At 44.9% G+C, this 134,957-nt stretch overlaps 3 protein-coding genes and 1 pseudogene across 7 annotated transcripts; all 4 read right to left on the bottom strand.

The window, feature by feature from the left end:
* Window positions 1-18,393: 18,393 nt before the first annotated feature.
* On the bottom strand, window positions 18,394-23,399 carry LOC130124066 (3-keto-steroid reductase/17-beta-hydroxysteroid dehydrogenase 7-like). Of its 5 annotated transcripts, XR_008811358.1 has the most exons (10): window positions 23,259-23,399; window positions 22,362-22,565; window positions 22,035-22,127; window positions 21,731-21,845; window positions 20,743-20,937; window positions 20,371-20,475; window positions 20,196-20,252; window positions 19,989-20,087; window positions 18,888-19,093; window positions 18,394-18,568 (listed from the first exon to the last, which is right to left on the bottom strand). XR_008811358.1 is itself a non-coding variant. In XM_056293453.1 (9 exons), the coding sequence occupies exons 1-9, from the start codon at window positions 23,291-23,293 to the stop codon at window positions 18,959-18,961; spliced, it is 966 nt and encodes a 321-aa protein (XP_056149428.1). In that variant the 5' UTR covers window positions 23,294-23,399; the 3' UTR covers window positions 18,394-18,958. The 5 variants fall into 5 exon arrangements, 4 of the variants coding, with proteins under 4 accessions (XP_056149428.1, XP_056149426.1, XP_056149425.1 ...); XM_056293453.1 differs by having other exon boundaries at window positions 18,394-19,093; window positions 22,362-22,493; XM_056293451.1 differs by having other exon boundaries at window positions 18,394-19,093; window positions 22,362-22,538.
* Window positions 23,400-24,185: 786 nt separating this feature from the next.
* Window positions 24,186-36,698, bottom strand: LOC130123754 (discoidin domain-containing receptor 2-like; annotated as a pseudogene).
* An 11,231-nt stretch (window positions 36,699-47,929) lies between these two features.
* Window positions 47,930-69,316, bottom strand: LOC130124208 (carboxyl-terminal PDZ ligand of neuronal nitric oxide synthase protein-like). The gene is made up of 10 exons (XM_056293660.1): window positions 69,212-69,316; window positions 68,769-68,840; window positions 63,734-63,826; window positions 63,584-63,642; window positions 63,360-63,468; window positions 56,834-56,963; window positions 56,113-56,240; window positions 52,890-53,051; window positions 50,994-51,162; window positions 47,930-48,468 (listed from the first exon to the last, which is right to left on the bottom strand). Exons 1-10 carry the CDS (start codon window positions 69,314-69,316, stop codon window positions 47,930-47,932), a joined length of 1,566 nt encoding a protein of 521 aa, XP_056149635.1.
* A 25,045-nt stretch (window positions 69,317-94,361) lies between these two features.
* rgs5b (regulator of G protein signaling 5b) lies at window positions 94,362-96,481 on the bottom strand. The gene is made up of 5 exons (XM_056293220.1): window positions 96,354-96,481; window positions 96,104-96,193; window positions 95,807-95,868; window positions 95,510-95,673; window positions 94,362-95,092 (listed from the first exon to the last, which is right to left on the bottom strand). The coding sequence occupies exons 1-5, from the start codon at window positions 96,395-96,397 to the stop codon at window positions 94,916-94,918; spliced, it is 537 nt and encodes a 178-aa protein (XP_056149195.1). The 5' UTR covers window positions 96,398-96,481; the 3' UTR covers window positions 94,362-94,915.
* Between the last annotated feature and the right edge of the window lie 38,476 nt (window positions 96,482-134,957).

Here is a 134,957-nt window from a genome sequence, read left to right on the forward strand (position 1 = left end):
CGTATTGATAGGCACCGGTACTCGTGAAAGCCTTCAGGTTATCTCCGGTGTATGGGGATGGGTTGTGTACAAGGTGAATATAAATGTCAAGAAAAGTAAGTTGGGGCAGACGCTTTGTGGAAGTTAAGGGAAAAAAAAGCTGAAGGTAATAAATAGAGATCGCTGCCAGTAATTGATGTTTTTTCCAAATATCACTGTTACAGCCCCAGTGTCGTGTGTTGTGTATGCGATTACCCTCTTGTAGACAGACCTAGGGTTTGTATTTATGGGAGGGGGTGTTACGGCCCCAGTACCGTGTGTTGCAGTTACCCTCTTGTAGACAAACCTAGGGTTTGTATTTATGAGAGGGTGTGTTACGGCCCCAATGCCGTGTGTTGTGTATGTGATTACCCTCTCATATATATACAAACCTAGGGTTTGTACTCATGGGAGGGGGTGTTACGGCCCTAGTGCCGTGTGTCTGTAGTTTTCCCTCTCCAGGTGATGCCCCGCCTCCTGTGGAGCTGCTGATTGAGCCCAGGTGACCCCAATTCCTCATCAGCTGGGTATATAACTTGGAGAGGGACACCCAACAGGGCCAGTGGGCCATTGTTGGTAGCAGTGTGTGGAGAGAGACGGCCAGTGGGCCATTGGTGTCAACCAGAGAGCAAGCTCTTGTGTCTAGACTCCTTGAGAAGGAGGGTGACACTTATTAGTGTTCTTGTTTCGTTTTGGTTTGATCTGAGTTTTTGTTAAAGCCTGGTTAGTTAAGAGCCAGCATCTTTAGTTGCCTGTTTATTCTGTAGTTTGACTAAAAGTTCATTTTTGTTAATAAATCTGTTTTTACATCTGGTTCCGCCTCCCACCTGTCTTATTCCCCCCGGGATACTTTTATTCTCTTTGTTACTTCCCCTGGACCTTTAACGGGGAACGTAACAATCACTCTTTCTCTCTCATTCAAATGTGCAGTGTTGGCTGTCATGACGGCAATGACAGTCACAGTAGAAAACTGTCAAGTCACTCGGACACAAATGTGGTGGCGGGCATTTTTGAAGTGACGTATTTGGTACCCATGAATATCTTTCTTTTTTTCCCCCCCCTTTCACCCAAATCTTACTTGGCCAATTATCCCACGTTTCCGAGCCATCCCGGTCACTGCTCCACCCCCTCTTCTGATCCAGGGAGGGCTGCAGACTACCACATGCCTCCTTCAGTACATGTGGAGTCGCCAGCCACTTCTTTTCACCTGACAGGAGTTTCGCCAGGGGGACACAGCACGTGGGAGGATCACGCTATCTCCCCCCGAACAGGCGCCTCGACCGGCCAGAGGAGGCGCTAGTGCAGCGACCAGGACATATACCCACATCCGGCTTCCCACCCGCAGACACAGCCAGTTGTGTCTGTAGGGATGCCCGACCAAGCCGGTGGTAGCACATGGATTCGAACCGGGATCCCCGTGTTGGGAGGCATCCGAATAGACCGCTACGCTACAGCATATCATATATCAAGCGGAGTCAACATAACACCCCACACAGCAGCAGTCCAGCGTCGAGTACTGCCCCCTGTAAGGGTCTCTCTCGTACCATACTGCCCTACAATAGCAGTCCAACGGTCGAGCACTGCCCCACCTGAGGGTCTCATACCATAACAATCCACCGAGGACTTGACACAGCCAACTTTTCAGTCGACTGAAGATGAGGCCCTCCTTGACGTTGCACCGAGCACCGCATGGGGTACCAAGTCAAGATTCATATCCCTGAGATATGACTTGCACAAAGGCCACAGTGGAGGACCAGGAAGCCGCCAAGCAGATGTCTTCCACTGACACCCCCTTGAAATGTGCCATAGAGGATGAAATGCCCCTCGTAGAGTGCACTCTGAGGCCCACGTGGGTGGGGCAGCCCATAGCATCATAACTCTTAAAGACTGCATCACAAATCCAGTGGGCGAGCTGTTGAGGAGCCCCCTGAGCCCGACCACCATGGCAAACGAATATGTTGGATTTTTCCTGACTGTCACTGAACGCTCCACATTACAGCAAAGTGCCCTCACCGGACACAGGGTGTGGAGGCAGTCCTCAGCATGAGGAAAAGGAAAGAACACTGTCAGACGGATGACCCTCGAACCGAATGAGGAGGTGATGACCTTCGACTGGAAGAACAGGTTGGGTTGCAGTTCCACTGACCCCTTGTCATCACTGCCAGACATGCAGGAGGGACGTACCAATAAGGCACACAGATCCTCCATCCTCTTGGCCAAAGTAAGAGCCAAGAGAATAGCCATCTTAATAGATAACAACTTCAAGTCCACCTGGCCACGCGGCTCAAACGTCGGGCCAGCCAACTTGTCCAGAACCGTCTGCAGTTCCAACTAAGGAATAAGGCGTAGAGTAGGGGCCTCAGCCCACATAACTCTATCAGGAAGTGCTTGACCAAACGATGGCTACTGATTGTGAAGCAGCCAAACCCATCATGGCCTGCTGTCATCGCTGCTGCAAACACCCCCAAGGTGGAAGCAGTGCGGCCACCATCAAAGATGTCCAGTAAGAACTGCAGTATATCCTACAAAGCGCAGGAACGTGGATTGAGATCCCTGGCCTTGTACCAGACTGCAAAGACTGGCCAGCACATAGAATAAGCCCATGAGGTGGAAGGGGCACAGACATTCTAAATAGTTGCAACCACTTTCTCAGGGAGGCCCATGTCACTCAGCCTCATTCTCTCAACTTCCAAACCATGATAGGCCATCCCAGAACTGAACGCAAGAGGATTGCACCCTTTGCCTGTTGTAGGGCCATGGGCTGGTCCGAGACTGGCATTGCGGCCACTTTAACAGCAACCAGAGTGGTGAGTCTCCTCAAAAATCGTCCACAGCAAGATAAATACGACGCACTCAAGGCTCACCTGTTGAAAACTTTTGAACTTTATGACGCTGAGCGGGCCAGCTGGCTCTTCTCTCTACAAGGGCTCGGTGACAGTAAGCCGTCTGAATTTATGGACAGGATGCTGGATCTCCTGGTAGAGCACAAGGCCGACTTCCTCTTCATCCAACTGTTTCTGCGACAGCTGCCTTCTCAGGTATGGGCTGCTTTAGCCAACACCGCCATTACTGACTGTCGTGCTCTGGCCGAGGAGGCTGATAAAATTTTCCTTGCTGGTCAACAGCACTGCGCGCTTGCGTTTTTTCCTGCCAAAATATTTTCACCACTGCTGGGAGACACAACAGTCGCTGCCACTGCCGCAGCTCCAAGGCCAAGCGGTGCCGATCTCCTTGCAGTTTCAGCGCGGTGGGAAATGCCGGGGCCGGCGCTCAGTAATGGCTATGTGCGTCGGCCGAACTGGCAGGCTGCTCTTCATCCAAGATACCATTTCTGGACGGTGGTGACAAGGCGACAAGGGTGCGCAGAGGAGCGTCCTGCCTGCATTGAGCGTAGATATCCTGCCCTGTGGATATGCCCCCCTCCCATGGAAGCCACTAACAGCAGCCCCATCCACACTTATGGTGATAGGTATGTGGAGCAGTGTTTCGGAGGTCAGCGGTTCGGTTGGGACTTTGTCACGGCAAAAGTGGCCGTCCCCCTCCTCGGCGTGGACTTCCTATGCACCTATGGACTGCTGGTGGATGTCAAAAACCGCCACTTGATCGACGCTGTCACTTTCTGCTCATATGTGTGTACTCTCAGCGGAGCAGACTCCATCAGACTGTCTAGCATGCTCTCCGCCGCAGATGATTTTCTCCGGCTTCTCGCTGAGTTCCCGGTCCTCATGCAGCCTATCTTCTCATCTTCCACCGCCAAGCATGGAGTGGAGCACCACATCGCCACCACTGGCCCACCAGTCTATGCTCGAGCTCGGCGCCTTGACCCGGCCAAGCTCACCGCTGCCAGGGAGGAGTTCAAGAATATGGAGCGTCTTGGCATCTTTCGCAACTCCAACAGCCCGTGGGCTTCACCCCTCTACATCGTCCCGAAGCCTGGTGGCTGGTGGCGCCCATGCGGTTATTACCACCAACTCAACAATACTACAACACTGGACCGCTACCCAGTCCCACACATCCGGGATTTTTCCGCCCACTTAGCTGGAAAAGTCATCTTTTCCAAAGTGGACCTCGTCCGTGGATACCATCAGGTGCCCGTTCACCCACTGGATGTCCCCAAAACGGCAGTGATCACCCCATTTGGACTGTTTGAGTTCCTGTGCATGCCGTTCAGCCTCAAGAACGCCATGTAGACATTCCAGCGCCTCATGGATTCGGTGCTATGGGACCTGCCTTTTGTTTTTGTCTGTCTAGACAACATCCTTGTTGCCAACACCTCCAAAGCGGAACATCTGTCCCAGCTCTGGACTCTTTTCGAGTGGCTCAGCCAGTATGGGCTAATTGTCAATCCAGTCAAGTGCCAGTTTGGGCTGACAACCATCGACTTCTTTGGACACCAAGTCACCAAAGACGGGGCGGTACCCCTCTTGTCAAAGGTGTTCGTGAACTTCCCATGACCGCTCACAGTCAAGTCCCTACAGGAGTTCCTCGGCATGGTGAACTTTTACCACTGCTTTATTCCCCGAGTGGCTCAACTCATGTGACCCCTGTATGAGGCCCTGAATGGCAAGGCCACCAAACACACTGTGAACTGGTCTGCAGAGAGGGACAAGGTGTTTGTGGACACTGAGACTGCTCTGGTTGATCCAACAATGCTGGCGCACCTGTCACCCAAGTCTCCGATCACCATTACTACAGACTACAGACCAAAGAAAAGAGTAGCAGTATGAAATCATGAACAATTTGTTTTGAATTTTCTGAATGTTTTGTATTTTCCACATAAATAAACGAAGTAAAAATAAATAAATAAACAAATAAAATTCCATCAGTCAATTGTACCATTTATTGGGATTAACACTTAAGGATATTTCATCTCAGCATATTAGAAGTACTACAATATTTGCAACTTTTATATCGCTGGTGTTACCAGCTAAAAAAGTTAATGTACAGCCTGGCAAAACTTGATTGCCATGACACTTGTGATTGTGTTCATAGTCACTACAGCAAGATATTCCTCTCGATCATGGTAACCCTTTTTAACTTTCACATAGCGCCTGCTTCAGGAAAGATATTTCTATTGTACATGGCATATGTCAAAATGTAATGGCCAGATTACTCATTAATCTGCTGAGTCTGCTTGTGATTTATTTCCAGGGAATAAACCAATCAATTTTGTTTTCAACCTCAACTTTTCTCTAACACCACCTTAAAATGAGGTTATCAAATTTGATGACTCAGAATCAATTGGTCTGATTGATATGATATTTAGAGAACACATTTATGCACCCCACAGAATAAATTCTTTTAATTTGGGTGACTTTTCCTTTTACTCCACCCTGAAGACAAAATATCCCATTTGCAACAAGATACACAACTAAATCTAAATAGTTGATTGCCGTGATATTTGATGAGTGCAATCATAGTCCCTAAATGAAAGCAAAATCCTCTTTATTTTGATGAACCCATTACTTTACCTTTAGCATCACACTTACACCAAAATGTCAAAATTGATGTCTTGAATTATGTATTGGACAGATTGCCATGACATTTTGAGAGCATATTGATACTACCTAGGGGAAGAAGCCTGTTATCTTTGGTGACCTCATGACCTTTTCAGTTTCACTACCATAAGGCCAGTTGTACAAACTCCATTGTTCCACATACTACATTCACCCCCAATGACAGAACCCAACATTTATGCTGTCTAGATAGATAGATAGATTATTTTATTAGCCACACGACCAAGGCCGGTGGAATTTGTTTTTGGTACACTTTACACTCTGCAGCACAATACATACATGGACAACAACAGACACTCCACATATTATCATGAACAATACAGTTACACAATAACAGAAATAAACATATCAGGCATAACAGGTGAATGGTGGTATTTATGCCAATGGTGTGTAAGGAGGGGACTATGGGGAGGAATTCAGAGTCCTTATGGCTAGGGGGAAAAAACTGTTTGTGAAGCATTTAGTCTTAGTTGACAGTGACCTGTAGCGCCTCCCTGAGGGGAGGAGCTGGAAGAGGTGATGAGCACGATGTGAGGGGTCAGAGGTGATCTATATATTAATTGCACAGAATTACCTTTGACCGCTGTAGGTATGTCTTCCAAAGCTTCAGGTTCAAGCAAGAATTAGACATTTTCAAGTCATTGAAGATATCTCCCCAAAAGCCACTTGCAGCATAGGTACTATGGTCTGTCACAATGTCTCCAGATTCCGCAAGTTTTTCTATGCTTGTTTAAATTTCTTGGACAAGGAAAAGGATGGAAATGGCTGTGGTGAATACATATTTCAAGAAGAGGGAGGAACACAGGGTGATGTAGAAGAGTGGAGCAAAGTGCACACAGGTGGATTATATCTTATGTAGGCAGTGTGATCTAAAAAGGGATTGGAGACTGCAAGATGGTAACGGGAGAACATAGCTAGGCAGCATCAGATGCTGGTCTGACTTTAGAGATCAAGAAGAGGAAGAGAGTGAAGGCAGAGCCAAGGATCAAACGGTCGAAATTGAAGAAGGAAGACTGTTGTGTGGAGTTCAGGGAGGAGTTAAGACAGGCACTGGGTGGTAGTGAAGAGTTGCTGGATGGCTGGGCAACCACTGCAGTGAGGGAGACAGCTGGGAAGGTACTTGGTGTGTCATCTGGACAGAGGAAGGAAGACAAGGAAACTTGGCAGTGTGAAGAAGAAGCACAGCAAAGTATACAGAGGAAGAGATTGGCAAAGAAGATGTGGGATAGTCAGAGAAAGAAAGTAGACGAGAGTACAAGGAGTTGTGGCATAAAGCAAAGAGAGAAGTGGTGAAGGCAAAGGAAAAGACATATGAGAGGTTAGACACTAAGGAAGGAGAAAACGACTTGTACCAATTGGCAGACAGAGAGACTGAGCTGGGAAGGATGTGCAGCAGGTTAGGGCGATCAAGGATAGAAATGGAAATATGCTCAGGGGAAGCCCCACCCATATCCCTGGCAGAGGTCTCTGAGGTCGTTAAAAAGCTCCTCGGTGGCAAGGTGCTGGGTGTGGATGAGATTCACCCTGAGATGCTGAAGGCTCTGGACATTGTTGGGCTGTCTTGGTTGACATGCCTCTTCAGTGTTACATGGAGGCCGAGGACAGTTCCTGTGGAGTGGCAGACTGGGATGGTGGTTCCCATATTTAAAAAGGGGGAGCGGAGGGTGTGCTCCAATTATCGGGGTATCACATTGGTCAGCCTCCCTGGGAAAGTCTACTCTAGGGTGCTGGAAAGGAGGCTCTGACCGATTGTCGAACCTCGGATCCAGGAGGAATAATGCGAATTCCGTCCTGGCTGTGGAACAACGGACCAACTCTTTACCCTTGTGGAAGTACTGAGGGGGGCATGGGAGTTTGACCAGCCAGTCTACATGTGTTTTGTGGACTTGGAGAAGGCTTACGACCGTGTACCCCAGGGCACTCTGTGGGGTTACTGCAGGAGTATGGGGTACCAGGGCAGTTGCTCTCTGCACAAAGTCAAACATGTTTTCGGTGGGTGTCAGACTCTGCCAAGGTTGTCCATACTGATATGTAAATATAGTATTGTACTTATTAAGATGTTCAATTAATCTTTGATAGATGAACTTTCCAAGTACTTTTGATATAGCAGGCAAAATGGAGATGGGTCTTTAATGGTTAAAAATGGCTGGGTCATCATCCTTATAAATAGGAATAATCTTGGCTATGTTTAGTTCAAGAGGAACAATTCCTTTTCCCAATGAGAGATTGAAAATGTGAGATAGCGGTTTCTCAATGTACTCATGAATGGATAACAGTAGTTTTCTGTCAATGCTATCATAGCCTGGAGAAGAATCTTTCAGATTGATTAAGGTCTCCTGAACCTTATCTTCTGTATCCGGTAAGAAAGGAAAATTATCATTGACTGGAGAATTCATAAACTGAAGAGGACTATCGTTGGTAGGAGGAATCTTGGAGGCCAAAGTTGGACCAACGTCTGAGGAAAAGCGATTCAAATTATTTGCAATTAATTGCGGCTCGGTGATAGGACACCTATAAATTCATTAGGCAACTGCTTGTATTTATTTTTCTTTTTTAAGATACAATTAATTTTTTTTCCACAGAAAGGTCATGTCATTTTTATGTTTGGATAATGTTACATTGTTGTAGTGTTTTTTAGCTCCTCTGATAATGTGGTTTAATTTATTTCCGTAATTTCTAAATTGGGCAAGGTTAAATGGAGTGGGACTGAACATTTTTAAAAAAAAATTTTTGTACAGTCTGTTTAGTATTCAAGGATTTCATGATGGTTGGAGTTGTCCATGGTTTGGTCAGTTTATGATGAGGCTTGGGAGTACTAGGGGAAAGCACAGATCATAGGCCTTGGAGATACATTCTGAAAACATAATAAAAGCCTTTTGTGAATCTACAGACTGAAGGATGTCTGTGTGGTTGCGATGTTTGCTTTGAGAATGTTGATGGAGAAGTATAGAGAAGGTCAGAAGGAGTTACATTGTGTCTTTGTGGATTTAGAGAAAGATTATGACAGGGTGCTGAGAGAGGAGGTGTGGTATTGTATGAGGAAGTTGGGAGTGGCAGAGAAGTATGTAGAAGTGGTGCAGGATATGTATGAGGGAAGTGTGACAGTGGTGAGGTGTGCGGTAAGAATGACAAATGGGTTCAAGGTGGAGGTGGGATTACATCAAGGATCGGCTCTGAGCCCTTTCTTGTTTGCAATGGTGATGGTCAGGTTGACAGACAAGATCAGACAGGAGTCTCTGTGGATTATGATGTTCGCGGATGACATTGCGATCTGTAGTGAGAGTAGGGTGCGGGTTGAGGAGAGCCTGGAGAGGTGGAGGTATGCACTGGAGAGAAGAGGAATGAAAGTCAATATGAGCAAGACACAATACATGGGTGTGAACAAGAGGGAGGAGAGCGGAATGGTGAGGATGGAAGGAGTAGAGGTGACAAAAGTGTATGAGTTAAAATACTTGGGGTCAACTGTTCAAATTAATTTGGGAGTGCGGAAGAGAGGTGAAGAAGAGATTGCATTCAGGATGGAGTGAGTGGAGAAGAGTGTCAGGAGTGATTTGCAACAGAAGGGTACCAGCAAGAGTTAAAGGGAAGGTTAACAAAATGGTTGTGAGACCAGCTATGTTGTATGGTTTGGAGATGGTGGCACTGATAAAAAGACAGGAGGTGGAGCTGGAGGTGGTAGAGTTAAAGATGTTAAGATTTTCATTTGGAGTGAAGAAGAAGGACAGGATGAGGAATGAATATATTAGAGGGACAGCTCAGGTTGGATGGTTTGGAGACAAAGCAAGTGAGTTGAGCTTGAGATGGTTTGGATGTTTGTGGAGGAGAGATACTGGGTAAATTGGGAGAATGACACTGAATATGGAGCTGCCAGGTAAGAGAAAAAGAGGAAGGCAAAAGGGGAGGTTTATGGATGTGGTGAGGGAGGACATGCAGGTGGCTGGTGTGACAGAGGAAGATGCAGAGGACAGGAAGCGATAGAAGTGGAAGATCTGCTTTGGCAACCCCTAACGGGAGCAGCTGAAAGTAGTAGTAGTAGTAGCTCGAATTTTCTGGACAGTTCTTGAAAATTTTCATGATTAATAATAATAATAATAATAAAAAAAGAAATTAGTTAATTGGACAGTAGTGGCAGCTGAAGAAAAAAATGCCACTTGAATCTATCAACAGATGTATAACATTGTGGAAGCTGTTAGAGAAATGTCAACATGTGGAACGACGCTTTTAAATTAGGGAGTTGACATACAAATAGAGTTAAATGTTAAATGTTCTTTACAAGAAATTAAAGGGTAAAATTACACTATTCGGTGCATAAATATTAAATATTAAATCCAGTACTCACCTTTCCAAAGCCTGAGGGCGTACAAGTTCTGAAATTGGAAAAATAATTTCTTTAAAAAAAAAGAATGCATAAAATATTTACTTATTGTATGTTTCAATAAAATGCAATTGCTGTGTAGTAGTAAAAAACTTATTAAAAGAATTGAAGATTTATAATGTATGGAAAAAATTATGTCTTTTCTCTGAAATACGGTGTAATATCTTATAGTTTGAAGAGATGATGCTTTGCGTTTTAGATGCTTTTAGATGCTTAGATGCTTTTACTTCTTGTGTGCACTATAAGAAGAGTCTGACAAGCAGGCAGAACTGGCACAACACGATCCATACATGTATGGCTGAATTCAGTGGTGGTGGTGGTAGGAGGGATGATGGCTAAGGTGACCCGTTCAATGAGTAAATTAACCCAAATCAGCTAGCTAACTTGACATTGTCACATAGCATTGTACAATTTGTTTATTTCTGGCCAACTCACGTAGAAATACCACTAATAACCAATAGATAGCAACGTAAGACGAGGATTCTTCCATAGGCTAAATACTGTACAGTATTTGTGGACAGATAGATATAGAAGTTTATTGTAATTGTCTTGAATGAAATTATTTTGGTTGTGGAATGACTGAACAATCCACTGTGGTCATCAACAGATAAATTGTCATCAATCAGTTTGCCCTCACAATTACCTATGAATGTGAGGAGACACCTGCTTTACCATTAATCAAATAGAAAGAAAGCCACTTTATTTTGTTATTGTATTCTTACAATGAATTTGTTCTCTGCATGTAACCCCTCCTATTGTATAGGAGCTGTGGGCAGCTGCAGCGCCTGGGGACCAACTCCAATTCTTCTTTCCATTGCCTTGGTCAGGGGCATAGACAGAAATATTAACCCTAACATGCATGTCTTTTTGGTGGTGGGAGGAAACCCACGCAGACACGGGGAGAACATGCAAACTCCACACAGAAACGACCTGGGATGACCTGGGATTCGAACCCAGGACCTTCTTGCTGTGAGGCAACAGTGCTATCCACTGGGACACCATGGCCGCCCCAATATTAATCAAATATAACTGACTAAGGTCTTTACTCTCACAATAATCTGATTCCATCTTCAGAAGATAGCCTTGCTTTCATCAGAAAGCTACGAACACTCCACAAAACTTCATACAGTTGATAAAACAGGCTAGAACATGGTGGTTCTTGCTCACCTCATCATAGTGACGACACACAGCTATCCAGTAGCTCTCAAGATAACAAGATAATTGAATTTATTTTGCAAAACCCCCCCCAGAAAAACACAACAGCCAATTTACTATATCAAACAGAGCATTTTCTCTGTCTTAAAACATGACTGGAAGGGGTCTTTAACTCTTCAGCACCCTGGAGCACCCAACTTTTAACTCTTCGGCACCCAGGAGCCAGGTGCCCTTCAGCACTTTCTCATGTGATGAATGTGTTCTATTGACAAGGTGTGGGGCAGTCACTGGAGAGTGACCAAGGAGACTGGAAGGTAGTCATGTGCTTTTCAGGACCCCGGATATTGTCCATGGGGCCTGCAGAGAGAGCTGATCAGATTGAAGGACTGATAAATAATACACTCTGAATGGCTAATGTAACAACAAACTGCCTACTACATTTGAAGCATCAGGAAGGGAGTTAATGGCCATATTGGTAAACACTAGCCCTAAAAAATACAGGATTTAAATTAACCCAATTTTAACCACATCACTGTGGACCTAATACATTTCGGGCCATTTTAAGCTATGATGGCTGGGTTACGTATCTAACCCAAGATGTTGAGTTGATAACCCAACTAATGCATTGGGTTAATTTCATTCTTATCTTCGGTTAAATGAGAAATTCTGGGTTATATCCTATTAATCACCTAACTAATGCATTTGGGTCAATTCAAGTCTTCCCCTGGATTAAGTGCTAAAAAAAAATTGGGGGATTTTCACTTCAAATTCCATAACCACCAAAGTTGTGTATGTTAAATACACATTTTATTTGTAAGTGTGTTGATATAAACCTTCTGGAAGAAAGAATTTCCTTTTGGCCTCTGTGGTGGTGTTGAGAGAAAAACAGCCAAATTTTCAAAAACCAGACCAAACTGGTTTGATTCCTTAAAAGAAACCATACAGTGAGGTTGAAATGGTTGAACTGACCCAGTTGCTGGGTTACTGCACATATAATCGGCGGTCACTCGGGGTCGAGTATGACCATCCTCTCTTTGGGTCCCTCTGGGTCTTCAGGTGGGCATAGAGGCCGATAATGGGGGGACGTTTGTGTGTGACAGCTTTTTACGTGGAGTGGCTGATGCACCTGCAGCCACCACATGGTCCTTGGCAGGGGGTGGCCAGAGTCCAATGGCATGGAGAACCAAGATGATTGGAGACCACCCTCTTGTTGCACTGCTGTTTTGACCTGGAGACATCTTCCGCCAGTTCTGCTGTTGAGGTCTTTGTTGGATCGCGCTTCGTCTGGAACCTGCCCCTTGATATCTGCCTTGGGTGACCCTACCAGGAGCAAAGTTCTGGACGGCAGAGCTCTTGGGATCACTGGTACACACAAGCTTCTTCACCACGGCAAGGTGGGGATCCAGGAGAAGATCCTGCACTTAATACAGCAGCTAACCCAGCTCTGTGGTTGGGTGAAATCACCCAACACAGAAGAAACACCCCACAAAGAAACCACCCGCAAACTTAACCCAGCAACTGGTTTACAGAAGCAGCCCAGCTTTTTTAGTGTGCAAACAAAGCCAAAGATGCATATACTGTCCACTTGAAAGACCCCATCACAAACGTGAATGGGGGATGTTGAGGTGATTTAAAATCATCAAATGTCAATAGGACCTACATAAGGTCCTGCAGGGCTTAGGAGGCCAAAGACCTTCTGTAGCAGTGCAGGAGCTACAATACAGTGCACAGCAACAATAGTGGAATTAACAACAACAATGGCAGTAAAACCACATGCAATGGCTGTAATAGCATGATAACAGATGTAGTGGTAATGGTAGGAATCAGGAACATTTTGTCATTTCATTTCATGCACTTGCGCACAGGAAATGCAATGAAACATTGATTCCTCCAGCCCACAGCAGTGGAACACAAAGACAAAAACACACATCCAGAAACTACAAGAACACATATATCCAAACTAAAAAAAAAAACACTGTCCAGGAGAACAAACGCCAGCCAGGATGACTGCCGGAACTGCCGGTCTGCATGGGCTAGCAGTTAGCTTAGCTTGCCCCACTTCTGCGTCCTGTCAGTCCGCCCTTGGTGTTTTCTCTTCGGGTGCCGCGCCGGGCAGGGCCGTGGTCCTTGGGCCCACCAGACGCAGCAGACCAGGCTCCTTCAGCCGATCCAATGCAAGTTCTTCCAGTCAGACACCTTTGACACTCCTCCCCGCACTCCACATGGTGACACCAACAACACAGTCAAGGCTAGGTGAGGCCGCCGTGAGACTGCCCTCAGTGTCATCAGAACTGCCAATCTGCATGAGCTAGCAGTTAGCTTAGCCTGCCCCGCTTCCGCATCCTGTCAGACCACCCTTGGCGTTTCCTCTTCGGGCACAGCTCTGGGCAGGGCCGTGGTCCCTGGGCCCACAGGACACAGCAGACCAAGCTCTCCCAGCCAATCCAGCATCAGTTCTCCCAGCCATCAAACGAAGACAAACTTAGACACAGACATGGACAAAGAACACTGCATGGACAGTACTGGGTGAGTTAGCATACGTGAATTCGTGCTGTCATCTTTCCACAATACAAAAGGAATACCAATAATAGTAACTGTAACATGAAATACAAATAATAGTGGTAAAAAAAGTTTTAATAGTGTTTTTCATGGTGTAATGTTGATAAAAACAGCAAAAATGGTGATAAACAACCTGGAGGTCCACACACATTCTCAGTGGAGAAACTGCATTCGCAGGAACGTGCTTGTTTAAAAAGAACATAAGGGTATTTAGTATAAATTATAGTGTTATCAGTAAATGGATCACACATAATTTGATTCAGTGTTCTGATAGAGGGGAGAAGACTCAAAACTCTGCCCTTTGCGACCCCCCCCATCATAAACTAACTTGACTGTAGGCTATAAAGATAATCTAATTGTTTTTGCAGTGTAATGGTAATAACAGTACCCTATTTCACAGGAGGTTTCATTCACTAAAATCATTTAACTTGTTTGCTAATGGCCAATATTTTGAGCTGCTGCATAACAGGGATCTTTTCAAAGTTGGTGCTGTAAAATGGTACCAAATTTGTAGATGAAGAAGTGAAACCCCTGATAACGGCGATGCAAACCAGAGAAATGCATGTGTTTGTGCAAATTTTGCTGTTGGAGAGGAGTTGGAAGTGGTATTTCTCCACGTTGGTGCAGTAAAATGTAACCACATTTTTATCAGTTATAGGAGTACAGATTAAGAAGGGGACACCATGACAACTAATCTATTGAGGAATTTGTTTGGTGAAATGTCAAAGTTCAGATAAATATATCTGTGGTTGCATAATTTTTGGTCTTGGAGGGGAATTTGAAGTGGGATTTCTCCAAACTGAGACAGTGAAATGTTACCAAATTTGTACCAGTGATAGAATAAGACTTGGTATTGAGAGGCCTTTCTCAATACTAAGTTTGGACTTGCGTACTTGATGACGGCACCATCTCAGCTCATCTTGGCAATACATGTCTACTCTGGTTATGGTCGCTGTAATGTATATTTACAACGAAAGGCAATATAATATAAAGCACAACCCTTCCTCTTTTCATTTTCATTTTAAAAATATCAATGTAGTGAGTGTTCCAAGATCTGTAGTCTGCATACATTAGCACGGTGGCCCAATGGTTAGCACTGTTGCCTCACAGCAAGAAGGTCCTGGGTTCGAACCCCAGACCCCACCCCAGGTCCTTTCTGTGTGGACTTTGCATATTCTCCCCATGTATGTGTGGGTTTCCTCTGGGTGCTTCGATTTCCTTCCACCATCAAAAAGACATGCATGTCAGGGTTAATACACCTGTCTGTGCCCCTGAGCAAGGCAATAGGGAAAAAAAGAAAAAGAACTGGAGTTGGTCCCCGGACGCTGCAGCTCCTAGCATAGCATGGGTTAGATACAGAAAACAAATTTTGTTCTATGTATATACAATGACAAATAAGTGTCTCCTATAAAAAGCAAGTGGCAGGAAAAAGGTTGTGGAAGGCTTTTGTTGTGGACTAATCAATGAATGAGGAGAAACAAAATTAGACATCAGACATCAGACAAAAAGCATCAAAATCAATCATATGCTGTTTGCCGTTGCCATTGGTATGCTTTAAGAAGAAGCTGAAGAGGAGGCTGCACAACTGACTACGCAAATCCATCAAAGAGCCAGGATACGGTGGAGGATGGACAGGAGACATGCCATACTTCCTTGTCTCTCTAGCTTTGTACGTTTGTCTAATCATTATGCTTTTTTGTTAACCTGTCTTCCCTGAAAGGTAGGCATACTGTGTGTGCAAGAGACCAAGTGGAAGGGGCGTAAGGCCAGGGGTATCAGAGCTGGGTTCAAACTCTTCTACCATGGTGCGAATGGGAGGAAAAATGGGGTAGGGGTAATTCTGAAGGAAGAGTATGTCAAGAGCGTGCTGGAGGTGAAGAGAGTGTCAGACAGAGTGATGAGTATGAAGCTGGAAATTGAAGGTGTATTGCCGAATGTCATCAGTACATATGCCCCGCACGTTGGGTGTGAGGTGGAAAAGAAGAATTCTGGAGTGAGTTGGATGACATGGTGGAGAGGGTACCCAAGGTGGAGAGAGTGGTGATTGGAGCGGACTTCAATGGACATGTTGGTGAAGGGAACAGAGATGATGAGGAGGTGATGGGTAGGTATGGTGTCAAGGAGAGAAATGTGGAAGGATAGATGGTGGTGGATTTTGCGAAAAGGATGGAAATGGCTGTGGTGAATACATATTTCAAGAAGAGGGAGGAACACAGGGTGACATACAAGAGTCGAGGAAAGTACACACAGGTGGACTATATCTTATGTAGAAGGTGTGATCTAAAAGGGATTGGAGACTGCAAGGTGGTGACAGGGGAGAACGTAGCTAGGCAGCATCGGATGGTGGTCTGTAGGATGATTTTGGGGACCAAGAAGAGGAAGCAAGTGAAGGCAGAGCCGAAGATCAAATGGTGGAAGTTGAAGAAGGAAGACTGTTGTGTGGAGTTCAGGCAGGAGTTAAGTCAGGCACTGGGTGGTAGTGAAGAGTTGCCAGATGGCTGGACAACCACTGCAGAAATAGTGAGGGAGACAGCTAGGAAAGTACTTGGTGTGTCATCAGGACAGAGGAAGGAAGACAAGGAGACTTGGTGGTGGAATGAGGAAGTACAGCAAATTATATAGCAGAAGAGGTTGGCAAAGAAGAAGTGGGATAGTCAGAGAGATGGAGAAAGTAGACAGGAGTACAAGGAGATGCAGCGTAAAGCAAAGAGAGAGGTGGCAAAGGCAAAGGAAAAGGCGTATGGTGAGTTGTATGACAGGTTAGACACTAAGGAAGGAGAAAAGGACTTGTACCGATTGGCTAAACAGAGGGACAGAGCTGGGAAGGATGTGCAGCAAGTTAGGGCGAACAAGGATAGAGATGGAAATGTGCTGACAAACGAGGAGAGTGTGCTGAGAAGGTGGAAGGAGTACTTTGAGGGGCTGATGAATGAAGAAAATGAGAGAGAGAGAAGGTTGGATGATTTAGGGATAGTGAATCAGGAAGTGCAGTAGATTAGCAAGGAGGAAGTGAGGGCAGCTATGAAGAGGATGAAGAGTGGAAAGGCAGTTGGTCTTGATGACATACCTGTGGAGGCATGGAGATGTTTAGGAGAGATGGCAGTGGGGTTTTTAACTAGATTGTTTAACACAATCTTGGAAAGTGAGAGGATGCCTGAGGAGTGGAGAAGAAGCATACTGGTACCAATTTTCAAGAACAAGGGTGATATGCAGAACTGTAGCAGCTACAGAGGTATAAAGTTGATCAGCCACAGCATGAAGATATGGAAAAGATTAATAGAAGCTAGATTAAGAGGAGAGGTGATGATTAGCAAGCAGCAGTATGGTTTCATGCCACGAAAGAGCACCACAGATGCAATGTTTGCTTTGAGAATGTTGATCGAGAAGTATAGAGAAGGCCAGAAAGAGTTACATTGTGTGTTTGTGGATTTAGAGAAAGCATAGGTCAGGGTGCTGGGAGAGGAGATAGGGTATTGTATGGGGAAGTCGGGAGTTGCAGATAAGTATGTTGGAGTGGTGCAGGATATGTATGAGGGAAGTGAGACGATTGTGAGGTGTGTGGTTGGAATGACAAATGGGTTCAAGGTGGAGGTGAGATTACATCAAGGATCAGCTCTGAGCCCTTTCTTGTTTGCAATGGTGATGGACAGGCTGACGGATGAGATCAGGCAGGAGTCTCCATGGACGATGATGTTCGCGGATGACTTTGTGATCTGTAGCGATAGTAGGGTGCAGGTTGAGGAGAGCCTGGAGAAGTGGAGATATGCACTGCAGCGAAGAGGAATGAGTCAGTAGGAGCAAGACGCAACATCTATCCGTGAATGAGAGGGAGGACAGCGGAATGGTGAGGATGCAAGGAGTGGAGTTGATGAAGGCATATTAGTTTAAATACTTGGAGGCAACTGTCCAAAGTAATGGGGAGTGCAGAAGAGAGGTGAAGAAGAGAGTGCAGGCAGGGTGGAGTGGGTGGAGAAGAGTTGCAACAGAAGGACACCAGCAAGTTAAAAGGAAAGTTTACAAGATGGTTGTGAGACCAGCTATGTTGTGGGGTTTGGAGACAGTGGCGCTGATGAAAAGACAGGAGGTGGAGCTGGAGGTGGCAGATTTGAAGATGCTAAGATTTTCACTGAAAGCGATGAAGGACAGGATTAGGAACTTTTATATTAGAGGGACAGCTCGAGTTGGACAGTTTGGAGACAAAGCAAGAGAGGCAAGATTGAGATGGTTTGGACATGTGTGGATGAGAGATGCTGGGTCTATTGGGAGAATGACACTGAATATGGCACTGCCAGGCAAGAGGAAAAGAGGAAGGCCAAAGAGGAGGTTTATGGATGTGGTGAGGGAAGACATGCAGGTGGCTGGTGTGACAGAGGAAGATGCAGAAGACAGGAAGAAATGGAAATGGATGATCCGCTGTGGCGACCCCTAATGGGAGCAGCCGAAAGTAGTAGTAGTAGTTAACCTGTCTTCCCACTTAGTATATGTAGATTTGGTAATCTTGAGTTTATACTCTGGTAGATTAGCAAAACTAATCTGGTTTCAACCTCAGCAAAAGTAATCCGGTTGGTGAACTAAATTTGGCAATCTTAATTGATTTTGAAAAGAGCAACACATTATGGCCTATGATGGAAGTGGTGTGTATAAAAACAGTTTAGTGCTGGGTAGGAGGTTTATAGGGCAGTGTATTGAGAGTAAAACCTGATGTAGCTATCAGGTTAAGGGACAGAGAAAGTTTTATTGCATGCCACAAAAAGAAAAAAAAACTTTAAAGCCAAACAAGAACCAATGGTTTTTATTTTTATCTGGTGAGCATTTGATACAGCCAAAGTTTAAAGCCATTTTGAAAGTGTGGAAAGACAGTCGGTGATGGATTAAAATGCTGTGTGGAAATGCCACACCGTCACATTTTGCTCCCTGTCCGAGCGGCAGCCAGGCTCCACTATGCCTGCAAAACAATTATCCCCATAATCCATGTCACACGGGGTTTTGAACTGTGACTAAATAGTCACAATCTGGTAGAAATGCACTTCCTGTTGCTTATTTAACAAAAATGTTCACGTTGAGATGGATATTCTGTGATAATTCAGACCGATAAATTGTTTATTGACTTAAAAAGAGAGTTGTGTTAAACGTTCAAGATAGGCTGTGAGGACTTGTGATTTCCATTAAAACTTCCAAATAAGCGAATTTCGACTTTTCTTTCTTAAATTGAGCAGATATACCATGTACAAAGAGAGCAAAAAGGCCTATATCGGTGAACATACCCAGAGAGGTAGAAATTGAAAACACAAACAGGTTCTAGAGGGCCTGGGGAAGGACAAGAGATGCTTGGGTGTTACTCTGTCTCATTCAGGTAATGTCGATAGGCTTCCTTATCGGCGTTGTCTTCATTTAGTTTCCTTCTGACAACTTTCTCAAGTCCAAGAAGTTTTATATAAAGGGCCTCAGACATTTCCTCATCAATGTCCATCTGAAATTTACAGACAAAGGCACAGAAAATAGAAAGAAATTATAAATTGCATCTACAAATCAAGTTCTCACTGTTTTGCTGCAAAACGGTCACATCAGCAGATGAAATAAAAGAGAATCACTTCAAAATGGTGAAATTTTCATTTGGGTCAGATCCTCAAGAATGAGTACTTACCTACTTGGAAAATGCGAGCCCATCCAAGCCATTCAGGAGAGGACAATTTAATCTAGATAATTGTCTTTGTTATCAAAATATTTCGAAAATGTCAGTGCAAAGCCAATTCAAAATGCATGATGTTCTTGGATGTGCATGCTTTCGAAAAAGCTCTACTTAACAAACAGTCATCTTGGATATCTAATAAACTACACTAGGTACGACTACGTAGTAATGGTTCGACAGTATTGCGTTTGAGGTACAACTGGCTTCTTGCTGTCTTTTTTTTAGGGACCCCCTCCTTTTTTTTTCACCCTAATTGTAACTGGCCAATTACCCCACTCTTATGAGCCGTCCCGGTCACTGCTCCACCCCCTCTGCTGATCCGGGGAGGGCTGTAGGCTACCACATGCCTCCTTCGATACATGTGGAGTCACCAGCTGCTTCTTTTCACCGGACAGTGAGGAGTTTCACCAGGGGGACACAGCACATGGGAGGATCACGCTATTCCCCCCAGTTCCACCTCCCCCCCCGAACAGGCGCCTCGACCGACCAGAGGAGGTGCTAGTGCAGCAACCAGGACACATACCCACATCCGGCTTCCCACACGCAGACACGGCCAATTGTGTCTGTAGGGACGCCTGACCAAGCCGGAGGTAACACGGGGATTCGAACCGACAATCCCTGTGTTCGTAGGCAACGGAACAGACTGCCACACAACACGGATGCCTGTCTTACTCACCTGTTGAGGCTGTGTATAGTTGGTACCAAAGCCTGATGTTAAGCTGTGATACTTTGCCCTTGGGTCCAGGGACTCCGGCTTTTGTAAAAACAACCAGTACTATGGAATGCAACAGCAGAAATACAGGTTAAAAATTGAGTTTATAAGCTATATGGAATGCTACTTTCAGAATTTCAAGCTTTTAAGTGTGTAAGACATATTACATACCAAGGCTTCTGCTCCATTGTAAGGTGTTAGTGTGAATGTATTGGTGAAGATCCTAATCTGTTCAGCATATCAAGAAAGCATAATAGAGTTTTAAATATCCATCAAAGTTCACAATAAAAAAAAAAACATTTGTGTTGCTGGGAAAAAAAGAAGACATTTTGTTTTGACAACTTACAAACCACATGATGGGCATGATGAGGGTCCAGAAGAAGGAGGGCAGGATGCCATAGGTCAGATTGGTCATTACTAGTCCTGGGCATATCACAGAGGAGAACAATCCCTGTTAATCGTAAAAGCAGAAAAAAACAGTGGTTTTAAAAAGCAAATCAATTTTTTAAAACGTATTTTACATCTGACTTTTTAGACAATTTCATCACAGGGGATGCATTTCTGTCTCTTTATCTCGATATAATACATAGCCTGTGGGATGCTGATGAAAACAAAAGCAAAAATGACAATCCCCAAGGATAAGTGAAGATATTTACGTCCCTCAGTGCACCAAATTGCCAGTTTGGCCGTCACACAAAGTGTTTTGTGGCAGACACACCTGGCTGTTCTTGTGTTTGTTCAGTGCAAAGCTGAGCAGGTCTGATGCATACTTGGAGGAGCTGTAGGGCTCAGAGCCACACCTGTGCTGGATGTCATCCATGCTGAAGGCCGAGCGCCGGGCATTGCTGGAGGAAGACCACACAATCCTGGAGGTGTGACCTGCCTGACACAGGAGAGGCTCGAGCTCCCTGATCTAGACCCCCCCCCCACACACACACACACACACAGCTGGATTAAGTGAAGTAACAATGCCTTTGGTAGGGACAGGGATTCTTGCATTTAGGTACAGATAGTCTAGTCAGTTACAGTTATCTACTGCACTTCCTGTTGAAAAGCACAAATGCATGTGACGCATTTGCACATAACACATCTCTTGTTCAATTTTTATCAGGGCAGATGAGATCAACATGATCTGAGGAAGAAACACTACTCAGTCCCCAGATGTCACTGGATTTTTGGCTAAAATATATCAATGAACAGAAGGAGTCCAGTGATTCACTGGTGATTCGGGGTTCACAATAACAGCAGATTAAAAATTAAATCACAGGGATTCAAATGGAATTAAAATGCTGCGAAGAAATATAATCTGCCTCACTTGAAAAAGAAGCCAAATTATCTAAACCTTGTCAGATTTGTAGAACAACAGTTGTGTTGTTGTTTTTTTTTAGCTTTGTGTTTCTGAAATGCATGATAACAAATGAATTAGCTTGAAGATATTCTGCAGTTTTTCATTTAGTATTAAAATTACATACTTGTTTTATTCTACAATAGAATATACTTCTGACACACTTGAAATCTAAAAGTAAATGGTTACTCTTTGTGGTGTCCTTGACCTTCAGATGTCAAAGATAGCTTCATTACCTTATCGCTGACATCGTTTTCAGGAAAACCATTTTATATTTACTATGTGGTTTCAGCATACTGTTTATCTGTATGTATGTATGCTTTCCCATTCAGATACACATCTGAGGGTTCAATGGGTTTACCAGGAGGAAGTGACCGAAAAGGTTGGTGGCAAACACTTCCTGCAGACCATCAGAGTTGAGGCGATCCTGCTGAGTAAGGAGACCTTCTGCTGTTGCAAACATGTTGATGACATTCCTGCATCAGAAAAATAACATTACATAAGAACAACACATAAAAACAAGACAAAAGTAGTCACTAGAATTCAACATGTATGTATATAGCTGTAGACCAGTGTGCCAGACAACACACACACACACACACACACACACACACACACACACACACACACACACACACACACACAAACTAATAATAAATATTTACCTGGAAAATAGACCCTTGAGAAATGCTTTTATGTCCACTTGTGGATTGGGCATTATTCCTGCATTTAGGTACATATAGTCCAGTCGGTTATACCTGTCGAGAAGCACAAATGAATATGACGTATTTGCACAGACCCAACTTCACATTCATTCTTTTAACAGGGTATATGAGATCAAAGTGATCTGAGGAAGAAACACTGCCGTCAGTCCCCAAATGTCTCTTGATTTTTGGCTAAAATATGCGAAAGGAGTCCAGTGATTCACAGGTGGTTGAGGGCTGACAATAAGAAAACATTATCAACTAAATCAAAAGTAGTTGCTTTGCTACCTGGCCTTGACCTCCTGAGCAGCGGCGAGGACCGACTGAACCGAGCTGACGTCGAGGTGCAGGAGGTCCACATGGGCTGAGGGGTGAGAACTAAGCAGGGCAGAGCGGGCCGCCTCAGCTCGCTGCATATTTCTGCAGGCCAGACACAGTCTCAGCTGGTTACCCCTGCCAAGCAGCCTTTCACATAAGGCCAGACCAATGCCACTGTGGGATGGGGGGTCAGACATAAAGTGGAAAAAGACAATGGAGGCCCCTGTACTCACTTAAAAAGCCTACACACTCTCCGAGCAATTTGTTGAACAAGTGAGTGCCTGCACCGATATGCCCATCCCACATCCCATCCAAATCCACTTGAATGGGAACGCAAACGCACACCGGGGCCATGGTCAGCAGACTATGGGTGGGTCATTTCCCCCCGAAAGGGTATCTTTTTAGCACAAGATACCTTATGCATGCTATAAATACATAAATACACCCCCCCCACACACAATATACTTTATAGTATAGTAAAAAAAATATGACTTAGTTGAAGGATGGACATTTCGGGCTTAAACATATGGTATTGACTGAGATTATGTTACTCCTATAAGGTAACTGCGATTTCTTTTCATTCAATACACTTCATTTGGACTTAGTAGACCTCTTTTTTTTTTGAGGTAGCTCAAACGACCCCCCCCCCCCACACACACACATCCATTCACGGTTATGTTTGAAAGAATTCACTGGAAGTCGGTGGATTTTAGACCTCATCACAGACGTATAAAAAGATTGTGCGACGTCTTCTGTGAGCGGGATGTTCACACATCGAAGCTAAAACTGCTCCCGTCCCTCAGTTCACATACAACTCACAAACTGTCTGCGCATCTTGTAGTAATGCAGCGTATTAATGCTACTCACCTGTTAGCACCGGTCACAATGACAACGTCGTCCATGCCGTGACTTACAGACGTTTACTGCAAGTCCTGATGACAAACGGACCGGAGCAAAGTGTTCAACGTGAATCTGATAAACACTTACTATTACTGTATATTCAGCATGTACTGCCCCTGATCCGATACGTGCCATAAAGCGCCAGCCTATATGCGCCACCGGATGCGTGGTGTGATTGGATGTCACTCGACTGTCGGCCAATCAGCGTTGACTACGGTGAGCAAGGGCGTCCAGAAATGCTGCACAGCGCAAAATGGCAAACTTTGCTATTAGTTTGCCACATTGTTGGAGTTGCGTATTTATAGCATCCACACTACGTGGGTAACATAAAAATAATAGTAATATAAGAGCATTATCTTCAAATAGCTTGAATGAAAGGGATAAATGACGTGTAGTCTTGCTTTATACAATAAATGCCTTTATCATCTCTAATACAATATACGTTCATTCATGAACTCAGAAGTGCTTTCATTTTCAAATCAATAAAGCGATTTTCAGTTGATACAGTTACCAAAAGCAAAACATTTTTTTTTGGCACATCGTTTATCACAAAGCTGTCATGCCTTGCTGCTTTTTCTCTCTCACTAAATCAGTAAAAACAAACTAAAAACGACATTTTCCCCACAGATATGTATTGCAATTTTCTAATAAATAGGGGATGTAATTATGTAAATATACAAAAAGCAAAGAGATGTAGCAGCCAAATAAATATTCACAATGACAACACAATCTGAGAAACCAAGAGTACCTAGTACTAGGAGACAGGAAAATAGTCTATGTACAGAACAGGAAGGGCGATATACGGAGCTGTGTATTGATGATTTGCATAGTGCTTGTGTGCATATCACTTGCGTAGTATCTACAATGTAAGGCTTTGATAAACTGTATGTCTGGTCCTCGTATGTTAATATCTACAGCAGAGCACCACTAACATTTGCACTAGCATCAAACATTAAAAAAGATGGAGGTTTTCTGAAGATACTTAATTCCTGCTTCTCAATCCATTCCAGATTTATTCAGGGAGCCTGTGATAGTAAGGTGAACACAGGTCACATCAGTCTGCATGGTAGAAAGGAACAAAATGTCCACCCCCACCCCCCGCTATGCCTGATTCGCCATCAGTTGGTTGTGTATCTCCTGGAAACTGGGTCTCTGCTTGGCATTCCTCTTCCAACAGCTCAGCATAAGGTCAGTGTAGACGGCATCAGGACAACACGGAGGCTTTGGCAGGTACACCTGTTGGTGCAGAGGAAAAAGGGGGGAATGTTAAGAATTCTACCAAGATTTTGTCGTATTTTTATCACAAATTATTGCATCCTCACAAATGAAAAAGAGAGAATTCGAGGGGATTTTTGCAACTTAATGTAGCCTGGTGGGTCGATAAGGTTTCAAGCTGATTGATAAAGTGATCTGGTCCTCACCTGCTTTCCCTGGTCCCTGAAGAACTCGCCTGTATTTTCAATGACTTGCTCATCAGAGAACTGGGAATAGGGCTGCTCTTTACACAGTGTCAGTATCTCCCAAAGAGTTACCGCGAATGCCCACACGTCACTGGCCATGGTGAATTTACCCTGTGGGGGAGGTGATACATTATATCCAAACAGTGTCTAACAATGGGGTTCATTTGGGTTTTGGAACCCAGCTTTTTGACTAGAGGACACAAAATCTACCAAATATTGAAGCCATAATACTATAACTCATAGTAATTGCATTTTATCTGCACTCCACTGAGGGTTTTCTTAGTGGCTTATATTTAGTGATACATTTTCTTGCTGCAGTGAGGAGAAATCAGCCTTACAAGCCAGACCAATTTTGCATGTTGTTCATCTTGATCAACTCACAAAAATGAAATATTGGATTTACTTACAATGTTATTAAGCTCAAGTTAATTAAGTTTCTTTCATTAATTCCCTTGGGGAAATTCAGTTACTGCAAATTAACCCATCCAAGGTGTGATCTGTGTGGCTAGGAGCAGTGGGCTGCTGCCTTCATGCTGCGCCCGGGGTCCAACTCCAGTTCTTTTCCCATTGTCTTGTTCAGGGGCACAGACAGGAGTATAAAACCTCACATGCATGTTTCTTTTGATGGTGGGGGAAACTGGAGTACAACATGCCAACTCGAACCCAGGACCTTCTTGCTGTGAGGCCACAGCGCTAACCACTGGGCCACCGTGCCGCCCATGTCAAGTGATTCCATGCAACTGTGTTAAGAAATGTTGAATTCTTGGGTAAATTTCAATCCATCAGGCTTCTTAGAGGCTACTTAACACAGTTGCGTGGCACCAATTGACATAACCACTATGATCGGGTCTGGCTTTCCCTTCATTGACAGCAATTTCAAAAAGGCGGGCCTGTCCAAAGAGCAGATGGTCCTATTGCAACTTTGGAGACTGATCCACCAGTGTGGTCTGGCTCACAAGGCGAAAGCAAAATACTACAACAACAAAACAAGAGCACTTTTTAGTTTGGTCTTTGATTCATATTCAGCTTCTGAAATGCATCAGAAAAGCAAGTTGAGAAATCAGTTTTTGTTCATTTCAAATGTTCTGTTCAGTCCCACATCTAGGGCAGACATTTTCAGGTCTTTAAGAACCAACCAGATGGGGTTATTTGTCATTTCTATGGGAAATCTATCAGCCCCAATTCAAACCAAGTAGTGTGGCCAGATTTGCAAAATCAAGACCAAAAGTTAACGTAATCTGAGGGCCTATTACTGTATCCTCACCAGTAGGATGCTCTCCCAGGACATCCAGCGGATTGGCAAAACAGCCCGGCCCTGGATCCTATAGTAGTCCCCACGGTACAGATTCCGACTCATGCCGAAGTCTGCAATCTTTATGGTGTAGTTCTTTCCCACAAGACAGTTGCGGGTCGCCAGATCACGATGAACAAAGTTAAGTGAGGACAAGTACTTCATACCAGATGCAATCTGTGTCGCCATCCAAATTAGTTTACTGTAGCTGAGAGCAGATTGGGAAAGAGGAGCAACGGAGTGTAGGTTATAGGTTCTTAACCTAGCATAGTTGTGGACAGCCTTATTCAGTTTCATTTTTGTAGGAGGCAGGATGGTGATAATCACAAGGGGTCTATAGCCTCATTCAACCTTATGCCCTCAAAATAACTGAAGTTATATTACTTGTGATCAGCTGATGATAGAAGTCGAGCATCGGCCCTACCTGACCACGGCCACATTGATTGACTGTCTCTCCTCCTTCCCCGCTCTCTCATCTGCCTGCTCACCATTCTCTAGATGGAGATTACAGAGGAATTGGTTGAGGTCTCCATTCTCCATGTACTCAGTGATCATGCAGAGAGGGTCTGTGTCCATGCACACAGCAAGCAGGCGGACTATGTTTGGATCCCTCAGACGGGACATGATACGGATCTCCTTCAGGAAATCGTTCCTGCAACACAGAAGGGTTGGCAATTGTTGTGACTGATCGACTGTTTTTTTTTTAATCACTGACTTAACGGCTGATTGGCTAAGTTTGTGATTGAATGAGTGGCAATCAGTTGGATACTACTTTACACAGTTCTGAGAGCTGGGGTGATTCTCTGAGCATTGCTGAGGATAGAAGCAGGATAAATACCTTGCATTTTTATTGGCATCCTCTCGTAAGGTTTTCACAGCCACAAGCAAAGGGGACTCACCGCTCCCCTCCACAGACAAACTATCATCCAAAATATTCCCCATCCCTTCTGCCTCACACAGGTGCACCTTTATTGAACAACAAAAAAACAAAAATGTATTCACTCCATATTTTACTTCCATTATCCATTACCCACATTTCTACCCCACCCCCTCAAAAAAAAACAAACAACAAAAAACACTATAAGCAGTGTCAGAAAATATCAGTGCTGAAACAATTAAATATACCTCCCCAAATTGGCCTTCTCCCAGTTTCTCCATGAAGGTCAGCTTGTTTCTGGGGAACTCTCTCATGGCCGTATCCCTCCCAGTGAAGAGACCCATGTTGACTGCTGTGATGGAGTAGGTGTTGCTGCCCGAGGCCTCCTGGAGGCTGATGATATCTGCCTCCGCATAGTGAGGAGCACTGTCTGATCCAGAGGCCAGGGGGGGTCTGGAGGAGGCAACTGACACTGCTGAAGATTACACACACACACACACACACACACACACACACACACACACACACACACACACACACACACACACACACACACACACACACCTACCCATAATTAGGCAAAACACAGACAAAGAAGTGGATATAGGCACATAAAGTCGTGAATATTCGTACCATCCACCTACGCGTGTGCCCACACACACACACACACACACACACACACACACACACACACACACACACACACACACACACACACACACACATTCTACATGCTGTGGGCAACCTTTACGACATCATAGAGTTGGTTTCTCACCAAGGTTTTCAGTGGACTGAGTGAATTCTGGCAGTTTTCGGATTAGGCGGGAAGGCTCCTGATAGTCGGAGGACAGAGGGAATATCCTCTCATAGGTAGAGTTGGAGGTGGAGTCCCCCTCACTTGACAGAGAGGAGTGTTGGAAGGTGAAGGCCTGGGTTTGGACTGCAAGGCGTGCTGTCAGCTCATCATCGAGCATGCGGCGGGATGCCTGAGGATGGACATAAGCAGGCAGAAATTGATAGTTATGTGTTTGTAATTTCTTTGGCTTCAGCACCATTTGGACTTGGCTTTAATATGTATTGTAGGTGATCAGATAGTGATCTAATCATTCCTATATCATGCATAAAAATCCAGGTCTAAATGTTTTTCCAGTGCATTGGGGAGGCATTGTAACCTGACTGCTTAACCACCTCAGGGGTGGTTAGAGAGTCGTTGTTGGGTTAGGTTGCCTCAGTGTTAATGGAACTGTTTCTAGAAGCCTCATAAAGCATATCTCTACTCCTGTCAAGTGTTCAAAAAAGTTGGCAACACTCAGGAAAAACATTTGTCATATTGCACAGGACAGTGCTGGTGAGTGTACGATTAGATTTCTATCGAGCTATGCACTTTTGATAACAGGTGTAAATGCGATGTGGATGAATTGCATACAGATCAAATCTGCATAAAAGTCACATGATATGCCAAGTGTAAATGGGGCCTGGGTTACACAATTTTTGTATGAATTACAGCATATTATATACTCTTTATGACTTGCATAACATATTATATTTTCTGTATGAGTTTTACCAGATGGGACATAGCATATTATATATTCGTAGTAGGGTGTGTTTCATGAAGTCAGTGGCTGTGGATGCTCTTAATGTTTGTTGTATTAATAATGTCCAAGTAGCCATGTTGCCACTAGAAGTAAAAAAAAAAAAAAACTTATGCTCACGGATGTGAATATATTATGAGACCATATGTCAAGCAAATAATCCAAAACAACATCAATAAAGCATCCGTCACACCTTTTCGAGCATCTTTTGCCAGACCTGCCGCCACAGAATGATGACAATTATAGTCAACAGGATGGCAATGATTGCCACCAGGCAGCCTATCAGGATCCTGGTGTTGCTGTCATCCACTTTATGGGTGGGGTCATCCCCTGATAAACCAGATGGGAGATAGGGGCGAAAATGACTTTGTGTTTTTTAAAACAAAACATTATAAATCAAAATAACCTAATATAATTACATCCTTAATGTGTGTCAAGTTTATCATACACGTTTGTTAACAACACCCCTCATATTTTGCTGCAAACTAATCACAAACGTCAGTAATTAGTCATGCAGACAGCAGGAGGCGCTGTTTATTCAGCAAAGCAGTTTAGTTTGGACGACGCCCCTATGAAATGCTTCAGTTTTTACACAGTAACTTCACTTCAAATAGAGATTTATTCATATCATGTGACAGGATATAGGGCTCTGGGGCCCTGAGGCCGGGTCTTTCACTACCATGCAATAGTTACCGGTATTTCAAATAGTCCTAAGAGGTGCCAATACAAACCTGGCAGTATATTTGTTGGGTGTCCATGTTTACGAGGAGTCAGAGATGTGTTGTACACTGCTGAACCTGTCAGTGAAAGAGAGAGAAAGAGTAATTGCTTTTCAGGATACAGGGTCACACAGTAGGAGGGTTTTCAGCCAGTCAACCCTTCAATAAATATATTGTGTTGTATGGTCCATGAATAAAATCAATGGTTTGGCAAAATTCCCATTATGAAGGAAAAACCATCCGGTTTCTGAATATTCAGGTGAGTGAAGTAGTTTGTAAAGAGGCTGAGCCATTGACTGCAACAAGCGATGCACCTGACTGAAACGCCACCTCACTGAACAGCATCCAGGAGTCACTGAAGTAGAAACGGCATCTGATGCCGCTTGCTGTGCGGTCCCCAAGCGGCACGGTAACAAAACGGGCACTTTGGCTCACACGGTCAAGTGGAAGCTTGAAGACAACTGGCTCGGTCTCCCAGTCTTGTCCCAGCCTGAAGTGACAGACAGCCTGACGAAACATCCTGACCCCACGGCTAAACATGTTATTGCAGTGGACCTGGAAGGCCAAAAAATAACACTATAATTAATGACAGGATATAAAAAGTCAATTTCACAAAAGTACGTTTGTCTCCACCAGGGATGTATATTTTACTCTATTCATAGCTTGAAATTTTTTATCAAGCTGGTAAAAAAAAAAAAAAAAAAAACGCAACCAAACACTTAGTTGTAGTTTAACGGGATGGTTAGATTGCTGCCCAGTCTTGCTAGACTAAAGGTGAAAGTCTTTACTTTCATCTCTATTCACTTGTCTGAGATCTGGGTATAGACATGTAGGCTGATTATACAGAACCATCCAATTTTATTTTATACTAGACGGCAGAGCTGTGCAGTGTAGATAGTGTTTAGAAAACTTAATTTGCACTGTTTAGCAGTTAATGGAGGGTCCCAACTCTCTCCACGTATTGAACCCTAACCTTCATGGAAGTGAAGTTTCTGATGTGGTCAAACTCAAAGGTCATCTCCACATAACCTTTAGGAAAGCTCTTGTTGGTCCAGCCCACATAATCATATCCTGGCCACATGCCATAGATGTGGCTGTGGAGGAAATCGTCCAGACCCCAGGTACCGTCTGTCAGCTGGCCTAGGCCCTTGGTCAGACTATTGGATGAAGATGGATGGATGGATAGATGAATGGATTAGAGCTTGCAGGAATTGGATGGATAGAAAAGAGATTGCAGGAAACAGGAAAGAAAAGAACATTTAGAGCTGATATAATCAGGATGTGTATTGAATAAATGGAGTCTTGGATTTACATTAACTCAAAAAAATCCACATGGCCATATTCTCGAAATGTTTTGACAGGGAACTTGTTGCACTTAGATTGCACTAGAATGTTTATCCAGGCAGATGCAAATTCAAGTTCCTCACACAAAGCAGTTTGATCAACAGTGGTCAACGTTAACCCCACTTGCGACCTACTTTTCTTTTTTTGTAAGTGATTACCAAACCTGTCTGCAGAGGCTCCATCGTAGACGGAATCATTAAAGTAGATGTCTATGCCTCTGTAGATCATCAGCTGTCCATGCGGAGAGCTATAAGACATCAGGCCATCTGACAGGAGCAGGTCAAAGTTCAGAGATCATATTCAATGGGCACGCTTTCACAAGAGACACTTTCATAGAAACCGGCTAAAGCGGCATGATTTACAGCGGATAAATAGGACTATGACTTACCCAGCCATTCACAGCCGTAGAGTTCGACTCTCATACAAACTATCATAGAGTGGTCCGTCACAGGCATGAAGCGGACAAAGCGGGCTATGATGGGTGGCTCCAGATCCTTCAGCACCACATCGTAGGCATTCCTGTTCCCCTCTATGATCTGGCACAGGAAGACAAGGTAACGCCATTCACATTAACTGAGATGAGCATGTTAGACATAGAAATATAGGCAGCAAGTGATTAAAAAAGATTTATCTGAAAGGACAGACATAAAACTTTTATTTTTCCCATATCCTCCCTGACACAGAAGCTAAACTACTGCCATGAAAATAAAATGGGGCTTTTTCTAAATAATTGACCTAACCCCCCCCCCCCCACACACACACACAATTCTAGCCCAATTTCTCTGATGTTTTGTTCCATGAAAAAATACAACATAGTTTTGAATGTTACGGACATTGGGTGTACACAAGTTACTGTTGATTGCTAGCAATCTGATGTTTATCAATTTTTTTGGCAAAACTGGGAGCTGAAAGCAGCCTTTGGCTTTGGTTGAATTCACATATTTGGTAAAGTCACGAAGTTCATTTGGACATTTAGTTTGACACTAGGGACTTATCATTCAGCAGGTTGCAGGTGATTAGAGAGCCTGCTAGGTTTAACGTAAATGGCAAAAATCAAAATTGTAAGTTTTTTACCTATCTTGGCATGAGTGTTTTTTGAAATACAAGCGTGCTTTATCTGCTGCAAATGCAGCGTATCTCTCTCACTTAATCAATATTAATAAACATAACCAAAGATTTCTCTTTAACACTGTATTTAAACTTACTAAAAAGCAGCTGTCTATTAGCTGCTCACCATTCATGGCCCATGGGTTTCTAAACTTTTTCTGCAATAATAATAATAATAATAATAATAATAATAATAATAATAATACATTTTATTTGTGGGCGCCTTTTAGAGGACTCAAGGACACCTTACAGAACACAATAAAAAACAAGCAGCACTGTATCAGACAGCATAAAATCAAAACAAAGCAGGGTAGACAATAAAAAGTTAATACAACAGATAAGTGTAAAATCATCTGCACAAAACTCAATGAAGCATGTATCAGACTGAATATGCCAGTTTGAAAATGTACGTTTTGAGATGGGATTTGAAGGTTGAAAGAGAGTCAATGTTGCGAATGTCTTGTGGGAGACAGTTCCATAGGTGGGGGGCAGAACGACTGAAGGCTCTAGTCCCCATGGTGGTCAAGCGGGCTGATGGTGTAGTGAGTTGGAGACCAGAAGAGGATCTGTGAGTGCAGGAGGGCATGTGGATATGAAGGAGTTCAGAAAGATATGAAGGAGCTAAGTTATTAAGGGCCTTAAAGGTGAGGAGCAGGATCTTGTAGTCAGTATGATATTTAACAGGGAGCCAATGGAGTTGCTGAAGAACAGGAGTGATATGATCTATGGAAGGAGTTCTGGTAATGATACGGACAGCTGAATTCTGGACAATTGAAGCTTATAAAGACACTTGAGGGGAAGACCAAACAGGATAGAATTACAGTAGTTAAGACGGGATGTAACCAGGGTGTGAGTGAGTATGGCTGTGCTTTTAAGATTGATGAGATCATAAACAAAATTAGTTCTTGCAGATCCTGTCTTATCAAATTCATATTTATACAATGAGTCACTGATAGTCACTGTTATTACAGCTTTTGACACAATCTCTTTTGATACTTTGACTAAGCTCATGTCAGCCTCTAAGCCAACTACTTGCTTACTTGGCCCATTACCAGCAAAACTTTTTAAAGACCTCTAGCCTTTCCTGGGACTTAAAATGCTAGACATTGTTAATTTATCACTTAATACTGGCACTGTTACCAGCAGTTTTAATATGGCTGTGGTTAAACCTCTACTTAAAAACAGCACCTTGGTCCAGGATCTCTTAATAACTATCGACCAGTCTCTAATCTTCCATTCTTTTCTGAAGTACTAGAGAGAGTTGTGTATCAACAACTTTCAACCCACATAGAAGAAAACCATTTATATGAACCTTTTCAATTGCCTTTCAGGCCCCGGTCACCCCACGGAAACTGCTTTGACCAGAGTTGTGAATGACCTTCTACTAGCTACGGACTCTGACTCCACTTCTGTGCTTCTACTACTAGGTATGGACTCTGATTCCACTTCTGTGCTTCTACTACTGGACCTCGGTGAAGCCTTTGTCACCATTGATCACTGTGTACTATTAGACAGAATAAATTGTAATTTTGGTGTCTCTGGCTTAAGTCCTACTTATCTGGAAGAACACACTGCTATAATAATATTACATCAAAATTATCTGATGTTAAATGTACCTCAGGGCTCAGTTCTTGGCCCTCCACCTTTCTCTCTTTATATTTCACCTCTTGGCCATATTATACCCAGTCATGAAATACATTTCCATTGCTATGCTGATGATACTCAGCTGTATGTCCCTATAAGGGCTAATGATCATACTCAAAATACCAATTTAGAGGCCTGCTTGGCTGCTGTGAAAAATTGGATGTCTCTAAATTTTCTGCTTTTAAATGCAGATAAAACTGAGACACAGACACAGACACAGACACCAGTTTGATCAAGTAAATAACAACTGACAACTCTGTTATTTCACAAAGCGTGGCAGGCAAAAATCTTGGGTGTTACGTTAGATCCCAGCCTTTCCTTTGATAAATATATTAAAGAAATCACCAAGACTGCCTTTTTTCATTATGTAACATAGCTAAAATTCGGTCTTTCCTGCCCATGGCTGTCGCAGAGATTCTAATACATGCATTTGCTTTATCCAGACCTGATTACTGTAGTGTTCTGTTTTCAGGTCTGCCACATGCTAGTACTAAAAGTCTTCTGATGGTTCAGAATACTGCTGCTAGAATCCTAACTAAAACTAGAAAATTTGACCATATTACACCAATTCTTTTTTTCTTTTTTTTAATGTTTCCCGCTTTTTCTCCCCAATTGTACTTGGCCAATTACTCCACTCTTCTGAGCCATCCTGGTCACTACTCCACCCCCTCTGCTGATCCGGGGAGGGCTGCAGACTACCACAGGTTCCTCTGATACATGTGGAGTAGCTAATCGCTTCTTTTCACCTGACAGTGAGGAGTTTCACCAGGGGGACGTAGCGAGGGGGAGGATCATGCTATTCCCCCCAGTCCCCCCGAACAGGTGCCCGACCGACCAGAGGAGGCACTAGTGCAGTGACCAGGACACATACCCACATCTGCTTCTCACCAGCAGACACGGCCAATTGTGTCTGTAGGGACGCCCGACCAAGCCAGAGGTAACATGGGGATTTGAACTGGTGATCCCCGTGTTGGTAGGCAATGGAATAGACCGCCATGCCACCCAAACGCCATTACACCAATTCTTGACTCCCATCATTGGCTTCCTATCCATGTTAGATCAGACTTCAAGGTGCTTCTGCTGACTTATAAAATCCTAAATGGGCTTGTCCCATCTTACCTGTCTGATCTCCTGAAACCGTACATTCCATCTCGAGCACTTTGCTCTCAAAATACAGGGCTCCTGTGTGTACCCAAGTTAAAAAGAAGTCAGTTGGTGGCAGGGCATTTTCCTATTGGGCCTCATTCTTGTGGAATAACTTGCCTGCTGCCATCAGACAATCAGTCTGTTGAGTCTTTTAAATCCAAACTTAAAACTCGTCTTTTTGCCTTAGCTTAGAATTAGTTGCCTTTAAGTCGAGTGCTTCACAACCTGTACTGCATGGCGGGTCGGTTTCTGTCGCAATGAATTTACCAAGCACTGTTCTGCTGACGAGAGTATAGCATATAGATTATTGACTATTGCATACTGTCCTCTTCTCTCACATGTCTTTTCTCCCTCTCTGAATGATGTCTTCTCCTTTCTTTTCTTCTGTGTGTGTGTATGGTGTAACGCGAGTCTCCATTGTGTGCGTGTCCAGTCTGTCCTGCTCCCATGTCTCTATGATGATGGTGGTCACCACCTGGACACTGCTTCGCATCCTCCTCATAACATTCTCTTTTTATATATTTTATAAATCTATATAATTTTGTTATCCTGTTTCAGTGTTATATCCTTCCAATTGTATACAGGGGGCAATGCAGTGTCATACGTCTGCTCACCTGCCTGCCCTTTCTATCAATCCAGGCCACCCAGTTGCTGCCATCGCGGCTGTATTGAATCCTGTATCGCTGGGCAAACTCGTTCCCCATACCGTCGGCATGGCGACCCTGGGTTCCCACGAGTGTGATGAAGTGTAGTGAGTGGAGGTCCACCTGGAGATACTCTTTGAGGCCGTCTGGCTCCATTATGACGTCAGGACACCACGCCCCGTCTCCATCTCCATTGTCAAAGTCCAGTCTGCAGCGAGGGGAGGAGATGGGAAAAGACGAGAAATGAAGAGAAATGAGGTGTTTGTGGAGAGGGAGTAGGTAAAATCATGAAGGAGAGGAGGAGAACGGGGAGGTGAGGGTGATTTTTGCATGGCGAGGAGAAAAGAGAGGAGGAGAAGAGATATAGGGAAAGGGAAAGAGAGGGCAGGAGAGGAAAGATGAGGAGAAGAGGGAAGAATGGAGAGGAGATACAAGGAAAGGAGGAAAAAGAGGAGGAGAAGAAATGAGAGGGGAATACAAGTGAGAGGGCACATGGGCGGGGGACAGAAAAAACAGGGAAGAGGATGAAGAGGAAAGGAGGATAGGGACATGCAGGTAGCAGGTCAAAGAAAAGCATTTGGAGCATGAAGAGATTGATGTAGGGGGACATGGAAAAAAGAGAGAGAGAGGAAAAGAGAATATTAATAAGGTAATAAAAAAGGACGCAAGAAGATGGAGGTGTGTTATTTATCTACCCTGCATTATCTTTTTTTTAAATGTTGGTGAATTCCACCGTGTGAGAGGAGACATTTTTAAACGAGAAACTGATTTTTTAGCGATTTGATTTCATCGGTGAGCATCAAAAAGAGATAACTTACAAAGTAAAACAGGATAATCACATTTACTGAGGGGAATGTTCGAAATATATATTTAAATACCTACTACTACTACTAAAATACCTAAACATCCTATATCCTCTGAGTGGATATACTCATTTGGATTGACCCCCCCGCCCGTCCAATTACCCGACTCTTCCGAGCCGTTCCGATCACTGCTCCGCTCCCTCTGCCGATCCAGGGGGGGCTGCAGACTACCACATGCCTCCTCCAATACATGTGGAGTCGCCAGCCACTTTTCACCTGACAGCGAGGAGTTTCGGCAGAGGGACGTAGTGCATGGGAGGATCACGCTATCCCCCCCGAACAGATACCCAACCGACCAGAGGAGGCGCTAGTGCAGCAGCCAGGACACATACCCACATCTGGCTTCCCACCCACAGACACGGCCAATTGTATCTGTAGGGTTGCCTGACCAAGCCGGAGGTAACACGGGGAGTTGAACCATCGAGTCCCGTGTTGGTAGGCAACAGAATAGACCACTATGCTACCCGGACGCCCCACATTTGGATTGGTATTTAAATGTGTTGTGTATAACTTTTCATATCAAATTAAATCAAATCAGATTCTCCTAAGATGGTAAAAATTAGCTTGGAAATCAGAATGGGTTAATCAGGTTACTGGAGCGGGTCTTGAATACGTACCTGCCAAATCTCGCAGCGGTCGACTCAGACCATTGACTGGAGGCAGAGATGTCTTCATCCCGAATCTGTCCTCCAGTCATACCAAGAGGATAGCGACACATCTCTACAAACACACGTGTTACAACAGATTTCACTGATGCACACTCATCCATTTACATCATGATGGCATATCCATAACCACAATGTATGCTCAGTGTGTGTGTGCATGCCTTTCCTTATTATAACACTATAGCAGCTAGTTTGTGTGTTTGTTTGGGTGTGTGTATGTGGGCATGTGCATGTGTTTTTTTTTTTTTTACACCTGTATGGTCACATGTGCACGTGCACATGCATGTGGCTGTATGAGGTTCTGTGTCTTTGTAGGTTTTGGACATGAGAAGTTGAGTCTGAAGTGGACAGAGTGCTTCCCTTCCCCCAAAGGCCCCTTCCTGCAGGCCTCCAAAGCCTTTCCACTCAAACAGAGGCATCTCTGTGTAGGTGCCAGTCAAAGCAAAAGGACGGGAGTGGTCTCTGAGCTCACGTCTTTCTTTAAAAATAATTTGCACCAAGACCGAATGAGGGAAAGGCAGGTTATGTGTTTTACAATACTCGAAACCATTTGGCATAAGTGTGTTTTTTTTCCAGTATCATCAAAATATCCAGGATGTTTTTTTATATGAAGAATGTAAATTGATACTTGTCACATAATGGGCTGATGTTTTCTCTCACCTGCCAGATCTGATCTTTAACTACAGTCACCTTCTTATTCACTTTTCCATACTGGAACACCAACACGCACTTTAGCAGAAGACACAAACGTTTTACCATGAAAAAAGTCAGATGTGTGTGTGGGTGTGTGTGTGTGTGTGTGTCTGCATGTGCCTTGAACAGTCTTCCTCCATACCTACAACTTTGCAGTTTGTTTTTTCATGAATGCCCCCCGCCTGTGAAAGGTCTGACTGTATGAGGGATATTTGCTGTCTGACCATTGGATAAACCACACTAACACATACACCACACACTGATGCACCCCCCCCACACACACACAAGCATACTCATTCTTACATACTCAGCCCACCCACCTGAAATTGCTTTCCATCTCTATAATGTCCACATTCTTGCACATCTCTCAGGGATAAAAATTGTAATTTCATACCTTATATTTTGTGTCTTTAAACAGGACAGTGAAATGATACCTGCTGACGAACTATGACATGCTTGAGATTAGAGCGTCAGGTGAATTCCTCAAATGTGAAGCTCATTACCTGGGTTGACTTGAGACTTGGCTGAGGCAGCTAGCAGCACAAAGAGGACATGGTGTCTGATCTGTAGATCCCTCATGACCCTCATCTCATCTCAAGGAGCTGCACACCTGAAAGTTGCAAGAAAACGGTTTGGAGAAGTTCAGCATTAAAACCCCATTCTGTACTTCTACATGTTTGATTAGCATTGCGGCCTACCATATTGAGGATTTGCATTAGTGAGAAATCTTGTCTTGCTGAACATTGACACATTTTTTCAGAATAACATATGTATTTACAGTAAGTTAACAGTGTTGTAGACCGGACAATGATGTTGCTGACATAATTTTTATCTAATTTTCACGACTGGTACTGCCAGGCACTATGAGCGGTACTCAGAGGTTGTCAGTGAAGGCGTCACATGGCGTGGAGCGTTCCAGAAAACCCTGATGATATCCACAGTGGCAACAACACACACAGCCCTCCTTGTAAACCTTGTGTAACAAATTCCTGCCATCTCCCACCAAAGTGCCTGTAGTATATGCCTCTCAGTTTATTCAGTGTGTAAAGACTTGTAAATGTCTCACTGAAATATGCCTCCACTAGACTCAGGTAAGCGCTGTACACTGTGGAACATTGTCAAACTCCTGCACCGTCAATCAATCCTGGGGGAGCTCACCAAAGATGTGTATGTCTGTTTATATTCCTCTGTGTGTGTGTGTGTGTGTGTGTGTGTGTGTGTGTGTGTATGTATGTATGTGTGTGTGTATGTTGGGGGTTACTCATAGTGTCTTTGTTGGTGTGGTGTGTTGTCACATGGGCTGCGTTCAATGACCACAGGCTCTAAGTCCAGGAAAATGCTGTCTATGTAGTTTTGTGTGGTCCTACTGGTCCTGAACCTCACCGCTGGATAGAATAACAGTGCTTAAGACTTATTTTCGTTCATTTATGAAAACTGCATGAAAATTCAAAAGAAAAACCAAGCAGTGATTAATATGAAACATCAAAATTAACACATTAAACTTTTAACAGCACCAGAATATATGAAATATATGAAATAGAGTTACAAATTAAACCTAAGAGAGCACTTCTTATAAGAAACACACACACTTATCTTCTAACTTTGTATTTACCTACATGCCAAGCATAGTTAATCTGTCTCTATGTTGTTTTACTTAGTTTGGACTGAATGATATTTCTACCTAAAGGATACAATAATACATGTGTACTGCCACAAATGTAAGATTTAAATCGGACGTCAGAATCAGTAGTATCAGTCGTTGATGGGGAGGGAAAACAGAGAATATGGGTAAGACTTACTTTTGCAAGTTTGCCTCTCCTTGTGTCTCCCTTTATTTGAAACCATCTGTCTCAGGAAATATTCCACATCTACTCTGAGTTGAGATGCATACAGCACCAAAAAATCCCTGACCTCTTCCTAGGAATGACTTTCTGAGAAGGGACGAGCTAGAGAGAGCGAGAGTGAGAGCGAGGGGGGGGGGGCGAGAGCTGATGTAAGAGTCTATCTGGCTAGAGGAGAGAGATGAAAAAATGAGAGAAAATAACACTCTGGGAGTTTGAGGTGGGGCCAAAAGCCCCAGAATTCCACCTGATCTACATAAGGTTTCAATTATGGCCCAGAGGGGCAGCGGAGAGCAGCAGGCTGCCAGTTGCTACTGAAAAAAATACAGGAGTTTACATTCGTGCCGAGGGAAACCTGCTAATTACTGAAGAAGAGATTATATTTTATAGAAATGCTGGAACACAGGATGTGGGCAAAATGGGCCATGGTTAGACATTAAAGATGAGAAACTGCATAGGCAGTGGATAGCATTGTAGCTAGTAGCACAGTAGCTGGCTCTGCGCTGACCTACTCCATTTGTTATGGAAATTAGAATTAAACATACATAATCTTTTAAATGGCGGCATACGAAACCCACAGGGTATGTATTGTACGTTTACATAAAGTCTTTGCTACCATTCATTGCAACCAATGAAAGCACACCAAGTTAGTGGGTCTTTCCTCGTCATTGCCGTCCAAAAAGCATGGAGGATATTACCGTATTTCCCATATTACAAGTCGCATCGGAGTATAAATCCCACTCAGCAAAAAACAAACAAACAAAAAAACAAAAACAAAACAAAATACATTTTTGTAAATTAAAAATATATTGCTTCGGTGTATGACTCATTTATATGGTGGTACTGTCGTACCATAGAACATGAATGACAGTAAAACGGGCATTCCCATTCAAATCAATATAGCAGGGTGGTCATGACGGTGGGCATTTTTATTTTAACTAACGCCATTGAAAAGAACAATTGTAGAAGGTTAACTTCCGTATAAACTTTTGTATAAACCAACATGCGGCAACTCGCGGACTTTTTTTTTGAAATCGCAGACTCACGGAAGTGACGTTTCTCGGTAATGACCAAACTAGTAGTGAAACGTAAGAACATTTACGGCCCCACCGACGTGTGTTGGCACTATAACAGCTAACAATCGCCATTTTGTTTTGAACTACTCAAATGACCACGGCAAACAAACAGTTCAATGTCCGTTCTACTCTCATTCAGTATCTATGGATGGTACTGTGGCGGACACTAGGGGCTATGCCTCTCACCCAGCAGGACTGTGGGATGGGGGCGTGGTTTACGTTCCCGGGCTCGCCGGTGCAGGGTTGTTCCTGCCGCATTTGGTTTTTGGAGTTGAGGAATAAACATCAAACTCGCCTTGGTCTCCTGTGTTTTTCCTCATTCCTGCCACATTGGTGACCCCGAATTGAACATGTTTGGAGCAGAAGAGGAGTGTGAATCCACTTCGGCCACGCCGCCCCAACTCCCACAGCCGGCCGTTCTCGCCGCGCCTGTGAAACTCCCAGAGTTCTGGCAGGGCGACCCGGCCTCGTGGTTCCAGCATGTCGAGGCGCTGTTCCACCTGTGTGGAATCTCCGCGGACGACTCCAGATACTATTTGGTCGTCGCTGCGCTGGACCAGCAGCCCACACGCCGGGCCATGCAGCTGTTGCGCGCCCCTCCGCAACACGATAAATACGTCGCCCTCAAACATCTTCTGCTCCGGAGGTACAGCCTATCTACCGCAGAGAGGGCAGATAGAATCCTCTCCCTATCCGGTTTGGGCGATGGGACGGCTGTGGATCTCATGGACAATATGCTGTCGCTGCTAGGCTCAGACGAAGGTGGGTTCCTTTTCCCGCACGTTTTCCTGCGCCAGCTCCCGTCTCCTGTGCGCGCGGCTTTGGCTAACTCCCCGTGTCTGGCCGCTGGTGACTGCCGAGGTTTGGCTGAGGAGGCCGATCGGGTCGGACGGTTCTCTGTGCAGAGTGTGGCATCGGAGCCTCTGCAGCCGACGTCGGAGGACGCGGACCCGGCAGTGGTGGCTGAAGTGACTGCCCGGAGACGGCGCGGGAGCGGCCTCCGTTTCTTCCACCAGCGGTTCGGCGGCAAGGCGAGGCGCTGCGTCCCTCCGTGCACGTTTGAGGCGGCGGGAAACTCCAGGGCAGCGCTCAGTAGCAGCTGTGGGCGCTGGTGGACGTAGTGAGCTGCTCTTCATTAAGGACACGATGTCAGGAAGACGGTTTCTGGTGGACTCAGGCTCGCAAAAGAGCCTACTCCCTCCTGCTAAGACAGACAGGTCGGCCGAAGGCGGCGGCCCACAGTTAAGTGCAGCTAACGGTTCGTCCATTGCGACGTTTGGCACAAGGTTGGTGACTGTTTGCTTCCACGGGCGCCATTTTGAGTGGGACTTTGTAGTGGCCGCCATTACTGTGCCTATTATCGGCGCGGATTTTCTGTGTGCTAATGGTCTGTGTAACGGGGGCAGTCCTATGGTGTTCTATGCTGGTCAGCCTGCTGCACGCCCGTCACTCATCGTTAGCTCTGCGTTGTGTTCTAGTTGGGTGGGGCCCCAGGTGTTGTTTGGGGGGGACCTCAGTCTCTCATCATCATCATGATCAAGGAAGGAGGGGGGACACACAGGACTCTATTTGGCCCACCTTGCCATTTATTTTCAAAATAACTGGTTTCCACTGCCGGTCATTTGAGCTTTGTATTGTCCTATTCAGCAGTCTAGACTAGAACGGCACATATGGGTACTTCACTCGTGTGCGTTAGAAGGAGAAACCGTCCACGGGACTCCGATGTAAGGAAGGATAAACAAGTATTTTATCCCACAGCTTGCAGTATCTTCTTACAGGGATACTCAAGGTTACGTTCTCCTCAATCAGCAAAACTGCTACGGTAAGAAACACGTGTGGCTCGGCTCGGTCGCTGCTTGACACTCCCCCCACAAAACAAAAATGACCTCTCCCGCGTTCCCTCTTCCGTGTACCCACAAGACCTCTCTCTTAAAGCGACAGTACATGTATATGACGGTCGTTGTAAAACATACATAAAAGTAAATAATGACATAAAATAAAATGTGGCAAACACAAATAACAGCACACAAACAGGATTTGGTGATATTTCATACTCAAACAAAATAAAATAAAAACATTAATTTTAACCTGGTTACATCTGCTTGTTGATGTTGCAAACCGCCGTTTAATTGATGCTGTGTCTTTCGCCACTGTTCCGTGCGAGACAGGGGGAGCCGGGCCGTTAACACACGCTAACTTTTTAGCATTAGGGGATGTTTTTCAGCGTTTGCTGGCGGATTTTCCATCGGTGACTACACCTGCCTTTTCCACCGCGGTTACTAAACACGAGGTAGAACATTTCATTCCCACTCTGGGACCACCAGTTTTTGCGCGCGCGCGGCGCCTCGACGCGGTAAAATTGGCTATAGCTAAGGAGGAGTTCGCCATCATGGAGCGTCTGGGTATAGTGAGCCGTTCCAACAGCCCGTGGGCCTCGCCGCTTCACATGGTGCCCAAGGCGGATGGGTCGTGGCGGCCTTGCGGCGATTTTCGCCGCCTGAACAACGTCACCACCAATGACCGCTATCCCATCCCACACATACAGGACTTTTCCATACGCCTGGCAGGTACCACTATTTTCTCTAAGGTGGACCTGGTGCGCGGCTATCATCAGGTTCCCGTGCGCGCAGAGGACGTGCCCAAGACCGCAGTGATCACCCCGTTTGGGCTTTTTGAGTTCATGCGCATGCTTTTTGGCTTGAAGGGGGCAGCGCAAACCTTTCAGAGGCTGATGGACTCGGTGTTGCGTGACCTTGCTTTCGTGTTCGTTTATCTCGACGACATATTAGTGGCCAGTCCGTCAGCTGAAGAGCACCTGGCGCACCTGAAACAGGTTTTCCGTCGTCTGGACGAACACGGCCTGATAGTCAACCCGGCCAAGTGTCAGTTTGGACTGCCGGTGTTTGACTTCTTGGGTCACCGCATTTCGCCGCAAGGCGCGGTCCCGTTGCCTTCCAAGGTGCAAGCGGTGGCGGACTTTCCCCGCCCAGTCTCTGTTAAGGCATTGCAGGAATTCTTGGGCATGGTGCATTTCTATAACCGTTTCCTCCCTCGCGCTGCCCACCTCCTTCAGCCACTTTACGAAGCCCTGCGGCTTAAGAAGGCTAACGACCCTGTCGACTGGACTCCCGAACAGGTCCAGGCCTTTGGCGGAGCTAAGTGCGCCCTGGCTAACGCTGCCCTCCTCGCCCATCCCACACCCACGGCGTCCATAGCTTTAACAACCGATGCGTCTGACATAGCCGTGGGGGCTGTGATTGAACAGCGTGTGGCGAATGCGTGGCAGCCACTCGCATTTTTTAGCCGCAAACTGCGGGATAGCGAGCGCAAGTACAGCGTTTTTGACCGGGAGTTGCTGGCACTGCACCTTGCAACCCGGCATTTCCGCTTCCTGCTGGAGGGTCGCCCATTCACGGCTTATGTGGATCATAAGCCGCTGACTTTTGCCATGTCCAAGGTGACTGAGCCGTGGTCTGCTCGTCAACAGCGCCACCTAGCGGCGATCTCCGAGTTCACAACGGACATTCAGCATGTGGCCGGGAAGTCCAACCCTGTTGCTGATTGTCTGTCGCGTGTGCTTGTGTGTCCTGTGCACCTCGGTGTGGATTTCTCTGCTATGGCTGCCGACCAGCCCAGCGACCCGGACGTCCTTGCCTTTAGGTCAACGCGTACAGGTCTCAAGCTAGAGGACGCTGTGATGCAGGAAGGCAGTCCTACCCTCCTCTGCGATGTTTCCACCGGCCGTCCCCGCCCCGTTGTTCCAGTGGCCTGGCGCCTTCGAGTTTTCGATTCGATTCACTCCCTCTCGCACCCTGGAGTTCGGGCGTCGGTGAAGTTGGTCGGTTCCAAGTTCGTCTGGCCTGGCCTCCGCAAGGACGTCAAGGGGTGGGCAGCTGCATGTGTAGCGTGCCAGCGCGCTAAGGTCCACCAGCACACTAAATCGCCCCTCGAACCGTTTCCGATCCCGGCCAGACGTTTCGACCACGTGCATGTGGACCTGGTGGGCCCTCTACCTTCTTCACAGGGTTTTACGCACCTGCTCACAATGGTAGATCGGACCACCAGGTGGCCAGAGGCTGTCCCTCTATCCTCCACAACATCCTCGGATGTTGCACGCGCTTTTCTTTCCTCCTGGGTCGCCCGTTTCGGCACTCCGTCAGATATCACCTCAGACAGGGGCCCCCAGTTCGTGTCAGAGCTCTGGTCGGCACTTTCGCGATCCTTGGGTGTGCAGGTACACTGCACTACCGCGTCTCACCCTCAGGCTAACGGGTTGTGTGAACGTTTTCACCGGTCGCTCAAGGCAGCGCTGCGCTCTCGGATGGTAAGTGGGTGGATCGTTTACCTTGGGTTATGCTCGGGTTGCGTTCGGCTCCTAAGGAGGACCTCGACGCGTCACCCGCTGAGCTGGTGCTCGGTCAGCCGCTCCGCGTCCCTGGGGAATTTTTGCCTGGGAGTTCCGCTCCTCGACCCCGTCCGGCCGTTTATCCTTTTTTGTCCGACAGCACTCGGGTTCCAGGCCCCGTTCACCACTGTTTTCCGCGGTCGTTCGTGCCTGCGGAGCTCATGTCGGCTCGTTTTGTTTTTGTGCGGCATGATGCTCACCGCTCGCCCCTCCAACCCCCATACGATGGCCCATTTCGGGTTCTTGAGACGGGTCCTAAGGGTTTTGTGCTAGATATGGGTGGGCGTAGGGAGCGTGTCACGCTTGATAGGCTTAAACCGGCGCACAGGGTGGCAGGCGAAGTTGTGTTTCCGGCCCAGGTTCCCCGTCGGGGTCGTCCTTCTTCCAGGACCCCGGCAGTGTCTTCACGGGTTCATCGTTCTGCTTCTCAGCCGGCTTTGGACTGTGTTTCACCTACTGTTTCGGCTGAGGGACGGCGCAGCCGTTATGGCAGGCTGCTTAAGCCTCCAGTGAGACACTAATTTTCTTTCCAGGAGTCCCTTCTGGGTGTTCGGGGGGGGGGGGGGGGGCGGGGCTGTGTGGCGGACACTAGGGGCTATGCCTCTCACCCAGCAGGACTGTGAGCTGGGGGCGTGGTTTACGTTCCCGGGCTCGCCGGTGCAGGGTTGTTCCTAGTGCAGTTGGTTTTTGGAGTTGAGGAATAAACATCAAACTCGCCTTGGTCTCCTGTGTTTTTCCTCATTCCTGCCACAGTACAGTATTTTCAACTGAGTCACAAGATTAAACAATGCCATCTAGTGGCCTTAGTTGAAATGCAGCGTATCCGTCCGCCTTATTTACATTGTACTGTCCGAATTCGGGGGCAGCCCGGGAAACGCCGCATTCAGGAACCCGGATCTCCCGCATCACGGGCGACAACGTTAACCAGTCGACTAAAGGGTCCGACCCGTTAACCAAGGGCTAAGCGAGTCTACTTATTCGTGGTCGTTACAGTATAAATGGTTTTGGAATATAAATCGTAGGACCAGCCAGACTACACAGCGATTTACAGTCCAGGAAATACGGTAATTAATTTTTGGAGATTTATTTGTGTTTCTGATAAAACGTGTATCCTTTGGACAGTAGAGACACAATATCAACAGAGAGAGTTGATACCGAGAGAGAGAGAGACGAGGGGATTTATGAGACAGTCATATCATATTTGACATATTTGAGGAAGATCCAGTGTTTCAGTCACCCACTTTTGTTTTAAAGAACGTGGCACCTGGTTATGCAGGATCCTAATATGTGAAATAATATACTTCTAAGAAGTGAAGAATGCATCAAGACTAAGAGGTCTCTCAAACACTGAACCGACCAGAGGCTAAGCATAGTTCTGTATCTGCAGTGAAGCCTGCAGTATCCATTTTCCATGGATTTTTATTATGTGAAGCTAACAAAGGTGATAGCAAATGCAGGCAGGGACAATGTCACAGAGGCCACCCACTGTCCGTGTCAATACCTTGCACTATTCAAACTGCAAGGTGTCATTGCCGGAGGTGGGTAGCCAATAACTGAACTCATACACATTTTCCCAGTTTATTGCAGAAAAAACATCAAAGCACGGATGTGGACACAGTGGGCCGAATGGGAGCTGACCCCTTTTTAAAGACCAGAGCTGTTGTCCCTCTCTCGATAAAAGGAAGGTATCGTCTTTACAAAGGGCCTTCAACACACACACACACACACACACACACACACACACACACACACACACACACACACACACACACGCCCCATTTTGCAAGCCAGCTATTAATACCAATGAAGAAGACATTTAGAAAAGGTCGTTGCAGCTCTGCCAGGGAGGGGTGGTGGTGGTGGTGGAAGAACAGAGTTTATTATTACGACAGTAACATGTTTCAGATGTTCTCATCGGTAGCTACTTCTTGACAACCCACATGCAAGCAATCTATAATTCACAACCACTGTGCAAATACATTAGATAAATAAATAAAGATGTAAAAAATGAAGCGAATATTAGGGTGCACAGATATCAGAGAGGGCTTTGATTTCACAAGGAACCACATCAAACTCGGCGGACTTCCATTTTCTGAAACACTTTATATGAACAGGCAATACCTTGAAAATAAATGTCAGGGGAGATAAATAAAGATAGATGGGTCCAGCTAACAGAGATGTCGTGAGTGTGAGGCGGGGTAAGCAGAAGGAGGGGGGAATGAAAGGTAAAAAAAAACAAAAACAAAACTAGAGATAAAATGGCGTAAAAAGAAGGAAAACAGATGAGAGATGAACAGAGGGGGGCAGACGGGACGAACCGATTTATCGATTTGGTAAGTGCTCAAACACATGTCCCCGGTGCAGTCATTCAAAGAATTGGCCCTTACTCAACTTGGTCGAGCTGGTGGGGCAGCTGAGTGTAAGAATATGGAGGCTACTGAAGGTAGCTAGCGGTATCAGGACAGTGTTAGCTACTGAAGCCCTCCCAACCTGCAACTGTCCTGCAAGCACGCTGCAGGAATTTCCTAATGTAATAGCAGCTTTACATTACAGTATACTTCCAAGACACGACATAACCAAGCATACTAACCAAAGCATGTCCTGTTGTGATATAAAACTGTGAGGACAACAGTATGAATCAAATTCATTCTTAACATTTTATGTGTTTTTCACAGTCATATTCAGCTGGTTATAACCAAACTATTCACATGGTGCAAAAAAACAAAAACAAAACAAAACCGAATCAGATTGTGAGAAAACGCATGCTCATTTTTTCAACCCATTTATAACTGCAGATTAAGTCAAGTGTCATAGCAAGCACAGCAAGGTTTAAATTTTCACACCCCAAGCACAAGAAATGTGTGTAAGCACATTCATACAGATTTGGCAAGGGAGGATTTTTTTTCTTTTTAAATTTCACAGTCCTTCATTATGAAACAGTGATGACTGTCCATGCGGGGTGTGTATCACTAATCCATAAAAACAGACACAACCACAGTGTAACAAGCCCAGCAAGTGGGAATGGCACCAAATCAGCAAAAAACTACACTCTCAACACAGAAAATCCAACCTGTCTAATGTACACACACAGTCAATCACACACACACACACACACACACACACACACACACACACACACACACACACACACACACACACACACACATCATGTCATAGCAACTTCAATGGAAATGGACTGCAGGGACATTCAGAGGAGGGAGGGGGAGAGCAGTCCTTGCTTTGTTTAAAGGGTGGCGGCTGGAAGGGACCACTATACAGCCATCTCATCCCCTAAACAGTCTGCAGGGCTCTCTGTGTTCAGCACATTAAAGAGGCGAGCGGCACCCTCTGCGCCCGCTCCCTCGCCCTGTCCCCAGCTGTCCCGGTCATCGCTCTCATCGGTGTTCGATTCGTATTCGGAACCGATCCCTGACTCCCGAAACCGGAGCAGCTCCAGAGCCCCCAGGAGCTGCTCCCCAAGCGACGAGCTTTCATCTGGGCCTCCATCATTGGGGGGCTCACCGGGGTCCTGGCCATGATCCCAGCTCTCCGGACCCCTGAATGAGAAGCGGAAGCACTCTAGCCGGACCCCACTGCTGCCAGGCTGTAAAGGGCTGCTGTCTGGGCCTGTGGTCGCAGGAGAACAGGGCCCAGGGAGACAGGAGACCAAGGGGCTAGTACTCATCTGGGGTTGGAGCTGAGTGGGCAAGATGGCAGAAGAGGAGGAGGAGGAAGGGGAGAGGGGGTCGTGGAGCACACCGAGGGGCTTGGCACGGAAGGTGATCTCCAGAAGACTGTCCTGAGAGCCCACTGAAGACAGGGCAGCAGCAGGAATGGGGATGGAGAGAGAGAGAGAACGAATGAGAGTTATTTAGGATAAAACAGCTTAAGACAGAAAGAAAGACAGACAGACACACATACAGAAGTCAGACAGAAAGAAACACAAAGAAAGACAGACATACAGAAGGAGAGACAGACTCAACAGAGACACAGAAGGCAAGAAAGACAGATGAGAAAGCAAGAAAGACAGAAGAAAGAAAAAGAAAGATAAAGGGAAAAGGAGAGAAAGAAAGAAAGGAAGAAAGAGAAATACAGGAGGATAGGCAGAAACGAACAGACACAGATGTGAGACACAATGAAAGGAAGACAAAACAAAGAAAAAGACCGAACGAATGAAAGAAACACACACAGAACAAAGAAAGAAACAGAAAGAGAGGAAGAAATACAGAAAGAGACATACAGAAGGATAGAAAGAGAGAAACAGTGAGACACAAAAATAAAGACACAGGAAAGAAAGAAAGAACAAAGATGGACAAGATTAGCAGTTGGAGGAGCAGAAACAAATACAGGGCTGTAAGCTCATGAGGACAAGGTTATGAGAGCGAAAGAGGTGTGTGTCTGTGTGTGTGTGTGTGTGAGTGTGCAAGATGAGATTAGAGGGAGCAGGGTGACGTGTCCGCTGACCTGCTGTAATGTCAATAATTCATGACTGCACGACAGCACACAGGCACTGGCTACATGCAGCGAGGAGAGATGGGAATGAATCCTCCGAGAGGCCGCCGTATGATGAATAACGGCAGGCCACGAGTCAGATGGGTAATGTAGGGAGAATGGAGGGAAAAGGCAATGAGGAATGCAAGGACACATAGTGTCTTGGATGCAAAGCACAGCTGTTGTGTAGCTTTGTCATGAGCAGAACGACACGGGATCATCGTCTTGAGTTTGTAGTTCAAGGTAAGCCTAACATTGAGCTTGTAGTTCAAGGTAAGCCTAGCATTGAGCTTGTAGTTCAAGGTAAGCCTATCACTGAGCTTGTAGTTCAAGGTAAGCCTAGCATCGAGTTTGTAGTTCAAGGTAAGCCTAGCATTGAGCTTGTAGTTCAAGGTAAGCCTAGCATTGAGTTTGTAGTTCAAGGTAAGCCTAGCATTGAGTTTGCAGTTCAAGGTAAGCCTAGCATTGAGCTTGTAGTTCAAGGTAAGCCTAGCATTGAGTTTGTAGTTCAAGGTAAGCCTAGCATTGAGCTTGGAGTTCAAGGTAAGCCTAGCATTGAGTTTGTAGTTCAAGGTAAGCCTAGCACTGAGCTTGTAGTTCAAGGTAAGCCTAGCATTGAGCTCGTAGTTCAAGGTAAGACTAGCACTGACTGTACATTTTCAGGTGAGTAGCTGACGTTGCATATTATTTACATTATATCCTGACCAGACGATTAACATTAACATTGTAAGACGGATGCTTTTGTGCTGATTCAGCAGAGCTAAAGTTAGCGCCGCTGAATCATTCTGAAGTCTTCTGAGCTGACCAACGAGTCAGAGATGGAGGTGGGCACGTCAGAAACACTTGGGGAACTTGTTGTCAGCACATTACTTTGTTTGAACAGGTTAAAGGTGAAAGAGCACGTCCCACTTGCATCTCTGTCTGTGGCTTTTATGTGACATCCTATCTCAAATGAAACCGCATGGGCAATAAATACCAAGCGATGGAATACGACAGAGAGGCTGAGAGAGCGAATAGTAGTCGGGGTGCAGAAAAAATACACTTTGACGATTTTCGTGTTATAATGTTAATTAAAACCAAGAAATTGCAAAATTTTTAACACCTTACAGCAGCGTATCACTCACAAACAATTTTGGAGGGGTTGTGGGGTTGTGACCCCCCCTTCCATAAAATACACATATGGTAAAGCTAAAGGTGAGACCATCTCATCTCAACTCATCATCAGCCGCTTCTCCAGGGCGGGGTTGGAGTGGCAGCAAGCTAAGTATGGCACTCATGAGTTAGATGGTAGGTTCATGAGGTGGTTGGTATCTAAAAAGAGATAAAAAAAAAGAAAGGGGGTAAAAAGAATGAGCACATAGGGTGTCCGGGTAGTGTGGCGGTCTATTCCATTGCCTACCAACACAGGGATCACCAGTTTGAATCCCTGTGTTACCTCCGGCTTGGTTGGGCATCCCTACAGACATAATTGACCGTGTATGTGGGTGGGAAGCCGGATGTGGGTATGTGTCCTGGTCACTGCACTAGCGCCTCCTCTGGTCGGTCGGGGCGCCTGTTCGGGGGGGGGGTGACTAGGGGGAATAGCGTGATCCTCTCAAGTGCTACGTCCCCCGGGTGAAACTCCTCACTGTCAGGTGAAAAGAAGTGGCTGGCGACGCCACATGTATCGGAAGAGTGGGGTAACCGGCAGGATACAATTGGGGGGGGGGGATTCAAAGAATGAGTGCAAGACCACAGAAGGGAAGAGAGAACAATTCAAAGAAGGCTGACAGACAAACAAATGTTCTGTGACAAAAAAAAAAAAAAAAAGCAAAGGTGGATGCTGACGGTGGAGCGTCACTTACTAGGGTTCAGCTGCCCGACGGCTTTGAGCTCCAGTTCCTGGATCTGTTTCACCAGCAGGGAGATGTGCTGAAGCAGGTCTGTGTTTTGCTGAAGGAGCCTCTGGACTCTGGCCTGCGCCTCCGTCCGCGCACTCACTTCTACTGACAGCTGGTCCTGAAGCACATGTACCTGCAGAGCGAAAACACACACGGAGGGATGGATGTATGGCGTATGCGCGCGCACACACACACATACATACACACACACACACACACACACACACACACACACACACACACACACACACACACACCGGTATAGAAAAACGAGTTCAGGTGAGAATGTGTCGGACAGACACAGCAGCCCAAACTTGAGTTTCTTTTCTTCTCACCCTGCTACTGTGTCTCTTGGCTCACACATTAACTCAGAAGTGCTGTATGCTGTTAGAGGAAGAACGCTCTTTACAGAACACAGAGTGCCCTCTGGGGGTTGGGGGGTCATTAGCTTCATGGAATATTTCTTCTGTCTTACAGTGACGTTTAACATTTGGTTTTCTCCTGAGTTCAGGGCAGACGAGTCAGACTCAGAAACCAGTGCAGGGAGTTTGTGGAACACCCCCCCCCCCATCCTCCTCCCCCAGTCAAACTGGCCTGAGGGGAGCAGAGGATATACTCAAAAATTCAGCAAAGCAGTGTTTCATCTCCAACGGCCTTGAATCAAGGCACAGGCGTATTTCATAACGGCATGTGCCTTCTGCACCGATGAGAGAACTGTACACTTGTTTAGTTTGCTGGTACGTTTGCGTCCCTCTGTACAGGCTCTGCTCTCGCCAGATTTCACATCTAAACCTCGTCGCTAACTCAACATGGGAAAAGGGCGTCTCACGTTTATGTCTGCGGCAGCTGACATCAGTGCCCCCCCACCCCCCATTTTCATATTTTGCTAGTGTTTATGGTTTTATATTTTATTAATGTGTGCAGCATTACTGAAATTTCTGTGGCAAGCAAAACAGTGTCACCTGCATATTTTCAATCAGTGTATTTTTTTCCCCCAAAATCCCCCCCCAATTGTACTTGGCCAATTACCCCACTCTTCCAAGCTGTCCCAGTCGCTGCTCCACCCCCTCTGCCGATCCGGGGAGGGCTGCAGACTACCACATGCCTCCTCTGATACATGTGGAGTCACCAGCCGCTTCTTTTCACCTGACAGTGAGGAGTTTCGCCAGGGGGACGTAGCACATGGGAGGATCACGGTATTCCCCCCCAGTTCCCCCTCCCCCCTGAACAGTTGCCCCAACTGACCGGAGGAGGTGCTAATGCAGCGACTAGGACACATACCCACATCCGGCTTCCACATCCACAGACACAGCTAATTGTGTCTGTAGGGATGCCTGACCAAGCCGGAAGCGACACAGGGATCGAACCAGCGATCCCCATGTTGGTAGGCAACAGAACAGACCACTACACTACCCGGACGCCCTCAATCAGGGAATCTTAATGTCACAGGGTTAACATTATGATAACGATTTCATGATTTTGATTGAGGCTTCCAGATACTCATTAAATTGGCATACTCATTAAATCCTGTTTTTTTTTTATTTTGATTCACAGCAGTCCATTTTAACTTTGGATTTCATACAGCTGTTCATTCATTTACAATAAACTCCTTTCTTCCACTCTGTACAGTTCTGGAAGTCACTGCTTTCGTTAACAAATAAAATGTATTAAAATAAATTCCCCCAACACAGGCCTACTGTACTGGCTACGCTGCAGCTATTACATGCATACTAGCTAATGTACCATCAGGGATGTAATCACAATGCGCAAACATGAAAAGAAGATACATTGAAACTATTAAAGTATCGCTGAAATGACAAAAGTCCTGCAAAATGGCAACAGCAACAACAAGCTGTGTACCTGTGCTGAGGCAGCCTGGGCCTGCTGCTCCTGTTGCTGCAGCTGTCTGTGGAGGAGCTGAACCTGGTGCTCTGCAGAGCAGGAGGGGTCTGCGGCCAACTGAACCGACACTGAGGCACCAAGGATGGGGGAGTTCAGCAGTGAGGGTGGGTCTTTGGATACCTAGGGCCAGGGTTAACAGCAAATCCATGAGCTACTGCAAAATGCTATATCCGATAAATGCAGGATAGTTTGACAGATTCACGTTTAAAACATAATACCATAAAACATGATTACAATTAGTTCCGTGGGGGCTAGACGTATTTTTCATAATATATGTGCATGTGTGCAAGCTATGGTGGCATAGGTATGGTCGCACCTGTCTCGGGTCAACTTCACTAATCGAGACTAGGGCTAAATAACATAGTGTTTCAGAATTTTGCAAAGGACTCAGTGTAATGCAAATTGGCTGCATCAGCCATATTAGGCCAAAGCTCTTATTGCTTGATAGAGAATGAGACGTAGCAAGGTTCACTTTTTTTCCCACAACTCTGAAGAAAAATATTCTAGCACATCTGAGAAATAATATAATTTAGTCTGATTTAATGACTTTTTGGACACCTGCCTTATTTCCCCTCTAAATTCCCCTTAAACATTGCTAGAGTGATAAATTCTTTGCAGATGGCACTTTCAACATTGAAAGCTGCATATATCTGGTGAAATTATTTAAATCCTTTTTACTCATTAAAGCTGAAATCTGTGGTTTCGCCGATCTGTCCCTACCTCTGGCAGTTAGGCCTACAGACAAGGCTTAGCTGCCTCTGTTGCTTTCAGCATCATCAGCTCAGGAGTAAACAGTTCCCAACATTGCCAAAAATAGCCTCCTTGGACCCTAGCTAACACAGGCAATAACAAACTACATGAAACCATGTGGGAACACTGTTCTGCTATAACATTGATTGTAGAACTGATAATCTATCCAACAGAAGCATTGCCACATCGCCATCATGTTTCAATCCCTTTTCCTATTTGAGCAGGGTCCTATTTTGCCGCTGCACCAACGTTCATCCTACCCTGTCCAAATTTCAACAGTGGTACATGGAGAGTGTCTTCAAACGGTTAGTATTATGTAACCCGACTCCATCGTCCAGATAGATAAAACTGTTTATTAATGAAGAAAAACCCCAAATTTGAGCTTTAAGATTACAACACATATTGCAAAAAAAAACAAAAAACAAAAAAACAAAACAAAACAAAACAAAAAACCCAAAATCATGTTGATTTTTTTCAGCATCATTCAGCTCCACTCAAACCACATCCGCAAACCCATCGTAGAGTTACCAGGGACAGGGAGAGAGCAGCTTCCTCCTTTATCAGGAATCAGGAACATTTAGTTGTCGTTTCATTTCATACGCAAGTGCATGAAATGAAACGAAATATCGTTTCCCCCAGCCCACAGCAGTGCAACACAATGACAAAAACTCATATCCAAACTACAAGAACATATATATCCAACATGTCCACAACATACATGTATGTCCAACATGTCTCCCAGCCGATCCAATGCCAGCTCTCCCAGCCAGATACCCTTGACACAACTCCCTGCACTCCACATGACAACACCAAAAACACAGTCAACGCCAGGTGAGGCCACCGCCAGACCGCCCTCGGTGTTATCGGAACTGCTGGTCTGCATGGGCTAGCAGTTAGCTTAGCCTGCCCTGCTTCCACATCCTGTCAGACCGCCCTCGGTGCGTCCTCTTTGGGCACAGCTCCAGGCAGGGCCGTGGTCTCTGGGCCCACAGGGCGCCACAGACCAAGCTCTCCCAGTTGATCCAGCACCAGCTCTCCCAGCCATCGAATGAGGATAACTTAGTAGCAGATGTAAACAAAGACACTGCATGGATGGTACTGGATGAGGCCGCTGCAAACGTGTGTTCATGCCGCCACCTTCCTGCACTGCACGTGGGAAGACGGCTTTATTACCTAGAGACTGCAGACGTCTTTCTGTTTTCACCTAGCTTGGTTCAACTCTACTGTTTTTATTCTTTATTCTTAATAAACTAGCTGTTGAGCCCTCAAACACCATCGTCGTCTGTGTCTCTCTGCTGTGTGACCCTGGTAGCGGCATGGGTTTGCTGCACATGCTCATCCCCTGTGTACTTTGGACTAAAAGGCAGCCTGATTCAGTCTAGTACCAAGGATTGGACATAGCTATGTGCAGGAGGCAAGGGCCCTTGAGAGGGGACTTAATCAATGGAGTCTATGATTAGGCGTGGGCCTTGAACTAAACAGTTTGTGATCAGATGGTTCGGCCTTACAGTAATTATGGCTCCCACTATTGTTTTAGAGTGGGCAGAGGAGCCTGCGTCACACAGCGGAGAACTGGGATTCGGTCTTACGAGGCCTGGCTGACCAATTTGCATTTACTTGCTTGCCGTTAAATGACAAGAAGGTTTAGCTTTATTTATGTAGTATAAATGATGCTGAATTTTAGTTGACCTTAAAATTAAACATGAGAGGGAAAAATCATCGCCGACATCAAATCTTTCTCTCTCTCTCTCTTCTCTTCCTCTCATAGATAAACTACACGGGTGTGCTTTTAAGAGGAAAAAAAACATAAATATGTGGGAATATGCAAATATGATGAAATGATCCCCAAATGTTCTTGTTTACAAGCAAACATCTGGTGATATCAAATCAGTCTCAGCTCTATAAAACTTCAATGCAACACCCAAACTGTCCTAACTGCAGCAAAGCCAGGGAGCACCAGAGAGACTGGGTCAGGAGATAATCTGAGAGAACAGAAAGCAGACAGCTTGTTGTTGACAGCATTAAGGGTATGTAATAGAGCAACACTCGGGAACTTTGCTGTGTTATCATCAATAAACCATACGATCCCATCAATATTCAACAACTCCATGAAATATTTCTTTGCAAAGTGGCATCGACTGATCACGTGACCCCCTCATAAATTTGGGCTTTCATCACGTGCTTCTTTGAAATTTGAGAACCCACGGCAATTTATTTACAGTCGGGAACTTTTTGGTGAATATTCAACACTATATTTCTGCAAAAGCACCAGCTATCTCTCACGTGCCTGCAGCACAGGGGCGTAACACTGCAGACATCCTGACTTTTTGTTTGGATAAACTCGATGACTGTGATGGACTCCAGTGAATGTGACAGACAAACAAGAGCCGGGAGGACTTTTGAAGCTTGCTCAACATACTGCACAGGCTACCTTTCCATTGTCTGCAATGGCTTCATCCCTTTTGCTCCTTTCCATGTTCGACAAAGAGACACCGTCGAGGCTCTCCTCAGTAGTGGCTTCAAAGTCTGTCTCCTCCGACATCGCACACTGTCTCTTAGCTGTGGAGACAAGGCAGACAAAGAGTATAAGGCAGGAGAGAGAGAGAGCAAGAGAGAGAGCGAGAGAGAGGAGGAAGAGGTGTAAATGAAGACCTCGGGGCCTGTATTCAGGAGCACTTTCTTGTACCCTTGCCACCATAAGAAATACAGGCTGTAGCATTTGCGAAGGCAGAGCCAGCTGCAGGCGCAGAACTGGCACAAGCCCACACACCGACGTTCATCCGCCGCTTGGGTGACACACCCAAAACCTGTTTGCCGCAGAAGAGTGGCATGGTGTTGCAAACAAGTGGCGGAGGGTAATAACTGATTCTCTCACAGGTGCAGACCAATGTGTCACTGATACAGCAGGCGCTTATGCTGTGAAAGAGAAAGAGAGAGGAAGAGAGAGAACAGCGGCAGAGTTTGTATTTATCTGTCTGCGAGAAGAAGAAAAAGGACTTGGTTCCTGTGTGTGTTTGAGCATGTGTGAGTGATTATGTGTGTGAGTGCATGTGTGTGCGTGTGTGTGAGTGAGTCAAAGAGAGAGAGCGAGAGAGAAGATGTGAGGGAGGCGAGGGGAGGGGGAGTGAAACTGTGGACGTGTATCTATGCACCTGGCACTGCCTCAGAGTCCTCTGCGTGCTCCTCTCCATCCTCCTGATGCTCAGGGTTTTGCTGCAGGGTCAGCTGGTGACAAACGTCAAACGCCTGACCCACCGTCCGCACTATCCGCATCGCCTGAGACTGGAGGAGGGGAAGAGAGAGAGGGAGAGAGGAGGGGGAAGGAGGTTTGGGGTGATCAGGAGGGGGGATGGGTGAAGAGAATGCCAACGGGAGGACGGCAATGGAAAGATGCAGGCAGGGGAGAAGGAGGAAAAGTATCAAAGATGTCAAGCGGCAGGAAGGTGGATGGGTGCAGGGAGCGTGTATTCATATGTGTGAGTGTGTGTGTGTGTGTATGTGTGTGTGTGTGTGTGTGTGAGTGTGTGTGTAGAACAGTGAGCGGAAAAAAAAACATGGGTAATAGATTCGGTGAATCGGGCAGACAAAGGGAGGGGTGCAAAGACGGGGGAGGAAGGACAGCAATGGAGGGATGGGGGGAGAAAAGTAGAGTAAAGGTGGAGAACACAGATATTGACAGTGCAGTAGCTCAGCATTTTTTGGCCTAGACCATCAAGTCAAGACAAGTCTATTTGCACAGCCCTGAACCGCAGTTAGTCATTACATAAAATAATAATAACAATAACAATAATAATAAGATGGTAATAAACAACACACAACAGCCTCTATCCTTAGACCCTAGACAAACTAGAGAGAGAAAAAAAGAAACCTTTTCAGGTAAAATATGGGCGAAACCTCAGGGAGATCGTACGAGAAGGGATCTCTCTTCCACATTAAGGTGCAAGCAGGCAAGACAGACGATGTCGTAATAGATTTACAAATATAATATTCAATGGCTACTCTTACTGATAATGACACTGCAAAAGAACCCACCCACTCCACATAGATGTTGCTGTCAGAGAGACAGATTGGTCTTTTTCAGAGACGGGTAATTTCACTGGTAATGGGAGTGAAAAAAGGGGGCCCGGCAGGTGTTTGAGTGCACTGCTCTGAAACTTGCACATAGGTCATTTTGTTTTTCATGAATTCAAATTGAAAAAAGGGGGTGTTGCACAGCCTCAGGTATGTCTGTCACATACCTTTCACATTTCTCAGATTTATACCAATGGCCAATCAATAATTGGCATTCTCAGAAAATGTCTTTATGTAAATGCAAAATATATACATATGAATGCAAATAAATGCAAAAGTTAAATCTATATTTAACCTTTGCATTTATCTTATGTTATTCACTTCAGTAATCACACAACTGGGCTAAACTTATGAGGATATTCTTGATTATGAGGATGCATGATGTAGATTTGGGTTGAATTGTGCTTTATTTAAGAGAAAATTAATTAGCCTTTAATTCTGAAAAGTCTTGTATATTGTTCTGTAAATCATCATCTTTTGCTTGACAACGTTGATGTTTTGCTGTGTGATAGCCCTCTGGAAAACAGTGGATATGAAATTCTGGAAGATTATTTTAGGGATTTTAGGGTCCCCAAACACATTAACCAATAAAAGACTGGATTTTAACTTTGTGTCATTAAAACCCATCAGGCATATAAAACACAGAAAGACAGTGTTGTCAGACTGAGGCTCGGGATTCAATACTGTGTATTAGGTAACAGAGGGAATATCAGTTTGACCTCTTTGGGTCAAACAGAGATAAAGGCTTGAATGAAAGCCATGAACCCCCATGACTAAAAACACCCATACATTTTTACAGATCGATATCAACATAATTAAGATTTTTGATAATGAGGGGCGGCATGGCTCAGGAGGTAGAGCAGGTTATCTAGTAATCGGAAGGTCGCTGGTTCGATCCCTGGCTCCTCCAGAGAGCGTATCGAAATGTGCTTGAGCAAGACTCTGATGAGTAGGTTGGCGCATTGCGTGGCAGCGTCCGTCATCAGTGAATGGGTGAATGTGAGGCATACATTGTAAAGCGCTTTGAGTGGTCGATAGACTAGAAAAGATGGCAGACTAGAAATCATGACACCCAGGTTTCGGGCAGACTTTGTGGGCATGAGTTGGGTTGATCCAAGCTGGATAGTGATCTGTTGTTATACGGATGGGCTGGCTGGTATGACAAGGAACTTAGTCTTAGATAGGTTAAGCTGAAGGTGGTATTCTTTCATCCATGCAGAGGTATCAGGAAGGCATGACAATATCCAAGCCGAGACTGTGAGGTCATCTGGCGGAAATGGTAGGAAGACCTGGGTATCGTCAGCATAGCAATGGTATGAGAAACCATGGGAGCGGATGATTGCACCAAGTGATGAGGTGTACATTGAGAAGAGGAGAGGACTGAGCACTGACACTTGAGGTACCCCTATGGATGAGCCATGCGGACACTTCTCCACTCCAATATACTGTAAAAGATCTCTCCGAGAGGTAGGACTTGAACCAGCAGAGGGCAGATCCTGAGATACCAAGCTCAGTGAGTGTGGAGAGGAGGATTTGGTGGTTAACTGTGTCAAAGGCAGCTGACTGATCTGACCTGAGGACTGACCAGCAGCTCTAGCCAAATGCAGTGATTCTATTACCAACAGGAGTGCAGTCTTAGTAACGTGACTCCTCTTAAAGCCAGACTGATTCAGCTCATACAGATTGTTCTCAGAAAGAAATTCAGAGACTTGGTTAAAGACCGTGTGCTCAAGTATTTTTGAAAGAAAGGGTAGGAGTGAAACCGGTCTGTAGTTTTCAACCTGGGCTGGGTTGAGTGTAGGTTTTGTGAGCAGCGGGGTGACCCGAGCTTGCTTAAATGCGGTGGGGAGTACACCCATTGCCAGCGAGGAGTTGATGATGTGTGTGAGTGTGGGGTTAAGTGTGGGGGAAATGGTCTGTAGGAGGTTGGATGGTATTGGGTCCGGCGAACAGGTAGTGGGATGGGAGTCCAGCAGAAGCTTGGAGACTTCCTCCCCAGTCAGGAGGGAGAATGTGGTGAGTGAGGCACTGGTAGCTGGCAGCAGCAGATAGAGTTGGTCAGGCTCAGAAAACGAGCTACTGATGGCAAAAACCTTATCAATTAAGTACAAGGCAAACATGTCAGGAGTGAACAGAGTGGAGGTCGGAGGAGGAGGCGGATTGAGGAGTGAGTTAAGAGCAAAAAACATTTTTCGAGCATCAGTGGCGCCACAGATCTTGTTCTGATAGTAAGTGGTCTTAGCTGTTTTTAAGCTGAAGGAGAATGACGCGAGGAGACACTGATAGTCACCAAGGTCAATGGACACTCTGGTTTTACGCCATTTTCTCTCCGGTGCTCTGAGTTCCGCCCTTTGCTCTCTGATGACCTCAGTGAGCCACAGACTGGGGGGGGGGGGGTATTACGAGCAGGTTTGGATGCTAGACTAGAGGGCAGAGATTGTTAAGAGAGGAGGCTAGTGGGGAACAGAGTGTGTCTGTAGCCTCGTTGACAGGGAGTGAAGAAAATGCATTATGAGAAGGCATGGAAGCCAAGACCTCATTGGAGAACTGGGTCGGTGTAAGGGACCGGAAGTTTCAGCGGAAGGAGACCCTTTGTGGAGGAATGTGAGGATGTTCCAGTAAGGAGGCCGTAAAGAAGTGGTCTGACAAATGTAGGGGGGTGACAGTCAGATTTGATGTGGAGCAGTTCCAAGTCAAGATCAGATCAAGAGTACTGCCCGCTTTGTGTGTGGCAGAGGTGGGGACCTGCCTGAGTCAAAGGAGGACAGAAGAGACAGGAAGTCAGTCGCTTGGGTTTTTTCGGAGAGGATATTCATATCTCCCATGACAATCAGTCATGTGTCATCATCAAGAATGGCTGAGAGTAACATGTCTAGTTCGACTACAAAGTTCCCCCAGTTGTCAACTGGTGGGTGACAGCCACTAATAGCTTAATAGGAGCAGTAAACATGATTGCATGGTATTCAAAGGAGGAGTTGTTGCTTAGTGGAGGAAGCTTAGTGAATTTCCAGTCTTTGGAAATGATGACACCCGCACCGCCTCCACGGGGTGGGGGTGGGGGGGGAGTGAACAGAGTGCGGCCGGTGTGACAAGTGTTTTCTGGACGTATCCAGGCTTCGGAGCAAGTACTTGGATAAATTCTGTTTTATTTACAGCCAATGGGCAATTCCATAAGCCAAAAGTGAAGGAGGAATGAGTAGAGGAGGCTTTCCTGAGTGAATAGAGGTTTTTCGATAACGGCGAGTGACAGGGATGTCTTTGCAGTACATGGTGGGTGAGGCAGGCAAGGAGAGAGAATAGTAAAAAAGGGAATTACCCGTCAGTGTCCTTGCTCGGTGGACTCGCAGGTCTCTGCCCAATTCGGTCTTAAGACAACGAGGGCTAATGCTACAGCGCTGCTGCGTTTAAACACCAGGAAGTACCACCGCTGAATGCGCCCCCGGCAGATTTTCACAGCAAAGGAAGCAATAGAGGGCGCGACCCGCGCCGGAAGTCCTCAGCACAAGAAAGCCCGATAACGACCTGGATCCGAATCCAAACTAAAAGCAAGTTTTAAATCGCTGACCAAACGACCGCAATCTCCTCTATTCAAGATCAGAGTTTGATAACATGCGCTTAAAATTCGGGTTTGGAATTTATTTGGTCAAGTCTGACGTTATTTATTTTGTCTTTATGTAGCCGGGTGGTAAATCTGTTAAATATGTTAAATGATTTTCCACTTAAATTTAGTATAGTTTAACTGTTAATATATGTAATCGTTACACTGTCAACTCTTGTAAAATGTCATTTGATGTATTTAAATTGTGAAGCAGATTGTGAGTGTATTTTTATAGTTTTGGTTGTCATTGCATGTTTTGACCAGTAAGTGGCAGTGTTGCGGACTTTTATTGTAACTCCGTGCAAGTTATCCAAGTGCATCTTGGGTACTTTTTCTTTTTCTTGTGTGAACCACCCGGAGATTGCGGTGTGACGGTGCTCTGACTCCGTAACGCTACTGGAGTTGATGTTCGGTGATTTTGGGCGCGAGCCGTCGACCACTGTTCACCATTGCATGCATGACAAGGTGACAGAGTGAGAAGTTGCACAATCTTCAGGAAGTTCCACATGTCTTTGTTAAACCCTGTTTAACATACATAGTCCACTGCCGTATTTTGCACCGTATTTTGTACTTTGTATTTATTATTTTCCTTTTAAAATCTTTTCTGTTAAACTTGCCACATCTGTGAACATTTATGAGCTGTTTGCTCGAAAGACACAGGAATTTATGCGCTAAGTAAAACGATCTGCATTCGAAGGTTCAAACAATAAAATTAAAGCTACAAGAACCCCGGAAGTAATTGTGTCCTGTGTGGTATCTAATTCCACGGGCTACATTTATTGCCCGTGAAATTAATGTGTGGCCCTTGTTTGGTAAGTGCCAGTCAAATAGTTTATTACAGAGATTAAATATTGTTGGTCCAGCGGCCCACTGAAAGCACAGACACTCCTGACCTGAACATGGAGGGAGAAGAGGGATGGATGCGGCCGATTTCCTGGTCCAATAATAGAGATGATAAATTGTGTTTTATTTCACAGAGAGACGGCTGACAGATTGTGTGTGGTTGACTCTGGACCCTGCTGAAGGCAAGCCAGCAAGAAGGCAGTTGGTTATGGTGCTATTAAATGCCAAGTCGAAAACAGTTTAGGGACGCAAACGTGCTTTATCTAAAACCCCCGCAGGATTTTTTCCCTAAGTAATGTACTTCGCAATATTAATGCGATGCTGACATGTCATTCGCCACATACAACTTTTTAATCTGTGTTAATGCCCCTTAATTAGGAACCTTGTTTCATGTGGCCTGTAAGGGAACATAAAAACGAGTTTAAGTGCAAGCCTTTGCATAGCTGCCTTGATGCAGCAGTTAAGGAGCGCACTAGGCCGCCACACAAGGATCCCTGAAGATGCAAGGAGTAGACATGAAAGTACTACTGGACCACAGGAAGCCATGACAGAAATAAATCAAATCTTCTATATTGGCTGGCCCCTCTCCTCCTACTCAGACACATGCGAGGTCTGGAATCACAAGATAAGCCTCTCGTGTCTGGAAGGAGGCTCTGAGGCACCACTGTCTCTGCCCCTGGCAAGGTGGTGGGTGTAAACGGTGGTGAAAATGTCATTAGGTACAGAGCAAAATATCCCTCTTCTTTTCTCTCCCTGCCAGAATAATTAGTATTCCGCTTCACCAAGCCATTGTGTGTGTGGTATCCATGGTGAAGAGATGGGAGCAAACCTCACTGTTGCACTGTCTTTGTCAAGGCAGAAAATTGGCTCTGCTTGATATGCAGATATGGGGCAAATTGCATGCCTTTCATTTTCCACAAGCATTTTTCCATGACAGTCAGTCCATAAAACAAATGATGAGGACCATCTCTCAAACTAATTGGTTGCGTGTGGGTCCAATGGTACAATTCATCATTGTGACACTGGGTGTAATGTGCTGTCACAAGCGGTGTAAAGAATATACAGCACTGGAACTGTACAGGAGATTTAGTTGGTGTCTTGCAATGGTTTACATGTGTTTGCGTTTCAAACTGACATCTGGAGGTTGTGAGACGAATTCGTTTTACCTTCCTCTTAGACTTGAACACATTGCAGCGGAAAATGTTACTCTGTCCATCTCTTGCTATGTAACTGAAGATCTTCAAGTCTTGGGCATCGTGTGAGACGTAGAATATCCTAAATATAAGACAATATGACAGATCAAATCAATGGGTTGATTTCAATGTGTTTGGTGGTTTAACTTCAGTTTCACTGGCATTGGCATTGTTAGCAATATTAGTAGAAGAGCTACCTGTAGATGGGATCCTGCGTCACCAGGATTGCACCATCATCCCATGACCACTGTTTCCTCTATCACGGGCAGGAAAACATGGATTAAAAAAATGTTTGCAAAAGAAAAATATTGAGGTGGACTAAAATCAAATTTTCTTTCAAAACTGACCTTTTTCTTTTTACGCAAAATCACTCTGATGCAATCAGTAGATACAACGATGTTGACCTTCTTCTTCTTAATGTTCTTCAACTTGAATTCATACTGTGGATGGAGAAACACATTCAAATTGAGATTTGAATTAATACCAAATAAAAGAAGCATACAAACATCAATTAAGGTTGTATTGATACATTTCAACAAAGCCCTACTGAGAGAGAGAGAGAGAGAGAGAGAGAGAGAGAGAGAGAGAGAGAGAGAGAGAGAGAGAGAGAGAGAGAGAGAGAGAGAGAGAGAGAGAGAGAGAGAGAGAGAGAGAGAGAGAGAGAGAGAGAGAGAGAGAGAGAGAGAGAGACAGACAGACAGCTGGTTTATCAGACCAAAAACAGGATCTGGCATTGTGATAGGGAGATATTTTCAGCTATCTTCTGGTCATGGGGGGATCAGAGATGGAGTAGACATCCACCAGCTGAATGAAGCTGTTTGTCTCCGTATCACTGAGCTGTTCATGTTTTCAAAGGCAAACTTCCAAGAATGACACCGACATGTGCAGGACACTTAAACCCCTCTCCGCGATTAATGCAAGAGACTGAAACTGTAATGCACTCCAAGATGCCGAAGAAAAAGTCTCTGAAATCTAAGGGGGAAAAAAAAGAAGATTAAATGGTGAGACACCATTCCGCAATATCAACTTCCTTCCTTTTTCTCAGTAAACGTTGTTAAACTTTTACTGAGAAAAATGAAGGGAATAAAAGAAATATGATGAGTCTCGGAAATGATCTATCCTTTCATTTTTGTGCAAATACTAAGTAACCGGGTTGTCTTTTTCACTCTGATATATCAAAGTAAAGCAGAAAGGATCCTACAGGTAGAACAGGTATATGTTCCCCCAGCAATAGAACATTTCTTTTGAGCTCGTGTTATTCCTTATCCATCTTTGGCATTGCAAGCATCACCTCATCATTGGGCTTGGTGGCGATCCCTCTTCTGTTGCTCTCCCTGAGGTTTCTTCCTATTTTTTCTCCCTGTTAAAGGTTTTTTTCTTCTCTTCTTTTTATAGGGAGCTGTTCCTTAGACAATGCAAGGGTCTAAGGACAGGATGTTTTATTGCTGTAAAGCCCACTGAGGCAAATTTGTAATTTGTGATAAAAGGCTATATTGATAAAATTGACTTGACTAATGTTCAGACATTTACATTTTCCCACATAACGAGTTTTAAGAATGAGTTTCCAACTTTGTCTGTGTATTTTGAGCACAAAATTAAAGAAGGCAAACAATCGGAGTCTGATGCTCCTAATTCACTCAGTTCATTTTCCTCATAAAGGAATAAAGGGCTATACAAATCAGATTGACTTGACTTGACTCATCAGATTTGTTTCTACCTGGCACGACATGCATTTGCTGTGTCCATGCCATTTTTTATAATGTGGAGCTACCCACAATAGAGTTTTCTTAAATGCAATCGGGTCAGGGGTCTGAAGGCTTTCAGACAGATAGAGCGACACCATCATCATCATCATCATCATCATCATCATCATCATCATCATCATCATCATCATCATCATCATCACCACCAGAATAGTAACATTTATAGCATTTTTTAAAAAACCTGTTGTGCTTCACAACAAAGTGGCATGGAAATAAAAAGAAAAGACGTGCAGTTAGGATATGGGATGGTTCAAATTTTGTGTATCAACATAATTTGACGGTAATAACTTACAGATGTGAATCACGTCATGCTAATATTGAAGGTGTAATAAAGTGAGGGTCGACCGAGCGAGCGTTTTGTTAAACGCCTGCTGCTTCAACTCCTCTCTCGCATTTGTGCGCGTGTTTACTTGTTTATTTATGTGATTGTGCCACGGTGAGGGTTTCGGATGAAGGCGAACACGGTTTTAGCTGATTAACAAAGGCTTTATTTAATTGTCTTTTATTCGTTCACTCGCACGGGCTGGCGCGCTGCTCCCCTGGAGAGCCACCCTCTCTCTCGTGCTTTTTTTCCCGTTACTTTATTGATACTTCACCCTCTCTCTCGTGCTAAAACATACCCCCCCCCACCACAGTGACGTACGTGTTTATTTGCATATAGAACGGGGATCACAAGAAGTCCCTCGAGACGCGGGCGGAGATGCGTTCGAACGCCAGGTGTGAACTGACGTAGCTCGAGCTGTCCGCTTGTGATTGGCTCACCCGAGAGGCGTTCTAACGCCAGGTGTAAACAATCTCCAGGGGACAACAAGGCTTATCCGCCTATAGCGCCCACCTCTGGCAGAGGGCTGTAGAGCACAGCACGTGTGCATCTGCTGTACTTCCAAGACCATCAGCAGCCACACTACCGCAATAATGCTGCCCCCAAGCAAAATCACACCCTATGTATCGAGATAAACCCGGTCCCCATGCTGTGTCGCCGAAACTGCTTTAAGCTGTTTGATGTTGGGAGGTGTGCATATCAGAAATGTCCCTCATCCATAGACTTGTAACCATGGTGCTTACTAAAAACTGAGACATTGGCATGCTGGCTGACTTGCCAAAAAAAAAAATGTTTTGCTGACAGCGTACATTTTCCAGAATGAGGAGAGGGTTGCAAATTCAATTTCTTTTACATAACACAGATTATTACAGCAGAATTTAAGCACAAATGATATACGTATATATATATATATATATTTTTTTTCTTCTTCTTTGTATTGTGTGCTTTTGTTGAGATGCAGGGGTTGGGGTGGAAGGGTGGGTGGGAAAAGGAAACATGAAAAATGGTGACCTGTATTCCCAATATTGTTTGTTGTTTGTTTGTTTTTCAGCAATAAAAAATATATATTTAAAAAAAAGAATTTAAGCACAAATGGCAAAAAAAAAGAGCCACGGATTGCCCTGGAAGACAATGTCAAGATGTGAGGCAGTTGCCTGTCATGGGCAAAAAGTGCTTTAAGATATGTTAGATTAATGAACAGGATTTCCTTTAAAACGAGTGAATTGAAAAATAAATGAATAAATAGATACATAAATAACAATTGTAATGTGTGCAATTGTAATAATATGATGTTTTTCTATGCTCCTCACAAGTGGTTATGTGGCGAGTGCAGGCTGGTGCAGCATCATACCAAACGACAACAGATAACTTGACTAACAGTATAAAGAGTAATGTACCAGAAGGACTGTGATTAAGTGTTTCCTTAGCTAGCTTGCGTGGACTGATTAGATGTAACAGCTGTCTCTCTCCAGCTGACGACACATGCACACAGTACTCTCTCTGCTGTACTACTTACTCTCTGATATGAGGTGCAAAATCGGACAAAAGTCGAGTGAAACCTGTGAGAGGAAACGGGGATACACGCGCGAGGAAGGACGGATTACTGCACGAGATAGGTTGAATTGCCATTTAATGCATGAGAGAAACCGAGTTACAGCGCGAAGGGGGAACACAATGAAAACATTGCAGATTTGGTCTGCAAACTCCATCCAGAAAGGCCAAATTAGAGAATCTAGCCCAGAGCTTCCTGGGGCAACAGTGCTGCTCGTTAATATCACTTATTTAACGCTGATGTTTGCAGGCCTACTTGCAGTAATTCCCACTGCGCCTTGGTTCACTCAGAGCATATTTGGGTAGTTAGAACCTCAGAACGGGGTGTTTATTCATCAGTCTCTGCTTCATTAGAAATAAACAGAACACATGTCTACCACATTTCTGAAGAGGCTTGTCCTTTGTGTATAATGTGTGTGTATGAGATACACGAGAATGTATTTGTACTAATCATTAATCATTGAATGTGTAAGTCACTTTGGAAAAAGTGGCCTCTGCCGCGCGGTAACTCGTACTCTCTCGCGCACCTTGATCAATCCCTCTCGCGTGGTGGAACTCAGCCTCTCACACAGTAACGTTCTCTCTCCCGCACACAATCATCGTCATCATCATCATCATCATCATCATCATCATCATCATCATCATCATCATCATCATCATCGATGGTCGAGTATGACCGTCCTTGCTCTGGGTTCCCCTGGGTCCCTCTGGGTCCTCAGGTGGGCATAGATGCCGATCCTGGAGCCGCATAATGAGAGGACGCCTGTGCGTGACAGTTTTTATGTGGGGCGGCTGATGCACCCACAGCCACCACGCGGTCCTTGGCAGAGGGTGGCTAGAGTCCAATGGCATGGAGATCCAAGATGATTGGGGACGACCCTCTGTTGCAGCCTTCATCCGCCTTCACCGCCGTTGTGACCTGGAGACATCTTCCGCCAGTTCCGCCGTTGAGGTCTTTGTTGGATCCCGCTAATCTGGAACCTCCCCCTTGACCTGTCCGCCTTGGGTGACCCTACCAGGAGCCAAGCTCCGGACGGCGTAGCTCTTGGGATCATTGGTACACGCAGGCTTCTCCACCACGGCAAGGTGGCGACCCAGGAGAAGATCCCGCAAACACTCGGTCCCTCTCACCTAGTAACTCAGCTTCCGTCGTTCACCAAATGGTCCTTCAACCCCTCTCGCGCGGTAACTCGCTGTCACGCACCGTAACAATCCTCCAGAACCTCTCGTGTACATCCGTTTCCTCACGCAGGTTTTACTCGGCTTTTGTCCGGTTTGGCACCTCATACTCTAACGCCGTCAGAGACAGCCCCATAACCAAACAACAAGGCTCCTCAGTGTCTTCAGAGGATCTTTCATCAGGAGGTGGAGTGTGGAGGAATCTTGGTTTTTACTTTTATGACATCTAATATAATGCCGCGTGATATATTGCGCCATTGGCGTAAAAGCAGATGTATAAATCCTAAAGTGGTTTTATTGACCACTGCATCCTGCCGAAGGCAGAAAGTTGTAGACAGTGAGTTGTAATTTGTTTGAGAGAGAGAGAGAGAGAGAGAGAGAGAGAAGGAGAGAGAGAATCTTAAATGAATTTAACATGAAGCATTTGCATAAACGTATTCCAATCAAACACAACATTAACTGAATTTGACCAGCGATAATACCTGTTTATACTTTTCAGATAAACAACAGATCTGTGGATCAGGTTTATCGACTGTTAAAGGGAAGTCACTGATTTAAGTGTCTTACCCTTATTCTCCTCATTGCAGCAACTATCTCCATTCGACTGCCCGGACGACCCACCTCCAGACTGCCAATGTACTTTAACACAGGAACAAGAGGAAAGACAACATTAAATAAAATAAACAAGTAATATGAGGGAATGCAGGCTACATCCCATCTAACATAATGAGTGCTGTAACATTCGTTACAGTTAATCTAACCTTCAGTATTAATGATGAAAAGCCCCCAGGAGACATTTTACCCATCATATTGTAACGTGCATGGATAAGTAGATACGTCGGTCCGCATATCATATCATATCATATCATATCATATCATATCATATCATATCATATCATATCATATCATATCATATCATATCATATCATATCAGTTTGAAATCAATTTCTACCCGTAGGACATGTGTACAAGAGTGCCTGATCCAAGTATCTGTTGCAGAAACCTCCTACCTTTGCCTCGAAGCAGATCCCATGTTTGAACACCTCGTCGTTGTGCATGGGGATCCTCAAATCATGCAAATCATCCACCAAATTGTACTTTGTTATCCCCGGCATCGCTCGCTAATGATAAGACGAGCTGTCCAACTCTGTATTATTTTTTTTTATTATGTCAACGCCAGTAGACAAACCGCACGAATGGGCATGTTGTACAGCACTCCCAGCCTGCTCCTATTGGAGGATCTTCTCCACCCAGAGGTCATTTGGGATGAGCCGTCGGTCGAAACGCGCTGATTTGATTGACAGGTCGAAGGTCTGCGTTAGAGCCGAGGGACACTGCGGCGTGTGGCCGCTCCGCTGCATCTGGCAGGCGGACAGAACAGCGGGCATCGCCGCTGTCGGGGTTCCGATGACGCACGCATATCAAGATCAGATCGTGTGCTGTTGGTCTCCAGTCGTGAGAGGAAAACCCACTGCCGCGGCGGTGTCGCCTCAGCGTCGACTCTCAGCGCACCAGTGGGTCTCCGTTTAACGGGTCTGGTGGACTGTTAGTCGGTGCAAAAGTCGCGGATACACACATTTTATGTCAATAAAACCAGCGGCGTTGAGCGAGAGGAGGACACGTTCTCCTTTGATGACTTACTATCGGCGGGCCACGCTAAAGTAAGCTGGGACGTGATAGAGGTTGCGTGACATCTAGTGGCATCAACATGGAATGATACAAAAAAAAACCCCAAATTGTCTTTAATTGCTAACATGACGAGCATGGACGGATTGCGAGACAATGAGCCCATAGACACGATCACATAAAAGTCAAAAGCCCCCCCCCTCCATACCACCTCTCCTCTGGTATACTTAATTAAAGCCAACAACACATTAATAAATACATCTCCCAACCACACATATGAGATCAGTTAAAGCTTCCTTTGATATTAAGAAATACATAGCCTAAAAAAAGAGTGTCAGCAAGCTGTTGTTGCATGTGTCACACATCGCACAGAATGCAATGTAAGTTGTAAAGCCTTCCGGGAAAAAATTGCGATTTAAGGCTGTACAAATAAATTTGACTTGTCTTGATTTGTTTCGACACCAGTGACTGAGTCCTTCAACTCTGTGGCGATGATTGAAAAGTTAATAACAGCGACTTCAGAAGAAGGCTCAGAAAGAAGCCCCACCTTGGGCCCCTGGGGCTTGTGTCCCGTAACCTTGTGTTGGTCATCCTCCCACGCTGACAAGCTTCAGAAACTATTACAACACTATAGCTGCAACGAAGACCTGGGATATTTGCTGATGCACCAACAATAATGCTCAAAGGCATTGTCTGTGTTGTATACATGTCCTCTGTTACATGAAGGGGTGACAACTGCTCAGCTTCTCTCCGAAATGCTAACACAAGTGTCTATTTGCAGAAATGGCTCTGCATTGAATTTACCTCCCTGTGTTGATGACATATATGTGCTCTGTATCCATTATGAGGGGTGAAATGACATTGACGTCTAGTTGAAACAAACTAATGAATGAAAGCCACTTTATTCGACATTGTATTCTTACAATGAGTTTGTTCTCTGCATTTAACCCATCCTATTGTATAGGAGCAGTGGGCAGCTGCAGTGCCCAGGGACCAACTCCAGTTCTTCTTTCCATTGCCTTGGTCAGGGGCACAGACAGGAGTATTAACCCTAACATGCATGTCTTTTTGATAGTGGGAGGAAACTGGAGCACCCGGAGGAAACCCTCGCAGACATGGGGAGAACATGCAAACTCCACATAGAAAGAACCTGGGACGGCCTGGGGTTCGAACCCAGGACCTTCTTGCTGTGAGGCAACAGTGCTAACCACTGAACTACTGTGCCGCTAAAATGCAACATAAATCCTCTGGCAGCACTGGACTGTTTTAGAAGTACCTACTGAACTGGAATTAGTCATCATAAGACGTTTTTCTTATCCAGTAGATGCCGTTTTTCTGTAGGTGCTGTGGTCCCAGTTGAATCACAATTCGCTCAGTGTGCGGCAGGTGGCGATAAAGGTCTTCATATTGACGTAGCTTGTGTGACGGTCTTCAATAATAACAAACGGGCTACCCAGTTACAGTTTCCACTATCCCTAATTTCCCTGATTTATCTACCTTTTACTGTTTAAGCTTCTTTGACTCTGCCCTGGGACTATTTCTGACTTCTGAAGGTTATGCTTTTAGAATTGTGACCCTTTTTGGTGGAGGGGCGGGGGTATCAAGGGGTGGGTGTGTATAAAAATGTTTTCAGTCTGGGCACAAACTGTAATCCCTGAGCACAGTTAAATAAGCAGCTGCTAGAGGAGGCCTCCTTCTCTAAATCCTCAGGCCATAGTTTTCTTTTCTTTTCTTTTTTTTAGGGAGTTGTTCCTTATCTGATGCGAGGGTCTAAGGACAGGATGTTGTGCTACTGTGAAGCCCCTTAAGGCAAATTTGTAATTTGTGATATTGGGCTATACAGATAAAATTGACTTGACTTGACATCTGCTTCCGGTGTGGGAAGATTGCGAAATTTACATTTGCAGTGGCCTCGCCCAGTACCGGTGTGGGAAGATGGCGGCGTGAATTCACGTTTGCGGCAGCCTCACCCAGTACCGTCCATGCATTGTCTTTGTCCAAGTCTGTGTCTACGTTTGTCTTCGTTTGATGGCTGGGAGAGCTGGTGCTGGATCGGCTGGGAGAGCTTGGTCTGCTGCATCCTGTGAGCCCAGGGACCACGGCCCTGCCTGGAGCTGTGCCCGAAGAGGTAACACCGAGTGGTCTGACAGGACGTGGAAGGGGGGCAGGCTAAGCTAACTGCTAGCCCATGCAGACCAGCAGTTACGATAACACCGAGGGCGGTCTGCCGGTGGCCTTGCCTAGCCTTGACTGTGTTTTTAGTGTCGTCGTGTGGAGTGCGAGGAGGTGTGTCGAAGGTGTCTGGCTGGGAGAGCTAGCGTTGGATCGGCTGAGGGAGCTTGGTCTGCTGAATCGTGTGGGCCAAGGACCACGTCCCTGCCTGGAGCTGTGACCGAAGAGGAAACACTGAGGGGGGTCTGACAGGGCGCAGAAGCGGAAAGGCTAAGCTAACTGCTAGCCCATGCAGACCGGCAGTTCCGACAGTCATCCTGGCTGGCGTTCGTTCTCCTGGACAGTGATTTTTTTGATTCTGTTTTGTTTTTTAGTTTAGATTTATGGGCCTAGTGTATAGCTTGGATATGTGTTCTTGCAGTTTTTGGATACATGTTTTTGTCTTTGTGTTGTACTGCTGTAGACTGGGGGAAACGATGTTTTGTTTCATTTCATGTGCGCAAGTGCCTGAAATGAAATGACAAATAAAGTGTTCCTGATTCTGATTCTGATTCTCATCCTGTGGCTTCGGCACGAATGCCCTCCTTCAACTTGCAGCTTCTTGTGTTGTGTAAGTTATTAGAACTACATGGCAATCATTGCAGACTGCAAAATTGGTCTTTGATAGCAAAGATCCAGTCAATGCAGCTTCTAAAGGTGGTGTTTTAAATCAGGGCTGAACAATTCTACTTTAAACTTAGTGTTCAGATTTGGATTTCTGTCCTTTTTGTCATACTTAGGTGCTGCACTTTATCAAAAGCTTCAGATGAAACGTGAGTCGAGACTCTGTTATTGTGTCTACGTGACCTTTACGGCAGTATGAGTGGCAAGGCATGCTTTGAAGAGGTGTGTTGACATCAGAAACAAGCCCCCCCTCCCACCTGTCAGGTAATTCTTTCAAATAGATTTTTAGTTGTTGGTAAGTGTGCAATTATGGTCAACTTTGGGTTCATTTTGTGATCTTTCTTCATCTCCCCACATACCACTTGAAAGAGCTGCCACACTATGATGCTGGACTCTGCCGTCTTGTGAACATATCAGAAAAAAAACGTTGATTTGCACTCAAACACATGCTTACACATGCACGCACACAAACAGTCTGGGACAATATACTACTTTCCTGTCATTTACCACCAATATGTTTTTATTGCACATTTTTGAAGCATAAAAGTCAAAAAGCTGCCTTGATGTTTTATGCCTCTGTGATTATTAGTGCCTAGGTTAAAGTTCATTTTCCTAGCGTTTATCTTTCTACGTGCTTGACAGGCTTGCTTTTAATTCCTTTAGCTAGTTTGATAATCTTGTCATGGACTCAGCTGGAACCTTACCTCCACACCCTCTTGTCTACTCATCAGTCATCTGCTGTCAATGATTCCCTCCAAAACTCGTAACACACCAACCTACAGGCCCTCTGCACCGCACATATGCCCATCACCTCTCCGCCCCCTAGTTCGGCCCCCCCCCCCGGTTCAAGGATGGTCATTCCCTCTTAACATAGATGGCCTCTTTGACTTCCCATTCAAACCAGTGTTCCTCCCTACTAAGGATGTGCACATCCTCATCCTTGAAAGAGTGGCCACTGGCCTGTAGATGGGTGTAGACTGCAGAGTCCTGGCCTGACATGTTAGCTCTCCTGTGTTGTGCCATCCTCTTGGCCTGTGTCTGTTTGATTTTCCTGATGTACAAGTCACGGTAATCCTCCTGGCACTTAACAGTGTACACTACTGCTCTGTTTGTGCCGGGGGACCCGATCCTTGGGGTGGACCAATTTCTGGAGCAGTGTGTTTTGGGGTTTGAAAGCAACTGAGATGCAATGTTTGGAAAATGCGCATCTCAACTGTTCCAACACTCCCGCCACATACGGAATCACCACTGGTTTACGTTTAGGCAGCTGTTGTCCTTTCCCTCTCTTCGGTCTGCTGGTGCACAGTTTGGGCACCTTTCTGGCTTTGACAAATATCCAGTTAGGATAACCACACTTAACTAGGGCCTGGGATTTCTCCTCTTCCCCCGTCGCTGTGTCGGTGAGGACGTTGTCAACTCGGTGGTGCAGCGTCCTGATGACTCCTAGTGTCAAACCTTAAGTACTGATCAGTTTGTGTTGGTTTACGGTAAACATCAACAATAAAATGTGCCTCCTCACCAATTGCAATTTCAATTGAAGAAGGAAATCTGTAATTTTTCACATCCTCCCTGGTGAACTTGATGTGGTTGTCCACAGAGTTAAAGTGGTCGGTGAAATGTGGTACATCCTGAGATTTAATTCTAACCCAGGTGTCATCCATAAATCTGAACCAATGGCTAGGTGGTGTCCCTGAATCGTACATCAGAGCCCTCTTTTCCACTTCCTCCATATACAAGTTGGCCACTACAGATGAAACTGGGGAACCCATAGCACACTCATGCTTCTGGCTATAGTACTGCCCCCTGTATGTGAAGTATGTGGACTGAAGACACAGTTTCAGGAGCTGACACATTTGGTCAGTGTTAAGAGTGGTCCTATTACTGTGGGTGGGGTCGTTTTGTAATTTCATATGGACTAGCTCCACTGCTTCATCAACAGGAACACATGTGAAGAGAGACTTAACATCATAAGAGACCATTGTTTCATCCCTGTCCATGTCCCCCACCTTATCCACAGAATCCAGCGTTCTGAATGTGATGTTCATTACTGCTTACCAACGGGTTAAGAATAGATTCAAGAAACTTAGAGATTTGTAATTTGTGATATTAGGCTATACAAATAAAATTGACTTGACTTAGAGATGTTATAGGTCACTAAGTCAGTCATACAAACAATAGGCCGTAATGGCACATCCCGTTTATGTATCTTAAATAAAGCATACAATCTAGGTGGTTTAGCTTCCCCTGGGTATAAACTATGGTACAAAATTCTGTCAGTAGCATTGTCCTGTTCTAACAGCTTCAGACAATCTATCACCTTTTTCTTGTAACTACTGCCTGGATCTCGTTTCAGGGGCTCATAAGTATTCATGTCACTATATGTCATAACTTTCTCATGATTGTCTGTCTGGTTTAATAAAACAGTGCATCTACCTTTGTCTGCCAGAAGGATGATGATGTTATTGCCGTTATTAAGAGTCGTGAGAGCTTTCCTCTCGTCTGCTGATGTTGGACGGCGGGACTATTTTCTGCCTGGTTTTGACTCATGCCTGTAAGTGACCTTGCATTCTGCCTCTTGATTTTGTACCTCCATCTGGTTTGACTGACTTGGTTTTGAATTTGGAACGAACTGTGTTGTGAACTGCTTAATCCCTTCAGTAAAGTTATTGCTCTGTACTTCCTCCTGCCTCTACTCTGTGATTCTGCATTTGAGTCTTTCCTGACCCATGACAAATGTAGTCTTGACAGGTGGTCAGGGTGCTGTTTTCTGATTTCTAATAGTGGTCAGATTTTAAAAAAAAATCCCCGTATAATTTTATTCACATCATTGCAGACATGTGCCGGCCCCAGAAAAAGCTTAGTTGTACTTATTGTAAAAGCAGATGAGAAAAAAATAATCAAATAAAAACAAAGCGTTGAAAATAGAAAAAAATATTTGACATTTTATTTTAATTTTATCAAACTTAAAGCTGCTACAGGGAATTTTCCAGATTATTTATCAGTTTAAGAATGGCTTGGGCATCTGGGTAGCATAGCCGTCTATTCCGTTGCCTACCAACAGGGGGATCGCCGTTTGAATCACCGTGTTACCTCCGGCTTGGTCGGGCGTCCCTACAGACACATTTGGCCGTGTCTGCGGGTGGGAAGTCGGATGTGGGTATGTGTCTTGGTCGCTGCACTAGCGCCTCCTCTGGTTGGTTGGGACGCCTGTTCAGGGGAGGGGGAACTGGGGGGAATAGCATAGTCTTCCCAGGCGCTACGTCCCCCTGGCGAAACTCCTCACTGTCAGGTGAAGAGAAGCGGCTGGCGACTACACATGTATTGGAGGAGGCATGTGGTAGTCTGCAGCCCTCCCCGGATCGGCAGAGGGGGTGGAGCAGCGACCGGGTCAAGGGGGTGAGTGAGATCCTGATTCACGGTTGGTAACCTGTGTGTCATGGCAATTGAGGTCTGATAGGTTGGGAGTGGGAAGGTCGTTGATTTTTCAAGAGCTGTGCGAGATGTGGATGAGTCAGTTCCTGGTGAGTGTTAAGATAAGCAACATGCTTTATCTCCAGCTCAGATTCCATGTGAAATCCGATGAAATGCTTTCCAAGCACCCTCCTCCAGTGCTAGTGCTAGCAGCTTGATATAATTCAAGCTGAACTTGAAAATTTTAAGTGTTTTTGTACTTTGTGTTGTTTTAATTTTCAAGTCTCACAGGCCTCAATGGACATATTCAGAGTCCTGCAATGCAATCAATTTTTACTGCAAACCCAGTTATTGTGTTACTTCAAACAAAGACTGTTTCTGCTACATGGTCCAAATAGCTCTCATCAAATATAGTGCCTTGTCTGAGTGAACCCACTGTCCTTGGTTTCTTCACACTTATTAAAAATCTCCATCATCAAAGGGTGTCTGAATGTGTATTGTAGTATTGTACGTCACAAGTTCGCGGGAATGGCTTGATTTGGTGAGCATACAGAAAAGTGTGATCGATTCCTTTTGTGTTATTCAGTTCCCAATGTAACCAGGAAGTAAACCTAGCCAGTCTTTGAAAGGAATAAATGTGTGTGTGTGTGTGTGTGTGTGTGTGTTCATGTAGGAGAATGGTGAAGAGTGAGAATGAGAGGGAGGGGGAGAGAAAGCGAGAATACTTTGATCCTGATCCTCTTGACCTTATTGAGTAATCTTTTTTTAAGTGTAACTACATGGACTCATCCAACATCTTTTTTTTTAATCTCAAAAGGTTTTAGGGGTCACGATGTTAGCACTAAAAGCTACAGTGATATTATCAACAAAGATTTGGTTTTTCTAAAATAAAATAGATTTATCCCCGCTGACCAAATTTGCAAATCAACATAGACACTGAGAGAGTGTTTTACTCATCCTTTGGGATGACAAATTTCGAAATAGCCCCATATATTTCCAGTGGTATTGATTTACTCACACCCTCACACTCGGACCGGAGGGTGTGCTCCAATTATTGGGGCATCACATTGCTCAGCCGCCCTGGGAAGGTCTACTCTAGGGTGTTGGAAAGGAGGCTCTGACCGATTGTCGAACCTCAGATCCAGGAGGAACAATGCAGATTCCATCCTGGCAGTGGAACAATGGACCAACTCTTTACCATTGGGGAAGTGCTGAGGTGGGGGGGGGCATGGGAGTTTGACACCAGCCAGTCATGTGTTTTGTGGACTTTGAGAAGGCTTACGACCGTGTACCCTAGGGCACTCTGTGGGGGGTACTGCGGGAGTATGGGGTACCGGGGCAGTTGCTACAAGCCGTCAGGTCCTTGTAGAACCAAAGTGAGAGCTGTGTCCGCATTCTTGACACAAAGTCAAACACGTTTTTGGTTGGTGTCGGACTCCGCCAAGGTTGTCCCTTGTCCCCGATTCTGTTTGTGATATTCATGGACAGGATCTCAAGTCGTAGCCGTGGTGAGGAGTGTGTCTGTTTTGGGAACCTCAGAATTGCATCTTTGCTCTTCACAGATGATGTGGTTTTGTTGTCATCAGCGCGTGACCTCCAGCGCGCACTGGGGCGGTTTGCAGCTGAGTGTGAAATGGCCGGGATGAGAGTCAGCACCTCCAAGTCTGAGGCCATGGTGGATTGCTCCCTCCGGGTTGGCATGAGTTGTTGCCTCAAGTGAAGGAGTTCAAGTATCTCGAAGTCTTGTTCACGAGTGAGGGTAGGATGGAGCGGGAGATTGACAGGCGGATTGGCGCAGCATCAGCACTAATGCGGACGTTGTACCGGATCGTTGTGGTGAAGAGGGAGCTGAGCCGGAAGGCAAAGCTCTCAATTTACCAGTCAGTCTTCGTTCCAACCCTCACATATGGTCATGAGCTTTGGGTAGTGACCGAAAGGGTGAGATTGCAGATACAAGCGGCTGAAATGAGTTTCCTCTGTAGGGTGTCTGGGCTCAGCCTTAGAGATAGGGTGAGGAGCTCGGATATCCGGAGGGAGCTTGGAGTAGAGCCGTTGCTCCTTCACGTGGAAAGGAGTCAGTTGAGGTGGTTTGGGCATTGGGATGCCCCCTGGGCGCCTTCCTTTGGAGGTTTTTCAGACACAGCAAACTGGGAGGAGACCCCGGGGTATACCCAGAACTCGCTGGAGGGACTACATGTCCAATCTGGCCTGGGAATGCCTTGGGATCCCCCAGGAGGAGCTGGAGGGAGTTGCTGGCGAGAGGGATGTCTGGGGTGCCCTCCTTAGCTTGCTGCCACCGCGACCTGACCCCGGAGAAGGCTGACGACAAATGAATGAATGAATGAAAGTTTTGCTTACTGTAAAAAATGATTGTGGGAAAGGGGTGGTTTCAAAAAACTCTCAAAATGCAATCTCACCAGGGATGCCATGTTAGCAAAGCATCCGGCCAAGAATTATTTTTATGTGATATTTTTAGATAACACGTTTCACATCGTAAATTGTTGTTCTTCACCTCTTTACTAATTTCCAATGAACTGGCCTAAAGACAAGCTTAGACCTGGATAACCCGTCATCGCTAGTCACATGGCTGAACTCCCTGTCTGAAAACATGCACTTGATTCTGTATATTTTAGATCAGATGTTAAAGAAAACAAATCAAAGCTTCAGCATGGCTTTATGCCTTTGGGCAAATGCATGAAATACCAATAACCGAGATGGGAGCAACGTGGACTGAGACTGAATTAGAAGGGCGTATTAGTGGCGGCAGGCAATTTTTAAACCATGAACTGGAAATGAATTAAACTACATGTGATGTGATATTTGAAATCGTTTTTTCCTCTAAATGTCAAGCGCAGACACTCGGCTGTGTGGGATTTGTTCCCAAGGTAACCTGGTAACCATGACTGTCTCTTTGTTCTTACACCGCTCCCTCAGCTCCAAGGACTGTAGGTGAAGCTCTGACCCACCTCTCAGTGGACACGTGTATCACGTCTATACATAGATAGATAGATAGATAGATAGATAGATAGATAGATAGATAGATAGATAGATAGATAGATAGATAGATAGATAGATAGATAGATAGATAGATAGATAGATAGATAGATAGATAGATAGATAGATAGATAGATAGATACATAGATACATAGATAGATGGATAAATTATTTATTGTCCTACTTTGTTGCCATATTCTGTTCACCAAAATTTACCATATATGTCTGACATTAAATGTGACATCGGTTCATGGATATGGGCAAGGACTATCATGGGGTACTTTATTTAAAGCCGTTATGGCGGGGAGGGGGGCAACATTTATGCAAAGGAGACTTTTTTTTAGGCCACAGACCTGTTATCTGTGACCAGGGAGTAGAGTGAAGAATGTTTTGATAAGGTTGGTTGTGTATTATAATAAGTGCTTTGCATGTAATGGCGTTTTGTGTGTGTGTGTACCAGGTTTTTCTATCCTAATGGGTACATGGTCCCCATGAAACCACCTACCTTGTATGGACATTTTATGGGTCCCCACGAGGAAAAGGGTCTATTTTAGGGTTAGGACTTGGTTTTAGGGTTACGGTTAGAGTTAGGATTAGGTTAAGGTTAGGGATGTAGTAATGATGGTTAAGGTTAGGGTTAAGGGCTTGGGAATGAATGTAGTCAGTGAGGTGTCCCCACAAGTATATTAGTCCATGGGCCAGACGATATTTCGGTACACTCAAGGTGGCAAAACTTACTTATAATTTTTGAAAGGATCCATGTCTGTAGATGATATTTTGGTATGATAACCATTCCTGAGTGGCAGCTGTATCACAGTTATCAGCTCATGAAGTTAACCACCCGCTAAACTAAATTGCATTTTAGACGCTGGTGCATATCCTGGTTTAGCCTCATGGTCAGGACATTTTTCAATGTTCTATAATATTATCTTTGGTATCATTTTAAAGGGGACCTTCTTAGCTTTCATTCAAGCCCTGTTGTGGATATTTCTCACAAATATAGAGGTCACTTGAGCTCTTCAACCCGTCAATAACACACATCTTTCTGCAATGTTCGCCTAAACTATATACTTTCTTTTAGCCCTGTGGCATCTAGGAATATCAGGGACACAAAACACAAAGACTGGAATACTCACAGGACTGTAAAGATTCAGAAAATGTATAATATACCCATACTATTTCATTGTGTGAGGTGATTGTGAGCCTTAAATGAGAACTAGACCAAAGCCAGTTAGGTCACAAACTGGTCTCTATACATTTGTTTAAATACACAATCAAAATACATGATAAAAAGGAATACCATAGTGAGGTAATGAACTATTTTAATATTTTAAACAACATTGACATTTACATATACTTAGTCAATGATACATGTAATCCCATATCATTAGTGGGTATATGTAATGGTAATGGGTAGAGTAATGGGTATATGTGAATATGGTTACATTATTGTTATCAAGCTCTGGGTAACCAAGTCCAGAATCAACATCCTGTGCATCAATAGACTACTACCACAGTAATACCATCAGAATCATCACACTGTCATTCATCAAACTGCTCGTTTCTCTCATCATCTGACTCCCCAAGTTCAAAGTCCAGTTCTGGACCATCCTGCTGTTTTTGGTTACTGCAGGTCTGTAACCTGCACATGTCTGTGCATGGAAGTCCATTTGACAGGCACATGCAGCTTGGCATTTTGCATGAATGCACACGCTTGCATGTTAGCATTTCCAAGACCACATCTGGTGCAGGTGGGGAGCGCATCCAGTAAATGGCCAGCTTGCCTTCATCGTCTGTCCATCCATACTCAGTAGGGCTTGGCACCACAGGGTTAGCCTGCAGACAGCACTTCCATATTGCTGCCTGATAGTTGGCTCGTTGAACATGCATAAAGAGACAGTCTCTACATGGTGGCAGCTGGCTGGACTCAACCTCTCCCCTTTTGGTGCAGAAGAGCTGGTAACGCAGTTTGTTCACCTCAGCAGTGCTGCTATTAGCAACATACATCCGACAGGTGAACTGCTCAATTTTCTGGAACAGCTCATCACTCACATTCCATGTCTGTCCCAGTTGACTAAAAGTCTCTTGGCAGGAAGTGTGCTTTCTCACTATCTTCAGGGCATTCAGCTTCCCTCGACCAGCGAATGCACTGACAGTGTCGCAGCCTGTGAAGGCATGTAAGCCAATTAGGCTGTCACAGATGCTGTCTCCAAGTGAACTTGCCAGTTTGGTGATGTCGACAAACCGTGTGCGGTTCTGAGTCCCACACTTCTGGTAGATGGGACAGGTGATGTCCTTCTGGAAGCCAAGACAAAGCACCATGACATCAGTGTCCTCAGCTGTGATGATAACTGACTTTGAGCCCGCATTTGCTGCATGCAATGCATGCAGGAGCAGACGGGTGTCAGCTTCTTCATGTGTGGAGTGCAGTTCTGCTGCTTCCTCACACCCATCTTCTGTCAACTTGTAGCAGGTTTCCTCACAGGTCATGTACAACACCTTGCCATGCAGCATAGCTCTGTATCGTGGGAGTTTCCACTCTTCCACCAGAAACTTGATGAGACTGGTCTTGTTGGAGGAACTGCACAGACATTTTCTCCACTGCTGGATGTGGTGTCCCCCTGCAAGATTCTTGTACTGGAGAGTGATGTCTCCACCCCGGTTCAGTCGTTCAGCATCTTTGATCGAAGTCTGGTGATAGACATCAAAAACAACATCAATCCTCCCACTCTGTGCTCCCTCATGGAGGACCTGCGTCAAGGCTGACTCTGCCACCTGTGCAAAGGTTTTGTTGTTGCCATTCATTTTTTGGACCAGGCTCATCCCATCAATGATGGAAGTAGATGGGATTGGGATGTCTTCTGCAGGAGATACATTCTTTTCAAGCTCTCTGGCAAGTGCAGCCTTGTTTGTTTTTCGTAAGGACCCATCAGCATTTGCCAGTGCCCATGGTAGTGGGCCCAGTGGGTAGGCAAGGACATCCTTCAGATTCACCTTCCTGCTTTCAGCCACCAGGATCATGTGACTGAAAAGGTTTCTATCTGCCTTCAGAACCACATCCTGTGCTTTCTTTCCATGAGCTTGTTTTGTGCTGACATTGGAGAATGTTTTCAGACTTTGCTTGGTCATCTTGTCGTGGAATTTCACAGGTGGTGGGTCTGCATCTAACCTTGTTTGCTGGAATGCTTGGTAGGCCTCTTCTCCTTTCTCAAGAGCTCTCAAGAGATCTATGGTCACATCAGGTGGAGCCATGTTGCCAGTGGAGAGGCTAACCAAATCAATCTCATCAGGGGACATAGGATTGAGCCAGTTATTCTCCATAAGGTCCATGAGAGACTGGACATCTGCTTCATCTCTCTTGATCCTTGGACTCTGTAGATCTGGATGAGACCATTTGCACCTGCCTTGACCTGTCAGGTCTCTCAGCTGTCTGAGGTACATGCTTCTATACTCAGCTGTGAGATAATATTTGGTCACAGCTCCTGGCTTCAAGCTGAATCCCTTTGTCCCTCCAGCTGTTTGGGTGTCTTTGTTCACCGTTTCTTCTATAGCTTGGTCAACAGGGATTCGGCCAAAGGGATTGGTGGAGCCCAGTTGGACTGAGAAGCCTCCTTCCATAAATTCTGTGTACACATCTGGGTGTGTGATGGGCAGCTCAGACATCTGGGCGTAGTAGTAGGGGAGGTAGCGTGCATAATTCATCCTGTCATAAGCAAAGCACCATGGGATCATTGCTCGAATGCTAGCCAAGTGTAGCATCCAGTCTCCCTCTCTGGATGCTCGGATGAGCCCCAACAAGATTTCAACCATGTCCAAATAGGACATCCAGAAGTTCGAGAGGCTGCCGTTTCCACCTGTAAGGAACTCACGGTAGACTTCAAATAGATCCATGATGCGTGTACAAGAGCTGTTCTCGAGGACCTCCTTCAAAGCATGTTGTGAGACTTCTTTCCCAAGGCTGTCAATGGTCTTCAGTGTCTCATTCAGGGGAACCATGTCATTCCTGTGAGTTTCTTCCAACCAGGACAGGAAACCATTCAAGGTCAGTCGCATGAGAGCCTCATACAGGAGCTTGTGTAGTCGCACTGCCCTGTTGTACTTGCGGCCATCCATAACACCAGCAATTGAGCCTTCTGCAATCATGCCAGACTCAATGCAGAGGTCTTTGAGTCCAGCATCTTGGAAACGCTTTCCTATTATTGCCAGCAGTGTGCAGATGGTGTGGAATACCCCAAGCCTAACGATGATATCATGGAACTTGTCATGGTGTTTCCATGTGATCTCGACAGCCTTCGCATACAGGGCTTGGTCAAAGACACAGACAATCTTCCTCAGGCCTAAGCACTGCATGATGCTCAGTGACTGGTTAAGCACCTCGTTGACAGTAGACATTTGTGTCGCTGGAGCATTGATGGTAGGCAGATAGCCTATATTGTCGGGGATGACCGTCATCTCTCCTCGAGTCAGGATGTTGAAGCCTGTCCAGCTGCTGACTGACTGTTCTTCTTGTTGTGACATGCGTGCTAGGACCCAAAGAAGGTTTTTCTCTCTGGCAAGCTTAGTATTGGCTGCAGTATCGGCATCTGACTTTTTGCTTTGTGGTGGCCCTACCCGTTGTCCAGCATTGTAAGTTGGTAACATTGGTGGGGGTCCATCAATGCTTCTCTTCTTTGTTTTGGGAACAGTGGGCATGGGTTGGACAGGAAGTGGGTTGACTGGCTTTGCTTGCACAGCAATCCCATTGACTCTGTGAGATGTTCCCTCACCACTGACAGTTTCTTCAAGACGGTCGATATTGTCCCAGGCTAAAGTTGTGAATATGCCAGGATGGATGTTAGCTGGAAGGGCAATGCCACTCCCTGATGATGAGAGTTTCTGGAGACACAGGGCAGTGTTGATCTCTTCCATCTGTGAATAGGACACACTGTGACCAAGTCGGTTGAGGATGTTTATCAACTCTACATTTCCTGTCAACGATTTGACACTGAATGGCAGAACAATGTGCTTGGAAGGCTTGGTATTTCCACATGTCACTGCATATACTATGTCATGGCCAAATGACTGCAGAAGGCACTGCACTCTCTGGGATGCATGATCAGGATCATTTGAGCCTGTGAGTAGAGAGTACAGGAAGATAATGAGCGACTCTGGAATGGTAGGACATTCTGCTTCTGGTTTGACTTCAGGCGGCCAGGTTTGAGGAACATCTTGACTTTTAATGTCTGCTCTCAATTTGATGGCTGCTTTGGCTATGACATCTTGTGCACTGACACTTTTCAGGGTCTGCAGCTCCCTTTTGAGAGACTGATTTTCTTTGGCAAGTTCCCTCATGGACAAGTTATCGGGATAGAGGAGGAATTTTCCTTTCTCATCAGGGAATATCTGCAAGGCTCCAGCAAACTCACTCTCCAGGTTTCGCCTTATGTGCTTCTTGGTTGATTCCTTGACTTGGGCAATGCCTTGGGAGTTCATTGAAGCTACCAGTCTAGAAGAGAGATCAGTCATTGTCATCACTTGAGGATTGCCAAAAAGCTCCATCCTGATGAAGAGGAACAGCTCATTGTATGCCTTATCCACAGCAGCTTCATACTGGGCTGCAGCATCATCATCTTCATTGCTGGCAACCTCTCCTTTGGAAACCTCTTCTTTGGTGTAAAGTCTATAGCATGACCTGTGGTAGTGCCCTTCAGCTGCTACAAGGTCTCTACTCACAATGGCAAGGATTCTGCTGTCCCTTTTCTTTGTGGCTGCACTCCTGATCTTTGCATCAGCTCGCAGTTCTCGACACTGCACCAGTACTTCTCTCGTATTCTGTCTCTTGGAATATTTGCTGTTTTTCTGACAAAATATGCACTCTGCATCATAAGTCCTAGATGTACTTGGAGCATGTCGAGCTACTCTCTTAGATTGTTTCTCTTCAGCAGAGACACAACTTTTCTTTTCTTTTGCAAGGAGGCCATCAAGAATTTGCTTCATAGTGAAGATACTGCGACACTTTCTGTGGTAGTAGATTGCTGGAATCTGTCCCTCAGGAATGTCTTTTGCCAGTTTCAAAACTGGTGCATGATTTCGTATCTGAGCTGCCCTGAGCAGAGTTCTCCATGAGTCGACACTTTGTAGTGAAACCAGCTTATCTGTATCATCAGAACAGTGGATAATGCACTCCACCCGTGGGTGCTTTGGTATTGGGTAAAAACTTGCTTGTTCACCAGTGGCCATATTCAGTCAGTTTTCACCTGCCACATACAAACAAATACATGTAACTTAGGTGTATGAACACTACTAAAACAAAGTTTACTTTGCTTCACCAGCGTCATATTACCATTATTTATCTTACATAGCCACAAATAGATACATTACCTAGTTGCTATGCAACAGCTGTATTTTGTCCACACGAGGCCGCTAAAATAAACACAAGATGAAAGTTCCTCGTAGCCACTTTAACTAATCATATTAACATATACATTAAAAGAACATGCTAACATTATGGGAAATTAGCTTACAATCTTCTCCAGAGTGAGACAAGAAGATAGATACCAGTTTCCTCTATATGTGTTTAGTAGAAAGCTATCTGGCTGCACGTTAGCCTAGCTTAGCACAATGAATGGAAGTACACAGTACTGGTTATCCTTGGTTGTTGGCCAACTAAGAACTGTCCCAGAGTTTAAGCTAGGCTAATCAGTACCAGGGGTGTTGAAATGCTATATTTGTAAAGATCTGGGCAAATACACAATCGTGAGAGGCACAGAAACAGGTTTCCTGAAAGAAAAATGAAATAGCTGCTCATTTGGAAAGGTTATCATGTATTATTTTACTTCTGTTAGTGTACCAAATAAAATGGCACCAGTGAAGTTGTGTCACCTTGGGTGATATCGATATCTGGTCTGACCCATGGACTAACTGGCTTTGGTCTAGTTAGTTTCTTAGTAATAATGCCCTTCTAATTTAAGGTTCACAATCACCTCACACAATGAAATAGTATGGGTATATTATACATTTCCTGAATCTTTACAGTCCTGTGAGTATTCCAGTTTTTGTGTTTTGTGTCCCTGATATTGCTAGATGCCACAGGGCTAAAAGAAAGTATATAGTTTAGGCGAACATTGCAGAAAGATGTGTTATTGACGGGTTGAAGAGCTCAAGTGACCTCTATATTTGTGAGAAATATCCACAACAGGGCTTGAATGAAAGCTAAGAAGGTCCCCTTTAAAATGATACCAAAGACAATATTATAGAACATTGAAAAATGTCCTGACCATGAGGCTAAACCAGGATATGCACCAGCGTCTAAAATGCAATTTACTTTAGGGGGTGGTTAACTTCATGAGCTGATAACTGTGATACAGCTGCCACTCAGGAATGGTTATCATACCAAAATATCATCTACAGACATGGATCCTTTCAAAAATTATAAGTAAGTTTTGCCACCTTGAGTGTACCGAAATAGGAAATTTTGGGCTCTGGCCCATGGACTATATGGTTGAGTGTGTGTGTGTGTGTGTGTGTGTGTGTGTGTGTGTGTGTGTGTGTGTGTGAAAGAGAGAGAGAGAGAGAGAGAGAGAGAGAGAGAGAGAGAGAGAGAGAGAGAGAGAGAGAGAGAGAGAGAGAGAGAGAGATGGTCGAATTTGTTCCTCTGATTCTTTCTACCCGCAAAGTACGTTCCCATAGGCCAGGTCCCTCATGTAACCCCCCCCCCCCCCCATTCATGATTCTACCTGCCTACCAACGTCACGTCTCACAACTGATCCATGCTTAGAAAACATTCATCAGAATGACATTTTTTCGAGACAATCCCACACCAGCTCGTCTTGAGAGTTAAAACCGTTAAGTAAAGGGAATTGAGATCAGCAGAACAAAACGTGGTTCGATCGTGGGGTGAAACTGTCCCCCGCCTCTCTCATGAAATGACAAATGTCACGATGTCAAGTCATCACTGTCACTTTGCAACATCCGCTTTAAACCCCCATGCTACTATCAGTACCTAAACTTTATCAGTATCTAGAATTATAAGAAATTAGATCTCTGACAAGGATGACAGTTTTCTCAACCAAGAACTCAAGTTGCCTATACTGTTTTTTTCTTGTGTCTTTTTTTCTGTCAATTGTTTGACAAGTTTTGAGTTGTTAGTACTCCAGGTCAGGGAAAGCACGGTACTATTTCACACCCAGACCATATCACCAGTGATGGCTGAAGAAAAGAAAAAAAAATCAGGGAAGTTCATTTTCCTCTGGCTGATTATAAAATCGATATTCTTTGTAATATTTCTAGATGGAGGTACAGTAAAGAGAGACAGTCGTTATTTCCAGTCTTAGTATGTGGACATAAAACAGGAACTTGCAAAATGGCTTTTTCCACACTGTCCTTGACTTTTTCCTCTCCAAGGTATTGCTGAATCGCTGATAACTAAATCTTTAATTCTGTGAAACTGGGTTGGGAGACTGTTTCTTCTTCTTCTTCTTCTTCTTCTTCTTCTTCTTCTTCTTCTTCTTCTTCTTCTTCTTCTTCTTCTTCTTCTTCTTCTTCTTCTTCTTCTCACTTCATATGCTGAAAAGGCCTCCAGGGATGCTCTTAGGAGAAGAAAACGTTGGAATTTGGTTCACACACCCCACCACCCATTGTGAACATTTTTCTACGTTTAATTTCACATAGAGGAATACGGTCTGCCCCAGGGGTCAGTGTAGCATCACTCAGGGAGCGTTATGAAATACTCGGACTGAGTGTGTCTGCTTTGTGTTAACCGATCCCTGTGAATGTGAAATTAATTACATTACGTCAAGGCAAGGCAATCTGGAAAATAACGCTTCACCATCAGTCAAGCTTCTCCTCTCTGTTAAATATCAAGCTGTCAAAGCCATTATACTTCACACATGCAAGACACTTCCAGAAAATACAATTTTGGGGGTTGGGAGGTATTTCTGATTACGCTGTGCATCATTAGAGGGAAATATAAAGGGAGGGATGTTCATTCTTTGAAATTAGTAGTTTCACTCCCAAGGACCTGGTGGGGTTTTACTCTAGTGTAAGACCTTTACTCACAAAGGACCTTGTCTAAAAGTTTTTCCATTTTGTGAAAGAGACTACCAACGGCATCTCTACATTAGGGGCTGGTGGGGTCTGGCCCCACCAGATGTCAGCAGTCCACGACATGATCAATAATTCAGTGTAACGGGCGTTCGGGTAGCATAGCAGTCTATTCAGCTGCCCACCAACACAGGGATCGATGGTTCGAATCCCCATGTTACCTCTGGCTTGGTTCAGGTGTCCCTACAGACAGAATTGAGCCGTGTCTGTGGGTGGGAAGCCGGATGTGGGTATGTGTCCTGGTCGCTGCACTAGCGCATCCTCTGGTTGGTCGGGGCACCTGTTAAGGCGTAAGGGGGAACTGGGGGGAATAGAGTGATCCTCCCACGCGCTATGCCCCCCTGTCGAAACTCCTTGGGGGGTAGAGGGGGTGGAGTAGCGACGGCCGGATACAACTGGGGAGAAAAGGGGATAAATAAACAGAACAAAAAAACCAAACAAACAAACAAACAATTCAGTGTAACAAGTAATATTTTTTCTTCGTATCTAACATTGTTGCGCATTTATTACTTATGACAACAGTAGCGCTGTCTGATATATCCCAGATATCTCCCTGTACCTGTTGTGTAAAGGTCAGTACTTCTCTTAGAAGTCTGGTTCTCCTAGTAGTTTGGTAGAAGTTTGGTGAGCATGGGGCCCATCAGCGACCGTTTAACCAAGTGAGCTGCAGCTGAAAACACTGATCATGTTCAACGCGCTTTCAATGGTGAGCTGTGGGGCACGATCATGTTGGCCCCATGCTGACAGCAGCCAATAGAAATAATAGAATGATATTCGTCAAAACGTTTAGTAAACGTTGTTTACTGTACTGGGGTGCAGATAAACGTTTAAACTTTGATAAAGATTAAGACACGCAACACCACAGGGCAACCGAGGTTAAATGCACTTGTTGTCAGTGGGAAATGAATTCATTCATTGGTGGACTGAGAGAAGTTATTGACAAGTTTGCCCAGATGAAGGATTGTCGTGCAGCTTTTCACTGGTGAGTCTATTTTGCATCATTACAAGCGTGTTATTTTGGCTGGAGGTTAAGGCCTGGAAAGCAATGGGTTTCCCTGCTCTGAAATGTTGCTTTGGATGTGTTATTACAGTTGCAGACCACAATGATTGTACACTGCTTGATAACTTTGGATTTGAAATGCGACGCTGTATAACAAGGTAATATACCAGTGTGTGAGACCAAATGCCGTTATTGATGATGTCGCTTATATTCCTGTCTCCACGTCTGCTAACTCTTGTGTGCATTTGTGATTTCATTCATTGATGAGGGGCGTTTGTGTTTGGATTCACTGAGCAAGTAGGTTTGTGTGTAGTTTCATTGACAAGTCGGATGCTGCCTATACAGAGCTTATTGTGCCCCACCAGGCTCTCTCTTCCCGAGAAGCCACTGGAGACTAGTAGGGCTGTTCAGGATATTTTCTGGTACACAAGAATACAGAAGATTGGGCGCCCGGGTAGCGTAGCGGTCTATTCCGTTGCCTACCAAACACGGGGATCGCCGGTTCGAATCCCCGTGTTACCTCCGGCTTGGTCGGGCGTCCCTACAGACACAACTGGCCGTGTCTGCGGATGGGAAGCCGGATGTGGGTACTATGTGTCCTAGTCACTGCACTAGCACCTCTTCTGGTCGATTGGGGCGCCTGTTCAGGGGGGAGGAGGAGGAACTGGGGGGAATAGCGTGATCCTCCCACGTGCTACATCCCTCTGGTGAAACTCCTGACTGTCAGGTGACAAGAAGCGGCTGGCGACTCCACATGTATCGGAGGAAGTAGTCCGCAGCCCTCCCCGGCTCAGCAGAGGAGGTGGAGCAGAGATAGGGACGGCTCAGAAGAGTTGGGTAATTAGTCGGATACAACTGGGGAGAAAAAGGGAAAAAAGTAGAAGTAAAAAAAAACAACCCAAAATCAGAATCAGAATCAACTTTACTGGCCAAGTGTGCATGCACACGAGGAACTTGACTCCGGTATTAATGAATTGATATAGTATACTCTTAAGTGCAATTGGGTGCAAAAGTTTTGCCAAACATCAGACGGGAGCATCGGCTTTTCCCCACTGGTTGTCAATGAGGCCGTCCCAGGCTGTATACATTGGACTGAGTTGACAGGTTAGAGTGCATTGGTTGGCTTTTAGTGAGAATTATTTGCATCCCCAAGAGAAAGTTTAATTTGGTTGTTAAAGGCCATTGCATTAACTTAATGTGAAGTAGTAAATTTAACATTATTCCCTTTTAATGGCTAATTCGGGAATTTTAGCAGTGGTTGTTAAGAATAGCTGTGTTGGGAATCATTCTGGTCTCACGGGCCGCAAGTGAATAAATCAGATGGAAACCTCAAAGACCCTCTGCTATTATGATCTGGTCAAGATGGCCGGATGTTATTCCCATTTGCCGCCATGAGACAGGCATGCATTAGCTGATTTAAATCATCATTATGTCTTAACAACCCTTTTACTTAGCGGAAGAAATGTGTCTTTTTTTTTTATAGAAACAACCCAAGTGGCTCTCCAATTCAGCCATGCACACATTATATGTTCAGACAAATGCATAAAACCACACACACACACACACACACACACGCGCACACACACACACACACACACACACACACACACACACACACACACGCTAACACACACACATCAGACACAAAGACAAGATCTGCCTGATGTTTGTGGTTCACAATATTGATTTGCATGTATCTGGTTTAAGATATTAAAGACAAAAAAATCCAAGTAAAATAAATGATGAATACAAAACATGTAGAATTTATCTATATTTACACTGACTATGACTATGTTAAAAAATGAAGTGACTTGAAAACACTGTCTGTATGTGGCCTGTGTACTCTATCTTTATATATATATAATCATTAGCGTGTTTAAACATATACTGTGCTTGTGTATGTTTGTGTGTATTTACTTCTGTGTGTGTGTGTGAATGAGTGAGTGAGAGAGAGAGAGAGAGAGAGAGAGAGAGAGAGAGAGAGAGAGAGAGAGAGAGAGAGAGAGAGAGAGAGAGTGTGTGTGTGTGTGTGTGTGTGTGTGTGTGTGTGTGTGTGTGTGTGTGTGTGTGTGTGTGTGTGAAGAGGGGGTGGAGGCTGGCACATTCAGACGGCGTCTTTCCTTCTCCATGAGCGCGAGAGGGGTGTTTTAAGACTTCCCCCTCACCTCTTGATGACTCCTGAGAAGCGTCGGAGGAGGATTTGATTTTACCGTAAGGCAGCGTAGGAGGAGGGGTAGACGACTAGATGGAGAGGGGGCTGCCCTGATGTCTGGGCAGAGGACGGAGAGACAGGGCGATTAACAATGGGAGGGAAGTGGTGGGGAGACGGGGAAGGAAGGAATGGCTCGTGTGAGTCAACGGTTTTCTGAGTGGCTCACTCTGTCTACCACACTGGGTGGTAAACAAACCTGCCTGTGAAGGTACACCGTAGGCAGGTGCTGTTCCCATGGAGACCAGGCCTCACACACTGACCACTCGCTGCAAACAATCCTCTGCGCTAGTGTCTCCTTTTGTTCAGACCGGGTGTGCATCATGGACACACACACACACACACACACACACACACACACACACACACACACACACACACGCACTCTCTCTCTCTCTCTTTCTCTCTCTCTCTCACTCACTCACTCACGCACACTCTCTCACACACACTCACTCACTCACTCACTCACTCACTCACTCACTCACTCACTCACTCACTCACTCACTCACTCACTCACTCACTCACTCACTCACTCTCTCTCACCCACTCACTCACTCTCTCTCTCTCACTCACTCACTCACTCACTCTCTCTCACCCACTCACTCACTCTCTCTCTCTCACACACACATACACACACACACACCACTGGGGGCGTGCACAGAAAACCATATGCACACACACACACACACACACACACACACACTCATTACGAAGACATACACTGTTACTTCACATGTGTGACATCTGTGAAAAGGACAGCCTACCAGTAAACTGGAAGTAAGGAGACGAGGTATTTCTACCTTAATGGTGTGCAGGGGCAGTTGTTTTCCATGGGACCTCCTACAACATGTGCCAAAGCTGAGGGGTTTTGAAGAACACATGCATGAGGGGACTACCGCACTACACCGTGCCTATCAGAGAAGGTAGAATCAGTTCATCCGGACACAACGCTTATTGACAGATACATTTCATCACTCGTCTAAGTGACCTCTTAGGTCTCAACTGCCTGCAGGTACCCCCACCCTTATAAACAATACAGTTGCATAATGACCGAAACCAACAACCGGTTTCATGTGCAAATATGGCTGTGACCATTAACTAGAGATTCAATGGCCATGTGTACTCTTCACAGAGGATTTGGGAATGTTGCAGTCACAGCATGTGCCCGTGCCTGTACACTGTGCCTAATAAAATTCAAAACACAATTAAATAAGAGGCCTTGCTTTCAGTCACAGATTCCTTTTCAGCCAAAGTCCAGCCATCGACCAAATTTCCCTTCGTAGGGCTATAAAAAAAAGTTAACAATAGTCTTTCACAATTAAGCATGTGCACAAACACCGGTAACGGATTTGTGTTGGATTCGGGATTTGGCACCGTAGTTTTGGACCATCTGCCTTGCAGAAGCTGTTTGTGAGGATCCCACACATTTGGCAAAATTCAATTTTGTACGTTTAGTTATGTTCCGGAGGGGGAAAAAAAGCCAGTTGCTGATTTGTGTTAACTATTTCCTCCCCTCCAAAACATTTAATTGGCCTGTGTCTCTGTGAGAAATTGCTGCTGTCAAAGTGAATCTGTGGCAGCTGAAATTCAATGCAGGCATTGTGATGTCCAAAGTTGTAGTGGTATGAATTCGTTTGTAAATGGTCCGGCAATCCACTGGTTAATGGGTGATCACTGTTACACTGTCACTTCTACGCACAAGCATCTGGACATTAATGTTGCGAGGTGGTAATGAGTTGTGTTTGCGAAGCATATACAGCATAGGTTTGTAGTAATAGCTATAGCATTTCAATCTGCCCTGGGTTTATCATAGTTTGTTTTAGATAAGCCTATATCTTGACGGTGTGACGCCATTGTGGCGTCTGATATGTTTGTTGCACTGATGTAATATGTAATATTTTCCTAGACATCCTTCACAGTCGGTCTGCTGGACCGTATGATTTTTACATTAAGCACCGTGCATGGTGCAGTGATGCACAGTCCATGAACTCCTCTTCTCTCTCTGCTGAGGCACACACAACTAAACCATGTCTGAGTTGTTCATGCTTCATTTAAATTGCCGTACGTGCGATGTTTGTGTGAGAAGGTAGGTGTGTATGATATACGACATAGGTGGAAATATTAAGCATGGAACTTATGGTCGCTAAACAATCAAAGATGTCCCTTAATCCTTTGCACCATTGTCCTTTCTATGGAAACAAACGTCCAGGGGGGATTTTCAGAGAGGAAAGACGTCATTTTTGTTTGTTTTGGAGTAACCAGCTATATATAATATATGCGCTAAGGCTAAATCGAAACGAGCCAAGTGAAAGCAACAGAGCTCTTCTTCTGTTGTTATGAAGGTTCGCTCCTTTTTGGATGTGAGTCCTCCAAGTGTAATGTACATAGTACATGGTGCATACTGCATTCTACATACCGAATTGTATTTCTTAATACTACTATATGGTACATACTTCATAGTTATGAAAGCCATTTGACATAGTGTTCTTGCAACGAATTGTGTCCTTACAATGAAATCTGTTCTCTGCATGTAACCCATCCTATTGTATAGGAGCAGTGAGCAGCTGCAGCGCCCGGGGACCAACTCCAGTTCTTCTTTCCGTTGCCTTGCTCAGGGGCACAGACAGGAGTGTTAACCTTAACATGCATGTCTTTCTGATGGTGGGAGGAAACTGGAGCACCCGGAGGAAACCCATGCAGACACGGGGAGAACATGCAAACTCCACACAGCAAGGACCTGGGCCGGCCTGGGGTTGGAACCCAGGACCTTCTTGCTGTGAGGCAACAGTGCTAACCAATGGGACACCATGCCGCCCAGGTACATACATGTATGTACATAGGTATGTAAGGTGCACTAATGATTTGGACAAAGCTGCACACAGACAGAGGGATTAACCGGATGCAGGTGTGTTTCATTGACTAGCTTGGCCTCTGCCGCTTCTCCCTGGCTGCCCCTCCCCCACTGTTGCAACTACTATGATGAAACAGATATATTTTACTTCCTCTAAGACATAATTTATTTTGCATTTGCAACAATCATTTATTTTTTCATGCTATACAATGTAAAAAAATATAAAGCAGAAATCCATCATCATCTGCAGGCCACACTGAGAATTTTCACATTATTGTGTTTTTATTTCATAAAATAAAATAAATAAATAAGAAATAAATAAACAAACATGTATGCAAATAGTACTGGTACAGAATTGAAATAGCTTTACTCTCACTGGCGACTATGAGAAAGAATTTATTTAATCTCTGTGAAGATTTTTATCTGACTCAAAGTGGCCCGAGACTCGTGCAGTCCTCTGCATCACTAGCAGGCATTACTCTTGAAGGGAGAGTTCCCCTACAGCTCGAGCTTTGCTGTAATCATGGCCTCCCGTTATTTTGGTGAAGCTTCAAGTTCCCAGTTTGCATCTTCCAGCTCAGACCCCAAATCTGTGAACGTCCCAGTGTCGTAGACAGTTCCCCACTGCCAGCATCGAAACCGTGTAAAGCCCTGGGATTTTGGTTTTTCTGAACAAACTCTGGCCCTGTTGTACCCGTAACACCAGGTTAACCCGTCTTGGCCTTTCTGATGGGTTGTAGGTATGTGGCGGTCTTGAGGAATCGAGGGTAGCTGTCCTTCTCCATTAGGGCGTAGATCTTGGCCTGGGCCATGTCAAAACAGGATTGGCTTGGCTGCTCAATGCTATCCTTGGTGATGGTTTTGGTCACATGGTCAATGTTAACCTACGGGGAGAGGATCATGGCAATGATTATTGTTGTTATTTTTTAAAAGCTCTGTGGTACGTCACAGTACCGTTTTGATGCAATGCAAATTTCACAGAAATCAGAATATCTGTTTATGGATGTATGTATTTGCATGTATGTAATGGCATGTAAGTAACCCGCTAACATTTATTTTAGCGTCTCTGATATATTCTCTGCACCATTGCACTTTATCACCTCCTTTTCATCTGTATGAAGTTAATCCTTCTGTACATATCAGAAGATTGTTGTGTTGTTGTGTTGTTATTCTATGTTAAGTACACCGAGAGAGCCACGAAACCGGAGTCAAATTCCATGCGTGTGCAAACCTACATGGCCAATAATCATGATTGTGATGTATTTGTGTAAGCCATTCACAAATGGATATTCACTATTTACCTCTCTTGGTGCATCACTGCAGATGAACTCGTCATAGATATTCTTGGCCTTATCAGACAGTTTCGAGGTCTTAGTCGCTCTGTAGTCCTCACAAGCCAAGTAAAAATCTAGATTTTCCTCGCTGAACTCCGACACCAGGAAATCTCTAAATAAGCAGAGGCCATCTGGGGAAAAAAAGGGGGAGAGAGGAGAGCGATAGGTGAACATCAGGAAGTCGTCACAGCATTGGGAGGATCACCACAGCCACATGCAGCGTGTCTTGCTGTGTAAATATACTTTACAATGTACTGTACTTACTTTGGCTGGACAGCAGCTTGTCAAATGACTCCCTCCATTTCAAAGGCTCATCTCCATTCAACCTATACCCCAAAAAAGTAAATTTGTTATTCAAAAAAACCCTGCAAAAAAAAACAGCAATGGCTGAACACACACACACACACACACACACACACACACACACACACACACACACACACACACACACACACACATATATATATATATATATATATATATATATATATATATATATATATATATATATATATATATATAGAAAGAAACTGGGTCTTCTCGCTGGTTTAATAATCATACCTCAGTTTGTCAGTTTTCTTCGGCTGTCCAGTGATGCTCTGGTCTGGTTTCTGTATTAAGCTCGCAAAGAGAGCCCGAAGTTCCTTCGCCCTGAGAGGATGAAGAAGGGGAGAAGGTGTTTTAGTTTGACACTAAGACAATACTGGACCAAGTACAACTTGAGGACGCTTGACTTCAGCAATTCGTGTCCTATTGTAACAGCTGACTGTACGAAAGGAGAGCCTTGACAGAACCTCTTAATGGAACTCACCTCTCCAGACAAGTAGTGGGTAGTAATTCAAGTCTTCTGCACATGATGAAGGGGATCTAGTATCCTGTCTCACGTGTATCTCCAGAGACTGTGGCTGTTTGTTTGTTTGTTTGTTTGTTTGTTTGTTTGTTTGTTTTGTGATGAGCCGTGCCTCTTACGGTGTGACGCTCCTCTTCGTTGCAGAGCTTAAGCTTGTTCTTGTCTCGCCTGCCGCCTGCCAGACTTTTTATGAGGCAGCCTCTCCATGACGTCACACCCCTCAACCAATGAGGGAAGAGCTGTGGGCGGGTGAGCATACCCCACATCCCACTTTTTTCCTCCAGTCTACTTCCTCGCAACTCAGATTGGCATAAGTGATTGTTAAACAATGGGTTTTTTTTATGAGGAACGATTGCCTGTCTAAGCATTCTTTCTGTTGTGTGTTAAGTGTTTCCATATCTGTGTGTGTGTGTGTGTGTGTGTGTGTGTGTGTGTGTGTGTTTGTTTGTACTGTATGTCTTTTATGTTGTGTACTTATTTGTGTGCGTGTGTGTATTGTATGTACTGTATGTCTGTATGTTGTGTGCTTATTTGTGTGCTTGTCTTTGAGAGAGCAGATGAGCAGGTGTGTGTGTGTGTACTGTCTTTTATGTTGTGTACTTATTTGTGTGCACATGTGTGTGTGTGTGTGTTCTGTGACTGTGTGTATTGTATGTACTGTATGTCTGTATGTTGTGTGCTTGTGTGCTTGTCTGTGTGTGTGTGTGTGTGTGTGTGTGTGTGTGTGTGTGTGTGTGTGTGTGTGTGTGTGTGTGTGCGTGTGTGTGCGTGTGTACTCTGCATGCTCTCCCTGTGATCACGTGGGTTTCCTGCGACATCAAAAAAGAGCCCCAATTAAAAAAACATGCAGAACGCTCTTCTGTCCTGTCTCTGACCCCGACATGGATGTCCGACTGGAAATGGTCACTGGGTGTCGAAGAAAAGAGCTGCCCACTGCTACTGGCTGCCCCTGGAGGACAGACAGTGGGATGGGAACATTTCTTCAGCCATCACTCCCTGCATGCGTGTGCGTGTATGTGCGTGTGCGTGTGCGTGACCAGTGTGTCGCTGTAAGACTAATAAAGTATCTCTTCTCTGTATGTGGTATGTTTGTCTGTGCGTGTTCTTGTACACAATTGGATTAATGATTTCTTTATTTAATTATGTTGGTTTTCAGAGGAAAACCCCAGGCATGCCCAGTGTCAGAGATCAGTTCTGCTCTATTTCTTTCTCATCAGGGCGAGATCCTTACCGGCAGACCGGATTTAACTAGACTTTCCCTACCATTGTTTCTTTAAACAAAGTTACATACAGTACAGTATATATATATATATATATATATATATATATATATATATATATATATATATATATATATATATATATATACACACACACATACACACACACACACACACACACATACACACACACACCTAAGGACCTATTGTTATTTGCAACAGGAACGATCTCTAATGAAAGATGGTGGGCCCACACTGAGGTCGATCTGATAAGTCATGACCCTAAGCTGGAAATCAGAGGCAAACCAAGGGAAACCGGATGAAAACGTAAGGGTTGCTGGAAAGGGTTTGAGCCAACTTCCTCCCCAGACAGCCCAGGATAATAATACTTCAGCCATATCTGTGGGTGTCAACACACAGTTTACACAGTCTATAACACTCCACTGGACTCCTGCTCTTACGGACATGCTTTAGGTGTTGACACTGAGTCACAGATGCCTAAAACAATCAGTGGGCCGGCTGGCTGGGCTTCAGGGGAAATTGGCCCAACATTCCTGTGAAAAACTAGATTTTCGCTTAATCAGCTTCCCTGTGGCCAAATGGTTCTTGAAAACCCATGAGCACTGTCTGGAATATTTGGCAAAGCTGTTTTTAGCCTGTGGGAATACAAGTAAATAGGATTGAAGCTGACCTACAGCTCTCTCTTCAGCTTTATTATTACATGCAATGCATACATGTGGCATCCTGCTGACTCTTCCAAAGAACTGAACAGCGACAGGAAGTCCCCGCGTTATGAACGAGTTCTGTTTTTGAGTCTGTTCTTATGTCAGGTTTGTATGTAAGTCGGAACAGTTTTGTACAGTTCACATCTAGCGTCAATTAGTCAAATGTTTGTCTTAGTATATAGTATATATTTTACCTAAAACTTCATAAATATGGGGTGTACGGGTAGCGTGGCGGTCTATGCCGTTGCTTACTAACATGGGGATTGCCAGTTTGAATCCCAGTGTTACCGCCGGCTTGGTCGGGCGTCCCTACAGACACAATTGACTGTGTGTGTGGGTGGGAAGCCAGATGTGGGTATGGGTCCTGGTCGCTGCACTAGCACCCCCTGTGGTCGGTCGGTCGGGGCACCTGTTCAGGGAGGAGGGGGAACTGGGGGATATAGCGTGATCTTCCTACGTCCCCCTGGCGAAACTCCTCACTGTCAGGCAAAAAGAAGCGGCTGACGACTCCACATGTATCGGAGGAGGCATGTGGTAGTCTGCAGCCCTCCCCGGATCGGCAGAGGGGGTGGAGCAGCGACCGGGACAGCTCGGAAGAGGGGTAATTACAGTTTGTAAACAGTGATGACGTAGGTGTGGATACGCTTGCATTTAGGCAACGGAAGTATGGCGGAGTTAGCTAGTTTGTCAAACTATGCAAGGGGATTAACGACAAAAGATCGCCAAAGTTACAGCCTGAGTAAATTAACTTCAGCGAACGGCAACCGACTTCCAGATCCGTGTGGTATTACCGAGTGGGTGGAAGACGTTACTAAGTGGCCTAATATCCAGTGGCCAGATTTGGTGGAGAAACCGAGCGTATACACAAGAGAGAAGTTGCGGGCATATAAGTCACTGGATGCTTACAACTATGTTGTCTGTGGTCACGTACAAAATGTAAAAAACCATGACGTAGACTCTGAGTTTTGTGTCCTGAAATCCCAAGTCTTGCCAAGTCAAAGACAAGGACACAAGACGGCTATGTACGAGGCATGGCTCATCATAAACAAACCCGACAACTACGTCCTCACAGCCAAGTGTACCTGCATGGCAGGGTGAGTATTTTTGGTCCTGTTGCTTTTCTTGTTTGCTCAGGCTTAATGATATCGGCCTAGTTGTTGTGCAAACATGAAGTCTGCTTCTATTTTACTGTCATTTTCTCCCCTCATCACATCAAAATGTGCCTTTCCCTGTGACTCAGTCATGATAAACGGGGCATGAAACTCACATTATCATGAACTACGCAGAGTGTCTTGTTGATTCAGAGTTCCAGCTGTGGATGTTATTAAGTTGCAGTGGCCATTTTGAAAAACAGGCCAAAGACATGAAATTGAGATTTTGTGAAAGGAGTTATTCCCCAATTTTGATTGATGATGCAGTAAAGAAAGCCCAGTTCCAAAATCGGTCTAACCTCTTAACGAAAAATAAAAAAACTAATATGGTTAAAAACAATCCCAGACCATGCTTCATCACACAATACAGCCGCTGTGCCTCCAGGATGAAACAAATAATCAGGTCCAATTGGAAAATGATTAATAGTGATCCACTTCTAAAGGAAATTTTCCCAAATCCACCTATGACAGTGTTCAGAAAAGCACCTTCTATAAAAGACAAACTTGTCAGGAGTTACCTGCCAGGCTCAAAAGAAAAAACATCGTTGCATAAAGACCTTTGGGGAACTTATAAGTGCGGGTCATGTAAGCACTGTGTGGGTGTCATTCAGTGCAAGACATTCCTTGACCTGAAAACCCAAAAAGAATACAAAACCAATGGCTTTATTAATTGTAATCCTGAGTTTGTTGTATATCGCCTACAGTGCCCATGTGGGTGCTTTTACGTAGGTAGGACAAAGAGGAAATTAAAAGAACGTTTTTCTGAACACAAATATGCAATAAGGATCAACAATGAAGATTATCCAATGGCCAAACACTATAGAGAAATACACCATAGCGACCCTTCATCCTTAAGAGTCCAGGGTATTGAGATGATAAAGAAATCTGTACGTGGGGGGGATAGATTGAAAAAGTTGCTGCAGCAGGATCTGGAATTTTAAGGCAATGGAATATCCCGGTTTGAACGAGGAGATAGACTATAGGCCTTTTTTATAAAAATGTCTAATTTATAGTCTACTGTCTTTCCGAGTCGCTGTGAACATGTACCTTTATTGTGCTATAGTTGTGGGTGTGTGTACACTTAATCTGTGTTTTTGTTTTCTTTTTACAAAGAACTGTGTTTGGCACGTGACTGCGCTCTAGGATCTGTGTGAGGGGCGGGTCTTAGCATTGGCTGCTTTAGATCCAATCAAGCAACTACCACCTGTGCTATGTGCCTGCACAAAAACCATTCACTCCTGTTTTGTCTCACTATGCCCTGAAGAAGGCCCGAGCTGCTACGCGTGGGCATTTTTAGGTCCTTTTTGGATATGTCCAAGTTCCAATAAAGACATTTTAATTACACGAAGTGCCTTGGTCAGAGAGATTTGTTCTCTTTTTCTCATCTGAAACTATTGAAGTATGCTAACTTCGCTTCTTATGTGTTTAAAGTATGTTCTAAAGGCTCTAAATGTCTTACAGTGTCATCTGGTAACTCCAACTAAAAAGGTTGACTACCCCTTTAAGGCGCTTAAATATGGCATATGACCCCTTTAAGGCAATCTAACATGGTCTAAACACCTTAATGTGTAACCGATTAACTTATATTAAAACGGTGGACTAGCCCTTCAAGGTTCTAAAATATGGTGTATTAGCCCTTTAAGGTTATATACTATGGTCTACACATCTCTTGGGTGTCACTGTAAAAATATGGTGGACGGCCCCTTTAAGGCTAACTCAACATGTCACTTACCATAGCCTAGACACCACAGGAATAAACACACATGAATAATCCACACTCACACAGGTAAATAGAATTATATATACAAATGTATTATGAGTAATAATTATTAGAATGAATGAAAGTAATAAGCCTCAATGGCTAACAAGCATCTGCATTCCTATACACAAAAATTAATCAGACCAACACATTAGCATACAGCTCAACAACCCTATAACTAAGCCGTCAATATAAATAAAAGAAAGTCAACCCCCAGTTGCAGGCCTGTTTCTTTATCGGGTACGTTGGGACCCTAAACAGCCCTCTTCGCTCCCCTTGGAAGCCCGCACATCCAGCTTGTACTCACAAAGAATGAATGCTCCTCTTCGTCTCGCGCTTCCCGCCGCAGCGCAGCAGCGAACGTCAGGCAGGCAACCATCCTAGCTAACTGACTAGTTAGCCGTTAGCACCATCTCACGGTCGAACCGTGCGCTCGCCTCGGCAGCACAACACGGCAACAGACGACTCCTTCTGCGTTCCTCGATGGTCGCATGAACACAACACTACACTGTAACTGATAACGTTACTTCGCTAAACTAGAAGACGGCCCGACTCACTGTGGGGCGAGCCCCTCACCGCATCCAGTCCATTCGCGCGTCTTGCTGTGCTAGCAACGAACACCGACTGTCTAGCTCGCTCCGTAACATCGCTGGGTCCACATATGGGACTGACGAGTAGTCAGTTTGTCTCCCCAGTCCACACAAACAGTTCCCGGGATGGGTCTCGGTCAGACACCCGCACACATCACTGTTCACTAAACTTCAATTACATTTCTCTCACCGCAAAATAGCATATAACGACTCGACATCAAACTGCTCCGTTTTGCTCACACAAGGGGCGAGTGACCTCCTTTCTCTCCCAGTTCAGTCTGCTCGCCCTGACGTTCCCCGCTGCCCTCTCAACCAATCACATTCAAGGTAAGTTATTCTCTCCACAGCCAACCAATCACAACAATGCATAAGTTTTCAACAATAAAAGTAAATGCATTTCACCTTGGTAAACTGTTTTGCAGAACAATATCAACAATATAATATATGCATATTCAAAAGGTAAACAAAATAACAAACATAGGCCAAACTCTTATCTAATAGTGCAATATAATATATCTAAGGCCTATAATTTAACCACAGGGTTACACCAGATAAGTTTCATTTTGTCATTGTGCATTTAATTAATTTTCAAAAGTTCTCCTGCATCTTGTAACACCATAAACTACCATGAAAACCGAGCTTTTTTTTTATAATACAGCGATGAAAATCAAAGACGTGTAGACACTGAGTCATTTCAATGTAATTGTTTGACCTTTACCTTCAGATTATTTATTCTGGAAATCAGATTGTCTAGTGTCTATTGTGTACTGTTTCTGTTTTAATGCTCTGCTTCATGACTTTTAATAAAATCTTGAAAAAAATATTATTCAGCATAATAATTGTCTTCTTGTTGCACTGTCATCAGAGTTGACCGATGATGACATCCGGGAACTGCAGGTTGTGGACCCAGAGTTTTGCAGCTCCTCTTTAAGTTTCTCATTTTCAGTCCGTAGTTTTACACACTCCTGCTGCAGGTTGACATAGTCATTCTGAAGCTGAGTGTACCTCAGGTTCAGATCATCATTGTAGTAGACCAACAGCGCTACCTAGTGGTGGTTAAGCTAGGCTCTCATATACCCCGGATGTTGACTGCTGCGACAGTCGGAGAGCGACAATAAAGAGGACAAGACGTTGGGAATTGGTCTTCGGCTCAAATCACTGTTATGGATATATTAGCAGTATAGGATACATCCAGATAATATAGCGAATATATTACAGTGGCGACGAGAATGGGATACCTTTAATGTGAGAAGGTAATCCCGGTAGTTAATAAAAGCGGACGAAGCAACGTGACGCTACAAGCTAGCTTCCAGCCAGCTAGTAAGAAAAGACTAGCTAGCCAAGCCAAGCACAAGCATGGCGCATTTCATCGGAAATATTGCTGAATACAAGGAAGGTAAAGAGGACTTCGAGTCGTACCTTGAAAGATTGGAGCAATGGATGATCGTTAATGAAGTGGAGGATGGTAAGAACGCCAATGTTTTCCTGTCTGTGATAGGCGCAGAAGCCTATGGCCTACTAAAGAATCTCTGCATACCAGAAAAACCGAGTAGCCTCACGTATGCAGTACTGAGCGGGAAACTAGCATCCCATTATAAACCCAAGCCACTAATCATAGCTGAACGTTTTATATTTCAGAAAAGAAACCAACTAGAAAATGAGTCAGTGTGTGATTATGTGGTTGCTTTAAAGCACTTGTCCACACATTGTGAATTCGGTCAGCATTTAAATGAAGCACTGAGAGACCGATTTGTTAGTGGGTTAAAGGTGGAGGCTATTCAGAGAAAGTTGCTCGCAGAACACAATCTGACTTTTGCAAAAGCATGTGAGCTGGCCTTATCTATGGAAATGGCGTCAAAGAATACGCTGGAGTTTGCCAGCAAACCAAGCGGAGCTGCAACTGTGAATAAGCAAGGGTGTGTGGAGAAGCAAGTCGTCCACCAGCGAGTGGAAAAGCAAGCAACCTACCAGTGACAACTCTAGACCACAGAGAATAGAAACGCACCAACCCTGTTACCGATGTGGAGGTAACAACCATGCAGCTCAAGTATGTAGGTATAAAACCGAGACATGCCACAAGTGTTCCAAGGTAGGGCACATAGCAAGAATGTGTAAAACTAAAAATAGACAGGGACATACACAGTATGTGGCTGAAGACCACAGTCCAAGTGAGAGAGGAGATGGAAATGAGGATGAACTGTTTGGTGCGTATCCGATGAATACAGTGTACTCCACGAATACAGTTGGTAATGGAAAAAAGGACATTAAGGTCAGTATTAAGTTAGAAGGAAACCCTGTAGACATGCAGCTTGACACAGGAGCTGCCGTAACCCTGGTATCTGAGATAGTGTACAAGGAACATCTCTCACACCTGCCACTGAAAGAAAGTAAAGTGCGTCTGTCAACCTTTTCCGGCGAGAACATTCCCTTGATGGGCCAAGTGACTGTCAATGCGAAATATGACAACCAGAGTGGAGATTTACCTCTTGTGATTGTGAAAGGTGACAGACCAGCCCTCTTTGGCCGTAACTGGCTGGCCAATTTTAAACTAGACTGGGCAAGCATATTCTCAGTTACACCAGCAGGGGGCAGTGATAACACAGATGTAGAGGCAGTGTTACAGAGACACAAAGCAGTATTTGCTGAGGAGCCTGGCACTATTCGTGAATTTAAGGCAAATATCAAAGTGAAGCCAGATACAAAACCTGTCTTCAGAAAGGCAAGACCAGTGCCATACGCACTAAAAGACACAGTTGAAAAAGAGCTAGATAGGCTGGAAAAAGCTGGTATTATCTCAAAGATAGACCATAGTCAGTGGGCTGCCCCGATAGTAGTTGTACCCAAATCAGACAAGTCAATTCGTATCTGTGGAGACTATAAAGTCACGGTTAATCAGAGTGTGGAAGAGGAGACCTATCCACTACCGAACGCCGAGGATCTCTTCGCCACACTGGCCGGGGGCACTCTCTTTAGCAAATTAGATCTCTCACATGCCTATCAACAGCTTGAGTTAGAGAAGGACTCAGAGAAGTATTTAACAATAAATACCCACAAAGGACTGTATGTTATCACAGACTTTCATATGGAGTGTCGAGTGCACCTTCTATGTTCCAGAATGTGATGGACCAGATACTACAAGGCTTAGAGCATGTGACCTGCTTCCTCGATGACATACTAGTCACAGGCAGAACAAGAGAGGAGCACCTGAGGAACCTAGATGAGGTTTTGAGCCGACTGGAGAGCTACGGGGTAAGAGTGAAAAGAGCAAAATGTGACTTCATGCAGGAGAAAGTAGAGTACCTGGGGCATCTGATAGATAAAGAGGGACTTCACCCCACTGAGACAAAGGTTGCCACCATCGTAAATGCACCCCAGCCCACAAACGTCACAGAGCTACGGTCATTCCTAGGACTGTTAAACTAGTATGGCCGTTTCATGAAAGATCTGTCGACCGTATTGCAGCCACTACACCAACTCCTGAAGAAGGAAGTCGAATGGAAATGGACACCAGAGTGTGCAGCAGCATTCAAGGCTGCCAAAGAACAGTTAGTGAAAAGCTCAGTAGTAGTACACTACGACACGGAGAAACCACTGAGATTAGCTTGTGACACATCCCCTTATGGGATAGGTGCGGTAATGTCACACATAATGGAAAATGGGGACGAGAAACCAATCGCCTTTGCGTCACGTACGTTGACAGAGGCAGAGAGTAAATATAGTCAGATAGAGAAGGAGGCGTTGGCCATAATATTTGGCGTGACCAAATTTCATAAATATCTCTATGGCTGCAAATTCAGTTTAATAACTGACCACAAACCCCTCCTTGCCATCTTAGGACCCAAGTCAGAAATCCCTACACTAGCCGCTTTGCGTATGCAGAGATGGGCACTGAGGCTTATGGCTTATGACTACAGTATAGAGTACAGAACGTCAGCGGACAATGCAAATGCGGATGCGTTATCTAGACTGCCGGGGAAAGAAAGGGACAAAACAGCGGAGGAGAACAGCATTTTTTATTTCTCATTAGTAGATGAGCTACCCATGCAGGCTACAGAGATTGCACAGAGCACTCTCAAGGACCCAGTCCTATGCAAGGTACTGGAACTGACCCGGTCTGGATGGCCGAGTTACATCAACGATGACACACTGAAACTGTACTTCAACAGAAGGAATGAACTGTCTGTGGAACAAGGATGCATTCTGTGGGGAATTCGAATTATCATCTAACCAGCACACAGAGAACGACTACTGTACGACCTACACCAAGGGCACCCCGGAGGGTGCAGGATGAAAAGTTTGGCGAGGGGCTATTTATGGTGGCCTCAGTTGGACAGTGATATCGAACGTGCAGTGCAGCAATGTGATGCTTGTCAGAGTGTGAGGAAACTACCAGCAGTAGCACCACTACACTGCTGGCAGTGGCCTACGAGAGTGTGGCAGAGGCTACATGTTGACTTTGCAGAGAAGGATCAGCAACACTTCCTAGTGTTAGTAGACAGTCATTCAAAATGGCTTGAGGTGATCCCCATGGCAACAACTACCGTCGCCAAAACGATCGAAGTGCTGCGGAGCATCTTTTCGTCCTACGGTCTTCCTGAGGAGATCGTCTCGGACAACGGTCCACAATTCACCTCGCTGGAGTACAAAACATTCCTGAAAAGCAACGGCATTAAGCAGACCTCGGTGCCAGCTTACCATCCTGCTTCTAATGGTGCCGCAGAGAGAGCAGTCCAGACGGTGAAAGCTTCACTTCTGAAACAGCTGCTCGATGAGAAGAAACAAAACGTCACTATTACAGTGAAACACAGGCTCGCCAACTTCCTGTTGTCATACAGGACCACACCACACAGCGTTACAGGTTGCACACCAGCAGAACTGTTCCTCAAACATCAGCCTAGGACCAGGTTCAGCCTGCTGAAGCCAGACCTTGCTCGAGTGGTGGGGGACAAACAACAAAAGCAGAAGGACTATCATGACCAAACTGCCTCGAAGCTGAGACATTTGTCAGAGGGGGACTCAGTACTGATCCGAAACTTCCGTGGAGGAAAGGAGAGGTGGACGAAAGGGACAGTGGAAAAGAGACTCGGACCAGTCACCTGGTGTGGAATGGAGTGAACCGACGTTCAGTCCACATTGACCATCTGCTGTTCGACCGACCCTCCAGTCCTCCTGAGGCATTTCAGTTTCAGGATGACCAGATGGGTATCAGCAACACCTACCCTGCAGTTGCGGATTTGGGGGGGAAAGGCACACCTGGAGCCATAGGTGCTAGCCCGTACTCACCTGAAGATACACCCGTTCCAAGGATGCAGGCTCCGGAGAAGCTTGCAACACCCTTACGAGGTTCGGTGGGCAAGGCCGTGTCGCCTCCTCACCGAGCATCCACTTCCCCTGAGGTGGTTGAGCGCCGATACCCTCAGAGAGAGAGGGCACCTCCAAAACGACTGTCTTTGTAAGATCAGCCGAGTTCCTGAATAAAAGAGTTCCTGAGAGACTAAATTGTTCAACTCCTGTTCAGAAAAAAATGTGAAAAAGAGTTCCTGAGACTGATATGTAAATGGGCAAATGTGGGTCGAAGTGGGTTGTGTAACCAGTAATGACCAAGTAAAAGATGCTGAAAGTAATTTGCCATATCAGCATGTTTTAGAGTGATAATATTTTATGAGGGGAACTTCATAGTTTAAGGGGGAGGAGTGTAGTAGACCAACAGCGCTACCTAGTGGTGGTTAAGCTAGGCTCTCATATACCCCGGATGTTGACTGCTGCGACAGTCGGAGAGCTACAATAAAGAGGACAAGACGTTGGGAATTGGTCTTCGGCTCAAATCACTGTTATGGATATATTAGCAGTATAGGATACATCCAGATAATATAGCGAATATATTACAATCATATTCTGTCCTTGGGGCTGGGATGTCCTCTTCAGCTTTAACAGAAAAGCGAACAGTTAGGATATGCCGGCACAAGCTCACAACAAATTGGTTGATTGTACAACAAAAATATCTCCTTACCAGGACAGTGATCCATGCTGCTGACCTGTCCTGGAGTTCCAGAAGGAGCAGGCTGATTTGGTGGAGTGTAAACCCTTTCATCTCGTCTCCTTTTCCTATGGTACCTTAACATAAAGAAGCTAAATTAATGAACAGAAATACTGATCAGAGGCCATATTACAGGAAATTCCTAACTTGCAGATCCTATCTCCACTGTTTGGTTACGATTAGATATTAGGTTATGATTTGCTTAATACCAACTGGAGAAAAATCCTATCTTAGACATCCCTACATTCACTTTAAACTTAAGATGGTCAATATTTGTAATACAGCCCCATTTTCTCAAAGCCAGCAGCTGCAAGCTCCAAAGTGCACTGAATAGCATGAAATGAAAGAGGGGAAAAGTCATTCTAAAACAATTAGGAAGTGTTTGGCCTAATTATTCTTACCTTTCCACCTTTGCCTCGGGGTTCCGACTTTGTTTTGTGTACTTACACAGAGGGCACAAAATCAGGATTCTGTGAGCCCAGTGACGCCTCACCTGTAAATAGCCAGACACACCAGATTAGCTAGATAATACCAGCTAACGCCGCTTATCGGTTACTTTAGATATTAGTCTACATCTAAACCAGGCATTCCAGTGAAACCAAAGAGTAGATAAATAACTTGCCTGATAGAAAATGGCCGCTGCAAACGCCAGCATTTTGGATCGTGTCCTCAGTCCAGTTTCATCAATACTGTAACGTGCATGGATAAGAAGACACGCTGGCCGCTGGCTCGCGGGTCTGACCCTTTAGTCGAGCGGTTAGCGATGTCTCCTGCGGTGCGGGCGATACGGGTTCGCGCCGCGGCAGTTCCTGTGGTTGCGTTGTCCCCCGAATTCGCTACAATACGTTTGATGGCTTGCAACCACAGGCGCTTCCGGTTGCTCTGAAATGGCCGTGATCCCGTCGGAATTGGGTAAAATTTCAATCCGCTCTTGGTAGAGTAGCGATTCGTACAGCCAAACGCACAACAACCGGACATTTTGACGCTGGTTATACTTCTGAATAAACTTTGTAATCTCCTCTTCCTCGTCTGAATCCGTGAATGAATGGGAGACTTGGGGGGGGGTAGCGTTTCACTTCCGTTGCCTAAATGCGCGCGCATACTTTTGATGACGTAGGCTGTAAAAGGGTCTATTGGACGGCAACAATTGACAATTGGGGAGAAAAGGGGGGGCACAAACACACATACTTGCTTTGCTTTAGGTTGTCCGTCGTGTCCGATGATGACAATCCTGCCTCTGTCACTTGTGAGTCTTCTGTAAAGCCCAATCCGCGATCCACACTGTCTGCCACAGACAGAACAGGTGAGATCACTGACTGGGGGTGTAGGTGTGGTACTGGCTTCATGTCTCTTCAGATGTCTCCTGGTCCGTCGATCACCGCGGTCCTTCTCGAGGTTTTGCACTCCTTGTTGACAGAGCTGCAGCCAGATGGAGCGTTGGGCGGCAGTGTCTTCCAGCTGGCTCGGGTTCAGGCCGCACTATTTTATGATGGTCTTCAGTTGGTCTTTGTACCGTTTTTCTGGCCCCCTGCCAAGCGGCGGCCAAGATGTAGCTGGCCATACAGCACTTTACACGGTAAGCGCTCCCTTGGCATCCTGATGACGTGACCGAGCCAGCGAAGTTGGTGCTGGGTGACGGTAGCCTCCATGCTGATGCAGTTGGTCTTGCGGAGTATTTCAGTATGGGGCACTCGGTCACGCCAGGTTATCCTCAGGATGCATCGCAGGCATCTGATGAAGAAGGCCTCAAGCATCCTGAGGTGGTGGCTGTACAGGGTCCACGCCTCAAGGCTGTAGAGGAGAGTCGTGACGACAACTGCCAAGTAGACAGATATTTTGGTGTGGAGGTTGAGGTCTTTGTTTTGAAAGAACCTTCTCTTAAGTCTGCCAAAAGAGGATGACGCTTGTTTAATCCGGTTTTGTATCTCCCTGTCGATGCTGCAGTCGTCAGAGAAGAAGCTGTCCAGGTATTTGAAGGATTCCACTGTTGCAAGTGTGTAAATGTAGCCATAATGGTGCATACAGTTCATGGATACATTTCATTGACACTTAATTGATATACAGTTTATATATAGTTATTTACATTTCATATTAATAATTGATTCCATGATTTGATTTGTTTTTGATTGTTCCCATGTGCATTTGAGTCTGGTCTCGCGTTGTTTGGGAGACATGCTTTCGCCTTCTTTTCCGGTCGCGCGCTTCCGCCTGCTTCCTAGCGGGATGATGCATGGACTGCCGGGTGGCCCGCGGTCTTTTCTCGTTGTTCGCGGACATCATGGGTTAATGTTTGTCACGGAAGCTATAAGGACAATCATTGCGAGTTTCACGGACAATTCCCTCATTCTGACATGCAGCCAACGAGGTACGTTATGTATGCTATGTGTAGCCCACGTTATGTGCGGTCTGATTTTATGTTAATTGTGCTAATTGTATTGTTCATGTGTACAGTTTTCACGGTGTTGTTGGAGATTTGGAGACTTCATTAAACCTGTTCAAGAAAGCTACTTGTGCTCGCCGTGCCTTGGGGGATTTACAAAGTGGTTTGTCGGAGATGGTGGAGGTTGGTGAATGAGATGGGGGAGTAGATGCCCACTGGCATACTACTTCAGTCTTTGCCACATTTATAGAGAGCCCCATCCTACCATACGCCCTTGCAGAAGCTGCAAGGGTAGCTTGTTGTGCCTCGGATGTGTGGGCCACAACTGCACAATCATCTGCGTACTGTAACTCGATGATGTGCTCAGATGTCATTTTTGTGACCGCTTGGAGCCTACGGATGTTAAATAGGTTTCCATCTAGTCTGAAGTCCACAGTAACCCCACTGTCCTTCCTGATTCCCTTGTGGAGCAGCAATGTCACACACAGGAGGAATATGTTAAAGAGAACTGGAGCAAGGATGAATGGGAGACTTGGGGGGGGGGTAGCGTTTCACTTCCATTGCCTAAATGCGCGTGCGTACTTTTGATGACGTAGGCTGTAAAAGGGTCTATTGGACGGGTACATTTTACAATTGGGGAGAAAAAAAGGGGGGGGGGGCACAAACACACATACACACACACAACAATGTTTACGTGATCCGACTTAAAATGGCGACGACGACGGCGGTGTGGCGTTGTTCTCCCTTGGGCTGGCGAACTGCCTAAAATGCGCAGTGTTTTGAGCGTCGCGCAAAGTAGTCCGTCCGTTTTTAGTACGAAACATTGTGTGTAACTCGATTTTTAAAAAAAATAATAGGCCTTACTGTAATGATCTGTGCCGTCTGGCTATGTTAACTTATAACATTAATGAAGCAAGGACGACTTCTCTCGTGCTGGGCGTTTATTCACCGACCGGATTCCGACTGACGTTGTTACGTACATCACGTGACTTTGTTGTGGCGCTACGGAAAGCCGTAAGGGACATTAGCAAATCAAATATTACTAGCAAATATTACATCTCCCTTTTTCTGAAAAGTGCTGCTTTCTCTGCAGAGATACAGATCACATTGAGCACGTTTATAAGCGAATACAATCTTAATAAGAAAGAATATGAAAGTGGAACTCATATAACTGGACTGCAACAAAGTAGTGTAAAACATTTCCTTCACTGTCTAAATGTGACACCATAATAACATTTCATCTTTTTTTTTTCATTTCATTACTGGTAACTGCAAACAGCAGGTAGGTACATAAGGTAAGTGAACGCTGTAAATATTTCTTTTCAAAACATAGCAGGTATAGTACAGGTTGGTGTAAAATTCTCTCTTTTTTTAACATTCATAAGTCAAGGATTTGTCTTGGTTTGATCGTGCGACCTGACCTCGTGGTGTAACCAGGCTGTGTGTCTGGTTGTCGCTGATTGTTCGTGTCTGGAGGTTCAGCATGCTCTTGCTGATGGGCTTGTGTGTTGTTGTTAACGCTGGTAACAGTCTGCTGTGAAGTGTGTGTGTGTGTAGTGTGAGTGTTCACTCTGCTTTGTCGCAGGTGTTGACGGTTGCGTTGGTAGATCTGACCTTCTTTGGTTTGGATGTGGTAGCTCCTGTCTGTGTTCGCTGGTCTTTCCACAGTTGCAGGTCTCCAGGATCCATCCTCCTGCCGGAAGCGGATTGGTGTGCCTGCGGGCAGGTGGGGCAGAGGTTTGGCTGTTCGGTTGTAGTATGCCTGCTGGCGCTGTTGACATACCTCTCTCCTTTTGTGAACATCCTCCTGACTGGCGATCTGTGGCTGCAGGTGTTTTGCTGTTGATGGGAGAATGGACCGCAGCCTCCGACTCATCAGTAGCTGTGCCGGTGATTTCAGGTTGTCCACCGGTGTGTTGCGATACTCCAGTAAGCTCATGTAGGGGTCTTTGTTCTCAGCTTTGGCTTTGTCCAGGATGCGTTTGGCCGTCTGGACAGTCTTCTCGGAGAGGCCGTTGCTCTGTGGGTAGTGGGGGCTTGTGGTGGTGTGTGAGAAACCCCATGTCTGTGAGAAGTTGCGGAACTCACCAGAGCTGTAGCACGGACCGTTGTCGCTGATGATAGTCTCGGGGATTCCGTGTCGAGCCATTGCTGCTTTCAGCTTCATGATGACGGCAGATGAGGTGCAGCTGTAAAGTCTTTCTAGCTCGAAGAATCTGGAGTAGTAGTCCACAGTGACTATGAAGTCCTGTGAGTTCCATGTGAATAGGTCTGTGCCTATCACTTGCCACGGCCGCTCGGGTATGGCGTGTGACATCATTGGTTCCTTTGCATTTGCGCTGCGCCGTTCTTGGCATATGCTGCAGTCTGCTACCGCATCCTCGATCTGTTTCCCCATGCCAGGCCAGAACAGTAAGTCTCTTGCTCGGCATTTGCTTTTTTCCACGCCAAGGTGGCCGGCATGGATGCGCTGTATCATGTCCTTGCGAAGCTTTTGGGGGACAATGATTCTCTCACCTTTGAACAGGATACCGTCCATTTCTGAGATTTCTGCTCTGTGGTTCCAGTATTCCTGGATGCTGGGCGGGCACTTTTTCTTTGTGTCTGGCCAGCCAGTGAGTGTGGCTCGTCTGAGTGCGGTGAGCTGTGGATCTTGCGCTGTTTCCTGCTTGATTTCTGTGAGTCTTGTGTCGCTCACAGGGATGTTGCTGAGGACTGTGTGCACTTGGGCCTCCATCCCTTCCTGTAGGTCACTGTCGTGGTGTTCTATTGACTTGCGTGACAGTGTGTCGGCCACCGGTATGTCCTTACCGGGGCGGTGGATGATTTGGATGTCGTATTTTTGGAGCGCCAGGATCATCCGTTGCAGCCGGGGTGGTGCTGCTGCCAGTGGCTTTTTTAGTATTGCCTTGCTAGCTCGTGTGAGCGGGCTACATCTATGGCTTTTTCTAGCGTTAGCTCAGCTCCCTGGCTAAGTAGCTTTTCTCTCACTCTGGGTGAGTTGGTGGCAAACACGATGCGGTCCCTGACCATCTCGTCGGCATTTGGGTAGCCACAGTCTTTGACTAGGAGCTTTAGCTCAGTTACAAATTGTTCGAAGGATTCACTCTCTCCCTGCATCTTTTCATGAAATTTATATCTGGCATAAATCGGGTTTGCTTTGGGGGTGATGTACTCAGTGTACTTATCGTAGTACGTTTCTAGCTTCTTGGCTTGTTCTCCGCTGAGTGTCCAAGTGTTGTGCACATCGCGCCCTTTTTCCCCTATCCAGAGCAGGAGGTAGCTGCATTTCTCCTCTTCGTTCTTCCCGCGCAGGGGGCCCTTGAACATTAGCTCCGTTGTTTGTCGAAATCGTCTCCATGCTTCAGGTAAGTTCGCCGATTCCCAGTCCATCCGTGGAGCTGGAACGCCGTACGAATCCATATTGGGTATTTAAACTCCGCTACTCTGACACCATGTAATGATCTGTGCCGTCTGGCTATGTTAACTTATAACATTAATGAAGCAAGGACGACTTCTCTCGTGCTGGGCGTTTATTCACCGACCGGATTCCGACTGACGTTGTTACGTACATCACGTGACTTTGTTGTGGCGCTACGGAAAGCCGTAAGGGACATTAGCAAATCAAATATTACTAGCAAATATTACACTTACGGAGGTCGGTTCGAAAGTACGGGAGTTTGTATGTCGGGCGTTCGTAACCCGGGACCACCTGTATATGCATACATTTTTCCCTTACCAAAAATGAGTATACTTACAGTATATTTTTTAAGTATACTTTAAGTTAAGTCCAAGTATACTTGTAGACTTATATTTATAGTATACTTGTAGTATACTTGCTAAAATACTAAATTCGGACCACTTGAAGTATACTATGAGTATACTCTGAGTAAGTATACTATGAGTAAGTATACTATGAGTATACGAGTATATTCATAGTATACTTCAAGTGGTCCGAATTTAGTATTTTAGCAAGTATGCTACAAGTATACTATAAATATAAGTCTACAAGTATACTTGGACTTAACTTAAAGTATACTTGAAAAAATATACTGTAAGTATACTCATTTTTGGTAAGGGTTATCATGCATGGGCCTCAGTGAAAGTCGACCAGATCCGGCAGCTCAGCCAACTGGGCCGCAGCGCCACAACGTACAACATGTACGCCCATCTCCACATGTAGGTTGAAGTTCAGAGCCTGAAGAGGATATTATCTGTTTTGACGGCTGAGGGTCAGTGTGTTTTGAGACGCTGGGCCTCATCGTGTTCCAGCCACTGAGCCAACGGAGACTTCCCTTTTAGAGACACTTGACATCGAATAAACATGTTTTCCTTGACCGTCGCTCGTCACGCATTTTGGATCTTGCACAAGCTAAGAAACACGATCCTGATCTCTCATCCAACCCCACATGTTGTTGTCATTCTTATCATTCTTTACACATTTGCTAATGTGATGGTTGGGAGTTGGAGATGTACACAGCAGTGTAAATGGACAGTGTTCATTTAATTTATGATGCCAGTGTTTCGGCATTTTGTTGTCTCCGATTCCCATTCATCTGCAAATGTTTGTTGCTGACACAGTTTCTTGCAAAACCTTCACCATTCACTTGATAATTACAAACGTTATCATTCCTTTTTTTCTTTCATTTTAGGTCATATTAGATACGATCTAATAGCTGCAATTTTCCTCTTCACGGTGCTCTTTTCAGGGCAATGACAGCTCAAAAAGATATGATTCATATCGTTGTATTATGAGAAAGTGGCTTGACAACCTCCCTTGGTAGGTAACAACAGAATCATGATGCTTTTTTGTGGTCTTTGTATTACCCGCATTTATTATTGTGTTCATTAACCCAGATAGTAACTTCATTGACCATAATAACAGCTATGGTGTGTGTGCGTGTGCATGTGTGTGAGCGTGTGTGTGTGTGTGTGTGTGTGCGCATGTCCAACATAGCAGTGTTGTTATACAACACAAGTTTGTTGGATAGCAGGAGGCTCAAAGCAGTGTTGTATAACAACACAATAACTCATAATGATTTTCAACATTATTAATATTTGTGTGATAAATGTGCTACCCGAAAACTAGGTCATTTGTAATCAGGTTCAAGAAATAAACACCTAATTTTCTGCTTATGTACATTTTGACCCCCCCCCCCCACCACATAATATAGCCTTGCTATTCATGGCCTACTTTCTACTACCTTGATCATTCATTCAGTATCCAAACCACTTATCCTGCTCAGGGTGGCGGGGATGCTGGAGCCTATCTCAGCAGTCATTGGGTGGCAGGCGGGAAGACACCCTGGACAGGCCGCCAGACCATCACAGGACCCACACATACACAAACATTCATACCTAGGGACAATTTAGTACGGCTGATTCACCTGATTTACATGTCTTTGGACTGTGGGAGGAAACCGGAGCACACAGGGAGAACATGCAAACTTCACATAGAGGACAACCCGGGGCTCGAACCCGGGACCTTCTTGCTGTGAGGCGACCACGCTAACCACCGTGCCACCCCCACCTTGATCAAGTTTTAAGAAATAAAAAGACAAAAAAAAGTGTTTGGGTCTCAGGATTGGAACTGTGCCCTGGGATAATCCAAAAAACCCTTTCCTTTCAACTAAACACAAAATAATGACAGATTTCATCATGTGAGACTGAGTGCTGTCAGCCTGCAATAGTTCAGAGGCAGACTATCATATGAGATGTTGGGCTTCTGCTTTCTCCCCCTTTTGTCTCTTCTCACTGGATTTTGCTCTTTATTTTCAATCCAGTAAGTTTTACAGTGCTTTCCAGGGACCATGTTTGGATTTGTGTTGCTTTATAATCTGCTCCGATTGAGTTTCAATTCATGCAAAGTGCATGAGATGACAGCAAACGGTTGTCCTTGCCATGTGTGAGGTCTCTCTGTAGCCAAACACCATCCGGTCCGTGTCCATTTCTCTGTGCCTTTGGTCCTCCCTGTGCATACCAAAGCAGCGGCTCAGAGAGGACTAAATGTTCCAACGCTGCCACGTCCCCTGCAAACCACCACAAGCTGACAGCTTTCTAGTTTAATTCACGGAGACAAATTTGTTTTCCATCATGAATCAGTTCCTTGCAGCAGTCTGTTTTAGTCTGCTAATGGTTTACTGAAGCAATTTATGAAACAAATCACTTATTGTTCAGTTGTATTTACTCTGTTTTATTTTTAATCAGCTTAACAACTGGACCCTTATTAACATTGTTCATTTGAATTGGTTATTTCCCCTCTTTTCTATACTATGTGCTTTCTATGCTTTGAGAAAATGATGTCAGATTAAATCAGAAAGTTTACTGGTTGCTTCTTGATGAACAAACCAGCCGAAACAACAACAACAACAACACATGCATACAAATGACTTGCTTTTGCAAGTTCAGATCATTTCAAGATAAAGGTGTATTTTGGTAATAGTCGCGGTCCGGACACACTTGGGACTTTTGCCACTTCCCGTCCCTCTGCAGTCATCATCATTCTCACAGACAGGACAAGCCTGCTTTCTGGAAGGCTTTTCCCCAGTAGCGTCATGTATAGGAAGTAATGATGGAAAAACCAGATAGCAGTTCATCTCCCCACGCTTCCAACCTCAGACATTATCAGACATGGCAGACCTCCAAAGTACAGATAAGAACAGGCTTCACTGCCAATCTTTTTACAAACTCTCAGAGTGCTGGACCAAAATTGTGGCTTGATGAAGCAGGAAGAGGCCACACTTTGCATAATGTGATTTTTATTTGTCAGAACATCTCAGCACAGACACGTTTTGGCGTAGCACCTCCTGCAGTATGCCAGGCTAAGCTAGGCCAGGTTCATAAAAAACAGGTAAGGGACAGGTCCTCATTCATACCATTAGGTGTGACCATATTTAGAGATATAGCAGGCCTCACTTTTCAAAAGGCGGTTCTCACCATCTCCGCCTCTGGGAAACTGATTAACACCTCCAGACCCATGAAGCTCAATGAGTTGCCATCGTGGCGTGCAGCATTGATGACCTTTCACCTTTTCTCTTAATGCCATATTTATATTTGCAAATTTTAGTTTTAGGTTATCGTTTTGTTTTACCTATGTAAAACAGAGGAGGCGCTAGTGCAGCAAAAAGGACATATACCCACATCCGGCTTCCCACCCGCAGACATGGCCAATTGTGTCTGTAGGGACACTCGACCAAGCCGGAGGTAGCACAGGGATTCGAACCAGCGATCTCCGTGTTGGTAGGCAACAGAATAGTCTGCTACACTACCCTGATGCCCACCCTTACTTCTTTTTTGTGGACCTAGCCTATTGCCTGTCCATATGGTGGTGTTTGATATTTCAGCAATCTGTGCTGATGTTTACTCCGTGATAGCCTGTGTGAGCATGACTGGTCAATTTTTAAGGCGCACCTACGGATGGAGATGTACTCGTTGCCTTGAATGACACTTGATTTTTGAATTACCATTGGTTGACCATGAGGGTGTGTCTGTGGGTGTGGATGTATAAGCTTCAAACATACTTTGTAAATAGCACACTATGGCGAAATGCGTCTGTGCTGAGATGTTCTGACAAATAAAAATCAGATTATGATTATGATAAGTGTGGCCTTTTCCTGCTTTACTACAACTTCCAAAGTAGCTTCCTCCTCATGTACTTCATCCACCTTCTCCTCATCCCTCTTTCCCCCCCTCCACTGGCTCTCATTTTCCTCAGTGCAGATTCAGAAAGTGTCAGCCTCATTTCAAGTCAAATGCACAAAAAAGCAAAAAACAATCAACATTTTCTCTGGATATTTATTGCATCACTTCTACACTTGGACATCTTTTCCGCAGAACAGTTAGTCAGCCTGCAGAAGTGGTCTGAGTGGCACCATATGGCAGCAGACTGAAGATTCATGTGCTGCATATTTAGCAAGCTAGAGCCCTCTCCGAGAGAGCAGGTGCAGGCTTACCTGATACATGCCAATTAACAAGACCTTCCAGTGTGTGTGTGGGGAATATGGCGCCCATGATATCTAGACATCATCAAATGTCAACTGGCTATTGAGCCTTTGGAACACTGCGGCAAGGATGGCAAATCAATGTTAAATAAGTTCTGTTGAAGCCCGCCCAAGCTTCAGAGGAATAACAATGACCACACATGGTCTCTGAGAGTAATCCCTGCGGTCAGCTGAGAAAGGCGATACTGCTTTTAGATCCAAACCCATCTGTCTCGGTAGCACTCGGCAGCGGCCACATGCTAATGATCTATGGTTTTTAACTCTAACCTGCTGGTTTCTTTGGAAGGCCTATGTGGTTTGTTTTACCACAGTGCGGTAGCAAACTGTATGGTTAGGCAGAATTTCATGAAAGGCCGAGAGGGACTGACAGGCGGACGTTGCCGTACTCTAATTCAGCAAACTTTTTCACCCTGCCCATGACCTGTGTTCCTTTAAATGTGCTTTAAATACACTTCACATGAAGCATATCAGAACTTCAATTTCTTTTCCAAGTCCAATTTATTTCTAAATTATAGTGGATAGCCAGAAAAAAAGATTTGGTTAAAAAAATAATAAGAAGAAAAGACTACTCAGTGGGAGGCTAATTGTTATGCCCTTGCTGGCACCAAAACAAACAAGGCCCACCACGCACAAGCACGGCGCTTGTATACAAAGGCCTAATTGGGTACATTGCCAGATATCCAGTTGCAGGCAACCAAAAGCTGTTTCACTGGAAATCATTAGCGTTACTATAACATTAGTATACCCTCTAATATATTCATTTGTATTCTGCCATGCAGCTGCCTTGTGAGAAGCTAAGATGAGTGGGGACATAGATCATAGATTTAATGCAGTGCTGGTAAATAAGTCAGATATGTCAAATTAATATATCAGTGTGATGGAGGGCAATGAGAGCATCGGTCCCATAATATACAAATCCAGGATGCTGGGAAACATGTCAACATGTCTTTACCTCACTCCTAAAACCTGTCATGGTTTGGGACATTTCACAGTTCCTGGTAAGCTGTTTTGAGGTATTATCTAAAATGGCATCCATACATCTCCCCTGTCATGAGGACTTACTGTAAAACGTTAAACTCTGTTTGTGCCTTTTAATAAATCCCGCAGGTTAGCAAAACCTCAGTTTGTTGTGAAAAAAATACAGTGCAGCAAGCGCTATATAAATGTAATTATTATTATTATTGTTATTATTATTATTATTATCATGGGATTATGGTAAAGATTCCCCCTATCAAGAAGTTATCTCCATTCAAGGACTGCAAAATGAAAAGCTAGTAAAATTGTTACGAGGCCTCTAAACAGAGACATCATAATAATTATCAACCGATAATCAATAATAATTTTGAGGTGTGTGTGGGTGCATAACCACCTCAGCTCGTCCATTTAAACGCCTTCTGAATGTTTTTTTAAACCCCCTCCCAGTCAGTGAATGTTGGTAAATGACGTCCCCTCACTTTGCAAAGACCGCCTGACTTCCTGTGTGAATCTCGGGACGCAGAGCGCCTCGAGCTGTCTTCAGCTCACAAATGACGAATCGTTATTCAGTCCCTGTTGCGTTAATGTCCCCGTCACATCGTGAAAATCAAACAACAGTCCAAGATAAAATAAACTGAAGCAGAGCAGAAAAGACCTGCCCCACCATAATTTGGCCCGTCTCAAAAGACGTTTCTTTTTTCTTTTCTTTTCAGTATCGTATGTCTAAAACAAAGTCAAGCACCGATTAGTGATTAACGTTTATGTATTCACTAATGCTGTGTTAACAGACAGCTTTGTTGTTTGAGTCTAACCTGACCTCACACCGACCCCAATTACTTCAGCTATAAATCAGCGACGATAATGGCAAACTGCACTAGCGGCAGAAAAAGGGCCAACCTCGAGAATTTCTGAAGTCCTTTATTAGGATTAAACAACGAGTAAAACCACGCACAACAGTCACACTCATAGGATGGATAGTATCACATCAAATTTCATATTGTAGGAGCAAATTCAACCACTACTCAGTGAAATCCTGAGTGTTAATTCAACTCTGAGAGTGTACAAATGGACCCGAAAGGACTCATTTCTACACTCTCAGGGTTAAATTAACACTCAGGTTTTTACTGTGTGCTTAACCCAAACCAATGTTGATGGGACCAAAATAAAAAAAACAACAAAAAAAACTAGCTTGACGTTTCCTAAAATTATCTTAACATTAACCACTAAGCCATGGTTGTGATGTAACGGTACGTTATCGTAAAAACTTGAAACATTTTCTCGTAAGGCATGATGAGTCTTTGCAACCCTGGCTGCTTTATCCCCATAGGCTTCCCCTAAGAACTTCCCAAGTTGCCGCATTCCAAGGTCAGCGGCTCCCCCGGGAATGGCCTGCAAGCCACAAAATGAAATTTTGCTTGGCAGAGTCATGTGTGGGAATGCAACCGTCCTTGTGGGATGCCTGCCACGCCGCTCTGAGCGGGGTTATATCTGACACATTGGTGACCATGCTTCAACTAAAGGAAAAAGCACTAAATGGATCTCACCTGGTGACCCTCAGAGTTACGACATCCAACAATTTTTTTGTCTCATCTGTGAGAATATGTAAGTAAAGGATGTTTTTACTAGATAAAAAAAACAACCACGAGTCTATCGTTATCTTGTATATACTGTACTGTACATTGTACAGACGCTGGTATGCTCTGTCATGCCCATCTACCTTAGGCATGTATGTAAGTAACCTCCTCCTTGTTGTTGTTGTTGTTGACGTCAATCTGCATACTGATTTAGCAAAGTTTTACATCCGTTGCCCTTCCTGACACAACCACTAACCTTGTGGACGGAGGCACAGGTAAAGCGCTGGATGCCATCCCAGTATTCATGGACTTGCGCCCACGCCGGTCGCCATATGTATGTAAGTAACCTGCTGACATCTATTTCAGCATCTCTGATATATTCTCTGCACCATTGCACCTTATCACCTTTTATTTCGCCTGTATAAGTCAATCCTTGTGTATATATCTGGAAATTGTTGTGTTGTAGTGTTGTCATTCTATGTTAAGTACACTGAGAGAGCCACGAATCCGGAGTCAAATTCTATTTGTATGCAAACCTATATGGCCAATAAACATGATTCTGATGCTGATATATTTCAGTGAAGTAAAATCAGTGACAAAAGAGCACTGTATACATAGTGTCAGGGAATTAAGTGTCACTGGCAGAAAATCATGAAGGAAAACCCATAAAGCCAGCTTACTTCCCATCTCTCTGTGGATTGTGATTGAAATAGCCGCAGTAGTGTTATGTGAAGGCTAAACTCTATGTTTGTCGTTCCATGCACTGCGGACCATCGGTGCATTTCCTCAGTCAGTCAGAGAGTCTGCTGTAAACAAAGGCCATCATGCACACATGGTGTGCTCTGGGTGTACACACGTACTCCATGGAGGTGACACAGAAGACCTCGTTAGTGTGATTCCAGCTTTAGCCCATTTCAGACACATGTGGCCTCCCGTGCGGTGAAGCAGCTCCCTTCATCTGATGGATTTCGCCGTGTTTGAGCCGTGTGCAAGAAAAGATGGTGGAATATCATTTCTCTGGGCATTTTTGTTCACCCCGGAGACTTGATTCACATTCAGACAGTTGCGTAACATCAGCGCTTATAAAAATGTTGCTCCCTCATCTTGGAGGGTGTTTTTTATGTGCTTTTCTTTCTTTTTTTACTCAGTAATTACTTTTTCTAACATAAAACCTCCAATAACGTTGTGCTGTATCGTTCCACATCTTTATACTGTAATAACGCCTTTAGGATTTAAGTGACAAATGGGAAGGCACAGGGGCTGGAAATTAAATGAAGTGGAGAGGACTATTGTCAACATAAAGTTATCAATAAGTAAGGTGTTCAACATTTAAATGTCCTCTTTCAGGAAGACTCTTTAAAGTCTGTAAACAAAAATCATCCAGCTCACTGGTGTCTCCTAGCTGAAATCACAAAAGGATTAAGTTTATAATAACTTCATTTTACATGGCATCTCTCAAGCATTGTCTGTGAATGTTCTCATTCATCCAGGTCATAGTTATCCAAAGGAATTGAATCAAGTGCAACTGGACTTGGTATATATCCGTGAAGACGTTTCGCCTCTCATCCAAGAGGCTTCATCAGTTCGTGCCTTTCTGACTTGGTCTAGTCAGAAAGGCACGAACTGAGGAAGCCTGACTTGGTCTAGTCAGAAAGGCACGAACTGAGAAAGCCTCTTGGATGAGAGGCGAAACGTCTTCACGGATATATACCAAGTCCAGTTGCACTTGATTCAGTTCCTTTGGATAACTCTCAAGCGTTGCAGCATGAAGCGCTTAAAAATAAACCATGGTAAGACAAGAAATAAAATTAAGAGGATTACATCAACTACAAAACAAATGGTACACCAAACAATAATAAAGACAAGAGGAGAGAGGTATAAAGACAAGCGGGGCAATAAAAAATAGTTGAAATGTAATTCAAACATCGCGTAAAGCAAGTCCATGAAAATAAGTTTTAACGTGATTTGAAGGCAGCTGCCAACTCAGCAGATGTGATGCTAAAAGAGAAGCTGTTCAAAGGTCTAAGGGCAAATCACCCCAAATGTCTGGTTTCCTTTTGTTGTCAGCCTAGACTGTGGAACAGCTAGAAGCTCTTCTTGCTGTTCCACAGTCTGAGGTGGTCTGAGGGAGCTTTAACACCTCCCTTATTCAAGGTCTAGGTCTCTCCTTAGTGCTGGGTGAACCTTTCTCTCAGGGGGTTGTTTATGCGGCCAAATGTGGATCAGCTCAACTAGATGAAGAGCTCCGGGGCTGAGTTAACATGGGCTTTTCAGGGTTGGTGCTGAGATGCTTTGTGTGAAAGGGGTTTGGTGCTTGAATTCTCATTTACCAATCAAAACCTATCAATGTATAACGTGTGGTGTGATGAATAGACCCAATGAATTTTAGTTGTGATCCTCAGAATATAAATGTGAGCACTAAGCCCAGGGCTAAAACTAAGTACAGGGCTGCTAATCTCTAGTGTGAAGACTAATCTCAGCCTGAGGCTAGCTGTAGCCTAATTGTAGGATAACTGTAGCCTCATCCTCATCCTCATCACCATCATCATGAGTGGTCATTCGAAGCGAGTATGACTGTCCTCTCTTTCGGGTTGTCTACTTGTGGGTCTTCCGATGGCTGTAGAGGCTGATCCGCGATCAACACCCTTTGGTGCAGTGTGGACAGGGGAAAGTGGTGGTGGTTGGTGGTGGAGGTTGAGCTTTTTTCTCTCTCTCCTTGCGGCGCTGTCGCTTTTTCTCTGTGGCACAGTGGAGCGCCACTTTATGTCGTGCAGCTCCTTCCTGCACTGATTTCTTCTAGGTGCACCTATCTAATGCAATGTGTTCCCAGTTGCTCGATGTGATGTTGAATTTCTTCAGATTGGTCTTAATATTGTCCTTGAAACGTTTCTTTTGCCTGCCAGGAGCTCGCTGACCTTCCTTCAGCTGGGAGTACAGGATCTGTTTGGGGAGATGTGTGTTGGACATGCGGATAACATGGCCTGCCCATCAGAGTCGATGCCGCATTATTGTAGTGGTGATGCTACGTTGGCTTCTTCCAGAATGCTGACGTTGGTGCATCTGTCCATCCAGCTGATCCTCAGGTTCTTTCGTGAGGAAAGACTGTAGCCTAACTGTAAGCTAACTCTCCAAACTCTTCACAGTGTGAAAGCACATTAAGAGCTGTATACGGGCTCAGCAGTTCCACACTGTTACGTGGTGTTAGACAATACAATGCCTTGTGGGTAATCGGTGAAAAAGGTTTTTGCACCGAAATGTCTCCTTTACAAGATGGGTCACCCCCTGTCTCCTGATCACGGCTCCATGCACACTGCATCTGCCACATAGAAGATATCAGGGAGCTTTTTACATCATTTTAACATATTATATTTGATTGTGTATGCAGATGGATTGTCATGCCGTGCAAAATGTGCAATTCTTGTTCACCTGTTGGGGTGTGGTGTGTGTGTGTGTGTGTGTGGGTGAGATAGAGGTGTGGGCTTATGTGGGTTGCATCTGTGTGTGTGTAGGACACGTTTAACAGCATAATATGATGTTTGATATGTTGCAGCGAGCTACAGTGCACTGTGTTTCTCTGACACTGGACCCCGTTGCGGTCAACATAATCTGCCTTGTCAGGTTTCAGAAAGAACCAGCAAGACATTCAGTCACTGTGACTAAGCTACTACAATTCTCCACCTTAAAGTAAGTCAGAGTTAAGTCAGTGCGTGTGTGCGCGCGCACGAGCATCCACTTGTGTGCGCGCGTGTCCGCTCTTAAATATTTCAGCAGCAGATGGCAGCAGAGTCACATCTCTAGTGTTTATGTGCTGGCTTTTGAATACCAAGCAATCACCCGGCTCATTAACAAACCCTACATCCTTTTATCTCCAGATAATTAGAAACCGCTCGCTGCATTCGCTGTTGTACACGTCCAACAAAGTACACGAATGATATGCCATACAAAAGGTATTCCAGTTTGTGGGTTGTCTGTTAGACCCTAATGTGCCCATCATCCTAACTATTGCATAAACAGTCATGCCTTTGAATGACATTACTTCAGGGTCTGACGGAGTAGTGTAATGGGCAGCACGTACTGAAAAGAAATGAAGGAGCCAACTCACAAAATGCATCATTTGGCTTCAGGTGTGACGCATGCGTCCGTTCCATACAGTGGGATAATGAGCATGTAGGCCTACACGCATATGCATGTGACAGGGGGCCTGCATTACTATCACTGGGAGTTTTATGCTAATCCTCAACCATTTCCTGGAGGTATTCTTCAGCTCGTGGGTGAGAAACAGATCAGGCGAGTCTGCTGCTGTTGTTTTCCCGGTCAGTTTTCTAACCCCGTGGAAGTCTCTAGATTCCTACCGTCTCGGTGTTTTCACTAAGGATGTTATTTTGCATTTCAACCAAAGACAGAACAAGAGTTTTTTTTCTTCCTCTTTCATGCTATTCTGGGTGCAGATGTGATAGTTTGTCGAGGTTTTAGCATGCTTGTTTGTTTTTGCTCGAAATAAACAAAAATCACATCACTGTCCCTATCATTTGTGTTCTGGAAAGATGAACTCAATACTACCCAGTGTTTTTTTTTAACTCTATTTAAAACTAAACTTTGCCACAGTGAGCGTTATGGATTTTTGGTGTGTGCCATACTTCCCTGAGAACTATTTTGTCTACTGAGATCAGCAGATGTGATTGAAGTCTAATGGAAATGGATGAGTGCTATAAGAGCACCTGTCTGCGGATGATAGCTCAAAACTTGTATTCTTTCTTGAATGAGATGTGGGAAAAGGGGCTTCGGTTAAGGCAATAGTAATGCCTATCCTCTGGTCTGTGAAATGACTCAATTTCCACAGGCAGCCCATTGTTTGATTGCAATAAATCTTTTTGAATCACATTATCTTGGCACGGCCATTACCAGTGATTCTGATCCTGAAAGAAGGGAGAGACACATTTCCATAACTCTGTAGGTGGAACCCTACCCTTATCATGCACAAAAAGGCAAAAATTCTTCTTCTTCTTTTTTTTTTTTTTTTTTTGCTGTTCTAATATGAATTATCATATTTTGATACCGGCGTTTTAGTCACAAAATCTTGCTGAGCCAAATAAATTGATGCAGGCCTGAAACTCGGGGAAAAAAGCCACAGCTAGAAAATCGGTTTTAAACACCATTTCCTGAACAGTAGGGGATGTGCTGAAAGCCGTAAACTTTTTTGTTCCACTCGTACATCTGATATGATCTCCCCATCAGCAGACGGGCAGACAGCAGACTGGGGGGAGTGACTGATTATCCTCCGAGCTCATTGGCTCTTTACACGCTTGGACCATCAAAGAACGACCCAAATGATAACAGGTTCAAGCTGCCGTTCAATGCAGAAAAAAGAGCATTTACACTGATTATATATTCCTCTAGCCTCGTTTTTGATTAATTTGGCCACCAGAAAGGTGTCAAGACCACAACCTAATTATTGTTTTGTTCCACCTTTGATGTGCAGCTAATTATGACATGCTAATGCGTTTGAAAAAATATATGCCGATTCACTTGGCAAAAAACACTGAAGTGAAAGCCTTTAATCCTTCCTTTTCAAGATGAAAGCACCAGGCATGCTGGATACAATCAATACAAGTCAGCAGAAACATGCTTTGACCAGACAGTGTCCAGGGCACTCTTCTTCTTCTTCTTCTTCTTCTTCTTCTTCTTCTTCTTCTTCTTCTTCTTCTTCTTTTTCTTCTTCTTCTTCTTCTTCTTTTTTTGGAAAGGAAAATCATACCAGCCACATTTACTTGATTGCATACAAATCTAACAAGTTAATCTTGCAGTTCTTTTTGAATGTTTTTATTTAATTTGCCCCCCCCCCTTTTTCTCCCCAGCTGTACCCAGCCAATCACCCCACTCTTCCGAGCCGGCCCAGTTGCTGCTCCACCCCCTCTGCTCATCCGGGGAGGGTTGCAGACTACCACATGTCTCCTCCGATACAAGTGGAGTCGCCAGCCGCTTCTTTTCACCTGACAGGGAGGAGTTTCGCCAGGGGTATGTAACGTGTAGGAGGATCACGGTATTCCCCTCCCTCCCTCCCTCCCTCCCGAACAGGCGCCCTGACCGACCAGAGGAAGCGCTAGTGCAGCGACCAGGACACCCATATCCGGCTTCCCACCGGCAGACACAGCCAATTGTGTCTGTAGGGATGCCCGACCAATCCGGAGGTAACACAGGGATTCGAACCGGCGATCCCCATGTTAGTAGGCAACAGAATAGACCGTTACACTACCCGGACGCCCCCTTTTTGAATGTTTTGATTTTTTTTTTTTAATTACATCACACCCTCAGTCTAGGGCAACTTTTTACAGTGGGTGAAATGCTAGAAGACGTCCTTACCTAACACGTAATTTGTCTTCCTGGTCTTGTCAGCATCACTTTTATTTTGAAAAATGTCTCCGAGCCCCTTAACAGCCAAAGGGCTCCAAAATTATCCCCCTCCTCCGACCCCGCTTGCAGCACGCCTGCATGAAGTTCCAGGACTAAGAGTTGTGTCATAAAATCTTTTATCATTGTTCAGGGTCATTAACCATCTGCCATAGCAGTAATAAAACCTACATGTAGTTCATCCTCCCCCAAAGTAATTCACCATGCCTTCTTTCGCAGCAGAATTAGCATACGTTAACGGTCCTCTCGGTGGCCCACCCCAAATGTGAGCCAGTTAATTGCAGAGCAGCTTAAAAATGTCAGCCATGAAATGTGTCTCAGCGACTGGAGCCAGATGAAGACTCTAGAGAGGTTTAATGACTGCGAAATTATGGATGTAAATGCATGTTTCTGCAACTCGCCGGGGCATTACAGGCCGGTGAGGACGGACAGGGGAGGACAAACAAGGACGGGGGGTGGGGGGGTGAACACCAACAGTTAACACTAATCTCCTTCACTGTATGTAAGCGTTGGCTTTACCCAGGAGAACTCTTAGGCTGATCAGGATAGAAATGAAGCTTTAGCCCCGGCTGATCATGGTTAATGACGACGGCTGTGAGATTTGCCTAATGGCACATAACACATCATGAGAAAGATGGGTCATCGTGAAAATACCCCTCACGGCTACATGATGTATTGGTTAAAGGCAATTTCCTAAGGCAGTGTATATGTACACCCACACTTTCAGTGGGGATGTTAATATGAATGGTCAGTTTTTTAAAGCCAATCATTTACTACTTTGAGGGATGGTGACATGCAGATGGATCATAAAGGAAATGTATGATTCTTGACCTCACTGCCAGGAATAGCCTTCCTACCTACCTTCAGACATCACTGAATTTCAACCTTGCAATGTTTCTATTGTCGCCTGTGACAGTATTGCTGAACATTCACCCCTGTTCTTCACAGCCAGAGAGATCAGCAGTAAAATTTGTCCTAATTGCTAATTGGTGGTGTCCCACCTTTCAACAGAGAATGAATTACAACAACGTGGAAAGTGTCCACATCAGAATACAATGACTGTTTTTTAGGGGTATTTTTATTTTATATATATATATATATATATATATATATATATATATATATATATATATATATATATAATTTTATTTTAACACTAACAAAACACTTCTCATACACTTCATTCTGATGTAAAAGTGTAAAGAGACCTCCTCTGCATCTGTTTTATTATGGTTGTAGTCACCATCAGTCTTCTTCACTGTCCCAGGCACAGCTGTAAGAAGAAACTGATGCCAGCTATATCGGTGCATACCTAAAAATGGGCAGTATTGGGCTTAACGGTGTGCAGAATGAGCTGGTGGCCAGTGGGAGTCATCACTTCAAAATCCAATATCAAAAATCGAGGTAGAGGAGATGAATGAGACCCCCTCCATCAGCATGTCCTGCTGGAGTGCCTTCGGCCCTTAACACCCAACACGCTGGGCAACCTCCAAGCACGAATGTGCATATATGTGCAAAAAAGTTGAGGAAATTTACCCCTTGGTAGAAATAGGATAACAAAAAAAAAGAGATTTCCCCTTGAAGACAATGCAATTTAATATGCTCCAGCCTTCCTGTACAGCGCCGCCGCCCAAGCCGCTTGACTAGATACTAGGTGATGAAGTAGTTTCGGGACTTGTTTCTGACAGTTTGTTACTCCCCAAAACACGTTGTTCCAACAACTTTCACCCATCGTTTACCCTGAAGGATAGCTACAGAAATCACGATATCCTGCCTTTGTCACGTATATCCAAAGTTTATGGGGACGACTCTTTGCTAAGACCTGCCGGTGTCACCCTGCCTGTCTTTGATGCTTTATGACCCGTGAAATAAACCCAGCAGACGCTGGTGGTTCGGGGCTGCTCTTGTCCCCTCCCCAGCTTCTGCTCTTCTCGTTTCCATTGTTTCGCTGGCTCCTATGCCCCCCCCCTTCCCTCTCCTGAGGTCGTTTCCACGCAGTGCTGCAGGACGGGCCCGGAGTCGGGCGGGGCAGCAGGGGGCTGGCCGCAGACAGACAGAGGAGAGAGAGGTTATCAACCCCGTGCGCCACTTTACCCACATGACTAATGATGGAGCACAGCCACATGTGACCGACAGCTACACCCTCATCCCAGCGTCTGTTTAATCTATTTTTTCCCGTCAAATTGCAACGCTGGCACCATCAGCCACAGCAGATGAAGAATAAAGATAAGATTTTATAAATAAATCCACGTCATCCTGCACACAATAGCGTTCTGTTCTTGGTTTGATTCGATTGTTTTTTTTTTCATGACAAAACATGAAGGGTTTCCAAACAAATGTAACACCTCTGCATTGATTTTCTCGTGATAAAGCAAACAAAATGAAACCTTATTTTTTCTACTCGAATGTGCCAAATGGAGGATACGTTGTGTCTTACACACGATCGCACAGCGTTTAAACACAAACCATGCATTTGCAAGGTTAATATTTTGCATCGCATAATGACAGGACTTCATATTTCCTATATCCAGAACATGAGCCTGTCAGCAGATGGGACTCTCCGTCTGCTGGTCTGCTGCAGTTTTGTCTGAGTGTAAAAAAAAAAATCAGAAATATTCATTCATTTTGTTTTTATCTGATTTTGTTCGTTTTGTCACTGTGGTCTAATGGCAGAGCTGCTACGGGGAAATAAACACGAACAGAGGAGGGAAAAACTGTATCCCCCTGTGTGTGATCCAAAAATTAGGCAGATTTGTCTCAATTTCCCCATCAAAGTCATTGGAACGTCGCCGTGATCCTATTAGCAGACCTCTCAAAGTGGAGATGATGTCACTGAAACAGAGAGGGATCTAACAGTCTGGCAGGTTTTAAACAGTGGCAGGGGCAATGGATATGTGTGTGTGTGTGTGTGTGTGTGTGTGTGTGTGTGTGTGTGTGTGTGTGTGTGTGTGTGTGTGTGTGTGTGTGTGTGATTGTGTGCGCGCCCCCCATGCATGTGTGTTTGCATGCACGCCCATGCTTGTGTGTTTGCATGTGCGCCCATGCATATGTGTGTGTGTGCGCGCGCGTGCATGTATGCATTGTGGTGGGTGTGGGGTCACAAGGGTGGAGCAATATAGGGGTATCAGTGGAGGAGAGGGCCGTAATAATAAAAAAAAAAAGACACCTGAATTGAGAATAAGGAGTGTGGAGAGGAGCAGAGACATCTCTTTCATCCTCAGCCAGACTCCAACAGCTCTTTCATCATCATCATCTGAAAGATGTGCGTGCTCATGCCGCAGATGCATTTACCTCCAGGGAGCAAAGAAACATTTCACTTTCAAAGGATACACTCCCAATTTCCACCTTGTTATCACTTTTCAAGTCCTTCAGTGTGGAATTAGGGTGAGGAATCATTTGAGACAGGACACACTCCCACCATCAGCAGCTGAATAAGATGAAGGGTCCTGGTACGGATTTATCCCCGAAATGTTATTGTGCCACTTAAATGGACGTACAAGTAAGAGGGAGAGCTCGGCGTAAGTGATTTAGCATCTCTTCAGCTGAACGAAGGCTCCCGTGCGGTTGGGGACCCCCTAAACAAGATGACACTCAGTCTAACAGTTGGGCTAACCATAAAAATGTGAGAGGTGACAAGTGAACTTAAAAAACCATGTTTAGCGAGGAAATGACTCAAAATCTCCCTCCCTCAAATGTCTTTTGCTCTTGAAAAAGAGGTCATCTCTGTCTTTGGTGGTTGGGTCTGAAAGCCGAATGAGAAGAGAAAAGAAAGGCTCGATTCCTCCCTCGCTGCCCAAGCACTCAGGTGATCTGAACCCGTGTGGGGACAACTGTGTGCGTGCGTGTGTCTGTGAGCATGCAAGTGTGCGTGTCTGTGCACGCGCTTGTGTATCTGTGCACGAGTGCATGTGTGTACATGTTTAACGATCCTAATGGGGACCAAATGTCCTCATTAGGATAGAAAAACCAGAAACCACCTACCTTGTGTGGACATTTTAGAGGTCATCACAAGTAAAAGGGTCTATTTTAGGGTTAGGACTTGGTTTTAGGGTTAAGATTAGAATTAGGGTTAGGTTAAGATTAGGGTAAGGGGTAGGGTTAGGCATGTAGTTTGCGTGGTTAAGGTTAGGGTTAAGGGCTAGGAAATGAATGTAGTCAATGAGGGGTCCTCATAAGGATAGTTAAACGAGTGTGTGTGTGTGTGTGTGTGTGTGTGTGTGTGTGTGTGTATGTGCATAGCCCATCCTATTCTGCTGAGACCCAGTTCACCAAAGCTCCCTGGCCTCGCTCAGTCCGAAAGCAAAACGTGTGCTGACCATCTGACCGCGTGCGACGCTGACATGGTTACACAGGAGCCCAAGCTACGCTTGCACAGACAAAACAGATTTGCCTTCTACTAAAACTCCCCCCTTAATTGAGGGGACAGCTTAGTGAGGTGAAAAGAGAACAACTTGCAGAGGGGCATTCGCAGTGGTTGTTTATTCTCACCTGAGGTGAGCTCAGTCATCAGCTTAGTCACCAGTAACTCCATTTCCCCATTCACCTTCCTGCGGAGCAGGCGGAGCTCGCCGTTGATGTTACGAGCCCTTCTTGCCACACCAGTCAACCTAATCAATCTCAGTTAACGTTCGTCTCAATTAGCTTGCGTATTCTGATGGTGAGCCGTACTCGGCGAGACAAACGGCTTGGGATTTTGACGCCTGATTATTACTTGCAAGTGCAGATTTTCAGCTGCCCTGGGATGTGTTTTTTTCCCCTTAAATAAGTGACTCCAAAATACCCGGCTGTGAGATTACTGTTTCTCCACTTATGGCAGCTCCTACGATCCAACAGTCTCAACCGGCCAAAAGTGCTGATCTCAAGTCTTTTTTTTTTTTTTTTCTTTTTTTTTTTTAATGTGAACTTATTCTCTCTCAGCGGCAAGACGGTCTCTAGATGGCATTTGTCTTGTGTGAGTCAGCCCCTGTTTGATTAATGGGACAGGGGAAGGTGGAAAGTCACATAAAAAAGGTTCCCAGAGGCAGCTGCCAGGCACAGAGATGTCACCCTACACTGCTGTATAAATTAAGAGAACAAATCGTTTGTTTATTATCTGAAACATTAATAACATTAAACATACAAAACTGTCAGTTGACATCAGCGCTGGGGAGCGCTGTGGATGCGCTCCAGCTGGTGCGGCTCCCTGTACAGTACAGCAATACCAACAGGACTTTGCTGCCTTGGTAAGTGAGTGTTCAAATTGCACATTTTACACATTTTTCTAGCTAGTTAGACCTGGCTTGGTGTTTTGTCTAACACCCCAAGGGAGGCAATACCGTGCCTATTTATAATTAAAGTAGCTTGCACAATTGCTTTTTGGCACTTGGTGTGCATTGGAGGTGAACATTTTAGGACAAAAGCTGCCAAGATGGCTCAGTAGATAATTTGCTGCAAAGTAGCTTCTGGTTATGAGACGGTGCAATCTTCCAAAGCAGCTCACTATAGGCTGCACATCCTCCTCCACAGGATGCAAACGTGTGGAACAATAAGATAATGGTAGTGGTATTGTTTAATCCAAATGCAAGAGGAGACGGCCAAAGGAAAAAAAGAAGACATTTAATTAGGGTAAAAGCCATCACTAGCCATGGTAAAAGGAAATCGGCCCCACGTTTAATGATTTAGATATTCAGTACATCTTTCACAATATTTTGCATTGTAGGGTGATTATAATTAATCAAAGGCTATTACGGCGGCATGTGGTGCAACGGGCGGCTGACATTTTGAACAAGGCAAAACGTTCTTTGTCCATTTTTAAATCAATCTACGCCACAGAACCCTCCGATTTGGAAACAAGCAAAAGGTCTTTCAGAGGTTACCCGAAGAACCGTGTCGACGTGAACCTTGTGATTTATTCTCTATTGAAATTAAATTTCACTTTGTATTTCATTGCACCGGATACTGTGACCTGATTAAAAGCTAAGGCCCCAAAAAGTAAAGTACTCCATTCTAGTAATGAGAATAATTTTAAAATGGCTCTTTAGTGAAGAAATTTTCACTTTGGCTACGTTCATATTATGAACATGGAGGCACGGGGCGGTGAAGTAATACTTGGGGTAGTATTGGTCGAGGATCAATGATGACACCGGGTGATAGAACTCAGGTTTAATCGTGGCTCAGTAGGCAGACGTAATAACCATACATGGTAGTGGTGTAACCATAATAACAGTCTGGGTAGTACATAACACCTAGTGAAGTTCCAGTGGATATACATGGCATTATATCACTACATCCCCCCTGTTTAGTTTTCAATTTTTTCATTACATAGAGGTTGCCTTCTCTTTTTTTTTTTTTTTAGACAACACACTCAGAATTGTCCATCTCAAAAAACAATAAACATATTCAGAGCCCTCCTTTTGTGTGTGATTGTCTCTACTCATAGTCCTTGTAGTGAGCTGGTTTGGAAACAGCTCTTCCATATCTTATGCGTACTGTCTTGTGTGTTTCACAAGTTTGGCTGGAAGAAGTTCCAGCTGCATGAGTGTCCCGTTGAGGTTCTGTGAAGCGGGTTCTTGCGCTCCTCAGTGCACGGGGGTGGTGAATTTCTCGCAGGTGGCTCCTGCCACGTCTGAGTTTGTTCCCATTTGATGTTTGCACAATGTAGCTCCTTGGCTCATTGCACTTTTGTACGACGGTGGCTGGATACCAAGTCCCTTTTTCCTTGTTTAGGACAGATACGTGCTTTCCGGGACCGAGTGGAGGTAGTTCTCTGCCGCTGCTGCGGTCATGATGTTCCTTCATGTTTGCTGTTCTCTGCTCCAGGTGGAGTCGGTTTTCCTCCTTGCCTGGGTCCCCTCGACTTGGCAACAGGGTGGTGACTGGCCTTCCGAAGATCAGTTCTGCTGGCGATGGTAGTTTACTGTCAATGGGTGTTGCTCTGACCTGTAGTAAGGCCACTTGTATGTTACCTCCTTGTCTCATGGTTTTCTTCACAATGGATTTGATGTGTCGCACATGCCTCTCAATGAATCCATTGCTTTTTGGATAGTGGGGTGAGCTTGTCACGTGCCTGATTCCCCAGTCAGCTGTGAATTTCTGGAACGCGTGCCCTGTGTACTGGGGTCCATTATCTGTAAATATCTCATCAGGCCTTCCAAAAAGAGACATGTACATTTCCATTTTTTGTGCAACTGCCCGGCTGGACACAGGCATGGGCATTTCATCCACTAGAGGGAACTTAGAATATCTGTCCACAATCAGTAAATACTGATGTCCATCGATCTCGAATAGATCAGAAGCTAGGGATTGCCATGGTTTTGACGGTGTGTTGTGTGGGTTGAGAGGTTGCTTTGGATTTGCATCCTGATGTTCCACGCATACGCTACATGACCTGCAGACTCTTTCGATGTCATCGTTCATTCTGATCCAGTAGACACTTTCTCTCGCCAGTCGCCGTGTCTTTTCGATGCCCTGGTGTCCTACATGCAGCTGTTCGAGTATAGAATCAGTCATGGAGTCTGGGATGAGCACCTGTCTGCCTTTGAATATGACTCCTGCTTCAACTGCGAGCTCATCTCTGAATGACCAGTACTCACGTAGTTATCTTGGTAGAGCTTTGATGTTGTCTGGCCATCCCTGGTGGATCAGCTCTTTCAGTGCATTGAGTCTGGGGTCGCTGGTGGTTTCCGTGCGGAGTGCGTCCTGTTTCTCGGGAGAGAAGTTTATCATTGCAACAGTGAGCATCTCTGGATCCTCGACTTCTGCCTCTAT

Source organism: Lampris incognitus, chromosome 14, assembly GCF_029633865.1.
Source record: "Lampris incognitus isolate fLamInc1 chromosome 14, fLamInc1.hap2, whole genome shotgun sequence".
NCBI lineage: Eukaryota > Metazoa > Chordata > Actinopteri > Lampriformes > Lampridae > Lampris > Lampris incognitus.

What these genes read in the sequence shown, in the direction of transcription:
- rgs5b (XM_056293220.1), bottom strand. Translation starts at nt 96,397, where the DNA reads ATGTGCAGAAGACTTGAATTACTACCCACTACTTGTCTGGAGAG. An exon ending in AAGAAAACTGACAAACTGAG is followed by an intron (nt 95,869 to 96,103) that starts GTATGATTATTA and finishes TTTGGGGTATAG; the next exon opens with GTTGAATGGAGATGAGCCTT. An exon ending in GCAGTGATGCACCAAGAGAG is followed by an intron (nt 95,093 to 95,509) that starts GTAAATAGTGAA and finishes CTCTCCCCGTAG; the next exon opens with GTTAACATTGACCATGTGAC.
- LOC130124208 (XM_056293660.1), bottom strand. Translation starts at nt 69,316, where the DNA reads ATGCCGGGGATAACAAAGTACAATTTGGTGGATGATTTGCATGATTTG. An exon ending in GGATCTGCTTCGAGGCAAAG is followed by an intron (nt 68,841 to 69,211) that starts GTAGGAGGTTTC and finishes CCTGTGTTAAAG; the next exon opens with TACATTGGCAGTCTGGAGGT. An exon ending in TGTTCAAGTCTAAGAGGAAG is followed by an intron (nt 56,964 to 63,359) that starts GTAAAACGAATT and finishes CCCCTCCTCCAG; the next exon opens with TCTCAGGCGATGCGGATAGT.
- LOC130124066 (XM_056293450.1), bottom strand. Translation starts at nt 23,293, where the DNA reads ATGGACGACGTTGTCATTGTGACCGGTGCTAACAG. An exon ending in CTCAAGGGTCTATTTTCCAG is followed by an intron (nt 21,846 to 22,034) that starts GTAAATATTTAT and finishes TTTCTGATGCAG; the next exon opens with GAATGTCATCAACATGTTTG. An exon ending in ACAATGGAGCAGAAGCCTTG is followed by an intron (nt 20,088 to 20,195) that starts GTATGTAATATG and finishes TGCATTCCATAG; the next exon opens with TACTGGTTGTTTTTACAAAA.